The 121,896-nt window shown below is 41.5% G+C and overlaps 5 protein-coding genes across 12 annotated transcripts; 2 read left to right on the top strand and 3 right to left on the bottom strand.

The window, feature by feature from the left end:
• The first annotated feature begins 231 nt into the window (after nt 1-231).
• stpg4 (sperm-tail PG-rich repeat containing 4) lies at nt 232-7,315 on the top strand. The gene is made up of 7 exons (XM_063875488.1): nt 232-371; nt 543-599; nt 1,788-2,042; nt 3,220-3,284; nt 3,537-3,582; nt 6,669-6,773; nt 7,097-7,315. Exons 1-7 carry the CDS (start codon nt 282-284, stop codon nt 7,202-7,204), a joined length of 726 nt encoding a protein of 241 aa, XP_063731558.1. The 5' UTR covers nt 232-281; the 3' UTR covers nt 7,205-7,315.
• A 15,055-nt stretch (nt 7,316-22,370) lies between these two features.
• ttc7a (tetratricopeptide repeat domain 7A) lies at nt 22,371-72,673 on the bottom strand. 2 transcript variants are annotated; one of them, XM_063875373.1, is made up of 21 exons: nt 72,564-72,673; nt 70,983-71,169; nt 67,168-67,331; nt 66,574-66,742; nt 64,492-64,622; nt 63,770-63,894; nt 62,557-62,635; nt 61,773-61,942; nt 59,074-59,137; nt 58,711-58,848; nt 56,607-56,690; nt 55,603-55,707; nt 53,013-53,130; nt 52,155-52,212; nt 51,422-51,494; nt 50,963-51,123; nt 41,022-41,138; nt 40,586-40,698; nt 40,098-40,232; nt 34,634-34,836; nt 22,371-23,622 (listed from the first exon to the last, which is right to left on the bottom strand). In XM_063875373.1, the coding sequence occupies exons 1-21, from the start codon at nt 72,618-72,620 to the stop codon at nt 23,404-23,406; spliced, it is 2,670 nt and encodes an 889-aa protein (XP_063731443.1). In that variant the 5' UTR covers nt 72,621-72,673; the 3' UTR covers nt 22,371-23,403. The 2 variants fall into 2 exon arrangements, with proteins under 2 accessions (XP_063731443.1, XP_063731444.1); XM_063875374.1 differs by having other exon boundaries at nt 72,444-72,663.
• A 519-nt stretch (nt 72,674-73,192) lies between these two features.
• mcfd2 (multiple coagulation factor deficiency 2, ER cargo receptor complex subunit) lies at nt 73,193-78,183 on the top strand. 2 transcript variants are annotated; one of them, XM_063875383.1, is made up of 4 exons: nt 73,193-73,330; nt 74,665-74,835; nt 74,986-75,145; nt 76,010-78,183. In XM_063875383.1, the coding sequence occupies exons 2-4, from the start codon at nt 74,669-74,671 to the stop codon at nt 76,139-76,141; spliced, it is 459 nt and encodes a 152-aa protein (XP_063731453.1). In that variant the 5' UTR covers nt 73,193-73,330; nt 74,665-74,668; the 3' UTR covers nt 76,142-78,183. The 2 variants fall into 2 exon arrangements, with proteins under 2 accessions (XP_063731453.1, XP_063731452.1); XM_063875382.1 differs by having other exon boundaries at nt 73,216-73,330; nt 74,668-74,835.
• A 143-nt stretch (nt 78,184-78,326) lies between these two features.
• prop1 (PROP paired-like homeobox 1) lies at nt 78,327-98,211 on the bottom strand. Of its 5 annotated transcripts, none has more exons than XM_063875378.1 (5): nt 98,053-98,211; nt 92,889-93,618; nt 80,942-81,063; nt 79,383-79,612; nt 78,327-78,986 (listed from the first exon to the last, which is right to left on the bottom strand). In XM_063875378.1, the coding sequence occupies exons 3-5, from the start codon at nt 81,036-81,038 to the stop codon at nt 78,612-78,614; spliced, it is 702 nt and encodes a 233-aa protein (XP_063731448.1). In that variant the 5' UTR covers nt 81,039-81,063; nt 92,889-93,618; nt 98,053-98,211; the 3' UTR covers nt 78,327-78,611. The 5 variants fall into 5 exon arrangements, with proteins under 5 accessions (XP_063731448.1, XP_063731449.1, XP_063731450.1 ...); XM_063875379.1 differs by lacking the exon at nt 98,053-98,211 and adding an exon at nt 94,138-94,277; XM_063875380.1 differs by lacking the exon at nt 98,053-98,211 and having other exon boundaries at nt 92,889-93,708.
• Nucleotides 98,212-107,181: 8,970 nt separating this feature from the next.
• socs5b (suppressor of cytokine signaling 5b) lies at nt 107,182-120,440 on the bottom strand. 2 transcript variants are annotated; one of them, XM_063875014.1, is made up of 2 exons: nt 120,057-120,440; nt 107,182-114,559 (listed from the first exon to the last, which is right to left on the bottom strand). In XM_063875014.1, exon 2 carries the CDS (start codon nt 114,538-114,540, stop codon nt 112,849-112,851), a length of 1,692 nt encoding a protein of 563 aa, XP_063731084.1. In that variant the 5' UTR covers nt 114,541-114,559; nt 120,057-120,440; the 3' UTR covers nt 107,182-112,848. The 2 variants fall into 2 exon arrangements, with proteins under 2 accessions (XP_063731084.1, XP_063731085.1); XM_063875015.1 differs by lacking the exon at nt 120,057-120,440 and adding an exon at nt 116,435-116,501.
• Between the last annotated feature and the right edge of the window lie 1,456 nt (nt 120,441-121,896).

Below are 121,896 nucleotides of genomic sequence, written 5' to 3'. Positions count from 1 at the left end.
TCTGTATATTCTAATCACTATGACATTATCCATCTAAATATCACATGATGGTGGACAATGATATGAGGACAAAGTAACAACCGGGTACAAGCCTTGTCCTGGCTCTCCATTGTTTCTTACTCTGTTTAACTGGACGGCGGTGAGTCTAAATTTAGCCTCCAGCAAGCCAGCTTGTTGAAAAATTGATCGATAGTGGAGTCGCTGCTATAGTAACAGCGAGTCGCAGTTTTAATGGTGGTCAGGTGTCACTGGATCTCCTGTGGAGCAGATAGTGAGCGACGATGGGTACAGTGCAGGACTCTGGCCCGTGGAAAAACAAAGCTGTCTCTAAACTCACTGACATGTCCAGGGGTGGTAATAGAACAGATAAGGTAAGGCTCTTTAAAGCTCTCATAACTCTGTGTGGTTAATGAGAACAAACCGAACTGCTAAGACACTAGATGACACTGGTGGAGATGCATCAACACATTGTTGGCATAGTGATGTCATACAAGCAGAAACAATCTCCTGTGTTTTGGCTTGTCTCCTGTTCTTATCTGCAGGCCGATGACAAGCTGGACCCGTCTGGCCGGGGGAGCTGGTGGCTGGGAACACTGAAAGTAGGTGTCTTGATGCTGTGTGGTTTCATAGACTGTCTACACTGTCTTCTGTACAGGCAAAAAACAACTGAATCATAAGCTCATGTGTAGATACAGTACATTTTGAGTTAATGGTTTTAATACAGAGCTCAATCCTATTGTGTGTGTCCAATAAAGGTTTACCAGACAAACATTTATCAACACTAACACTACAGTGGACCTAAATGCCTTACAGTTGCATTGGTGGTAATAATACTTTAATTAATTATCATTTTCTGTTTATGTGAGCTGAGTAAATCAGGTGGCTTGACAATAAATGTGTGTAAATGTACAGTAGGTATATATTGATTGCTTTACATTTACCTTTGCTCCATTTATAGAAATAGGCATTTTACTATGAAATACCATTGTTTACATTTTGTACCATTACCAAAAATTAACATGCATTCCAAAATAATGCCTGGAAATTAAACATTTAGATAAAACATTTAAAAAATAAATAAACATACCCATATAAAAACGACTTGTATGTTAATGTATATTAATATGAGGCCTGTTTGAGACGAGGAGCGTATAACTGTTGATGCAAACAAAACAAAGATGGCTGCACCTGTGTCAGTGTTGAGCAAACTGAAATGAACATATTGGATTAAAGAAGAACAAATAACACCACTTAAAGTGTGTTTGAACAAGTAGTAAACCAGCCCATCTCTGAATGCTGTAGTCTGTTTTCATTTTATCTGATGCTCTGGTGTTGCTTTTTTCAACCACCTTGCACCGTATTGAATCAACAGAAATGGAGGATGAGAATAAACCAACTTTTAATTGTCACACATGTAAAAACAGTGAAATGTATACTCACGCATTCAACCCATCCTAGTCATAGGAGTGGGTAGCTATTATACATTATATACCGCACCAGGAAGAGTGGCGATCAATGTACTAATCACACTCCATACTTGGTCCTTAAGCAGAGCTCTAATGTGCTTTGCTGATTGGCCATCTACACCTGGCGGGCCTGGTCACTGGTTGCTCAATGGTAGATCACATGTTGACATTAGTCCCCCCGACTAATTTGTGGTCATTTTTCTGGTGTGGCTACATGTTCCAGTAACTTGGTTTTTGCTAAAAAATAGAGTAAAGTGTCTTTCAGGGCACCAGGCCATGGGTTAACACATCCCTCAAACTTTTCTCCTCTCCTTCTTCCAGGACACACCTATCCCAGGTTTCTACCACATCCGTGATTTCCTTGAAGAAGCTGAACTAAACCCTGTGAGAAAGACCTACGGGTTCAAAGGAGTAGGCAGAAAAAACCCTACTCTGGGCATACGTAAGGGGGATTTGCTTCTTCCTGGGGCATATGACTACACCGACTCCATCCAGGAGGTCCTGAAGAACAAGGCATCCTACTCTTTCAAAAACTGTCCACGGCCCGACATCGTCACCCTGGGTATCAGGGACAAGGTGGGCATAAAATTTATCACATATTTGAGGAATAGTTACCTATTTTGGGATATAGTCTTATTTTTTTTCTTTTGGAGATTTACATTTCTGTTGGCGTTTAAAAAGTATGTTTAATCGGTGGTTTTGAACTTTGGATTCAAGTTAGAGATTTCATGCTGCATTCATTCTTAAATGCTAAGCTAAGCTAATCGATTACCCAGTCAATAATGTAATAATTATTACAGTAAGAGCGGAAACGTGCTTTATTTCTTATAAAACATTCATGTTATTAGAATGAAATGTAGAAAACTCATAGCCTTCTAAAAATAGGCTTCTTCAAGTATGCATTTCTTTGTTTCAGTGTGTATGATTTAGTGGTAACTTGTGGCAAGGTTGCAGGTTGTATCCAATAGAATACTCCACTCCTTTCTAGTCTATTGGACATTGGGCCCTGGAATACTTTTTCCAACGGACTTAAATCATGAACGAGGCATCTGTAGTTTAACGGATATGTATCTCCTTAGGTAAACATACATATTCTAGTAAGTACACTTAGCCCTTGTGAAATCGTAGGGTCCGCAATGTTGTGAAACCCATTAATAGCCTAATCCAGAGCAACTTCCTTCGGCATAATGAACTGTAGTTTCTTGTGACCAGTCTGGAGGTGAGGTTAAAGGAGTTGCTCTATAGGCCCATAGATGCTGAAGATCCGGAGAATTCTATACTCGACAGTTGAGCCATTTCGGCGCCATGCGCCACTGAGCAACTTACATAGGACTGAACAAGACCCTCCTCCAATCTTGTATCCAGTTCTCTCTACAGCTACGATATGGCATCCACTTCCTATGTAGATAGGAATACCTCATTTTAGGCTAATGAAAACACAACAATTCTCAGTTTCAGGTCATTATAAACCAATGAAAATGTTGTTATGAATGATATATTCCATTTCTGCCAATAGATCCCCTTAAATCCTACACACTGGACCTTTATGGGTGCAGTTTACTTATTAACACATCATCACAGTACAAAAGGTGCTCTTCAAAATGCCCCTGCAGCAGAAGAACTGAAATCAGAAGATGTGTTTGAAATACAAGCCAGCTGTTGGCGATGCAATACAACAGATGAAAAAAAAGGGACTCCTGCTGATACTGTCACAGATATTTAAACGCTTCTTTATCTTTATTCCTTGTGCCAGCATATAAACACTTCACCGTGCGACTACGATGTGACAGCGAAACCAGTGGAGAAGATTCCCTGCAAGTAAGCACTCGACAAACAGCTTCTCTTTAACTCTCAGATCACAGCGGAGAAGACAACACATGAATCATCTCTTGATCACTGAATCCTTCCCCCTCACACAACTTCTCCTTCCCTCTCTCATCTCGTCACAGCACAAAGATGGAGGAGAAATCACCAACCTGCTCTCTCATTTTCTCTGCCTCTGATCATGCATGGCCTTATTCTTTTCTTCTCTCACTCTTCTGACCCCCCCCCACCCCACCCTTCTTTCAGGCATGTGATGTTTCGGTCCACCGTGCAGCGGATCAGCTTTCCTCCTGTAAGTATCTAGTCACCAAAACTAGTTGTTAGGACCATACGGTCTTTCTGTTGCCGTCAAAAAGGCTTCATCACTTTCAATAGGTTTTGGTTACAACGTACGACCTAATGAGTATCTGGTGCTGACACAAGATAGTTATGACAACCACAAAGGGCAAGGAAAACGGATCCAACGGGCTATCTGATTGTATCATTTGCCGCATTTGAGGGCCTGTTATGGCACTGTACTAGCTGACCAGTCAGCTTTGGTTCATATTGCAGTGCTACAGCCTTAGCTATGTGTCCATGCTGGTAGCTGATGGATATTTGAGCCGGGCTGGCAGCTGCTGAGTGTTGACAGAGAAGGAAAGGCGCTAAGAAATCCCGAGGGTGTTATTACTGCAGAGTCGGGAGCAGTTTTCTGCTGTTAGTGGTGTCACAGCCACTCTAAGACAAGTTTGTTGTCAAAGGTTAAGCACCTACACAAATCCCGTAGCAAAGTTAAATGAAAGTTAAGATCTACCAGACAGCTGATCTGGTGTAGGCAGGCAGACGTTAGCCGATCAAAATGTAAGGGTCTTAATGGTTTACCCTGGGAGCTGCTGGTCCACACTGACACAGGAACAAGCATTTGAGATTTCTCTGAGCCTTGCCTCTTAGCTAATAATGAAACAAAATGGATGTCCATACAATCAAAGATAACCTCCAAAAAAGGTCAAGATTTTTGGGAACGCAACAAAGAGATTCTCTCTTTTCAGATTTGAATCATTTTTTTCCATCCTAGGGCCACCGCGTGTCTTAGATTTATGTGCTGTGCTTTTTATACTGAACGTTCTGCTCGGAAGGAACAGACCCCTCCTTGAGATGATTGAATTAAAGTCGTAATTCCAAACATTTTCATATGAGTTAATGTCTTTTTCATTGAAGTGATTCAATTACTGCATGAATTACTACTGATCTAAACATTTACTGTTTGACAGTTTATATTTACCAAACTAGCTTCATGGCTTTAAACATGGCAATGTTGGTTGTTGGTCGGATCTTCACCTTGGTACCTCAACAACTGTTGGATGTATTGCCATGACACTTCAAACAATATGTTTGTCAGATGATGAACACTTCTCTCTATTACCACAAGGTTGATGAATAAGTCCCTACATTCATTCTACTCATTTGCAAATATTAGCAACGGGCTAAACCAAAACCTAAACAGTGATTGTGGTTAACATTATATCTGGTAATCATGGTTAGCTGCATGATGTCCCTTTAACTCAGCAGTACAAACAATGTTGCTATTCTTTCCACCAAAAGAATCAAGAACAGGACATATTAATTTTACCCTATTTTATAGAAAATATATAAATGTTCTAGTTTATTGAAGGGTTAGCAAATTCTTGGATGTTATAAAAATAGGTCAAAGTTTCACATCACCTGACCGTTACCTCTGCCACACAGGAAAATGTTACGTTTCTAACGTGCTGTGCCATAGTAGGAAAGTAGGCCAGGTGCAGCTGGTTCAAACACACTCCCTCACACACACACTATGTGTAAAAGAGACTTTCACTACGTTGCACCGGCTCCCGTGAAATACACCTGCATTAGCGCCTTGGGGCGCATCAGGCAAATGTGGAGGCCCCAGCAGGCCATTTGCAGAGTATCATGTAAACTGGTGACTGGGATCAAATGGCGTGTAATGGTCACTGCCATCCCTCCAAGGAGCAGAGTAAAGGAAAAGACACCTTGCTGTCTCCCTCTGTCAGAATCAGAGAGCAGCTAAAAATGAAAAAAGTGGCCTTGTGTTCAGAGAAAGGACACAGTTTTATGTCTGAGAAGGAGGGTGTTTGGGGGGATGCTATTTCTGCATGGCACGCTGCTGGTGATGACCAGTAAGTGTGTTAGTGGGCAAGAGAAGAGGACTGGTTAAAGGCAAGAAGAGACACTCACTATTGACAGAGACATAACACAACCAGAGACCCGCAAAAGCCATAAAGACAGGAGTCAAGTGATATGTCAAAGGTCTTAAACATATGGGTATGGGATCGAAAATAGATCTGGTTTATATTGTTCGTGCATCCTTCAGATGACTTTGGTATTAGTATAACAAAAGGTTTACATGAGCTTATCGGTCCATAGGTGAAAGAATGTATATCTCATTCAGCTCTGTAAAAGTTAGAGGTCATGATGTACAGTAGATGAATATTGCATGCTCTATCACATCTGGTATGATTGGACTCCGTACTCTGTCAGCTAGTTTTGATCGAATGCTTAAAAACGTTGTCCTTGAACTCGAGGTCCATATCCTCATCTTCAAAGTGCTTGTATTTACCATTCCTAATAACAGAATGACGTTAGTAAAATTTAATCATGAGGTGTGCTCATATTTAGTGCTTTAACTGTGGGTCCTTAACTCAATGGCTGCACATAAGTTGACTGTGTTTAGTAACTCAAAGGGACAGGAAGCAGCTATTGTAACTGCTTGTGACTACATGATAATAGTTTTGCTAGTCTTGGCCTGCAACATTTGGTTAAGGTTTGGCTATGTTAGGGGAACACAATCCACTTTGTTTTTTAGCCTGCTGCATTTCTAAACCTATGTTCAATAATCCAGCTAGTTCTGCTACAAGCTAAATTTACCTGCTAACTGCTAATTTTTAATGAAGAAAAAATCCCACAAATTGAGATAAAAAAACATGTTAGCTACTTGTGCTAACCTGACAGAAATGTAACAAACAATATAGTAAAACATGCTAAGCTTTTTTCAACATGTTGAGGTTGAGATATAACATCTTGCACTTCAGTTTTATTCATTAGTTTTAGTTTTATCCAGCTAGCTTACCAAACCTCTGGCCAAAAGACCAACAACTTGCTACAAGCTATCGCTAATTGCTATTTTCTATAAACGTAATGTTGTATACAAGCAAAAGACAAAAAAAACCAACTGACCACAAATAACAATCTATGTGTGTTTGGTTTTCCTCGATATATTTCTTAGCTGACCAAAGGTAACACAATGTGAGCTATAGCTCACATGCTAATGATTAAATGCTACAGTAGGCCTGATTTAATGGTTAAAAATCAAATAACATGTCTTATATCTGACAACCTTAGAAGGAGGGACCTGCTCCATGCCAATATAATCCAGCGACCAGACCAGGAAAAGGCATCACTTCAAGCTTCAAATCAACATTACCGCGGCTCCACTGTGTGCACTCTGTGAGTCTGGTACTTCACATTTAGCTAAATGTAATGTACTAAATGTAATTTATTGTAGGCTATAATTTCATGCATTCAGTCGTATTTGTTATGAAAACTACAAATGTATAAAAAGGGGAACAGTAAACTCTTGACTAGCGAGTAAATATAAAATGTACTAATGATGAGTCCTGGTTAAAATAATACTGTTATCATCATTTTGATGGAATTTAAGAAGATAAGTTATGATAAGCACACTGTGTGTGTGTGTGTGTGTGTGTGTGTGTGTGTGTGTGTGTGTGTGTGTGTGTGCGCGCGTGCGCGTGCGTGTGTGTATTCCACAGAAGACCCCAGGACCAGGGGCCTACGAACCTTGCTGGAAGTTGGGCGAACGTCTGACCACAGATCCCATAGACCCTTCATTTAGCCTCTTCTTCCGCAACATTCTGTAGTGTTTGGACTTGAATTCCTACAATTCCTTGATCCCACCACCATCTTATTATCTTGTTAGCTTGATGGCAGAACACACATGACCTATCATAAGTAAAATCATGAATGTACCAACAAAATTCCAGTCTCTTTTTACTTGGACCAATGTGTATCTGCATATCAGTGGAGGGTATTGTGGTCTGCCAGCAATAACATAAGCTACATTTTTGGTGCTCAAATTGCTTTAGTGACGCCGGTCAGGGAAGCAGAATGATCTTATCTGCAACAAAGGGTACTTCATTCCACTTAACTACATGTTCCCGGTATTGCTCTCTCCCTTCATCTCTCCTCTCTCCTGCTCTGGCTCCTCTTTCACTCTCTGTCAGCAGTCAGGCTGCTTTGCCTTACTACTATCTCTTCCCTGCGATGCACTCAGGAGGAGGAATGCTGCTCAGCCATGCATCACATGCACATAGCTTAGTGTGGCATGCTGCACCCTCAGATAACACATTCAGTATTAGGGGCCAAGGCAGTGGCACACAATAAAACAGCTATTCTTATCGCTACCTACTCCGCATAGTCTTTCTTTGGACGAAACAAACAAACACTAGCAATGATGTTAGGACACAGAGAACAGCAGCGATAGGAATCAGCTCAACATAATAGCTCTGTAGATTACAGAGAACAGGGGTAGGTGCAGAAACATTGAAGAGTTGTTATTGGTGTGATCCTGGACAGTGTTTCTTTCATCATTTATTTACTCAGAGAAGGGTTTAGCTGAGCATGCATGGTTTGTCAGCACTGATTCATATTCATAGAGTTCGACACTCACGCCTAAGAGCAGCAGAATTTTGTGACACAGCCAAGTTGACAGTTGTTGAGGGAGTGGAGACGTGTATTAATCCGTTCTGGCCATACAGATACCGTTACCAGATCCAAGGAGGAAAATATGTACAATGATCATTAAAGCCCACTTTCTTGCTTTATTTTCGTCCTGTATTGATTTTAGCGCATGACTAATCTCCGAACCCAACACATCAGATAGCAAGGAGTTGTCATAATGCCATTAGCAAATAACTTAATAACTGTTTTAGTGATAGCAAATCAGTTTGATGACTTTCGGGCAATAACAGATTCTATTAACTGTTGATTGATTCTAAGTACAGAGCTCTAAGAACCCCCCTTCTTATTGTGTCCACACTGCATGTACCAGGAAAGGTTGACTGTTCTTAGAAAGCCATTTCCAGGGAACTTATTATCTTTATCCCTATTTCAGAGAAACTATTCTCCCAGCATAACAGGAACCATGAGTAGAGCAATTTTGATTGGTCGCTCATGGCAGCCCCAGGAATCAGTCATTTTTAGTACCAAGTGAACAACACACAACACAAGTAGAAAATGGAAGAAAACATGAGCAAAAAGACCATCAATTAAGTCCAAGCCTTACAGAGCAATTATACAATTTCAGAAATACAACACGCTTTTGAGTCGTCAACTGCAGCTTGGTAATGTCAATTCAGTCTTCCTATAAGCGTTGCGAATGCAAAGGGCCTGCGTTGGTATTTAGTTCCCTAGAACCGAGAACTGATGGATGATTACTGTGCTAATAACATCATTCAGTCAGAGCATTTCAATCTAGGGTTTTTAGAAGCTTTTTTTTACATTTGCTGAAATTATCTCGAAATCCAGACAGCAATCGATTAATCAAATGCTCTGACAAAGAAAATAAAAACAGTACCTGACGTTAAACGACCGCCGGCTGGATGCGTTCTACTGTAGCTAACATGCTGGAGACTTCATGATGTGAAAATTTGTCAATTTTGAGTTTACCGTTTGCTGCCCACAAGTTGCACCCTCGTGTACAACACATAAAGTAAAAAAGAGACAAGTGTTTGTGTGGATGATTCTAGAATGTCTGCTATGGTTTGTGAAAATATTTGGTAAAGATTACATGCGTACGTTAAACCTAGGAAAACATTAGTTTGGCCTTTTTACCCAGAGGTTTGAGCTAGGAAAAGCCAGGTCACAGCTTTATAATTTTGGCTGAGAGTTGTTCTTATCTTGTGAGCTAGCCTCTACATGTATCGACCTCACTGAAGTGTTTTGTTTGGGACGGCAGTCAGGAGAGCTGCACAGACATTATCACGGCACATCTACTTGGCTGACTTTAATCCCTTCCACTATGTTTTCCTTCAGTTGCAGACACTTCAAAGCTCAAGGAGGTTGAAGAGCCAGGCTCTTGTTCCCCCTGTCATTATTCTGGAGACAAAGGAGCCGCACACTTCCACCCGGGGAGGAAGACAATCTTATTAACACGGGGCTTTGCATGCAGCCTCTAGAGGGCTGAATATGTGTATCCACTTATTACGAGGAAGACGCAGATGTGAATGTGTGTGTGTGTTTGTGTCATGAGCAGTTATTCTGCCTGCGGTCAAGGCATCAAGCCCCCAGTAATCTCTGTCTCTCTCGACCCCCGGCGCTCTTCCACCGTTCTCATCTCAGTGATCTCCACGGTCCAGCACTGATCTCTGACATATGCCTCATACTGACGACTTAACACCCTCCATCTCCCACAGCCTGCCTCTACCACAGGCACGGCTAGGCACCCGCTCTTTCGCTGTCAATCAAGCTCCCCCCTCGTCGCCAACACATTGCTTTAAAGAACTTGCATGCAGCCGCACAATGTAATGAATGCGCACGCACGCATGCCCGTGTGATCCTTTGCTTTTTGACAAACGCACTTGCAAACGGATATGGTCACTTATTAAAGGTCGTAAGGGCTACTACTACAAAACTGATGCTTCCTTAAAATATATTTTCTTCTGTGTTTTTTCCGCCAAGGAGGCAGTCAAAGCGCGATTTAAGATGTGAGCTTAGACTGCACAGTGGAATTACATCACTTAAAGGTCATGAGAACATCTGGTGTCAGGGCAGGTCACACCGGCAGCCCAAACATCAACTTCAATTTTCTGGAACAGCTTAATGAGATCCGGTCAACGTTCAGGAAGTAGTGCAGAACATCAGAGGGGTCTGGAGTAAGTCTGTGTTTCTGGCAGCTTAAAACAGGGGCCGAGCATGCTACTCAGTGCTACAGCTGGGCCACAGTCAAATGAACAGCTAACTCTGGGCGACATGCTGAGAAAATGTGACCCTGATACGGAATGATGACGAAGGCAGACCGCTGGAATTTCCCAAGAATGTGAAGTTGCATAAAAATACCCATAATCCAATACCGGTGTGGGACAAATGCCTTTATCAGTCCCAGCTAAATGTTGCCAAACAAACAAACAAACAAACAAACCCCTGAACAGAAAAGCCTTTGTTTATCATTGACATTGTGTTGAACTAAAATGTCTCCCTTTCTCCCTCGCTGTATAACATGAGCTCCTTGAGAGGGTCAAACAAAGAGGTAGCAGGTTCAGAGGTGCTGCTCCCTCGTGTCCCTTTTAAGTCCAGGTCACATTCACTCACCACCACATCCCACACTAAGGGTGATGACTAGCCAGCTGAGGAATTTAGCGTACTGTGTGACACACCGGGAGGGTGAACAGGTATCCTTTTACCCCCTTGAAGCTGCTGACAGACGCATCGGAGCAACATTACGCTTCTATTAAATAACATTTAAAAGTTTAATAAGCTCCAATGGGCGACTGTTAGCGAACAAGGGTTCATTGTTTAAGCGGGTAATGGTGCTGGCACTGTTGTGGCATGTGTGGAAGTGGACCAATAGAACTGGAGGCTGATCAGGTGAGCGGGAGAGATTGATGGAAGAGAACACACTGCCGGCCAAGCTGCTGTTTACTGCCATTTTATTAGGCATGTTAGCATTGCCAACCTCATAAATGAGCATCAGAGCAGGTCCAAAAATGAGGCTGATGGCAGTGTGGCAACCATGTGAGTATAATTCAACGTGTTATCAGAACCGCATGTGGCTTGCACGTAACATTGTGTGTATGAAAAATATGAAATTGGACCTGCTTTTTTTTGTTTTTATTAGCTTAGCATAAAGACCCAAGATGAGAAACAGCTAACCTGACACATACACGTTTGTGTGTGTCAGAACATTTGAAACATTTGTTTAATTTTACAAAATTTTTTGTACTTACTTTTGTACTTTATATAAATATATTCTGAATATTTGATCATTTTCTTCAATAATTTTGGTCATTTTCAATATGTTTCTTTGAATACATTTGAGGTGTGTTCAAACTATCCACAAAAACGATATAGCATAGTATTTAAAAATATCCCAAAATTAACGTTGTATAGTATGTAAAATATTTCAGGAGAATCAACATACTAGTACGTTAAAAATAACCAAATAATAAATATCAGAAAAAAAGTACACGTAATACAATGTCGTCATTTTCGAAAAAACACCACAGTACGTCAGAAAAATATGACACAGTGAAGGAACTGTAGGGGTGATTTGGTTCGGGGAGAGTGAGTGTGGCGAGCAGACAGGGTCTCGGTCAGAAGACCCAAAGGGCAAGGATGCAATGAGGCAAGGAGAAGGCAGGGTTTAATGCAAGAACCAGTATTTATTTTCCCTTTTGGTCTTGATTATTTTGTGTGCTGCATGAGAAAACAAAGAAACAATACAACTACAATTAAATAACGAAGTGGTCAATCAAACAGAGAAACCAACAATCATGTGCAAATACACAATTCAGAACTAAACAGCAAAGGCAACGAACAAGCAACAATCATGTGTGAATACGCAATCCACAACTAAACAGCAAAGTAACAAACAAGCAACAAACAATTCCCACATGGCTCCTAGCACATGTCTGAGAACAAAGGGATCAGCAAAACTACCACAAAGGCATACAAATGAAACAATAAACAATGAATTGACCACTCACGTTAACTTGAAGACGCACACTTCAGGATATGTGGAGGAAACTCAGGACACAGGGTTAAATTGGTGTGCTGGCAGGGAGTGCAAAGGATGAACTAAAGGGTGAGCAGGCTATTTATAGTCTCCGCCCCTTAGCTGGCAGGTGGAGTGGGATTCAGTTTGGCAGATTCACCATATTAGAAAGATAACTGAAAAAAAAGGACGAAAATCCAGGGAGTCTTTTCATAGCCGCCCCGGAATTGGGATCAATTCCTCCTGAAAGAAAGACTCACTCTTCTTCCAACTCTGGAAGCACCATCAGACGACACACTGGTCTGGTGTAGGTTTGACGGCCGACCTGGACGTCAACGGACCGAACACGTCCGTCTCTACCGGCCATGACAGCTGTTACTCGACCTGTTGGCCAAGAGGCCCGCGGCAGTTGGGGGTCAAGGATCAGAACAGTCTTCCCTACTTCCAGATTCTGGACTTCCCTCAGCCACTTTCCTCTGGGTTGTAGGTTAGGCAAGTAGTCACGAATGAACCGTGTCCAGAAATGGTCCGCCAACATCTGGCTATGACGCCACTTCCTTCGCCCAAGGAGCTTGCTGTTGGCAAAGATGGCTTGTGGCAGGGAGGCGTCCCGCCGCCCCATCAGCAGCAAGTTGGGAGTGACCGGATCAGGATCACTGGCAGAAGATGAAAGATAGCCTAAAGGCTTTGAATTCATAATGCCTTCTACCTCAACCAGGACAGTGTGAAGGACAGCTTCAGAAGTGGTCTGATTCCCGAGGATCACTCGTAGGGCGTTCTTGACTGATCTGATTTCGCGCTCCCAGACTCCTCCAAAGTGTGGAGAACATGGCGGATTGAAGTTGAAGGAAATCTGCTGATTGGCCAAGTGTTCCTGAAGCTTGGGTTCCATGGCCTGGAAACATTGATTCAACTCCCTGTCCCCAGCACGGAAGTTTGTTCCCCTGTCCGCCCAGATCTCAAAGGGCTTGCCACGACGGGAGATGAAACGACGGAGTGCTAGGAGAAAGGCATCGACATCCATGCTTCCAAGCAAATCCAGATGTAAGCAACGAGTGGTTAAGCATTTAAAGATAATTCCCCATCGCTTCTCTGTTCTACGGCCATGGTGAATGATAAAGGGTCCAAAACAGTCTACACCAGTGGACCAGAATGGTGGTTTGAAGAGACGCAGCCTTGCCGGGGGCAGATCAGCCATCTTGGGCACTTCAGGAGAGGATTTCCACCTCTGACACTCTCTGCAACTGTGCTGATGTTTACGGATGGCTGGTCTTCCTCCCAGGATCCAATACTTGCGTCTCAACTCTCCAAAGACCCTCTCTGGCCCCGGATGCAGCAGGGACTCGTCATAGTGCTTAATGATGAGCTGCGTAGTGGGATGCTTTGGGTCCAGAATGATTGGGTGGATGATGTCTGGGTCTAGGTCCTGGGACCTGCGTAGTCTTCCTCCTACCCGCATCAGCCCAACATCTGGATCAAGCTCAGGAGAGAGTTGAAGTAGACTACTTTGCCTAGAGAGAGGCTTTCCTTTACGGAGAGCGCTGAGTTCTTCAGGGAAGCATGACTCCTGGGCTTGTTGTAGAATGAAGGTTTCCGCTGCTGCACCTTCGGTCACTTTGTCGGATTGAGTCAATGTTTGGTCAGTAGCGGTGATGAGGTCACTCCAGCTTTGATGCTTAGAGGCATTCGGCAATACACTGGGGGCAGCAGAAACATTCAGGCACGTAGCAGCCTTCCTCAGTTCTGTGCTGTCTGTGAGGGATGAGGTGTGGGAAACACCTGGAGCAACAGGCCAGCAAGTCTCAGGGTGCTGAAGGAAGGCAGGTCCGTCCGTCCAGCAGCTAGGTTGCGCCAGGTCACGCAGTGTCTTGCCTCGGGTCAGGTCATCAGCTGGGTTGTTTGGACTGTCCACATACCTCCAGTCATCTGAGTCTGTGAGTTCTTGGATCTCTGCGATTCGAGTGCCAACAAAGACCTTGTAGTGGCACGACTCTGACTTCAACCAGGTCAGCACTGTGGTGGAGTCACTCCAAAGGATGGTTCGGGCCAATGACAAGGTAAGTTCAGATTTCAAGGTAGTGGCCAACTGCGCCCCTACCAAGGCCGCGCTCAGTTCAAGTCGAGGCATTGACAACTGTCTCTTTGGTGACACCCTGGAGCGGGCCATGACGAATGCCACATGAACATGATCTTGGCTGTCATGGACACGTAAGTAGACCACAGTGCCATAGGCCCTTTCTGAGGCATCACAGAAAACATGCAGCTCTCTGTGTACACCTGACTGGTCAGCACAAGAGGGCACATAGCAGCGAGGCAGTCTGATGCTTGAGAGGTCAGCCAGTTCCTGTTCCCACTTCAGCCATCGGTCAACCAGTTCAGATGGAATGATGGGGTCATCCCAGCCTCGTTTGGTCTTCCACAAGTCCTGAACCAGCACTTTGGCCCTGGTGGTATAAGGTAAGATATACCCTAAGGGGTCGTATTGACTGGCCAGAGTGCGATAGATTAGGCGGAGTGTGGGAATCTTGATGGGTGTCACACGGTGTTTGTATCCCAGGCTATCAGGAAGGCAGCTCCAGCGCAAACCTAAGGTGGATTCCTGGGGGTCAATGCCAGCTTGAGAGAGCCACAAGTCCGTGCTAGCAGATCTTGCCTCTGGAGGGAGATGTTCGACAACGCGGGAGTCATTACTCGCCCATTGGCGAATTTCGAATCCCCCGCGAGACAGTGTGGAACGAAGTTTGTCCAGAAGTGCTTTGGCTGTGGCCGAAGAAGGGAAGCTTTGCAGGCAGTTGTCGACATAGAATGCCCTCAACACTGAGTTCATCACTCCCTCATCACTCTCTGGGTGCTCTTTGGCTTGACGCTGCAGGGCATAAATGGCGCAACAAGGACTACAAGTTGTACCGAAAGGTAACACCTGCCACTCATAGGTCTTTGGGTAGGTATCTTGAGCCATAGCTCGCCAGAGGAATCTTAGCAGTGGCCTGTCAGCAGGGAGTAGATGAACTTGGTGGAACATAGATTTTATGTCACCACTGATGGCCACGCTGTGCTCACGGAAACGGAGGAGCACGCCAAGAAGAGAGGGACCCAGCGTTGGACCAGGAAGAAGGCTGCGATTCAGATTCAGGCCATGAAGCTGGAAAGAGCAGTTGAACACCAGCCGGTGTTTTCCACTCGCTTGTCTGATGATGTGATGTGGAACATACCAAGATTCTGAACCTGGCTGATCATCTTTGGGATCCACCTCCTTCACATACTCCATCTCGACCAGTTTCAGGATCTCCTGGTTGCAGATCTCAATGAGCTCAGGGTCCTTCTTCAACCTGCGTTCAGTTCCTCGCAGCCATGGCAACAAGTTATGGGTTGAAGAGGTTAGCCGTGGACTGTTCGGTGCTCTGAGCAATGGGGTAGCATATCGAGACACTCCACCTGCTTCTTTCACTGCAGTTTTCGTCTCGAGCAGCTCCAGGCAATAATGATCCTGCTTAGAGCGGGTTACTTCCTTCTCCTTACGGTGTGGAAAGGAATCGAGTCTCCACAGTCTCTCCACATTCTCCATCAACTCAGCAGTAGCTGGGCAGGATACAGTGTTGCAGAGTGTGAACAAGGCTTGTACATCAGAAGTCTGAAGTCGAGGTAAGGCATTGGCTGGGCCCTGAACAGCCCAACCCAAGGCAGTATGGACGGCGATGGGTCCCCCATAAGGTCCCATGTGGACAGGCTCTTTGGGCACCAACAAGTGGGAATGATCTGAGCCTATCAGGATCAGCGGCCGGGCTTGAACAAAGTCCGGTAAGGGTAGGCCTCGTAAGTGGGAATACTCCCTCTGCAGGTCAGAGGCGGGACAGGAATGCTCAGCCAAGTTGAGGACAGGAGCAGTAAAGGCATTGGCTATAAGGAATTTGATTTTCTTCTGGCTCACTGGGGAGATTGAACAGGAGATTGTCTCACCACTTATGGGAATCACCTCATGACGCACAGTTCTGAGATTCAGGACCTCTTCTGGTCCTTTTAGTTGCAGCTGGGACACTGCAGAGGTTAGGATGATCGTTCTTTCTGAACCATCGTCAAGTATGGCATATGTCTTCAGCCTCTGCCGGCCATTGATCAAGAAAATTGGGACTACCTTCAACATCACACGGGGAGATCTGTTTGGCTGATCCATGTACAGAGTGTCTGCAGAACAAGGTGCACGGACGAGCAGATTGAGGGTGTTTCCCGTTGCTGATTTCTCTGAGCCATGGGGGCCTTTAGATGTTGACGGTTGAGGTATGATGTTATGCAGGATGGTGAGATGCAACTCTTTGCAGACATTGCAAGGCTTTTTGAGGGTGCAATTATCTGGCTTATGACAGCGGGCACATCTGTAGCAACGATCATTCCTCTCTATCCAGGTTCTCAGTTGTGACGGGCTAAATTCTTTAACTTTCGGGCAAGTTCCCAGGAAGTGTTCCTTGTTGTTACAGTATGGACAAAAAGGTTGGAACTTGGGTTTCCCATGGATTGTCATCCCCCTTCCATGGCTTGGTTGAACATCAGGCTGGCTCTCCACAGTGGCGGTGTTGCTCAGGTACATCGTGGTCGGCGTCGCCCTTCTCCCCAGGTTCTTCTGGACTGGCTCTCGTCTCTCCACTGACGCAGGTCCCGAGACTTGTTGGGCAATACTCTTGGCCCGGGCTTTAACCTTGAGCCATGCTGAAAAATCTTCCAAGGTGTATGATTGTTCTGAACCCTCTTTCAAGATGCCACGAAGCAAACAGTGCTCAATGAAACTGTCTCGGTTTTGAATGGGGAGCTTGGCAAGAAGCCTGTCTACGTGAGAGCCACACCGTAACTCACTTCCGTCTGCACCTTCCACTGACCTCAGCATGCCAATCAATGAATGTACAGAAAGAGCGAAGTCCTGGAAAGCGTTGCTGTCACCAAGTCTGACAGGTGGTGAATTGAGGATGCTAGCTATTTCACTTTGGACCAACTGCCGTGGCTGGCCATACTTTGCCTTAAGGGCAGCAAGAGCGGAAGTGTAGGGAGTTGAGGCGTGCATATAGGACTTTGCCAGTTTGTATGCACTTGGCAGCCTCAAGTGATCCATAAGGACCTGAAACTTGTACTGTTCAGAAAGGTGAGCGTGGATATCTAAGAGATTCTCCAACGCCATGGTAAGCAGAACAAAGTCACTTTCCTTTCCGCTCTCAAAATAAGGCAATCTTGGCTTCGGGATGCCAAAGGCAGTCGCTACTAAAAGCTCCAGTATACTAGCGCCCTCTGATACCCTCTCAATGGGGTTAGGCAAGGAAAGAGGTGCAGGTTTCTCACGAACCGGATCTGAAGGCCTCTGACTCCTGGCCGGACGAGGTGCGGTCAGCGCTATGTGGTGAAACAAAGGAGGTGATGGAGCCGCATGCTCGGGACTGGAAGTCTGAAGTAATGTGTGACTCTCAGCAGTAGGATCAGAAGTTGCTGCTTGACTCACAGCATCTACAGGTAGACTCACAGCTGGAGGTAAGTGGTGGTACGAAAGAGATTGTTCACTCACTGGAACTTGATAGGAGACCGATGTCTGAGGAACCTCAGGGGGAGCCTGCTGCTCGGAGAACAGATCAACAGGTTCAGCTGAATCCAGGACTCTGGAGCTCAGGGAAAAAGGAGCAAGCACTTGAGGTGGGTCATTCACACTGGACATAGCTGGCGGAGCGGGTGGATGTTCTGTGGTCATTCCTACATCCCCAGTGAAGGATGTGATTAATCGAGCCTCTTCCAGTTCTCTTCGGACTTTCCGTAGTCGTCGCTGTAGAGTAAGAGACCGGGTCATCCTCTCTCTCTCCTTCAAAGCTTCTTGTGCTCGCCTATCCAGTTCTTGTGCCCGTTCATCTATAGCTTGTTCCTCCTCAATCTGACGCTGTATCTCCTGCAGTTCTCCAAGTTTCCTCCTCTCATCGACCATGGCCGCCTGTTGTGGGGTGAGCTCCACCTGTTGGCTCCTGCGTGAGCTTCGGGAGCTTCCACTAGCATAAGTGGAGCTAGAAGAGAAGGCCGTCTTCGACCTTGGTGGTGGCTCACGCTTGTCGCTCTTGCCCCTGGATCTGCCAGGTCTCACATCTCTCAGGTGGATCGGAGCAGATGCTGGCTGTGTAGCTGGCTGTGGAGCGGGCAGTGGAGCGGGCAGTGGAGCGGGCAGGGGAGCGGGCAGTGGAGCGGGCTGAAGAGCTGCTGATTCAAGCTGGACATAGTCGTGGGTAACTTCATAGTCCTCTTCTTCTTCCTCATCGACTGTCGTCTCTTCCTCCTCCACTCCTCGTTCCTCAGCGGCTGTGTTCTCTCTCAGCTTAAACAGGGTTTCCGAGGTCATCCGACCTGGGCACATCATGAACAGCAACTGGGGCGAATGCTGAGAAAGTGACCTCTGTAGCGGAGCGAGGAAGGCAGAGCTGCTGGAGAGTTTCCCAAAAGGATCCAAAAAACCCCATATGCTCAAAGTGTGGACTCCTTTATCGTGTAGGTGTTGAAACCCAAACACCCTGAACAGCCTTTGTTTCCATTGCTTGGTGTTGTCCTTTCTCTGGCAACAACTCCTTGGACGTCCAAAGTGCGTTGGGTCTGTCCTCGTGTTCCTCTTTTAATCCAGCCTTCACACGACCATTCATAAGGAACTGTAGGGGGAATTTGGTTCGTGGAGAGTGAGGGTGGACAGGACCTTTTACGGCCCTTGGTCAGAAGACCCATAAGGGCAAGGATTGCCATTAATGAATTTAAAGAAGGCTCAGGGCTGTAATGCAAGCACAAAGGTTTCATTTTGCGCGGTATGGTGCTTGATATTTTGTGTGCTGTTGGAAGGACAAAGAACTAGCATCAGTACAGAGATTATGAAGAAACACATGTCCGACAAGCTGCTGATACCAATTTTCATAGGCAAGTTACACCAATTCAGAAAACAAACGGGCAAAAAAGGCAAGCGAACAAGAAAAATTCAACGTGTAAGAACCGCATGTGCCCTTCAACTAACAGTTGTATAAAAAAGCAAAACAATTGCAATTGGACCTGCTTTTTTTCTGGAACACATAAGCCCGATCAGCTAACTACCACAAATGGGCATACACATTGAAACTTTGTTTAAAACTAATTTTTTGTACTACGTACTTTTATATAAGACGCTACACTGCAATATTTGGAGCATTCTCAACAAGGTTTTAATGGTGTTGCATGGAGTGCAGAGGTTTTAAACTAAAAAAGCGTAGCAGTATTTAAAATATCCCCAACTTAGCTTGTATAGATGGTAAATTTTGGGAAAATCATATTCGTTAAAATAAATACATAATTAGAAAAATACGAAAAAAATGTCGACCGAAAAAACCCAGGAGTCTTTTCACACAGTATAGGATGTATTAAATTTAGGTAGATCATTAGAATGTCATACATTTGAAATATCACTTTCTTGACTTATACCAGGAACTCGACTTGACTTGATTCTCTCCAAGGTTACGTGGGACTTGCTCTATATTTGAGGTTTAGGATTTGAGAATATATCACTAATTCTGGATTTGTACTGAAAAATTGTGCTAAGCGCTTGAATTAAGTCAGAATATAAAGCTTTCTTCACCAAGTATTTCTGAGAATATGGATCGTTTATTCCTCACCTTAGGGCCATTTTACAGCATGTTCAATACATCCATCTGGATCTGCTTTGAACCACATTTGCTCCTTAGGGATGAACTTTGTTCCTGTCTACTGTACTAGTCATATTATTTATAAATGAGATTATGAAACCACATCTGATCCTCATAACCTCCATAACACCCCTCACCCATCCATGACTCCCCGGCCTTGTTTGGACATCACAATGAAGGTTTATGGTTTCCTTCTTGGCGCCCTGTACCGACACCACCCAGCCTGTGCCCTCCATATGCCCCTGCAGGATTGGCATCCACATACAACAGCGTGACCTGAATACCAGGCTCATACAGACATACCTCACACTACGGGGTAACCACTTTTAATTGTCAGTTATATGTTCACTATTAGGCCTGTCACGATAATTATATAAGAGATGTATCATTAGATATATGGACATGACCTTGATCATTTTTATGATATTGACTTATGTTCTAAAGCCGTTGTGTGGGGACATTATGGGTTCAAGCCAAATTAACAAGTGTTGTCGTACTTGTTACTTATGGCTAAATTAGAGCTAATATCTTGTTATGGTGTACTTTTAGTTAGCAAATGTCCTAACGCTAAACAAAGCCCTGGAGACCATTGTATTTATTGTTTCGGTGGTGGGTTAATTGTCATGAATGTTTAATTCATCTAGGATATTTAAAAAAAATGTTAACATTCCAATTCCGGGCCGACATATACCTCAATTACGGCTACCAGACCCGACTTCTAATCCGACATGGGACCATTTGCCGCATGTCATCCTCTCTCTCTCCCTCTTCAAATCTGTCTCTAACATAAAGGCACTGGTTGCTAAAAAAAACAAAACATTCCAATTCCAACTACCCGTATAAGATTGCCAATGTTAGCAAGCTATGCTAATGAGTTGAAATGACAGAAAGAAAAATACTTAAAGTTATCATTTAATCTCACGTAAACAAACTCATAAGAAAAGTAAAAGTTATCTGCTGCATAAAATCAACACTGAAAGTTACAGTTGTATTGAAATATGAAGGTTGTATTGTTTACCTTTGTATTGTTGGGGGAGACTGTGCGGCTTATTAAAGCTAATATACGCATGCTATCTTATTCGGATGATTGTCTCTGGTTTACACCATTTCAGCACAGATTTCCTTCTCCATGCTTGAGACCCCAAGGTCATGATTTCTACAGTTAAAGCATTATTTTGGGGGCATATTTATTGTACGACAAAGGTAGTTATCGAGACAGCTCCATGATCTCTTGTCTATCCAATATGGCTGCAAATAATGGAGGTTTTGTGTGTGTGTCTTAGGCAACCCTACCTGTACAGGTCCTGAACACTTGATACCAGTTGCTTCTCTCTGTCCCTCATATCACACACACAGTCAGTTTTGTGATGCTTGGCGTAACCAGAGCGACACGCCCAGGCGCTCTGACATCACAATGACGCATAAAAAGACCTGTTCATTAATCCCAGGTGTGTTTACTGTATATATTTATGTGTGTGTGGTGGTGACACTCGGTCCAGTGGCTAGAGCTTCCTCTGCTCATTCTGAGAGGCTTTACAGCAGGCCGCTTCCTTCATTCATCTGTCTCCTTTTACCAGAGCTGTCAAGACCATGGCATGTGTGTGAGTGCGCATTTAAGCATGTGCACTGAACCACCCAATGTGCCTCTCATTGTCAGTGTGTGTATGTGTGAGCACACCATGTAATATTTCACTCCTCACCCACAGGGATTAGACCATTCATCTCCCGAAGCCCCTGTGTAGGTGTCACACACGGCGCTAATGAGGAGAGGATGGAACAAGGGAGAGCCGGTGAGCGTGGAGGGAGAAGGGTATAAATAGATTTTCTTTTTTGGACGGCAGAGGAGAGGCAACAGTTATCGATAATCCCTGTCCTGGGAGTGAAAGTATTGATGAATGGGGGGGATTTCAATCCCTGGAATGTGGGTGTTCACGGGGGTTTTAAAAAAGACTGAGAATTAGTGCTTGTAGCTTATTATGGAGGGAAAGGGTTAAAAAACGGGGGATCAAAAACTCTTCCCATACCACAAATCAATTTACACCATCCTGAGTCATTGATTATAACTGGTTCATACCTCAAATGGTAACAACAGACATCAAACAGACACAGTCAGAGCTGTAAAACCACACAACAGAGGCATTATCTTCCTCGCTGTGTGTGTGCGTGTGTGTGTGTGTGTGTGTGTGTGTGTGTGTGTGTGTGTGTGTGTGCGTGCGTGCGTGTGTGTGTGTGTGTGTGTGTGTGTGCGTGTGTGCGTGTGTGTGTGTGTGTGTGTGTGCGCATGTGCGTGTGCGCATGTGTATCTTCTATGTGTATGTGTAGTTCAGCAGACCAGATATCTTTCTGCTTCCCCAGTTACTCAAACAAGGGGATGGCTGCTAGGCAACCAAGCCACATCACATCACATCAGGCAAGCCTGGAGAGCGAGAGACATAGGGAGATAGAAAAAGGAGAGGGAGATAGGAGGAGGAGGAGGAGGAGGAGGAGGAGGAGGAGGAGGAGGAGGAGGCGGCAGAAAAACTGTGCTGGCAGTATTACATAAGCCGGCAGCCCAGTCCCACTGCTCACATTAATGTGGTTAGGCACTCGGAAGTGATGTCCATTAGTCACAAGTGACAAGGCAGGTGAAGACGCGACATCCAGCAGTGATTTTTTTTTAAAACCATTGTTGTTTTTAATGGAGAGCATTACGAACAGATGAGTCAAAAAAAGACAAAAACAACACACACACATTTGGAGCAGATGAGTCGCCTACTGTACCGTACAGACAGAACAAACAGGGACTGATAACACCCCAGGGGAAGGTAAAACAAACACACACGCATGGTAGTATAAAGACAGCACACATGTATGCACACAGGCAAGCGCACATACATAATAATGACATATGGAGTGACATGTGATTGTCCCTGCTAGGAAACACATGAGCTCTTATTGGAAGAGGTGAGGGTGTGTACATGAAAGCTGCGTCAATCAACATGATCATCAAAAATACATCAAAGGTTAAAATAAAGATGAAGTGGAGCTGCAGGTGTTACTGACAGCCTCTAATACATTATCTATGTATCTGCCTTTCCACATGTAACACAAAAAATATAATCTAGCTCGAGAAGTAACCAGCACATCTCTGCGATTTATGAACCATTCATTTGATAAGTTATTATTATATTAAATATTGGTAATTTGTCACTAATTGAGAGCTATTACTTCTGCTCTTATAACTCCATAGGAGATCCTTACACTTTAACATTATTCTGTATACACAGTGATCTGTTATGTGCATTAAATCTGTATGCTTTTTCTGCACAAACAGCATTGATTTAAATATTAATGTTTCTGTATTCATGTAAATATATTAAAACATGTTTTTTTGTCTGATAACGTATCAAGAATTGATGCTAGGAATGCTTATGTGAAGTATTATGGGGACCATAGGACTAAATATTAAAATGGCTGAGAATGAAAGTGATTGAGAGCAAGAACATTGTTGTAGAAAGTGAAAAAGTAATGTTACATGACTTGATTTTGAAAATATACTTTCTTGCTAAAAATAGAATATTGGCCTCTTTCCCAGAATGTCAAACATCTTTCCTCCCAGCACAGCTTTTTGCAGTGTATAATTATAGAAACATCAAAATTCCTTAACCCTAACCCCTATCTCCACCCTAGCCCAGGCTTCTCAAAGCTCCCTGGGGATGATGGTGAAGGGCCGGATGGGGCAGGTTGCCTCCAGCTCCAGGGCTGTCAAGAAGCAGTCGGGGGCCTGGCTGGAGCCCCGAGACTGCAGGGCCTCGCCCAGGCCGCTCCACGCCTCGTGGGAGGTGCTGTGGGCCTGGACCGCGTCACGTAGGACCTTCTCTCCGAGGTGGACACGCCCGGTTTTCACCAGCAGACGGCCCTGGATGGACAGACAGATAAAGAGAAGGGAAATATAAGAAATGTAGGTGTCCATTTATATAGTAAGTAAATATAACCCCTACTCAAGGTTTTCATTTTTCCAAACACATAATGGTGACATTATACTTTCCCCCATATTTTTTTAAAATCCATTAAAAACATTTGTTATGGCATAAGATTAAGTAAGCAGATGGTGCTCTTTACAAAAAATCCAGATGTTGGATTACAATGTTTGATGTGCAGTTCACTAGTGTATTATGACAAAAAAACAACAACAAACTGTACTACACTAAGTACACTTAGTGTTCTACAATCATATTCAACTAGGATTGTACAATTGGGAGAAAGTCCACAAATCGAGAGATTAGGTGCTGTCCTCTGCTGAAAGATGAGGGACTGTTTTGAGAGTTGTACACAGAGATAAAACCACAGTAATGAAATCTAATGCTGTGTTAACCTGCTCGGGTTTAAAGAGAGACTGCTGGTCAAAAACACCATTTACCTACAATAGAGTTACATACGAGTACACTTTACATCACTGCTGATTTGCCAAAATATACCCTTTGTTTTTTAGAGTAGTTAAACATGTCTTTGTCAGAATAGTGAAAAGAAACCCATCAATAACACACATCTGCATAATGTAACATCACAATTGCATAAAGCCTGTAATAGAAGTTATATATTTGCCCTGATGTAAGTAAGCAGCTATCGTATAGTTAAGTTAAAATTGCTCAACTAAAAATATTAAAGGAGGCCTATTATGCTCATTTTTAGGTTCATATTTGTATTTTGTCCCTTTGCTCAGACACATTACCATGCTTTAATGTTGAAAAACCTCTTTATTCTTGTCATACTGCCTGTGCTGCAGCTTCTCTTTTCACCCTCTGTCTGAAACCAGAGCCCAGACTGCTCTGATCGGTGTCTCTGATGTCTCTCTCCTTAGCCTATATTGTACAATGCATTGGATTGTAGCCAATATAAGCGCAAGTGTAACATAGTGATATCAGCGTTACAGGCAGGGGGGGAGTGTGTGAGAGAGAAACTCCTTATGGAAGGAACTTTGGGATTTTAGCCTTTGCAGACCATTTACATGCACACAAACCTATATCACACACTACAGGAAAGGGAAAAACTCAAAAAGCTAAATAGGGCTCCAAATCACTCATTTCGGAACTAAAACCTAATAACGTAATGTATACAAGTCACTATCTAATGTAGTACTGCCCAACACGCAACAACAGAGCTTCAAAACTCTGAACGTTTATTATTTTACATTTTAAAATAAATTGAAATCATTAGCTGTATTGGAACGCAAACACATACAATTATATAAAAAACATTGTTGGTTTAAATGACTTCACAGTTTGTGCTACATTGCCTTAAACATTCAAAGACATTGGTATGTTCCTTTACAGAACATGTTGTTCCAAAGTCTTCATTTGCACTGCCGTGTTGGGCATACACTGCCTTAAGCTAAGCCAGGGAGAGTGGTGGGTATGCATGCGATCTCCACACTCACTGGTTTTATACTGTATGATCGTATATACTGTATATGTATGTGTGCGGATGAAAAGATGAGGAAGGAAGAAATGAGACGCATATAAGTGACATTTCATGGATATTTGAGATGAATAATAAAGCCGATGTATAGAAAAAATAAGAGTCCGCTGTCTTGGCGTGTGTGTAAAAGAAGTATATTTAACAGAGAAGGATACCATGAATGATATTTGTTGTCACCATGTGAAAGGTCATGCAGAACTTTGTGTGAATGTGCAAGTGTGCTCCGTCTCTGAAGCTGTGCTCAGTTGGGGGTTCGGTGTGTTTAAGAGCCCGGCAGAAACTGTCAAGCAACTGACCAACAGCATGAAGTCAAATCTGCCTCACACACTACCACGCACGCACACACACACACACACACACACACACACACACACACACACACACACACACACACACACACACACACACACACACACACACACACACACACACACACACACACACACACACACACACACACAAACACACAAACACAAACACACAATATGCAAGCGATAGTGTCACATGCACACTCAAGGTGACAACAGGCAGACTCTCTTGCACAATATCATCCGCTCACTTACTTTGACTATCTGTTACACACACACACACACACACACACACACACACACACACACACACACACACACACACACACACACACACACACACACACACACACACACACACACACACACACACACACACACACACACACACCTACACACTTTGCTGGCCTGAGGTCGGGCAGACGAGTTTTGTTATGCAGTCTCTGCTCACAATCTCCAGATTAATTGGGCTGAAATTCACATAGCTGTCTAGGGGCTCTGATGCAACTTTCAATAAAAGCACACACACTCTCTTTCTCCTTTCCTCTGTTATCCTTTTCCTGACTGCTACTGAAAGGAAAACACAGAGGAAGAATGAAACTCTTGGGTATGGAGGAAACCTGTCACAGGATGTGCAAACAGGGTTATGAGTTTGTGTGTGTGCTTCTATATGAGTGTGTGTACGAGTGCACAAGAGCGTGTGGGTGTATGCTTGCAGGTGCATGATTTTTCGCCATTGGTTTGGCCACTAGTTTCCACATCTTACTGTCTCAGCTCTTGTCTCCAGATTCACAGGGGTTATATTGTTCCACCGTTTCTGGCATAAACAGGTTAGCTAATGTGATAACACTAGTACGCGTGCACGCACACGCGTGCACGCACACACACACACACACACACACACACACACACACACACACACACACACACACACACACACACACACACACACACACACACACAACACACACACACACACACACACACACACACACTTGCTCGATCACTCACTTACACCCCTCCATCTGTGCCACATGTCAATTTCACTGGTTACCATGGAGAAGTTGATCCTTATAGACGAGCAGCTCAATCAAATAAACACTACTGTATGTGGTCTGATATTAACAGACCCAACAAGACAAGCTGACAGGAAAACAAAAACACCACAATAGAGACACATTTGCCACAACAACACAAAAGCTGGTTACAGAATTTAGCTGGCCTAGCTTAGCAGGTCATAACAGCCTTGCCCTTCTTGCAATGGTCTCTTGTGATCTTTACATGATCAGAGATATACAAAAGACAATTTGTAATGAAGGTGTGTTAAAGCTATTTGTTGAAAAGTAATAGAATATCCATCAGCACATAACACTTATCTTATTTTTTCTGGCTTTAGTTTCGGTTGTCCTTCATTTTTAGTGAGGAAACTCGGTGAACAATTGTGGCTGACTAGCGCTAGCTTGTCCTGGCTAGCTATCATGCTATTGTTAGCCCTGTGAGTAGTCACCAAGCTCTTAGAATCACATTTTTTAAACATGGAGATTCTTTGTAATGTGCCATTGTTTGGTGAGACCAGGCCTGTGACATTAATGGGAAACATTATATGCACTGTAATTGTGGCTAGTTGTCATAAGCAAAGATAATGTTCTAACATTTAACTTGCATTTATTTTTGTGACATATGCAAAACGCATTATAAACAAAATGTAAGGCGTTGAAGGTTTTAAGTGTTTTGTTTTTTTTACGATTTTGGACATGGTAAGCTGTTTTCTTCGGCCTTTAGTCTTTATGCTAAGCTATGCTAACAGCATCCTGATTTCAGCTTAGTACCTAACCGACAGATTTAAAATGAACAAAATCTAAACGTTGTTCTTACATTTGAGATAAAAGGGTATCACTGAGGGTTCAACAAGACTAAGAGGAAATATGAGAACAGTTTTAAACTGTAATGGGAATCAAAATATAGTAACAATGACACAATAATGAACACAATATCTGAGGGAGTACCACAGTGAGCAGATAGAAAAGGAGGTGAGTGAACAAATGTGTGCCCAAGAACATTTAGTTTGCTTTCGAGTGTTTCTGGCATTACACTGACAAAACTGTTATCTATTGGTTTTGCTTTAATTACTCCAGGCCATCTGTCACCAGTTCTACCTCAGCTGATCCCATGGTGCTTGGCAGCATAGGTTCGTTTTTTGTCGCGCCATTAAAGCACAACTGAACTGTGCCGAGCCAAACCCAACGAGTGGGCAGAAGAGTTTTATCCTTCTTTCTAGCTAAATGGAAGCAAACTTTAGAAACGCCTCAAACAATACACAACATTTAATTAATTTAGATAGATGAGAACGAGGAAGGCTTCCCGAACCTCACAAACACACCCAACAGAGGTTTGATTATGAAACTTATTAGCACTGGGGAAAATTAGTTTTTGTTTTTTAATGTCATTTGATATTTTCATTAATTCATACTGTGAAAGACAAAAAGAGTAGGCTATTTGGAATATCCTAACGTACTTATTACAGCTAAGCAGCCACCACAGAGATTTATTCATGGGTGAAATATGTTTTGGATAACTTCTACCAAATAGTTGTTATACCTCAAGGGAGAAATAAGTTTTCATTACATGATGGTTTGCATATAAATGCAGGATGGAAACCAGCTCATGTATAAAGCCACACACTATTTAAAACCATAGATTGATGATTGGATGTGGCTCGAAACGGATCAAACCAGATATTGACCTGACTGCTGGTTAGCTAGATACATCCTTAAGAGATAAAGACTAATTGAATTAGTGACAACATGGTCATATGGATAAGATCCCAGAAATGAATGTCTTGAAGACAGTGTAGAGACAGCTGAACTCTAAATTTAGAGTAGCAATCTGCTGTTATCAGCCATGTTGCCTACAGAGCTGAAGAGTTGTTAGTGACCAGAAAAACTCAAGAATAAATATAAAGTTATAAATATTTGTTTAGACACAAGGTAAGAAATGGTTATGTAGTTTTAGTTTGAGTGTATGCATGGCATGAATCATGTCCATAAGATCCATATTCATGCAATATGGCAACCAGAGGGCATGCTTATGTCATCCGAGAGCCGTCTGTTGAACCCCTGGAGGCTAACATCTACTACACACATTCACAGAGTGTAACCCAGTGGCCTAATGCCCTGCCACTGAACCAGGAAGAGAGTCTTTACCTGAACCTTTAATCTCATCATTGGTTATTTCTGCGTTGGCAGGGTGTATTAAGCCAAGACACCCCTTCGTTAGAAAATACGAACCAGAAATGTGACTGCGTTGTAATGTGCATCATCTCCTGCCACTGCTCGCTCTACCAAGGCAACACCCTACGTCTAAAGCAAATGGTATATTTTTGTAAACATTCCTGCATTACAACATACATTCTTACCCCTTAACAGATAGAATTTGGATTAATAAAATAAATATATAAGTGTAAAAAACAGTCAACATGACACACTTTCATGTTCACACTCACATGGGAATGGAGCAACAGGAAGGGAAAAAAAGGAAGAAGGAATGAAAGGAAGGTGTGATATGTGAGACACAGAGGAGAAGAAAAGGAAGAAAGCAAAGGAAGGGAGTGTGACTGAGCGGGAAAGAGCTAAACAGGGAACGTAAATAGAGATAGAGGGGGATGGAGAGAAAAAAAGAGAGGTGTCAAAGAAACAGGAAAAAATAAGTGAGCTCATGAGCTCAGATGAGCCATACATAGCAACGGAAGCACTAGCCAACTCCCAATCATCTCTTCGTTTGCCCCCCCCCTTCTCTCTCTCTCTCTCTCACACACACACACACACACACACACACACACACACACACACACACACACACACACACACACACACACACACACACACACACACACACACACACACACACACACACACACACACACACACACACACACACCTACACACTCCTCTCTCTCTTCTCAGTGGTTATCATAGGTCTTGCTCAATAGAATATATTTCCCTGGTTGCTAGGCAATCCCATAAAGCGACGAGAACGTGCAAAGTGTTATAAATAATGTATTTGCATTATCTAATCAGCTGACAACCGACCCCATCCACACAGAGGGGAGAGCAGAGAGAGAAAGAGACGGAGAGATGGGGGGCATTTGATAATTGGAACGCTATTAATTCAATGAGCACAAGTCCTCGTCCTTGAGAGTATACATGCATATGTGAAGCTGTGTATGAATATGCTTCTGTTGGAGAGGGAAAAAGAAGGTAAAGAGTGTGTGTTAAAAGTGTGTGTGTGTGTGTGTGTGTGTGTGTGTGTGTGTGTGTGTGTGTGTGTGTGTGTGTGTGTGTGTGTGTGTGTGTGTGTGTGTGTGTGTGTGTGTGTGTGTGTGTGTGTGTGTGTGTGACTCAGAGCAGGAGGGATGAGATGTGGAGGATGTTGGGAGTGGGTCAGATTCATTTCATGCCATCGCCGGAAGCAAGGCTGGGCCGTGTTTCAGGATGAGCTACCCATCAGAGCGCACACACAAACAGACACACACAATTGCACGACCACATGCCACACATACACACACACGTGTCAACCACTCACTTAGCATAATGAGGTTAGCAGCACAGACAGACAAATGTATAAAAGCTGACATCGCTAATACCTTGATAGATGTAGAAAATAGGCGCTGTAATGAGAGAGGCATTAAACTAAAAGTCTGTAGCTAACCATTAGCACACATTTATACACTTACACACACACATACACAGCATGCCAAAGTCCCACACCCTCATCCATCCAAAAATACTCTGAAACCAGCAGCTGACCAGAGCGGTGAGTCACTGTCTGATCACACACACACACACACACACACGCACACGCGCACACACACACACACACACACACACACACACACACACACACACACACACACACACACACACACACACACACACACACACACTCACGCACACACACGCGCACGCACGCACACGCACACGCACAGTAGATGCTATGTAGAGTTGTGCTGAGAATAAGGGAACATGGTGGTGTATTATTATGAACCACACCGCAGGGGCTGCTGGGCTTCAGAAAGGCTTATGGTTATGGGTTTCCCTTACTCATATTTCCCTCTGCTCATCTGCTGTGGAGAAAATGACAATTTCACTCCACTCTGGTTAGCTGAGTTGAAGCCAAGCAACGCTGTCTTGAACCTAAAAGAACATCCTTTGCTTTATTGCCTGTTCGGCTTTAAGTAGATTTAATTATTGTCATTGAACATTCCCCTAAAACTACAAGAAATGTTTTTGTTAAGGGACAGAAATGTTTTCCCAGTATTGAAATATAACAGCTAAAGCTAGCAGATTAGCCTTGCATAAAGACAGGAAGCAGGGGAAAGCAGATAACCTGGTCCTCTTCAGATTTCGAACACATGCTAGAAAGATAAGTGTACAGATGTAGAACATTTATAGGAGCAAAATGTTTTGGTTTTGTTGGGAGATCTGTATCTATTTTTTTGGCAATGTTGTCATCTAACAAGAGCTTCCATTCAGTTCAGATTTGCTTTAACCTTGGTTGCTGCCAAATACCAACCAAAGGAGAAGTCACTGTTCCTTGATGATGTTTGCCAAGAATTGCTAACAGTTTGTAACTTAAACAACAAAATGTGAGCGGTTTCCCACAGTTTACAGTGTTTATGCTATGCTAAAATAAGAGAATCGTTTAGCGGCTCTAGCTTAACGCACAAACGTTAGTGCTAACAATCTTTTTATCGTAGCCTTACAACTGAGATAATAGGCATGTTTACTGAAATGCAAAACTATTCCTTTGAGAGGAATAATCTTGTGTAAATTTGCAGAAAAAACATTTAAGATAATGCTCAGTGATGTACCGGACCAATATTGACTGCATGCAAAGTATTTACAATAGTGTAAAAGAAGAAAGAATAAACAAAATGTATATGCAGGATGATGTTTCCCACCTTAACATTAATTGGAAGTGTGTGGCCTATTAATTGGTGACGCCTAAACACTTTCCCAAGTCAGTGCTGGTGTTAAAGGATAACTAAAACGATTAATGCATGCATTATCATCCCATGCTTTCGACAAAAGGATCACACATTTAAGGACCCAAAATGTATAGGTAAAACATATAATAATCTCAAATGTAATCTTGTATTGTTCCTCTCATTTAAAAGTATTACTTAACAAATAATTTGTGGACTGAAATGTGATGTTCTTTTCTTTACTTGGTAGTATTGCTCTTGACTGAAATGTTTTGTTACCAAAAGAAGAGCTAAACATGAATGTATTGGTGAATCCAAGAAATCAATGGCTACTAGCAAATATATAAATACATTTGTTGGTTTATCACTTCCGGCAAAGGCCCTTCTTCCCCATTTAAATCATCCCACAAAGAAATCAGAAGGATCCCATTGTGGAGCCACAGTGGGAGTACATCTTCTTTTATGTGTAGCCCTAATAACTCAAAAACATATCTCAAGGACATTCAAGGAAAGAACAGTATGTACTTTTGCAGAATAATAGCTCAAGTGTAAGAATATCAACTAAGAACATCATCAGGATTCCCCTCAAGGCACAGCAGGATAAATGGGCCACCGGCACACAAAGTGTCCACAGCAGATACAGTGTAAAAATAAATCATGAATCCAGAGCCACAGAGTATGTAGCAGCATCTGAAGGCTTTATCCTGATGCAAGCCAGAACTATGGATAGCACTACACATAAAATGTCCCACACACTGCCCCACTTAGGGTCCAACACAAAGCAAAAGTGTACATATTTAGCACACTGGCCTGTAAGGGTGTTATATATAATCCAGAATATATCTAGATAGCAGCGTTCTTATTTGAGCGTACTACATCCAACGTGCCTTAATCCAAGAATATGCATACAGAACATTAAATCCAGAGACAGATTTAGCCTCTGTTCCAACAAATATCAGTGAACAAATAGTGGTAGCAAATCATCTTTATGTCAAATCATGTCTGGGGCGAGATGAGGAGTTTAGTTTTGCAACAATATTTTGAACTGAGTCATGTTGGTTTTCAAAAAGCTGACTTTTCAAAATGAAACAGATCACTTTTGAGTGTCCAATACAGTCCACATGTGCGCCAAATCCACGGAGGAAGACACAAACACATGCGCACACACTCCATATTTCAGTGAACACATCTGCCCTGTAAGAGACCCAGAGTAGGACACTGCCAGCTGGCTTTGTTTCAACTTTACACCCCCAGGGATTGGTTCTCCCACAGGCCAAATATGGAAGAGGAGCGTACCTCTGTCTACCCCAATGGGACTGCAAATACACACATACTAAAGTGCACAGTAGGAGCAAAAGCATTAGCCTTATGTGGTCACAAGGTGGCCAGCACCTAAGTCGAAAAGATATATCAACCAGCACATCTATGGTCACTATGGCAACAACAGATATTGTGAGTCTCGGATTTAGGGGACTATCCCTCTCATCGGTTCACCATGACAACAGAAAGAGTTCAAAGGTCAGATGAGCTGTGGTTAATCCAGAGGATCATCGGCAAGACAGACTGGGCCAGGGAGTGGGTGGGAGAGGATCTTTCTAGTGCGGAAATAAGAGAGAGAGGATCTGCTGAGATGAAAAAATGTGGGGGAAGTGATCAGGAGAGAGACAGAGACTCACTGAGGGGTTTGTCATGTGCTGGTTACGAACCAAATGTTTGTTTGTTTCTATTTCCCCAAAAATGGCCTCCCACCAATCTGAGAATATGAATTATAATTAAGACCACAATGAACACAATCCTGACACAGCACAGCCCTGCACAGGGAAGCAACAGAGCAATGGTTATGAGCATCTGCAATCATTCCTGTCGCCTTTAGAGATAATATTAGCAGCTAATAACAAGCCAGCCCAATATTATGAATTACAAAAGAAAGATGCACATTTGAACAATTAACCTTTGGTTTCTGCCAATAAAGACTTATCTCTAGGGTAGATCAGTATTAAACACAGTATAGTTGATGGTAACATACTTTATAGCCTTTTATTGCCTCTATGAAGATATTGTGCTCGTGATTGCAGATGATTTGTTTTTGTATTAAAGAAAAAAGAAAGGCAACAGGTCAGAATATCTCTAAACAAAACTCTCTATACACTGCTGTTCTAGCTGGCTAGGAGCCTGCATGCTGGTCTTCTAGCTTCTTAGTGTGATTTGCGTCCGCCGTTGGGTAAAACACATACAGTATCAATTACCTTGTTATGCTAACGATAGCCCATGTTGCTAGCTGGTTAAGGCAAAAGGTTTACATGCCTAACTTGCGCTTGTTTTAGTTCTGAACTATGCAGTAGGTTGTTCCGAGCCCATATCTGCTACCTGGGGTCCTGTTAGTCAAAACAATAACAAAATATGGAGGCAGGATTATAGGAGTTTTTGTTTTTCATTGTTCAGGAAGTTGTTGCTACAAAATAATCATTCTTTACCCTCTGGTAAAAATATATGGAGGAGCTACTAGCTGTCCGCTAATGTATGTAACGCTTTATTTCTAATAATCCTTTTAAAATTACCAACATCTGAAAAGCGTAAAATGTCAAATTAAAACTGGACAAAAATCCATTTGGTATAGCCTCTGTCAGAGATCTACAATGATGACATATGCACAAAGGGTATACTTCGCTATTACAGGCAACCAAATGAAACTGATCAATTGCTTGATTAAAATTTCCAATTTCTTCAGGTTCTAATTTTTATTAGAGGTTGATGACATTTTAATCATTACAATGTGTTCAATTTAGATGCTGGTTTTTAACTAGTTATCTACATCTTCTTAGCAATTGACTGTGTGTGTACTGTTTGGGTACAGAGCTGACCATTCAAATGTTGTGGATTAAAGAACATTTATGCTAGTTTACGTCACAGAACTAAGTGTGAACCTAACTTGGTTTAGAAGTTTTTGCAGTGTAATTGAATGTACTCAAGTTAAAAATTTAATGCACATGTTCGGCCTTCCTTCATCAACTGTAATTCAATAGACTCATGTAGAGAAATGTATAAGTGGATCCATGCATGTAAATGTAGTCTGTGTGTCTGTTTACATGAGCATACAGACCACTGAGCACAATGTGATTTTGATTCTTATTAAGCCGACTGAAGCTTTCACCGTTTCTCACCATGTGCACAAGTATGCGTTCTCCTGTTGGATGGAGGGCCAGGGCCTCATCGTACAGGCTTTTGGCTTCTTCCAGTTGGCCTCTGAGCTCAGCCAGGCGACCCCGCTGCAGCATCACAGAGTATGAGTTGGGGAATAGCGCGCTGGCCTCGGCTATGCAGAACTGGGCCTCTTTTAGCCGACCATCCTCCATGAACAACTCCCCTGGAGGAGGAGATGGAGAAGGAGAAAAGGGGGTAAACAGAGGAAAAGGGATTTAAAGAAAAGATGAAGAAAGGATGATAAGGGAGGGAGAGAAAGAAGATAACCGATTAATCCCATCAGTAGCATGTGTGAGTGACAAATGACTTAACTGTGAGTTCAGCAGACTTATGTAAAAATGTAAACTGGGCAGTGTTTAAATACACACAAAACACAACACTTGGAAGGACCCACTCCCCCAACACACACGCACGCACGCACGCACGCACGCACGCACGCACGCACGCACGCACGCACGCACGCACGCACGCACGCACGCACGCACGCACACACACACACACACACACACACACACACACACACACACACACACACACACACACACACACACACACACACACAGAGTGGGAGCAACGAAGTGCCTGGGAAGTCATGAAAGTCTTGCCTAAATATGGCCATCAGAGACTAAAGCTGCCTGCCTCCTTTCTTTGCTGCTTAGAAGATGAGTACACACACACACACACACACACGCACACACACACACACACACACACACACACACACACACACACACACACACACACACACACACACACACCATTACGCCTACAAGCATATCAATGTCCAATAAGACTCGGACACAGAGCTGACCAGAGGATCCGCCTCTGGGACAGGGAAAGACCAATATCTGGACAGCATACTGACGCAGAGAGGGAGATGTCAATCATGGAGTGGACGCTAGGTCAACACCCAGAAAAACCCTGAGAAAATAAAATTGTCAGCTCTAGACACCGTGTGCTTGTATATGTATGTTGTGGGGACATGAATCTGTTTACACATTCACATGTTGGGGACTCGCCTTTATGTTGCGGACAAAAACATGTCCTTATAACCTCAATCTATACATTTTCTGGTGAAGAGATTCAAGTTAAGGTTAGGTTAATCGCACATTATGTCATTTTCTTTCACTAGGGGGAATTTGTTTTGGTTGTGACGTAGCGTGGGATCATGGGAATTGTTGTCTTCTTTGGTCATCTTCCCAAAGCCAAGATGTTCATTGCTTAAAAAGTTTACACCAGAAACCGTTATGTCATCAGAGGTCTCTAGGGACCTGGTAAGTATAACCGGTAAAACACTTAGTAAAGCACTATCTTTAAAAAACATTGTTTCACCGGTAGGGTTTATCCGCAGCTAGCATTAGCTTAGCTTGTTTTTCTGATGAATTAAGACCCAGACGTTCGATGACTTAAATCCTTTATCTGAATAAAATATACTGTTACAGGGTAGTCCACTAAGTCACCTGGTAGAGTGGGTTGCCTGTGTACAAAGGCTGAGTAATTTTTTGCAGCCATCCATCCAGGGTTGAATGCTGCAAAGCCATCTTCCCAGCTCCCATCAAGGCTTTTCTATCAATTAAAAGCAAAGAGCCCAAAGAGTTTAAAAGACCAACATTTAAAAAGAGTATTGTAAAAGTGCGGCTTGAACTGGATAAAAAGTCAACAGACAACCCCCTTTAAATGTACTGTTAACCTGATGGAAAAGGGGATTTTCAATAGGTTTGTGGCTTATTGAAAATAATGGGGATAATGCAAAATCTTAACTTAGATATAGTCTTTTTAACATTTCAATGTGGGAATCTTACATATGAGGTTAAGGTAAGAAGTGGGATTAGGCAAGTAGCAGTTACGGATAGGGTCAGTCTCCAGGAAATGAATGTTAGCAAAGGTAATGTGACGGAAACACAACTGTGTGTGTGTGTGTGTGTGTGTGTCCGTGTGTGTGTGTTACCTTCTCTTAGAGAGCAAGCGAACTGCCTTGTGCAAATATATTGTACACGCCGTCTGCTCCCGAGCGCTGAGTGAGCCCATGTGTGTGTTTGGTAGTGGATGTTTTGTTTGTTTACCTGTGTCTCATGAATGCACAGATGGGAGATACTTAGTGCATGCATGCTACCTCTGTGAGATGAAAAACAGCCATTTCCCAGCCTCCGGTTTACTTTTCATAGCTTCACTTCAGGGTAAAATGATTCAGTGAACGCTCTCTGGTTATGTAAGGCCATTATCTTCTCCTCACCTGAGCTCCCAGGAAAAAAAATCTGATCATTGCAAGAATGTATAATGTCCATTTGCATGTGCGTTTGAAAGGTTACGTGGAGCTAAGTATATCCATTCTAAAAAGCCTTCTGTGAGTGTTTTTTCCTATGTGGCCAATGAAGATGTGAGATCGAAAGAGGAAGTGACCGATGAGAAGAGGAATGTGCACACGGAGAGAGGGGGGTTTGGGGGTAAAACTGACTCAGCCTTGAGCTAAGAGACACACCCTTGCTCTCACACATACACACACTATTTATTTAAATCAGCAGCGAGCAGTTTCTATTTTCTCTGGACTCCAGAAAGGAAAAGCAGAGATCAAAGGTTGAACACTCAAAATAACCTTTGAATTACAGTCGGCCACAGGGGATGTGACCGAATGACCCCTACACCATCCTATCCCGTACTATAACACTCTGGTATGCTGGTTACATCCCTGGCTTCACTAGCCTGCTATATGGGTTCTCATTTTGGTTCTCATGCCTCATACACTCCGGCCGTGGTGGATGGGAGGAGTGCTGTTTGTGTGCAGCGTCTCTGTACTCCTCTCTTTATTTCCTGCTAATGCGCCACTCTTCTGTAAACTTCCACAGGCAGACTGAGGCTGAAGGGCTGGAAGTAATAGCAGTATGCATCACTGCCATTCTGCCCTTAATAGAACAGTGGCCACATGTATGCAGGTACAGCGCAGTCCTACATAAGGTATGCAGAAATGGTTCTACCCACTAAGATGTCCTTGTTGTTTGTAAAGGCAGAAAATGGCTGCAGAAATCCCATTCACACAATAACAAGATTACAAATATATCATTTCAAGTGGAAATTGTGATGTCTGTATATCTACATATCTGATGTTATCACACAGGCATTTCCAGCCTTAAGCATATTGGTGACCATCTTCCCAGCTCCCATCAAGGCTTTTACATCAATTAAAAGCAAAGAGCCCAAAGAGTTTAAAAGACCAACATTTAAAAAGAGTATTGTAAAAGTGCGGCTTGAACTGGATAAAAAGTCAACAGACAACCCCCTCTAAATGTACTGTTAACCTGATGGAAAAGGGGATTTTCAATAGGTTTGTGGCTTATTGAAAATAATGGGGATAATGCAAAATCTTAACTTAGATATGGTCTTTTTAACATTTCAATGTGGGAATCTTACATATGAGGTTAAGGTTAGAAGTGGGATTAGGCAAGTAGCAGTTACGGATAGGGTCAGTCTCCAGGAAATGAATGTTAGCAAAGGTAGTGTGACGGAAACACAACTGTGTGTGTGTGTGTGTGTGTGTGTGTGTGTGTGTGTGTGTGTGTGTGTGTGTGTGTGTGTGTGTGTGTGTGTGTGTGTGTGTGTGTGTGTGTGTGTGTGTGTGTGTGTGTGTGTGTGCGTGTGTGTGTGTGTGTGTGTGTGTATGTATGTGTGTGTGTTTGTGTGTGTGAGAGAGAGAGAAGGGGGGAGCAAACGTGGGAGATGATTGGGAGTTGAAGTGGAGTGTGTGTGTTACCTTCTAGTGATAATTCTGTGATGCATTACTGGAACGTGAAGAAAAGCATATTAAAAAAGTGAATAAACAATATCTCACTCCCCAGAGAGACAGAGCTTGTAAGAAGGTCAGTAAGCTGCATAAGACAGTCAGCTGAACAGCTTTTTCAGCAGCATCCTGTCCAGCACACTCTGTGTGTGTGGAGAAGATTTTCATTCATAAGTTGCCATCTGATAGTCATGCTTTGATTCCAGTTACTTTCGCTAAGGCGGTTATATTTTGGGATCCATTTTATTGTTTTGTTTGTCTGTCTTTCTGCCTGATTATTGAAAGATATGCCGATATGGTCCACTAATGGTCCATGAAGAATGCATTAAAACAAGTAGAGGATCAGAATTACGAAGAGGATACACTCATTATTTTTTACATTTTTGTTTAGATTGTGAGATTGGGAATTTGTGCTGCATTCAGGTGATGTCATAATAATCATAAAATGTAGTTTAAATATGGGAAATGGGGACAACAACTCTAAAACAGATATCAATGAGTAGTTTTAACACTCAAAGCCATGAAGTAAACCACAACTTCTTTATAGCATCAATTACAACTTAAAATTCATAGACACACCAAATTCCAAAGATCCATTTCCTAACTTTGGAAATGGGAGCATTTGGATGCACCATTATCCTTTTTTATTAGCCCCTGGATTTGTTGTGAAGTTATTCCTAACATGAAGGCTCCAGGTTTCCATATCAATACATTAAGCTTAACCATAAGTGGTCCAAGAATTGATCCACGAGGTACACCACATTGTCCATCTCCAGTTGACTAAGAGAAGTCAAAGCTTTCCTCTTTGTCAAGTAGGATGAACACAATTTGATGCTTATGTTAGTTGGTTGAGATGGAATCAAAAAGTATTGTTTTAAACATTTAGTGATGGCAATATCTGACTCACAATCATGACCCTCTGACTTTTGCTCTAGAGCCTCCATGAGGTTGACATTTGTTGTTTTGGGAGAACTGTTTTAATACTTATTTCCAGGATATTTTGATCAGACATTGAAATCCCTGTAATGATACATTTGAATGACTTTGTCTATCCATTTACTTAACCTGTTTAAGCAAAGTACCAGTAAGTGTCATCAGTTAAAATGTTGTTTTGTTGTTTAACAATATTTACAATTTTCATAGAGTACCTTCACGTAATTCCCATCAGCCTCAGCCGCAATTGTTTTACATGCTAATTAGCAAATGTAGGCATGCCATCATGCTAAACTAATATGGTTTACATGATAAACAATAATACTGGTAAAAGATTGGCCATGTACACGTTGACATTTTGCAAATATTCCCATGCAGATTCTTATCATTTCTGTTCTGTGTATCAAGTGGGCTGTAGACTTTTCTTCTTGGAGATCGGGAAAGGCTGAAATCAATGTATTTTCCATTTTGTACTTGCCAAAAGGAATATTATTCAAAAGCTTAAAAACACTGGGAAATAGAAGAATATCAATCAGATTATTTTCAACCACCAGTTTCTAAACAAACTTTTCCTCATAGTCAACTTTGCATGCCGATTTGCTAACTTGCCCCCACAACAAGGGTAAAAAAAGATTCCCTGCTAACAGAAAGAACAATAAAATACAATTTCAAAGAGATTCAATTTCGTGTTTGGAAAAAAGTTGTGCGTGATGTCATACCAGCTTGAAGCCAAATGCGTTCCAGGATGGTCCAGATGTAGGTGGGTCCTTGACGACGGGTGGAGCTGATGTCTGACACCTCAGACAGCGCTGCTTCCAGGCGGGACACTGCAACTGACGTAGGACTCAGCGAACCTGTAAGGAAAGGTGTAGGATTTAAAATATGGCAACGGCAGAAAATCCGACCTTGATTCTCTGTTAATAGAATTTTAATAGATTTCCTGTCACTAAATGGCAATATCACTAAGCCCTGGCCCAGGCAGGAACACAGGCGTGGGGGTGAGTCAGATCATTGATATTTAATGTATCTGGCAAACATAATTTCAGTGCAGAACAGGTCAAATGCCAGGAGATTTGGACTGACCTACAAATTCACCTTTCTAACTGGTATTTACACCTGAAGAAAAGAAGGATGTTTTTCATTTAAAATAATCAATTCAGCATGTTCAAAAAAGTGACATGACTTTAATCAGAGAGAGAGAGCAGACCGGTGGAGGCGTCCTGGAAGTCCGGCAGGGTGAGGTGGATGGAGAGTTTCCTGGGTCCACAGCTGACCTCTGCCCTGTCAGCCATCGGTATACTGCTGCTGTCATCAGTCTCACTGTAACACAGTTGTACAGGACATTCACAGTTAATTCACATGATCACAAGCACAGACACAGTTTACACAACATGTTCTAACCTTTTAATAACAAGGCTCTGTAAATAGTTCACCTACACTTATTCTTTAATAAGTGAAGGTGTACTTTAAGATCCTGTACAGGAATTTTAAAACACACACTGAATAATGAATCAAACACTCACACTATGGATTATCTATACCAAAGCAGAAAAATATTCCCCCTCCCAAACTTTCATCTAGCATAGCAGTAAAAAAAACTGTACCATATTCATACAGTAAATGTGTCTCATGCTCGCGCTAACCTGGAGCGGCTGACATCATAGCGGCTGAGCCAGTGTTGCAGCATCTCCTCACAGGTCTGCAGGGCTACAGCCGGGCCAAACAGGGCCTCTTGAAGCTTGGCCTTTGTGAACAGCAGGCTGGAGAGGAGAACACACACACACACACACACACACACACACACACACACACACACACACACACACACACACACACACACACACACACACACACACACACACACACACACACACACACACCACAATACTTATCAGTCTTGTGCTGCATTTTCACATTTTACATCATGTACTTGTGTACTTTTAGGCGCGATAAAAGCAGTTTGAGTTTAAGTTTTGAGATTTGCTTCTATGACAACTTCTTTCAGACTATTGGAAAGAAACATTCACCATACACATTTAGATGTTGAATTTACTAACTTTGTTCGTGTGCATTGAATATTTCACAGAAATAGTAAGCATTAGATAATGCTTCATGTACACAATGCTTTTCTGTCCAAAGGTTTTTACAGAGGGCCTTTTTAATAATTGTATCATTCATAGCCTGAATTATAGATAGATTATTTTATACCAAAAAACATTGCTTAGTTGTTTTTTTTACTGCAGTTCTGTGGTGTGGTTAAACCAATATATTTAAAATATCCCTCTGTTAAAAGATGATGGCAATAATTTTGAAACTGGCCTCTTACGATGCTAATGAGCACACATTAAATAGGACAATGCTTCATTTTCACCTCTAGTGTCTTTCCTTAAAGTGTACCAAAAACACTAGCTGCTGTTTTTGTACCCGTACAGATTTTAAACTGTGTAGTTACTAGCCTGGAGGATTGTTTATGTTGGCAAAACCCAATCCAACCTGTACTTATTATCACTGATCACATGAGTGTGGACACACAACATGAAGGACCATGAAAAGAAGATGAATTGTTTTGTAAGTTCACAATGACCTTCCAATATCAGTCAGTGTCTACTCCTGATTATAAAACAAATAATTTAACCTGCAAACTAGTTGATATCATCCCCATGCAGCTGACAGTTGCTGATTTGGTTACAAAAATAAAGAATTGTTGGAGCTTCTACGTTAGCCGGTTAAGTGCTTAGGACTGTTAGAAATAATCAATATATTGGAGCGGAACATTAAAAGATAATTCACTGTTTCTGGACGGATCATATTTGTCCACTTCCGGAAGTATTACCGGATGTTGTTTTTAGCCTCAGATAGCATAAAGCTAATATTGTATTGTATATATGAGTAGAGGGAGAAGGACGCGTGGAGTTACATACTAAACTTACCGCCTCTACTGCTCACTCATTGATGCTGCAATGATACTATTGCCTGTTTAATAACTGATAAACCTCAGAAGGATTGCATAATAGAATATTGTAGTTGAGAGCTTCAGGACTTCGCTAACAAGATGGCGACGGTGACGTCATAAGACGACCCGCCCCCGACGACGTCAGCCAATAGAAGAATCAGGAGAACCCCATGTGACAAGCGGCCAACAGGATCCAGCCCCCCACTACTAACCAATGAGAGCACGAGAGCGGAGCGCGTCTTATTTTGAAGTTGTTTATTGTATGGTCGGAAAGGGGTGGTTCTATAAAGCATGTTTGTATTGTGAAATCGATCTCTCTTTTGTTCCAGACAGCCAGACAGTAACTACTGATGAGCTCCACTCAGTCAGCGGCCTGTGGACGCGTGTCCCGGGCTATTGAGCCACGGCTGTGAAACTTTTGTAAAACCTACTGCTGCATCCTTTTATTAAATACTCCTTTTAAAACTTACAAGAGGGGGTTTGCTTTCTTTCTTTTGAATCGACACCTGGGCTTCGAATAAGGTTTCAAGGTTTTATTGGTCATATGCACAGCATATACAACGTATATGTTGGCAATGAAAATCTTATGTCGCATGCTCCTCCAACAACTCAACATACATGGTGCAAATAAGATAAATAAAATAGTGCTAAAAGAGAGAAGAATATTTACAATAACAACAATAAAGATTTAAGGATGTGAAATATATACATATGTGGAATACATTGAAAGTATTTAAACACTTTACACTGTTGAATGAGGAGGTATGGACAGATGCATATATTATGTATAACAGATGTATATGGCAGATATGTATAATATATAGATATGTGTACTATAAACAGATATGTATGGCAGATGTGTATAATATATATGAATGTATGTGTGTACTATAAAAGGATGTGAGTAGACATTCACAGAGCTCAGGAGTTCAGCAGTCTTATAGCCTGTGGTATAAAACTGTCTCTGAGTCTGGTGGTCTTGGTCCGGATGCTGCGGTACCGTCTGCCAGACGGCAGCAGACAGAACAGATGGTTGCTGGGGTGATGGGGGTACTTTAATATCCTACTGGCCTTCTTCCTACACCGCTGGGTGTAGAGGTCCTCCATGGATGGCAGCTCCGTCCTGGTGATGTGCTGAGCAGTTTTCACCACCCTCTGTAGAGTCTTACGGTTGAGGGCGGTGCAACTGCCATACCAGGGGGTGATGCAGCCAGTCAGGATACTCTCAATGGTGCACCTATAGAAGTTGCAGAGTATCCTGGAGTCCATGTTGAACTTCCGCAGCCTGCGGAGGATGAAGAGCCGCTGTCGAGCCGTCTTGGATATGACCCTGGTGTGATGTGTCCATGTCAGGTCCTCACTGATGTTTACCCCGAGGAACCTGAAGCTGCTGACTGCTCCTCTCTGTACGCCGTCTGTGATCAGTCCGATGACGGTCGTGTCGTCAGCAAACTTGATGATGGTGTTGGAGCTGTGTGTGGCCACGCAGTCGTGCGTGAACAGGGAGTAGAGGAGAGGGCTGAGCACACAACCCTGAGGGGCTCCGGTGTTGAGGGTCAAGGTGGAGGATGTGATGTTCCCCATCCCCACTGCCTGGGATCTGCCCGTTAGGAAGCTCATGATCCAGTCACAGAGGGCGCTGTTGAGCCCAAGGTCCCTGAGCTTAATGATGAGCTTGGAGGGCACAATGGTGTTGAATGCTGAACTGTAGTCAATGAACAGCATTCTCACATAAGTGTTCCTCCGGTCCAGGTGGGAGAGGGCAGTGTGGAGGGTGAGGGAGATGGCATCATCCGTGGACCTGTTTGCTCTGTAGGCAAACTGCAGGTGGTCCAGTGAGTCAGGGAGGGAGGAGGTGATAAAAGTTTTTACTAACCGCTCAAAGCACTTCATGATGATGGAGGTGAGTGCAACTGGGCGGTAGTCATTGAGGCAGATGGGTTTTGTCTTTTTGGGGACAGGGACAATGATGGACTCTTTAAAACATGTGGGGACTACAGACTGGAGCAGTGACCTATTGAAAATGTCTGTGAACACATCTGCCAGCTGAACTGCACACACCTTGAGAGCACGGCCAGGGATGCCATCAGGTCCAGGAGCCCTGTGTGCATTGATCCTTTTCAGAGATCTACACACATCTGCACTGGTTAAAAGCAGTGAGCAGGGATTCTGTGCCTCAAAGCCGGGGGCTTCTCAAAGCCCCCGGCTTTGAGAATAAACGAACATTTCTTACAGGACCCATCACCATCTCACTGATGCATGAGGCTTACTTGGATCAATACAAACAGAGAGGGGTAAAGATAGTCATCAACAACAAGTTCCGAGAGTGTGTGTACGTGTGCGTGTGTTGCAGCTTGTCGAGAGGTTGATGAGTAGAGGCCATAGAGTGTTTCCACTCGGCCCATTTAGTTGAAGACAACTGGTTAAGTGATGTGGGAGTCTCTGATGTGTGTATGTGTGTAGTAATTGCCAGAAGGGGCTCTCAGAGGATGCAGTCTGTCATGGGCATCACTCATCCATGGGTATGAGGAGAAAGGGAGTGAGGGGGAGAGACTGTGGTGTAAGCCACATCTGACTCCTGCCTGCCCCTCTGTCTATTCCTTCCCTGTTCTAAAACACGCCACTGTCCAGGGGGAATACAGTGGCGCGGGAATGAGTCCTAAAACCAGGAATTGAGTTAGCAATTTACCACTTCTGGTCACATTTCTGTCTTTATCAGGATCCCCATAAGTGATTTTTTTTTTTTAATGCTTAGATGCCTAAAATAAGATTTGCATTCAACACAAGCTTAAGAGCCAATGTTGGACGTTTTTGTGTCTCTTGAAAGTTGTTGCTAACAAGTGACTAAAAAAGACTATTAAATGTCATCATGCTAAGCATTAGCCGCCTTTAGCTTAGCAGTGGTGACACTAACATTAGCTTTTTACTTCTGGCAGTTGTATTTACACTTCAAACATCGTAAAAGTGGTGTGAATAGGTGGAGATTATCCTGCTGAACATGTATTATTTCTGAAATATTGCAAAATACAAGGGGAACAAAATATTGCTTTTTGACGTGGGAGCACTTAAGATGCTAATGCTAACTTCTGGGTTGGCCTACAAAAATACGTCATCACTGCCTCACTCTGTAGAGGGAAAGAGAGAAGCAGAAAGGGTAAGAGGCAAAATGTAATGGAGGGAGGGTCCAGGATCGATAGCAGAGACACAAGCTTGTGTCAGGGGAAAAAAAACTCTCTGTGAAATTAACCTTGTTACCGACTCACGGGTCGGTGGGTGACTGGGACAAAGGTGTGTGAAAAGAACATGTAGAGATGTTAAAAAAGAAAAAAATGAAAGTGTGTGTTAAAGCAAGGCATGACGTTAGGATGACAAGTGATGCCCAGGGACATTGTGTTAAGGATACGCCTGCCAGTAAAGGTTCACCAGAGTGTGTGATTGTGTGTGTCTCCAGGCTACCCATTACCAGTGTGGAAAAGCATTCAGATGCATTGCACTGGTAACCCATTCTTGTGTAGAAATGTGACAAGGTGTATGTGTGTGGGTGTATAACATGTGTACGAGAACTAACTTATCTTACTGTGTATCCTGGGTCTACAACATGTAAACAACCTAAAACAGTTAACTGTAAGACAGCAAACGCTATTAAAGCTGTTGAAATATTGTTAAAAAAATCTCTAACTCTAGTCTCAGTCTCTAACTACAATGGCATTCGGAGAGCGCAGACACAAGCAGAGGCTAATAGTGCATTCGTGTTCTTTTCAATTTTAGTGCTTTAGTGCATTTGCTTGTGTGGAAACTTCATGGGCACTAAAAGAAGATGTGTTGTATAGTTAAGCTCAAACCTATGATGGTCAACAGATGTTACAACATGTTATAGGACAAATAAGCTGTTGTAGCCCGTTTGCACCTGTCAACTAAATAAACCGAGTCATGAAATGTGTACCAAAAATGTTGCCTCCTACCCAAGTTGTTGTTCAGAAGCGGCGTTTATGTGATTATGAGTCAGGAACACATTTTTCCAATTATTCCGACCCAAAATGAATGCTGTACAAATGCCCATGCTGCAATGCAAGCAAAAGTGAAACAAGTTCCAAGAGTTTCAAAACTGCCATTCTGATTCGCTCCAAAATGTAATGGCTTCCTAATTAGGCGATTGCTACACCCTTCTACCAAGCTTCCTGAAAATAGTGCCAGTAGTCCCTAACAGGATAACAAACAGACTAAGCCAAAAAGCAAAAGCAAACTAGAACCAAGTGTAACGAAGGGAACATGTAGGAAGACTTAACTTTGAATCAACATAGTATAGTCAGGTAGCAAATCAGGACACAAGGTACGCCGTACTTAGATATGATAAGATATTCATAAAAAACATTGGAAACATTTCAAAAAGTATCTCTAATTTAAGGCTGTGTTTAAAGACACTATTATCACTACAAGAGTGGCCACAATTTGAGGATTAACTCCTACCTCTTTGCAATTAAATCACATATTCAAACCAGCATGAGTCTTAACAAAATGCTTTTACTGCGCACCTTCTAATTGGTGACAGTACATCTGATCTAATTCATCCAAGTATTTTCCACCTTATTATTTACCACTTGATCACAGCCATCTTCAAAAAGGTAGATTTCATGGAGATTACAGCACTCCAAACTACACAACACATTACAAGAGATGTCACTTTCAGGCTCCTGGGAATGAGTCTGCGTGGTATGAGCAGCCTGAGCGTAGTGTTTGAGGACGGTGGCGGTGTAGCTCAGTGTAAAACGCTCGGCAGTGGCCAGCTAAGAGCGGAGAGTATCGACATAAACTCCAAATAAAAATAGCTAATAATGATCCCTGGAAAAAGTGCCACACAGTAGGCCTACTGCTCACTCTGCACTCCCACAGATCAGAGTGTGTAGTCTCTACAGGCACATGGCTGCATGCACACTTCTATTTTTATATATATAATCATCTATGTATGCAGTACGGTGCATGCATGGAGATTAACGCACACAAGGTGCTGACATGCATGCTTTGTGTTGCAGGGCATAAGCCAGGCACGTGCACACTAACTCACACTATTACAGATGCACGCACATGCACAAATTACAAACACACTTTCTCATGCTGTAACATCCCGTTAGATGAATACAGAATCAAAGGCTGGGATTAATCATTCTCTTTAGTACAAACTGCGAGACCACTCTCCCCCCCACCTCTCTCTCTCTCTCTCTCACTCTCACACACACACACACACACACACACACACACACACACACACACACACACACACACACACACACACACACACACACACACACACACACACACACACACACACACACAACCCTCCCCCTCTCTCGCCTCAGCTCTCTCAATCTGTAGCAGAATCCCATTTCACATTGAAATGCATGCCTGTTTACTGGGTGATTAAAATTTTAAAGAAAATAGGAATAAAAGGGAGACGAAGAGATACCAAAGATTTGAGGAAGAAGCGTGAGAAAGAAGGACTGAGAAGGGAAGAAATGGAGAGAGAAAGAGAGAACAGAAAGGCAGGAGCCGGTGGGTAGAGGATGTGGGAGAAAAAGGAGGAAGGAGAAATTCAGTGTGCTACAGTGAGCCGACAGTTTGCCGTGGTGCAGAGACGCAGAGGCTAACAGGAATCACACACATGCATGCACACACAACACACAGTGACACACAAACATGTATGTGCCAGATTACGATCTTGCACACCCACATCCTCGCAACATACAAGTACACACACACACACACACACACACACACACACACACACACACACACACACACACACACACACACACACACACACACACACACACACAAACACACACACACACACACACACACACACACACACACACACACACACACACACACACACACACACACACACACACACAGGACTGTCGCGGCACGCCCAGCACCGTGCACAATGCAAGCTTTGATCTCTGAAGCTCGCTCACACTTCACAAAGCAAATGATATTCACTGAGCTTGTTACTGAGAAAACACCTCCTTTCACTCCATAAACTCTCTTTCTCCATCTATATCTGTACCTCGATCTCTCGTTCCCTGACTCTGAGGTCTGTAACTCGTCTCAGCTGGATGGCTCCCGGGAGTATTGCAAATTTTTCCAAGTTTAGAGCTAAAAAATAATTAATGTTACAATCGAGTTTGTCTTGTTCTATTCTCACTAAGAACATTATTCTCTGTGTGCATCAAAGCAAACATAAACAGGTGTTTTTTGGGCCTCCTGCAAGCTGTTTTATTTTATAATTTTGTGTGGACTGTGGACATAATGATAGCATGCAAACTGGCCTTCAGACAGGAAGTTGGGTCATCCAATGAGCATATAAGCATTTTTGACGTGTAGGGCCAGCGCATTGTTGCAGAGGTTTTGTAGGTTTGTAGCTAACCAATCAGAGCAGACTGGGCTCTGGTTTCAGGCAGAGGGTGAAAAGAGGTGCTGCAGCACAGGCAGTATGAGAACAATAAAGATCTTTGTGAACATGAAAGCATGGAAAGATGTCACAGTAGAGACACACTATACAAATATGAACCTGAAAATGCTCATAAAAAGGCTCCTATAATACCCAGAGGTTGACACTAGTATATGATATAATGTTAAGCAGCCAAATAAACTGTAAAACTGCTGCACCCGACTTACTTTGAGAGAGAGACACAGGGATGGAAAAGTGTGTTAGCTGCAGGTCAGATGAGTCAAAATGAACCTACCTAAAATGTTTAAATGTGCTCTACTGATATGTGTTGCCGGGCCAGTAGAGTGGTTATTGGGAACATAGATAACCATAAATCAGAGGTTATGGACATTCAGTAAGAATTCATTATATTTCAGCTGTTTCCTCTTTGACTCAATGTCTCTCCATAACAACAGTTTTGGAACAACAACTGATGCTGCCTGCTCTACCCATATGACCTCATGGTTACCGGGGCGATGGGGATTCCTGGCGCAGAGAACGATGTGATTGGCTAAGCCGGGAAAGAGCTCTTAAATGGGTCAAAGCAGTCAAGTGTCTCTATGGAGGAGGTGTGTGTGTGTGTGTGTGTGTGTGTGTGTGTGTGTGTGTGTGTGTGTGTGTATTGTGCGATGCTTCATCTAGACAGAGAGAGAACAGATTTCATCTTCCAATTGTACATACAGTGCTGATCAGTAAGGCTTGTGTAATTATAAAGCCATCGTCTTCCCTGCACCCACCCACCCACTCTGTCTCTTTCTTCTTCCTGTTTGGCTCTTACCATCCTCCCTTCCTTCGTTTTTTTCATGCATTTTCTTGTTTTTCTGCATTTGCACTGTGTTTCTCTCCCTCCTGATATTTAGATGTAGCCCATCTGTCTGCACTGGGACCGTGGAGGCCAACACTGACCCCAAATGGCTGCATTATGAAATGCTTTGCTGGGCTTTGAAATGTAGAAAACAGAAAGATGATGCAACATGCTTCCATAGTATGGCTAGCGTGAACTAATTGGCCTGGATAGTTAATTTCATCTCTAATGGGGAGCTTCCTGCACAGCTAATTAATGTTTTCAATGTATCAGGATGGCAGGCTACAATGCTTCCTGTGAGATCAGGCGTGCATCTTAAACCAATGTTTAGGGACAGTACTGCTGCTGACCTGCCTCTCACTATTTCAATTAAAACTGGATTCTTTTTAGACATTTTAGAGACGTATGACTCTAATTCTTTGAGTTTTTTAAGCTGAGAAGAGGAACAATTTTGTGGTGAAATGTTTCTTTTTTGTTATGAATTAAAATGCAAAACAAATGTAGGCCTATTGTGTTTTTGTTTATAAAATAAGATGAAAAATAAAAAGAATAGGACACCAAACAGCACAGTGGTTAAAGCTGTCAGCCCATGTACTGGGAATTAGTCTTTGCTGTGGCGAACTCAGGCTCGCCTGTAGTCCCTTTATGCGTGTCATCCCCCTTTCAACACTGTCACTCTCTAATGAAGGCTAAAACTAGCCCAAAAGAGCATAGAGAAATACACCGAGATAATAACATACCACAACTAAATGGTATTTAAATCCACAGTTTTGTATCCTTTCGGTAACTTTGATATATTTTTAAGTTGTGTAATATTATTTGCTTTTTTAAAACTTTTGTCAATAAATGAAAATGTTCATGAAATGCTTGATGAATGGTTAGAAAATACCAAGCCATAATCCCTTAAATATGTCTTCAATGTGTTTTATAGTGTAGCAGACAGGTGGGTTTATGTGTCTGACGACTTCTGTCAGCAAAGTAGCACTGGGGCGCGGGTCAGAGCTGCAGTGTTAAAAGGGTAAGGGTGTGTGAGGGGCATAGGTACCGCAATGCAGGCCTCCACTCTGGCACGTCTAAATAAGGCGTCAAGAGTGCGCGTGTGTGTGTGTGTGCTTGGCCTCCAATACAGTCGAGCTGAGACACCCTACCCTTACAGAGAGGCCGAGTGTAAGGAAGGAGCCTCACTGCGGCACTGACTGTAACTACACACATAAACATGCCATACGAAATCTAAAAATCTGTACAGCAATCCATTACTGCCTTATCCTGAAACCACCAACACTTCCACCAACATTTTATGTCTCCCATGTGAGTGGGATGGTATATAAGTGGGCTTTACTTGAAGTTGCCGGGGTGCTGGCTGAGGGCCAGGTTCAGGGTGTCCAGGGCATGACGGTGATGTTTCTGGGCGCTCAGCAGCAGAGTCAGCAGGTGGAGGGAGTGTAAGTCGTCCCCACGGAGAGATAAAGCTGCCTGTAGGGGCTCGATGGCTGCTGAAACCTGCCACACACACACACACACACACACACACACACACACACACACAAACACACACACACACACACACACACACACACACACACACACACACACACACACACACACACACACACACACACAGACAGACAGACAGACAGACACACACACACACACACACACACACACACACACACACACACACACACACACACACACACACACACACACACACACACACACACACACACACACACACATTCTTACTTTTCCTAATGATTAATGCCTGTTATTAAATGATAATAACTGTGTTTGCTTATACCTGGCGCACAAGTGCCAGCTGCAGAGACAGGTACATAGCTATCAGAGTGTCCTCAGGGTCTAGTGAATGAGCCCTGTGGAGAAGAGAGAGGAAATGCAACGTTTTATGAAAAGGAAGCACATTTTTTAAACAGCCTCTACTGCACGGTGCTTTCATACGGCAACAATTACTTGATCTAATATACAGTAGAATGTAATGCAAATGTAGTTGAAAAAAGTGTAAATAAAGACCAACTGAAATGCATACATTTAAATTATTGTTCAAAATTAAATAAGATTTTTTTAATATACTGTATATATGCTGTATATACAAAACCAATGAAAATTACAAATTAAAACATTGATTTTATTGGACTTTTCCTCACTGCACTTTGTTTCCATAAGTATATAGGCTTTTTTTGTATATTTCCATTATTTTTGCACATTTAACACAAACACATTTTTATCATGTTATATTAATGCAATAGTGGAATATGAAACAAATCCTGAGTTTCAGACCAATGTACATCTACACTTTGAGGCTTTATTTAGCAACAGTTGAGATCATTGCTAACATCTGCATACTGAGGCAATGCTAACAAGCTTTCAACATGCTTATGCCATGCCTACATGCCATGTTAACCCCATTAATTTGCAAGCATGGCTGAATATCAGATGCTTGATATATGTACATAGAAAATGATCAAAAGTAGGCACAGCAGATACACAGAGATTTACAGAAAAGAAGAACCTACTTGCTCAAAGCTCGTAGCGCTTTCTTGTTGAACTCATTACGATCAGTTTTTAGAGAGGCTGGAGAGAGAAGACACAATCAATGTTACCCCTAATAGTTCTAGCTTTGCTATAATTAAGCAGGACAATTGTAATGAACTATTATAAAGTATACTGTATACAGTAAAACTGGAAACTGGCTAGTCCTTTTTTCTATCACTTGTGATTCGAATGCGTCCATAATTTGAACGCATTGCACTAAATTAATCCTGGTTCATGTCTGTTTTTATGAGAAATATGGATTGATTCTACTACTATTGATACTATCATGTTTCTGTCACAAAACCACTAGCTTCTATTCAAAAGCATTGGACAGGATTTACATCTTTTTTAAAATTTTGATCTAATTTTGCATAAAAACTACAGCCTTTTCAGAAAATATGAAAGGTGTGGTTAAATCTAGTTCAAACTTGGTTACCATGAAACGACAGTGGTTCCAAGGAGTCAGGTATGTCATATTACGGGGTTAGGGTTAGCTTAGCACTAACACTATGTTAGCCTAACTCTGAGTCTAGCACATACTTGTCGTATTTTGCCCCTTGGGTTATTTAATTGTGCTAGCAGCAGCCTTTTGACTAACATCTAGGCACAGAAGTTTCATGCATGGTTAAAGTTGTAACACGTTGCGATACAGTCACGGTAGGGGGTTAGGGTTAAGACACCAAACATACTTGGTTAGGGTTAAAAATAGGTTTGTTATGTGATTAAGCTACGGACATAACATAACTTCCTTTAGGTCAATGCAGCTCACAAAAACTGGTCTCCTGTCAGAAATCCTGTGTTTGCTACATTTGTATATGTGTTGGTTTGTGTGTCCTCACCTTCAGAGGCCTGTAAACTACAGCAGAGTCCCAGGGAAAGGTAGGCTCTAGGTAGAAATTCTCCGGCTTCTTCCCCCATAGACACCACACTCTGCGACAGATCCTCAGCCTCCCTGAACTGGACACATAAACATACGCTCAATAAGTTTGATTGTTAATACTCAAACGGGTAGGTGAAACACTGAATTATACTTCTTATGAACAAATAACCTATAATTAATATGCAACAAATACATCTTGGAGCTTTTTGCTTTCAGTTTCCCAAACATTTTTTCACAGCTTTTTTTTGTTTGAGTTTGAAAATAAGTATGACAATAACACTGGTGTTGTTAAAACTCCTGCGTTGTTTGAGGAGAGTCCAAATAGATCCAAGGACAACGCAGAGTTTGCTGAAGGACACACACACACACACACACACACACACACACACACACACACACACACACACACACACACACACACACACACACACACAGATCAGTGGACTGCAGGCAGTGTGTGGCCGATCCGAACCGAGGAGAAATTGTGTCACTCTGTGCGGTACGGCTGGTGGCGGGCAGGTGGGTAGGTGGGCGTGGGGGGGGGGGGTATGGCTTTGACGGCACGCCAGCAGAACAGCAAGCCAACTGCTCTCTGACACCCTCCCCCTCCTCCACCTCCACTTCCTCCCTTCATCCTCCTCTGCTCTATCTCTCTCTCTGTCTTTCTCTGAACCCAGCCCTTGTGAGTTCAAATCCTGCACACAATGGTCTTTAAACACACAGCCCATCCATGCACATCTTGGGAGGATTATATTTCTCTCCTTTGAATAGTTGCGGGTGAAAACGTTGCATACTGCTTTTCAGGAATTGATATTGGAAAAAAAAATCTGCTTTGCTTCCAGTGGTACAGTTTGTAGTGATGTCACGAGGTTAGGGAGGATTTCTTTATAATGACCATGTTTGAGAGCTTTCTGGAAAAATATGGCGAGATTGTCAGGGTCTGAAGTGTGGGGGGGGACTGCCGGCTAGATAATAGTCCAGACTGTCCAGTGGAGCTGATGGTGGATAATGGTGGCCCATTTATGTAATGCCCCACTGCACTATGGCCACAGTGTCCCATTGTGATTACGGCTGTAAGCTCCTTAGTGTCTCCGGCCTGCCATGATCTCCAGCCACTGACAGATGTGCTCTCTCCGTTCGCCCCTGTTAGCTCCTCTTTTCTAATCTCTGACCCCTTTCTCTCTCTCTGTCTCACTCACCCTCACACCCCCACCCCCCATCTAAATACCTCTTTTGATGCAACTCAGTCCCTCCCTCCCTCGCTGCCCAGATCATGAACAGCAGGACTATCCAAGCTGGCCGGGCTTCACAGTGACCCCTGTGTCAAACCCAAAACATTACACAGGGCGGCCGTGTTATGGCTCTCTATGCACACACTAAATATTCTATAAAGCTGCTGTTGAGAGCTGTATATGCTCCCAGAGCCCTGTGTCCCCCAGCTCAATATCCTCTTATTTTATCACATATTACATTTCAGAGAGATTTCAAAGGTTTTTTATGTTCTCTGCGATGTGACAAAGGTTGGAATTACCCACCTACAGCTTAGTGCAAGCAAGAGTTTGTTCTTGTTCTTTAGATGTAATGCAGGATTCTATGGCCTCGTCTTTTAGCTTATCACCTTATGGGAGATGCTGAGGGAGGCGTGTGTAACTAAATTAAAAGCAAAATACATCGATGGATTTATGGAGAGTTAAAATGCAGATTTGTGATTTTTTGGATCCTGTGATTTTTTGGATCCTGTAATCCTGTGAAATGTTGTATATTTATAACATCAATATAAAGTAACGGAAGGGAGAGCTTCGCTATTTCTTACATGTTATTGACTGTTTTAAAATTAAGTACAGCTGTTTCTCAAATGACTGCACACATTACACTGAACAGTGTATATTACAAATACAAATACAGTTAGGTAGTAACATATAACCGCATCCTCCTGGTCTGTTAAGTTTACTTAAACTTCCCTTCTTTCTTTCTTGCCATCAGGATGTTTCGAATGGCTGCAAAAGAAGACAGATTGTATAGAAGTCCTGAAAAATAATGACCCTACTTTTAACTTGATTTATTACCTCAGTCAACATTTCTTGACAGATTTATGGTCTTAATTACTGGTCCCATTAAGATGAGATACCCGAAGATGCTTTAGGGCGTTGCTGATTTGTGTTGTCCGGTTTGTGTTTACGATCATTTTCATCATGGATTAATCTGCAAATTATTTTCCAGATCAATCTATTCATCTTTTATGGAATGTCTCAAAGTCCAAGATGATGATATGAAACGTCTTGTAATGTCAGTCGAAAAAACAAAGATATTCGGTCTACTATTCTATACAATTTAAGCAAAACATCTCTATACTTCAGTGGTGGAAAACAGCATTTGGTGACGTATTTGTAATGAAAATTGCTTCAAGGATTAATCGATTATCAAAGAAGTTGGCTATTATTGTTGTATTGATCAATTAGTTGACTACCCATTGCAGCCCGAATGCAAGGGGATGTAAATGTAATGTGGGAGCATGTGCAAGTGCATGTGGATGTTCTGTGAGTATTCACCCATTGCAGTTGACCAATGCAGACTTTAGCAGCCAATAGGGGCAGCGAGGGGTCCTCTGGTCTCATCCTGGCACACTCTTTAAATACAGACACAGCACCGACCCCCTGGAAGGAACACACACACACACACACACACACACACACACACACACACACACACACACACACACACACACACACACACACACACACACACACACACACACACACACACAAATAGTGATTAATGTGCACACAGTTATCATGCAGCCACAGATGACATGGATCTCTTTTAAGTGAGTGTATCAAACACACATCAACTGTCCTTACACAGCCCTAATAGACCCATTTAGACACACAGTCACTTAATACATGTAGGTCAATCATTAATGGACCACGTGCACGCGCACACACACATGCACGCATACACACGCCCGGCTGGCCCTAAATAGAAGCGGATCTGACGACACTGAGGCGGCCCCTTCTCCTTCTAGGGAGCAGCCTATTTCGAGAGCTCTCCATTGATCTGCAGTGTCACTTTATACTGCAAGGCAGATCAATTTTTCTGTCACACACATGGGCGCGCACACACTGAGGCAGAGTGGGGGTGGGGAGATATTCCTTTTGAGGACACCCATACAAGAATGTCCAGGTTTTTTTTTAATGAGAACAATGATTAACTTGATTGGGCAGCAAATTGAATCAATAGTATTCCCCAAGCATTTCAAATTGTTTTGTTGTGTTGCCATTAAGGCCCAAGCATTCTGGGCTAGATGGTTAAGACTGATTGCATATTTTTTGCTATAATTAATTGCCAATATATTAATCAAATAAGCTCAACCCATCTTCTACTCCGAGCAGACTGCAGGCTTATCTGCGAAAAACTATTTGTTGCATCACGCCTGGACATGAGTGTGAGGTGCAGTGTACAGCACAGAGGGATGGCAGGGGATGTATGTCACATTAGGGTGTGTCGCTGTGTGTGTGAGGGGCAGTTGCTAGTGTATAAGGAGACATGAGCTCACCTTCCTGGCCGCCATGAGTGACAGGCCCAGCTGGTGCCAGAGGTGGAACTCGTTGAACGAAAACTTCATGGCTCGCTCGAGACACTGCGAAGAAAAAATGCAGACGCACAAATATGTCAAAGTGATATAATTCACACAGAAGGGTGGGTGCAGTCATGGCCAGGTTTACCCAGACAAAAAAAAATGAAAAGCATCAAAAAATAAGTGCTCATGCTGTTGAGCCAGGGTTAGGATCATTATATTTATTCACTAATTTCCCCTCATTTACAATGTCACTAAACTGAATGGGCACTCTTCGTCTACATTTTTCTAGCTTGAAATGACTGTCAGTCACCACTCACCACCCACTCAGCGCTGCTCCAGTACATAATGATGTGATTGATGTGTGTGTGGACGAGCAGAGGATGGCGTGGTGAAACCCTCAGTCAGAAGTTGTCAGTCAAGCAGAAGAGAGCTAAACCACGCCAAAGGTCTGCCTAATATTCTAAATAAATAATGAGCACTTATTAAAAAGGCTGCGGACCATTTAACATGTAGACATGAGTTCAACATTGTATCACTGTGGGTATTTCTTTCATGGTACATGAGTATTACAGGAATGACTAAGTCTGCTATTATGAAACTGTTGGAAGTGGAACCTATCAGTTATCATCAAACAACAATTTAGCTAAAAACTAGCTTGTAAACGTGCTACTTGTGTTACAAACCAACAATTCTGGGGTCCCAAGTTGCTAATTGGACTATTAACCGTAAGAAGCACATTGAAGAGGAAGTCTTGGCTGGATATCAGCAAGCTACACCGGAATCCCGAATTACAGCTCCTGCTCGAGAGTGTTGTAGGTATCTGATAGCCGATGAGATTGCTTTGTTGGAAACAGCAACGTGTGTACCTAATTTCATGGCAATACATCCAATAATTGTCAAGAAAGTTAACCCGAAAACTACATTTCAACTTCAAAGAATTTCTATGAGAAAAGTCAAGGGATCACCAAACTCCTTACTCACCGGGGTGACATGTAATGTCCTGAGCAAATATCATGCTTATCCATCCAATAAACCAAATCCTAAGAGCGGGGGACTGACACCACTGAAACTGTCTCTACCTGACCAGCTATTTACACATTAATCCACCCTTTATATTAATGCAATAATTTAACTTACAGTAAATGATTATACATTATTTACTTTTCTTGCTTACATTTTGAATGCTGGACTTTTCCTCAAATATTTGTACACTCTGGTGTTACAGCTTTCACTTAATCATAGGATTGAAATACTTCTTCCATTTTCTCGTATATGTCATCTTTTATTTTTACCTCTAGCATTTGTCTTGTATTATATCATGTATGCAACTGCGAAACCCTAGCTCATTCTAACACTAATACATACCTGTGTATCCTCCAAATGAAAAGTGATAATGGGACCAGAACTGGCTGTGGACCCGTAGTGGATTGATGAATGTTTCAGAAAGTCTGTAATCAATCAATATAAATCTTCTTCATCACATCAGAGATGGATGGCACTGACTGTCCGACACCTAATTTATAAATGGCCCATACTGGCCTCATATATCAGCAAGCTGATCCACCGGTCCAAGTGGAACTACCTCAGTGTGTGTGTGTGTGTGTGTGTGTGTGTGTGTGTGTGTGTGTGTGTGTGTGTGTGTGTGTGTGTGTGTGTGTGTGTGTGTGTGTGTGTGTGTGTGCTTGTGTGTGTCTGAGTGTGTGTGTGGTCCTCCTTATACCATGACTGATGCTGTCTATGAATCAATGGGACAGGTGGACAAACCTAATTTTAGACGACTTCTCCGACCTCCGCCTCCCAAACTTCCTACATAGAGGTCACATTAGGGGGGGTACCAGAGTTTGTAAAAAAAAATAAAAATGGAGGAGTTAGGTGTGAGATAATGAGAGAAAGAATATGCAGGAAGAAGAGGAAAATACACGTAATCCTCTTGCTCAAAGTGATAAGGACATTCATTAAAAAGTTCGGCAAAGGCAAAGCTCTCACTAACACATCTCATCTCTCCCGCTTTCCTCCCCTCAGACCTCCAGCATGGAGTGTGTGTCTCTCTAAGCCTGTGTGTATATGTGTGGCACCACACCTCAGACAGCATGCCGTACTGCCCCCTCCTGGCCATGCCGAGGGTGAGCAGGTCATAGACGGAGGTGGCATCCTGCAGGCTGCTCTGACGGGCTTCAGCCTGGTCTGGAAGACGACTGATCACCGCTTCGCCGCTTGCCTGGATCAACAGAGATAGAGAGTGAGGAAGAGGGGGATGAAGAATGAAGATGAGGAGGAAGACAAATCAGGATGCGAAAGGTGGTGATATGGATGACTTCGGGAGGAAGGTCCACTTAAAAGTGTCTAAATATTGTGTTTTGAAAGCAAAAAGGTGAAGAATGACCTAGTGTGTGTGTGTGTGTGTGTGTGTGTGTGTGTGTGTGTGTGTGTGTGTGTGTCTCACCATGGACTCTGTGATGAGCAGCAGCAAAACAGCCTCCTCAACCACGTCCTGAGGACAGAAGCAACTGCAAGACACAGGAAATAAGAAATAAACAGGAAGACTAGACCTCACACACACACAGACACAGACACAGGCACACACACACACACACACACACACACACACACACACACACACACACACACACACACACACACATACACACACACACACACACACACACACACACACACTTTCCAAAGCTAGATTGTCAGATTGCTGGGAGTGTCTAGTTTCTGTCTCACTTGTGGTGCTGTAACCCAACACGGACCACCCTGGGTGTATCGCTACACAGCACTATCTCAGATGTCGCACACAAACACACACACACACACACACACACACACACACACACACACACACACACACACACACACACACACACACACACACACACACATTGGCTAATTTATTCCTTCCATCTCTCCTCTCCCATTCCTCTCATTCATCACTTTCTCTACCTCTCCTCCCGCTGTGGTGGGCCCTGTGTCTTATAAAAGGACACATTTACCAGACACCGTTGCAGCGTTTGCAAAAGAGCCAACTGATGACAAAAGCCATGAACAATACTGGAGTGCAGCCATTCCTCAGGGTGAAGTCTCCTGTTCCCCCTCTCCTTCTTATCTCAGACATGGATTTAGATCTTCACTTATGATAGTGTGGGCAGGATTAGTCATGTGGTGGTGACTAAGTACGGCTCGCAGTGAGCGCAGGATCCCTGCAAAGAGGGGGCTGCGGGAGGGAGCCAACCAAACTCTGCTGTACGGTTCAGAGTGCTGATGCAAGAGGCTCCTGTCAGAACTGTGCCGTGCATCTCATCCATATGTCAGTATATGTCATGTTGTGTTACGTTATACTTGAGTACACAGTCCCTTTATGACATGTGTTATATTGTAACATTTTTTATGTTGACCTTTTATGCTGTTTTATGCTCTCATGCTTTTATGTTATGCAATGTCAATTCATTCTATATTTTCTTATCATCTGATTATTTCTTTACTTTGTTTTATTGTCTTTAAGTTGTAAAATGATATCACGTTTTATTTTGTATCCATAATTTTATTCTATTTTATTTGTATTTTATTAACACATTTTTGTTTTACTTCTTCTATGAGGAATATTAAACCGCATTAAACGGTATGAAAGATGCTTAATAAATGCAGTTTGATGGACTTTTATTGACGGAATGATGTCATGTTACGCTATGCTATTTTATTCTATGCTGTTTTATATTGTCTTCTGATGTCCCGGCGTTATCTTAAATCGTGGCATATTTTCTTGTTATGTAATGGTTTGATCTTGTTATGTCATGTCATGCTATGTTTCACTGTTATGTCATGTCATACTCTCCTGTCATGTCATGTAATGTTGTTATGTTATGTTTACCATGGCATGGTTTACCTTTGGAGCTATTTCATCAAAACAATTCGAGTTTAAACATGTGGAAGACACAGGGGTTGTTGTGCTGACTAGCTCGGCTCCGTCCGGTGATTCAAATATTGATTGCTTTAAGTTTATAGATTTCTGTTTTTCCATAGGTGCATTTTTTTCATTATAAAGATGAAATAAGATGGAACTTTATCAATCCCTAAATTCAGGAGTTAAAGCAGCAACAGTGTGAGAGTGAAAAACAGCACAGTAGAGATTCACATGAGGTAAACAAATCATACAAAAATAAAATGATATAGATATAGTAACTATTAAGATATATACTTATTTGGGTTTGGATTGTTACATATATTTACATGTAAGTTTGCAGATGCGACTGCAGGTGCATGTTTTTATTGTAGTTGCCCGTGTTCCAAATGAATATCAGTAATTCTCTTATTATTTAACATTTATTAACGTTAGTTTGGCTGAGCAAGCGTGCTCTTTCACATGCCTGCTCTTTACTATTGCATATTTTCTGTTACTCTGTGGTGTCTTAGTATTAGTAGTATAGAATGGTATGCTTTTTGTCAAAGTAGCATAAAGCACATATTCCATCAGGTCTGTCCTTGTCCTAAACCAAATGTATATATTTATTTTTCTCTGAATATGTGTCTCTCTCAATGACTTTCAATTAATTTGAAGTACTCATCGACTGTTAATTTTGGGCACTAGATAATACTTGATATCACGTGTTGTTGTGGACCATTACTGAAAAATCTGATTCATGCTCTATGCAAAATCACATTTTCAGAGGCATTATATGCATAGTATTTATTTTCTGCTTCTTTATATTGTATGAGTGCAGTAATACATCCCACTGATGATAGGAGGATAGGTGTGCTTGGATTCTTCACCTTGAATGACCTAGTGTAAACAGGTAGCCTGTGTGCTCTCTGGGGGGAAGTCTGTTCCCTGACTCCCGCCTCCCTCTCCCTAATGATGACTCATAGTCTTCAGTACAAAACAGACGTCAATAAAAGGAGATGGCGCCAACTGACAAGCCCCACAGTTGGAGGATAGAAATCTTGCGCAAGACCGATATAACACTGGCTGAAAGAGCAATTACGACAAAGTTAAATGGACACCTAGAGATAACTGTTGACCCCCCATCTCTCAAAGTTGAACTTAAGTAAAGTATACTGCTGGGTGGATTACAATTAAGAGGTATAATTAAGACAAATAGCATGAAACACAAGGAAAACGTATTGACAGAAACAATCTAAACAGACCTGTCGGTGCTGTAACGCTGCGGGGGTTTAACAGTAGGGTAGACGGCGTCTTTAGAGGCGGCGGCCCCCTCTCTGTGGACCCAGGCTGAGGGTGGGGGGCCTAGCGGGGGCCAGTAGCTGTCCTCACTCACAAAGCTCAGCAGCACCTCTGCTAGCTTCCTTGCTGCAGACTAAAGGAAACAACGATGTATTTATGAGCAGATGAGCAGACAGATGAGACAATGATGTAACGGTGTATAATGTAGTAGCGGTGTCATTTTTCCCCATAATATCAGATCCTAATACTTTCTATGACGCTAATGTCTATAATGGATTATAAACTGACTTACAATCAGCACACATCACTGTATATATACAGTTTTAAGCACTCATTAATATTCAGAATGCTTTATAACAATTATCATAGCACATTATAAAGGTAAAGCACATTGTTCTATAATTCCTATAGTTGTTATATTGCTATACTATTTAATCTTTTGTATAATGAATTAAAATCAGTTATTATGCAAGAATATGTTTCTCTGAGAAGTCATTGTTTGCTTTAAGTAGAGTAAAAAAATAATGTATGCAAACAATACTAAATGTATTTTTAAACTAAGTGAGTATAGCAGAGGCCTCTTTAAAGGAATACAAACATCACCATTGTGTGTGTGTGTGTGTGTGTGTGTGTGTGTGTGTGTGTGTGTGTGTGTGTGTGTGTGTGTGTGTGTGTGTGTGTGTGTGTGTGTGTGTGTGTGTGTGTGTGTGTGTGTGTGTGTGTGTGTGTCTGTGTGTCACTACTCACCTTCCTGAAGCTCTGAGACCCTCGTGACTCGAGCACCCTGAGCACCCTACGCAGTTGGTGAGCACCCTGCGCTAGATGACTAACATACACACACAAAGAGGGCGTACATCAGTTTAAGAAGATGGCATATATAGTTTGCAAAAAAAAAAAAAACCTGGAGGAGAATCCACAACAGGATGTGTCATATTATATATATTAATATGATGTACTTTTTTTTATGATGTACTTTTCTTGTGTAAAACACAATTATTCAATAATACATATGAAAGCAATTATGTAACTTCCCAATTAAAAAAATGTGTATTGAACTTTCTATTTCTATGATTGTGGATAGACAGGCAGATGTAAGTGTCCGTAAGATTTTTCAGGTTTTTTTCTTTCTTTTAACACCTCTCTATATCAGTTTTATGAAATACAAAACATTATAACCTCCATGATGGGATGAGTTTCTGTTGTATTTAGCAATATAATATTAAGCTAGGTGTATCTAATACACTTAAAACTGAATATCCAACACATGGTGCACTTCTGAATCACAGAGCCCACTGACACCTGCTGGTCACAAATTAAAATGCATCTCTGCTCTACTGAGGTCAAGCGGTACACTTATTACAAGTTTTTCCTTTATTACTTCTCCGCCTCACTTTCTTAAACAGACAACAACAAAAACAAGGTTTCCTCCATTAAAGTCAAACCTGAATAAGAAAAGACTCAAGCCATTAATCATTGTGCAGGACTAGTAATGTCATGTCATTTTTGTATTTCTGTATTTTATAAACCTTTCTCTCTCTTTTTTTTTTTTATCACCAAGTGAGCCTCATTGCAGCTCATGGCTGAAAAGTACTTTTGGTGTTGTCTGCCATAAAACTACATGGCCCTGGTCTTCTGGAGCTCAAAGTGCCAAAGACATTAGGCATTAGCAAAATAAATGTGTCTTTCAAGAAATCATGACCTAGCACCGAAATTCCACTAGCACACATCACCCCCGAAAAAAGTACTAAACATGCAGAAGCAGGGTTAGTTATTATGCTCCATTTATCTTGGATAAACTAACAGAAAACTTCAGCACCGCTGTACTCTCACTACTTTTAAATCCAGAATGAAGACTTTTCTTTTTGCTGCTGCCTTCTTTTAAATCAATTACATTGCAGTGTAACTTCTATTCTTCTAACAAGGAAAGGCTGAAATGTTGGCGTAGTGTTGTTGGACTCACCCCCTCTGCAGCAGACAAAGGTAAGCGCTCTGTAAAGATGCCTGCAGGAAGTAGCCCAGGTCCATTTCCACAGGTTGAGGGAGCGTACCGGATTTGGCTGTCTTACTGTGGGGCGTTGATACTGTCTGAAAGTATCATAAATATTATTTCACTATATATCTATATATCTATATATATATATATATATATATATAGAATATATCTATATATATATATAGAATATATATAGATATATAGAATATATATAGATATATATAGAATATATATATAGATATATATATTCTATATATCTATATATTACCTAAGTATGATGTTCAAACATGTCTTAAAGTACAAGCACTGCTTAAATGGTTAAGTATTTAGGTACAGGTATAAGAGAAACAAATGAAAGGATGAATAATAATAACATTGAAATGGAGAAAATGAAGCTGACCTTAAAGAATTTATTATATTTCAACTTTATTTTTACCATTTTGTCATTTTACTCAATGTACCAAAAATCTTCTCCCTCTGAATTATTCTTTGGTATGTACAAAACTAGAAGTTCAACTCTTCCTCCCAAATTTTTTCCTGATATTCTTCCATTAAGTGACTGACACACACACGCACGCACGCACGCACGCACGCACGCACGCACGCACGCACGCACGCACGCACGCAAACACACACACACACGCACACACACACGAAAGCATGCACACTGAACATGTCTAAAAATCCACCTTATCGACCTCCTGCAGGTAGGACAGAGCAGCGTCACAGGCCCTGAGGTAACAGCACAGACACTCCTCCTCCCTCTCTGACAGGCGGACACGAGACACTGCGGACACGGTCTGATGGTCCAGAGACAGACCTGAGACACAAGGAGACACCACGGGACAAAACAGCATCAGACCTCCACCAACCATTCACCAACAAACTGCTTCAAAGCATGGTATACTTATCCTGCTGGCACAAGTATAGACAAATCATGTGTACAATGTACTTTTAGCCCACAAAAACTATAATTGTCAGTTCATAATTAGTAAGACATTTAAAAGTATGTGAATGAAATGTGTGTTTTGTGTGATTAAAAGTAAAAGGATTAATCAGGTGTCTTGGAATGACTGTCAGATTTTGAAATAAAATGTCAGATCTTCAGATAAATATTACAATTGTACTCAAGGGTAAACCTGATTTAATTTATCAGTACTTAAGAAGGTAGAACACATATTTCTACATGTTATAGCATGTATTCCAGATACATTAGAAAATACAGATACATTTTAGTCCTTACATTTTTTCTAAAAGATGACAGGATTTAAAAATAGAAATTGATAAAAAGTACTGGACAAACTTTTGTTTCAAAAGTAGATACATGTTGACACAATTAGATGTGTTCTAATGTATCCTACTGCACAGAAGATACATAAGATAAATGGTCAAATGTAATTCCTTTGTTGTTGCAAGAAAAAAAAGTTTGTTTTATAGATTTATTTTTTTTGGAGCTGTGACTTTTTTTTTGACTTGCTTTTCGAAATCTGTTGTTGATATTCATCCTTTTAAATGTATCCTTTAAAATGTTAAATACAGAAGAAGGAGTGAGCCTGGTGCTCCTGTTCCAGATGCTGGGTCTGACGTCCGTTAGTGGACTTATTGGTTCAAATAAACAGAGCGAGCAGGAACTTTGCTAGACCGCAGGATGCCTGTGACGGACAGCAGCCTCGGGCCAGACGCCAGGCCTAATCAAATAAGCAGGCAGCTGCCAACAGACAAGACATCATCATCCAAATATTCACATCAGACTTCATTCCCAATTTAATATGTACACAAAAGAACATGGGAAGGAGCTATGCAACCCCAAAGGATCTGAATTGTTTTTTCTTGTAGTATGAACATGATCCGCTACAAATATTATGCAGTGCGTTTCAAAACAATCAAAAGGAAATGAAAATCTAACAGTTAATGTAATGAAATTCTCCAGTTTCAAGAGCACGAGGTCATGTCCCATTATAGGAAACAGGGAGTGTAATGACATGATGACTATGAGCTTAACAAGATTATCCAGAGCTCAAGGACAACACACTATGTAATGTTGTGTGGATGTGACCGTTGACCTTCGATAATGCTGCTATTCAATGTGTCAAAATAGACAAAATACTTAAGATTGTATCTAACTGGTAAAGTGACCCAGAGAGAATGCGTTATAATGAAACTACTATTAGACAGCTTGTGAGTGTGTGACTGTGAGTAATAGTAAATACTTCTTCGACATATGACTCACAATCATGTGGTTTTTAAAACAGCATCTGTATAGAAATCACACTTAATCTGTTCCATGTGACTGTACTGTGAGTCAAACATATTTTATACATTATTTATAAGGTGTTAATGTACATGAAGTGGCATCAGGAGAGGCAACTCGAGAGGAAACAAAAATGTCATCTGTGTGTACCAAATGTTCCCATTTCTCCCTTCACCTCATCAGTGTTCAACTACAAGCTGTTTGCAGGGGTTACTGACATATAACTATCTGACAAATCAAGCTGATGTTTTCCAGCCGTGTTACATTCATTTCCACAGATTGGATCTCTTCAGCCCGCCACCGTCCCTTCCACTTCAGTTCCAAACCCCATACAAGGTCATTGTGATGTTAGGGCTGTGATTAGGATTGGGATCATCAAGGAAATGTATGAAGGGAGCTTTTCAGTCTTGTCAAAATTGTGGACAAAAGACATGTGTCTGTGTTTACAGATTTTAGCACTTACAATTGTAATGATGGAAAAAGTTGAATCTCCCTATAATTTGCCAAAGGTTTCAAGTACCTTTAATGACAAAAGCCTCGGCCAGCAGGCGGAGATGGTAGGTCGGCTGCTCATCCCGCGTCAGCTCGTCCAGTCCCACCCTGGCACACATTCCCTGGGCGTCCCGGTAGCGACCCTGCACAAAGTGCACTTTGGCCATCATCAGCAGAGCCTCGTTCAAGTACCTGGGCTGGAGGACAAGATGAAATGATATATATGTATATATGAAAAATTGTTTTAATTATGATTCAGTACCGACAAAACAACAACTTCATAAAATATATCATCATCAGATAGGTTATTAATTATTTTGAGATACATACTCATATACTCTTATTTTAGAGATGTTAAATCATTATTTAGTTTTCCTTATTTCAGTCTCAGTCATTTTTCTGATCATGTTTCGATCATATTTTCAGATGCTGAGTCATTATATTGAGATACATCGTCAATTTTTGGAGTCGATATTTTTGAAGTACTTGCTTAATATTTTGCAATAGTAAGTCACTCATTTTACTGTTTTGATACTTTGTGATGGGCTTCAATATTAAGCTTTCAAAAAGCAGATAGACATCTACAACTAGGATGTCCAGAAGGAACCCAGATTTCACTGACTGTGAGATGGCCTCGGCTGAGGACAGAGTTGAGGTGGCCTTTGGCCCGGCACAGTCTGGGCTGGGTCTTGTCGATCAAAGGTGTGGAGCTCCGTAATAGGTCCATGTTATCCTGCAGGCTCTCCTCTAGCAGCGCTTCGGCCATCAGCAGCAGCCCATAGTCATCTAGCGGGGGGGATTGAAAAGGTCAAAAGTTTAAAAAAGTTTGTTTGATCACGGTCAAAGGTTGTGTGTTTCTGTAGCCAAAGAAAACCTTATTCAGTCCATTAAAAACAGCATTGCACACCAGGGAGAGGAGCTCAAACATGTTCGAAGTCTATTTAGAAGCTAGAGTTTCCATTTCCTTTATACTTTTCCTAAAATTGTTATCATATGATAAGTACTTAACGTCCACCTACACTGAACAGTAAACCAACTTTGTGTTGTTGTGACTTGGCCTTCAAAGTCCAGTAGCAAACCTCAGGTTTTGTGTACACACACTCGATCAAAGCCTTCCTGTTTACCTTTTCCATTCTGTGTGTGTGTGTGTGTGTGTGTGTGTGTGTGTGTGTGTGTGTGTGTGTGTGTGTGTGTGTGTGTGTGTGTGTGTGTGTGTGTGTGTGTGTGTGTGTGTGTGTGTGTGTGTGTGTTCTGTTGCAAACGCTGTGCGCAGTGTTTATGTCCTGATATATACTTGAAATATTTGCCAGTTAGTTTTATCAGCACAGCCAAGGATAAAGCTATCAGTGAAGGGAAGGTGAGGGATAAACAGCAGGACATGTCTCAGCCCATAACTGTAGCAAGAGCTAGTAATGATTTCAAACCAGCCTTTGGAAAGAGTCAGTGCTGCAATAAGTAACCAAAAGGTTACATTAGTGTTTCAGTGCGAGACGATTAATGAACTTAGAAACATAAATAATTTTGGCTAAAACATTCTTTTGAGTCTGTTTACCATTAATCATTTTGTGCTGGGTTAAGGTTGTAGCAGACAGTTAGCTAGCTGCTAAAGAAAGTGGAGGGTCCTGCCGCTAAAGAGTATTTCTCTTTGAAGGTAATGGAGACTAAAACAGAGCAAAAATGTAGGATAATATTGTACTTACATACAACCTTGAAAGCTCTGTAACGGCTGTGTGTAAACAAGTGTTAGCTAACAAGCTAACATTAGCTGTATAAGCTTGAAAGGTGCTGTGTTTGCAGCATGTTTCCCCTGCCAAGTTACTGCTAAAATGTCCTTAAACAAAACACAACTACAGCAAATGTTTGCCGAGCTCTGCCAAGTATTTCAGAAAAAGCCTACTGAGGTCAGGAGTCTGCGCCGCATGCACCTATACAATTAAACTATTTTGACAAGATACTTAAAAAAATATTGTTGAGTTAATCCTTTAGAATTGTTATTCTTTTATTCTGTTTATTGTAATGTGACGGTACCCATAAAAAAAATGTAGCTTTCATGGACAAGTTTGTGGTGGCAATATTCACAGACAGTTACGTGAAAGAAGACTGCTAGCTAGCCAACATGGAAGTAAACAAGTTATAAAACTCGCCAAAAATCTGTTTTGCAAATATTTTATGTGGTATGAACAGCATCAGAATATTGCACACAATGCATTCTGGTACATGTAGGCATTGCCTTCACAGCTCTGGGTGCAAGCAGAAGAACTCAGATTTCACGATCAAAATAGAAGGTGCTGAAGAATTTATACCATAGATTGACTACGTTACTGATGAACATTCGATGAACATCCACATAACACGTGGACAGGTTTTCGTTCAAGGACACACACTGTTCCAGGAAACCCTGAATTCATCTCCTATTTTTGGTTTACAAGAACTCCACAGGGTAGGATTTGAAATGTTTTGAGTCTAAAAATACTGGAATAGCCTACAAAATAGCAACCAAGTGTTTAGACTGTGGAGTGTAATTCCCCACAGATCAATAAAACGACCCAAATTCCCAGGACAAATATAGAGGACTGGCTCATCTGACCCCAGAACCATTAAATGAAGGCAACTGCTGTGAATTGATGCACTACTACATTTGATTACAGCTTGGAGATTGTTGACTAGTAGTGCACAACATCAACTTTAAAGCAGGCTTTCTTTTGACTGATATCAAAGAAGACTATCACGTCTTAATTGCTACACTGCTAAATTATCCGAAGCATTAAACATAAATACAAGATGAGACATAAAATTGCAGATTGCACAAACAATTGTAGATTTGTCCTGTTTTACAGTATGGGGTACATTTTACAATGACTTATTACAGTGATGTTAACTTCCTCTATGTCTAATCTAAAACTACTTATTCTGGTGCACCATGATTTCCATGCACACTCATTGTCAGATCAGCAAATGTGAACCATGCAGGCACACAGTAATACCACATGGATTTTAACACTTCAGTGCAGGTGCAGGCAGGGAGAAACTGCTATGGGCACAATAACAGCAGACTTGCAGTCAAGTTGCCTGAACCCATATTTACTCTGCTGAGATGAGCGGTGGAGGCAGGTGCATTAGCGACTTAGCAAAGTAATGCTTTATGAGGCACACAATGATAAGTGTGTTTGCCTTTCTTTGAGCACATGTACAGTGTGGAAGGATTTCAAGGGCAAATACAGTGAATAGTCCAAAAATATTGTACAGGTTGCAGCAATTAGTCCCAGGTCTACCCTGTGTAAGGGGAGTTAACAATCCTGAGGGTCATGTAATACCTTAGATCATGTACACACTCTATGATTTTGTATACTGTAAACTTCCAGGTATTGACGTTTTATTTTCAACAACCCCTGTCTGCCCCCTGGACTTTCGAGATCCCAACTTTTATTTATTTAGTTTAGTTATATTGAGTGTATATTCTCCTTCCTTCTTTGTATTGTACTGTTGCACCTCAATTTCCCTCAGGATAAATAAAGCTTCTTGAATCTTGAATCTTATTTGCAGAATGGTCATTTATTTGGAATATATTTATTTAACTGAAGTAGCCTACTATAGGTAGAATATTCCATTCTATGCCACTTTATACTTGTTATTAACTACATTTCAATGAGATACATTACACCACTACATGTATTCCTCACAAAGGTTACTGTACTTGCATTAAAAAAACACTTATATGTTGAGCACTTTACCAGAATCTCCAGAAGTATTCCAAGTAAATACAAGTGGCTTTACATTGAGGAACTACAACATACAATTAATTATAACTTTCTAAAATAAATGAATTCATTAATGATAAAACATAATAAAGGAACACTTTTAAATGAGCCTTTCTATAATAAGTTACTTTACTTTTTAAGAGATTCTGCTGATACTACTTTACCTAAGTAACAATGTGTATGCAGCACTCTTTAACTGAGTATTTTGAAGTGAAGGATCTCAGTAGCTCTTCCAACACTGCCCACTACTGCCTTGTTGAATGTCCAAAGTCCAACTTGTGTACAGTGCAACAAATGCACTGCAAAAAATACACATCCTGGACAAACACTCCAAGATCTCAAGATTATGACTGAATTTGAAATCATACTTTACCTAAAAAATAATGATTTGAACAAATCTGCAGGTTGAGGCACAGTTAATCAACTCATTTAAAATAATCCGTATCAAAGTGTTGCAAACCACTAAGAGACAGTCCCTCTGTAAAACTTCCTGAAACTTCCCTTAAATCTTGCAATTTTGGGCAATTATTATAGGAGACACCAGATATAACCGGATTAAAAGAAACAAATTATTTTTAGTTAGCCAATTTGTTTTGCAGTGTGCAGATCAGTGAGTTATTAAAACAGCCGGGAATGAAACCACAACTTTAAAACCTCCGGGTGTTGCTGACCCACTCACCGTCCTCATGGAACCGCGCCGCCTTCATCTGCTCTAACATCATCGGGATCTTGTCCCACTGACACTCGGCCCGGTATCGCTCCACCTCCGCTTCCATCCGGATCTGGGTGAAGGAGACCCGGGATGCCATCGCCGCTCTGTCCCGGTGGTGACTGTAGTCTCCGGACACGATGGGAGTGACTGCAAACTGCCGGGAGAAATAAACGTGTATTCTTTGAGTGCGCATGGGGGGTGGGGTGTGAGTTAGGCTACTACAAAAAGTTAATTATAACAGAAAAAAACGGCACAACAGTAAATATGTTGCTGACATTTTGTTTGTTTTTACTCATAATAAGGTTTAATTGTCAAGATATTATTTTGTAAGCCTCATTCATTCATTTCATTTCCATCTTTATTTCGAAAAACACACAAAAACCCCAAAACAAATAAAAAACACTTGTTAAACAGAATATAGTATTGGTAAGACACAGTATTTTTTTTTTATTATAAATTGTTAAACAATATTTATATTCAACAATAAGCCTCTGAGGTTCATTTACATTAGTGACTCCTGTCAGTAACTAGGGTTATTTCTTAAAATCAGTGTTGCACTATGATCAGAGTTGCAACGATTAATCGACTAAATAATATGTTGATCAAAATGAATACAAGCCAGCTAAAGTATAGTGTCAATCAAATGATCGTTTAAGTAATTTTTCATTCATAAAGTTGCAAAAAATCCTGTTTCCAGACTTCCAAAAAAAGTTAGGAACTGCTCTTCTGTTTTTATATCATATTAAAGTACAACATCTTTAAAAAACAAGACATTTAATGACATCAACTTGCACGTTTAAGAACTTGCATTGACATATGTTTCACTATAATCTGATGAACCGATTAATTGAGGAATAGATCTGGAAATTAACTGATGATGAAAATAATTGGTATCTACAGCCCTTATTTTGAGAGGTCATTATCTGTAGTGGTTTAAAATAAAAGGAAGGGTGTCCTTCTCTGAACAGGAGCCATGTCCTTAATCTTCTCTGTTAACACTTTAACTGGATCAGGTAGGGCTTACGATGCAGTAATGCAAAGAAAGCTGTTCCACAGAAACCAAAACAGACAGCATGCATGCATATAAGGTGCTGTTATTTAATTTATTTAAATGTTAATAGTGGTAATTTCATAAATAATTTTGTTGGACTTAAAATCCATTTGTAATTGCTTGGCTTGCACCCTGATCTGGGTTCAGCAGCTTTCAGCAGGCTGGGGCTGGCTAACCTCCTGGCTCAGTTACAAAATAATACATCTGTCAGCTATTGCACTGACATGCAATTGCACTGACTTAATTCTGTAGGTCACAAAACATGCAGTACAGAGGAAACTATATGACTAACCAGGGCTCTTAATGGGGGAAAACTGCAAACGATTGAGGGATAAAGGAAATACACATGACTTCACCAGCAGTGGAACAACAATTACCGTGTACTCTATCATCCACAGCATAGGGTGTCAATACAACGGGGTCAACACTGACAGGGGTCATTGACTAGGCTACTGAGGGGTTTTACTGATCAGCTACTCTTTGACATTTAGAAAAACCTCAAGTCTCCTGAACAGAGATTTAGGAGCGTCATTTTCTCTCTGGAAACTTGACATTTGCTTGTCAAATTGACGCTTCTTATCCTTCCTCTCAGTAAACTCCACCACAGCGTGCTCCTGCGCTTGGTATACACTTGACAGCTGAGCGGCTGTTTCACGCCCCCTGCTGACGTAATGAAAGAGTCATCGCGTCTGTCAAGATAGTACAACACATGCTAAAGTACTTTTCCCCCTATAAGGTACTATGTGTAAAGTTCTCACAAATTACAACTCGAAAATGGCAATAATTTTGGCAATTATGTAAAGGTTAGCTTCTGTCAGCGATAGATAATTTACTCAAGAGATTTCACAACATTTCACTCGATGTATTGCCAACTTGTAAAACAGGAAGGATGCAATTTTAATCCAATTTAAAGGTGTTTCTAGGTGTTATAGCAGGATCATTTTCTTGCAATAACCTTAAAGGTGATCTCGGAACATGTACATGGTATGATAAAATAATATTTTAGTCGTGGGAAGCTTGAAATAACAACCAGTAGTATTCCTGGTGCGTCTAGCGAGATTGGCACGTAGGTAATGATGTAATCCTCTTGCTCCAGCTGTATACTCTTTGACAACTATAACCAATCACGATGAGCTGTCGTGTCCAAGAGGAGCTACGGCAAGCCACTCCGTCCTAAAAGGCTAGAACTGATCATTTTTGCGAGGCAACGACTAAAACAACATAACTGTCTACGGAGTCAAGTGAAGATACAAATCATTACCGTGTAAGTATTACAATGACCCTTTCAGTAATTACATCACTGAACGTATTGTGTGGTTTGTGCATTTAACAGATAATGATATGTCAACGCAGTGCAACGAAGCTTCATGCTAACAAATATTACAGACATCCTTTCTGCTAACGATAATATTTCTGTTAACTTTTACTAAGATACCGTTAGTTATGTAACCTCGTGGTACATACAGTATGCACCTCCATGTGATATTTACACAGCAATTAAATATTTACATGTAGCCCATTGTTTTAAAAGGTTATTGCCTTTACCTCCTAACAACATATGGCTGCATGTTTCCATAGTCTCACAATTTTGATTTACAATCAGGATTTTACTAAATATTCTCTCCTCTGTTGGGACTGTGGCGCAGTTAAATTATAGATAAGAATTAAATATGTATATTGCATATTATTTATTTATACTTAATGCTGTTAACTTTTGCACAATCCTTGCGCCATTTGGCATATTTATGCACACACTCCTAAAAACCGCATAGCTTTTTTTGTAATTCAGATTGTGTACATATTTTGCTCCTTTTTTTATAATTTAAACTGTAATTTTCTTCTATAAAATTACTTTTTCTTTTTTAATTCAGTCACTCGTTTGTATTTTTCATATTTATATCATATAATTTTCTTCTATTCAATGTATGTGCACCAATAAACCAGTACATTCCAGGAATGTGAAATTCTATAAACCAGATTCTGATAAATAAATATGTGTTAAATACAATTTTGAATTAATTATTGTGTAGCTTGAGAGATATTTCGACCTACAAGTCGTATTCTACAGACTTAAGAAAAAATATTTGTGTCATACAGATTTGCAAAAAAATAATCCCACCATAACCATATATGAAATTAGAGAATTATGATGCAAAACATGTTAATTAATAACTTTTACTAAGATGACATTTGTTATATAGGCTCGTGTACAGTATAAACCTTCAAAAATCGCTCCATTATCATTGAATACGTTTTTTTATCAATCGTGCACCTAGCAGCAGAACTCTCGAGACTCATCAGACCAGGCAACATTTTTCCAATCTACTATTCTCCACCAGGCCATGTTCAAAGTCACCTAAATCCCCTTTCTTCCCCGTGCTGATGCTCTCTTCTATTTCACCAGGTCGTGTTGACCATGTCTACATGCCTTAATGCATTGAGTTGCTGCCGTGTGATTGGCTGGTTAGATATTTGCGTTAACGAGCAGTTGAACAGGTGTACCTCATAAGGTGGCCAGAGAGTATACATTGTACTATAGACCATCGATTTATACAACACAGGATTCTTAACTTGCTTTCTTTGTCTCTTTGTGCCCAGCAGAATGGGGAGGTGTAGTTCTCAGTGGGGGGGTCTGCTGGTCCTCCTGTCCTCCTGCCTGCTGTGTGTTCACTCTGGGGGGGAGCAGCAGCATCAGCAGCAGGTGGTGGAGAGTGCAGCTCACGTCACATCCCACGGTCACCTGGACAGAAACATGGTCCAGGACAAAGAGTGAGTGTTGTGTCCACATTCCAACATGTTCTCTGACCGCACCATGCAGGACTTATTTACACAGTATGGAGGACTTTGAACACGTTGGGCTCCAGTGTCCAGTGTCTATGTAATCTGTGTTTTTTTGACTCTCCTCTTCATGTCTCCCAGCCACATCATGGAGCATTTAGAGGGAGTGATAGACAAACCGGAGACAGACATGACGCCACAGGAGCTTCAGCTGCACTACTTCAAGATGCACGATTACGATGGCAACAACCTGCTAGATGGGCTGGAGCTGGCCACAGCCATCACACATGTGCACAGAGAGGTGGGTACTGAATATGTGTGTGCTAATATTTGGTTCTGTTTGGTATGAACACTACAGTTGAACAGGGTAAAAACAAATGTACTTGTAAGTATGATAATGAAATTCATTGCTTACAATTAAGACATTTAATTGTTATACTTCAATTTTTCTTAAATGTTATGTCTAAATATGCAAACAAGGCATTATATTACTAAATATGTGCTAATTTGCATAGATTTCCAGATGATAAATATGAAAAGCTTATAGAACAAGGTATACAGTAGCTACTGTATTCGAGATACAAGTTTTTACAGAGAGACTTGGATATGCCTTTGTATACATTAGAAAATACTGTCAACAACCATACAGTTTTTTAAAACATTTGCCATGATTTAGGAATTGAATTGTTAGTAAATCTGGTGCAGCTGAAGTGGTGATATCTAGCTCAAAGTATAAGGAAAAAGGTAAACTCATAACCACTTTTTACCTTACTTTTGAAAATCTTACAGACACAAAGTCAGTCAGAGGGAAAAGAAGGCATTATTATTGTTAATGAAGCAAAGGAGCTTAAACTCTCCACCTTGACCAGTGAATAAAAAACTGACATTTTGCATGTTGTGTCTCGTCTAAGGATGGACTTGACATTTCAGATTGCAGAAGCAAGATAGATTTCAAATACTTGCTGGAACCACATTGTCAAAAGACACACCCGTTGTTTTCCTACACACCTTTCTTTCACACAGAATAGTGAGTGAAGACAGAAAGAGGGGCGAGGATAAAGCAAAACAAAATAGCTACTTGCTGCTGATTAGGAGGATTACTATCTGTTGTTGTCACATGTACAAAATGATAAACCTTTGTTTTATTATCTTATATGTTTCTCAGGAGAGAGGGGAGCACAGCCAGCCAATGAAAGAAGAGGACCTCATCGTCCTTATCGATGATGTTCTCAAGGACGACGACAAAAACAATGACGGGTATATAGATTATGCCGAGTTTGCCAAATCACTGGAGTAAGATATAAGACATATTCTGTGTTGTCAACAACAACAACAACAACAACAACAAGGAATCTGCAGAGGAGAGATGAAATAAGAATCTGCCACCAACGTTTAATCTTTGCTTTCTCTCTCACAGGCCATCAGTCAGGGTTTTAAGTCAGTTATGGAGTTTTGAAATGTGGACATCTTTTTTTCAATGATGTCCAAGGGGATTTCAGCAAATGGTTATTCCTTTAATGTATTAAGTAACAAAAGAAAAGGGGAAAACAAAATGGCTTTATGTTGGTCTGACTGGTGACATCCCTGCTGTCTTTGTAGATTCCTGGCAATCATGCCTTTTTTTTGGTCAGTCAGTTCACCCAGCATCACCAACAAACACAGTTGTCCATCAACCCCTGATGGGTTACTAAACACAGTAGACAGTGTACCCTCAAAAAAAAGCCCAGTGCAAGGGCTGGAAAGAGCTTTTTCTCTCATTTATGGGTTGACTTCATTTATAGTTTGATTATCAAAATGTGATTATTATTTATTTTATTTCTCCAGAGCTTACTTCTCGTAAAAGTTTGCTAAAATAAAGGCCCAATAATTTGATTTAGAACCAGTACAACTATCGATAACACAGTGGCAAATGAAAGCCAACACGACTTACTGTAGCTACTACAGGGAAAAGTGAGAATTAATGATGACATTTTGGGTGACTTGGCCCCCTTATACGTACAGGACCTCTATAGTGTGTGTACTTCTCTGAGGGGTACTACACACTTGCAACACGAGCAAACACACCCTCGCTGTGTGACGCTCACCATGGTGGACCAAAGATTCCTAATGCGAATCACATTTGCTGTGTGTGATGAGAATGTGACGCTTGAAAGTGGCCTTGACTTGATCAGGTGTGTGTGTGTGTGTGTGTGTGTGTGTGTGTGTGTGTGTGTGTGTGTGTGTGTGTGTGTGTGTGTGTGTGTGTGTGTGTGTGTGTGTGTGTGTGTGTGTGTGTGTGTGTGTGTGTGTGTGTGTGTGTGTGTGTGTGTGTGTGTGTGTGTGTGTGTGTGTGTGTGTGTGTGTGTGTGTGGTTTATTTTTTAGGTGGCCTGCTGGGCACCAAATATAGAATGTGAGCTTATAGTGGAACATCGGCAGCATTTTTGCTGCTGTTTTCATGACAATTACGGAAGTCCTGAGAGGCAAATGAAGGAGCAAAGACAAATGATTTGCCTGGATACAATTATATAAATTATATTACATAAGCTTCCTTTTTTCTCCTTCTATAAAACAGATTAGGGAAAGGCTTGGCAAGGTTAAAATAAACTCTGGCTACGATAACAGTAATAATAAAAAAGTTAGTTTTTTAGAATTTGTGAAAATAGATGGAGAAAAGTTTTTGTTTTTCTTTAGAATCAATTGGAATTAAGACACATTTTGACCAGAACATTTGGGACTTAACCTTAAAAAATACATGAATGTATTTGGTCTCATTTAAAACTTGAAGTTTTGGTGCCCCTTTGTGGCCTAAATAAGTATTATGGCCATGCTGTATATTTTCATCTGTGTTCGAGTAATACAATGGTAAAGCAACAATCAGAATGGATTGGAAAATGGATCACCATTTTTTTTTTCTGTCAATTGCCTCCTATAACTTCTGCATAATACCATAATAAATATATGAGCCAATCACAACCATCTTCACTGTAGCCAGCTGATACTTGACATAAATCTCCCAGATGGAATGTAACGCAGCAGTGCCATACTGCTGCTTCTTTACCACTGGATAAGCTGCACTCAAAGCACACTGGTCGATTGAGCAGTTCAAAAAGCAGACAGGTTTCCAGTAAAAATACTTGTTAAATAAATGCAACACATGTTTTCTTGAGATCATAAGCTGCCTTTCAAACAGAAACAGATCGAACGTGAGGTCTGTGTTTATTGAATCCGTCTTTTTTTGATGGAAAATTAAGTTCTATATTTTTGCCATCCTGTATTGATTCAACAATAAATATATAAAACAGATACAATTGTGTTGTCTTTGAAATGTGAGATATATTAAAAACTACCCTCTAAAGAATCTGACTTGGTATTTTTATTTTTATTAGATTATGGTGTGTGAAGTCCTACCACGTTGCACTCATGAAATCACGTTTAAAAGGCACTCGAGAAAAATATCTTTATTGTCAGATTGACTGAAAAGGTTCACATTAAGTGCTTTAAATGACTTGCATGTAATGTGTAAAAATAATGTCAAAGAAATAGAGTGGTGCAGGAATGAGTCCTAAAGCCCAAAAAAGAGTCAGCATTTTACCACTTATCAGATTTTGATACTATTCTACATATTTGTTGCAATTTGAAACTTTAGACTTTTGAAATAAAGGTGAAAATGATATAATTTTAGGCTTAAATTAGTTAAACAAGGGGAAGAAAGGATGGTGCATGATTACTGAATTTTCCCAAAGTTATTTTAATGTAATATTTGGCTTTATTAGCCTGTGTAACTTCTTAGCTCCAGTGCGAAGCGGGGTCCAGAGGTTGCATGGAGGCCAGGGAGAACATCGGGGAGGGGAGGTTGCTCCTTAGCGGGCTGTACCAGTCCTCGTGCTGCCGCGGGGGGGCTGGCTGTGATGGGACGCTGGGGCATGGGCATTGGCTCACTTGGCCTGGGTGGCAAGGGTACGCCCCAGAGGGCAGCATAGGAGGAAGACGGGGGATGTGAGCCAGGGATTGGGTGTAGTACTGTCGGGCTATGGTAGAGGGCTGGACGTGCACCCCCCCCAGCAGCGCCCTGTGGCCAGACATCATACCCACCGGTAGAACCTTGTGGGAGGCTCGCTCCTGCTTCCTCTGTTTGGCTCTTCTGTTCTGAAACCAAACCTGCTGAGACAAGGACAGAAACAAGGAAATGTCAGGGAGAAAAGACAGAAACTTTAGCATAAAGTTGTTACTAGACCACACAATTGTTTTGTTTAGGCCAAATTATCACCAGAGTTTTCCTCTCTAAAGCAACAGCTAAATAAAACCCGTAAAAACACTGAATAAAGCAAGTTCATGTTAATTTCATTTCTTGAAGCAGCTCGGTGCGGCTAACGTTTGATTAGTTTGTTTCTCTGATAACTTAAGACCATATGTCTGATGACTAAAAGCCTTCATACATTTGAAATACATCAGTAAATATGACCAATATCTTAAAAGTGTATTGTAAAAATGTGGCATAGTACTATTAAAAAACAACATATATTAGGCTACAAACACACTTATTTCAGACGGTCCCACCTGTATGCGAGCCTCGTTGAGCTTGGTAACACGAGCCAGCTCCTCTCTGTAGTAGATGTCAGGATACTGGTTTTGTCCAAAGGCCACTTCCAGATGTTCCAGCTGCTTGTGGCTGAAGGTGGTGCGGTGTCGTCTCCGGGCCGGGGAGGGGTAGGCCCGGCTCCGTCTGCCAAGACCGACACCCATGGAGGTCTCACACAAAGAGCCCTTCCTCAGCGACTCTCCTATATCTGTTCTCAGGACGAAGAAAAGACTCTTACTTTTTTGGAGACAATTCTCCAGCTCCTGTTTCCTGTGGCCTGAACTTGTAAGGGCCCATTTCACCAATGACTGTCTGAAAAAAGAGGGATTACACTGACTTTATGGTTCCCACTGCCACCAGGCAACCTGAGAGCCACGGAGCTTTAGTTGCCAAAGAGAGGCTCGTGAGAAAAAGATACCAGAAACTGGGGGATTTAACCAAAGATTATTACCACAAAGTGACTAATCAGACAGATTGGTGCACTGAGCTGACCTTGTCTGTTCACAGCATGGTGGTGAGAGAGGAGTCAGAGGAAGCTAATTTCATGACTTGAAGAAATTGTATACAGTTTTTTTTTCCCACAAAGATTATCTTAACTATTTATTTCACCAAACCTGGGTACTTCAAACTGTTTGATTGAGTTAAATAGTACAACACTACACTTATATTTTGATACTGTTATTGAATTACATGTACTAATTAAAATTGGTAACTAAAACACTTGAGGATGAGACCAATAAGAAGTACAGTTTTTTTATGGCTGGATTTTTGTTTTAAAGCAGCTATGAGAAAATGTTTTGTGCTGTGGTAAAGAAGTAAAGATGGACTTTGTTAAGTTCAACAATTCACATTATTTTGTCGTTGTTAGCTTCACTGTTTGTTGTGTCACTTATATGTAATATAACACTGGATTTTGCACTGCTCATTTTTCCATTGGTTTAATTTGGATAAACAGCAGGATACCTCAATGGATTTATGCTCATCTAATACATTATGGATTTTTTTTTGATGGAAGTCAATGTTGAAAAAGTGCGATGTTAAACTTATCAAAATATATTATTAACTATTGTTGTGGTATTGTCTTTTACTGTTCTGTTTTCAATTTGGGAAACAAGAGGATATTTATCCTTAGATAATACATTTCTGACATACTTTTTGATGGTAGTCAACGTCATAGCAATAAAAACAACAATTTGGATGTTTAATGACATTTAAAGTCCTCTTAAAAACACGTGTAAAACTTTGTTCATGCAACATAACCCTGAATTGTGGGAGACAATGCATTTCCTTTAATGCTTTTACATTTAAATAACTATTGCAAGATGCTGCTTGGTGTTATCCACCGTGGAACTGTGTGTATTAGATTCTGTTTGTTAACGTTTGCTGTACCTGTCAATAGATGAGTGATATTATTGAAAAAATATCAAGAAAAAGAAATGTCCGAGTCTCTCTTTGTTTCTGTGTTGTACGCAAATGCCTATCATTAGTGGATGACCTGATGGAGTGATAATTAAAAATGTAAATGTTTTTGACTCACCTGCAGTGGAGCTGACAGTCTCCATGTCAGGGTAGAGCTCTGCACAGTCCGGCTCGCTCCTCTCTGCAGCAGCTGCTACCTTCACCTGCTGGGCCATCTCTGCAGGAACATCTGCAGACACACTGACCACACACTCACATGTCCAACCCTCCTGGTTCACCTTTACCTGTCCTGTACCTCTACCAAACCACAGTGGGCTGGTTAATGGGACTTCCTGCATTGACTTTACATGGATGTTTCAGATGTCTTTGAACTATCCATTTAACATAGAAAATGGAAGATTTCAAAATGGGACATGATCAATAAGTGCTGTTTTAAAAAAAATGTGAAAGTAGATATTCACTTGGGATATAACGTAGATTAAAAGGGCTATCACGTGGCCTGGTTAAAGGTAAAGCCTATATTTCCCAAACTTAAATAAATGAAATTACCAAAGGTAGATATTGTTGATATTAAAACTGCACTTTAATGGAATAAATAGAAAATGAGATGTTACATTTTAGTGAGTCAGAATGAATTAAGAGGATGTTGCATGTTTACATAAAATAAATAGATCAAATGCTAAACACAGATGTCGAACAAAGGGTTTGATTTGTATACAAATGTAAAATACACTCCATAGATTTAGAAACATATGTAAAATTAGATGATTAATAAACAAAAAGCAGAGGTATGAACATGTGTGTTTATGACTTTTTAATTTTAATTTATTTAACATTCACGTTTACTTAATATTGAAGTTAACTGTAGTTATTTGTGTATTTGAGTTGTATAACCTCAAAAGGACAGAAATTATTTAAACATCATTAATAAATACAAATGAATGAATCATACATTTGAAAAACAAAGTGTCTTTGCATTAGACTCCATATTAGTTGCTGCTTCTAATGCTCTACCCTTATCAATGGATTGTTTCTGAGATGCAACTTCCCATGTGTCCACTAGGTGGCTCTGTCACGTCAGGCTGAAAGACCAGACCTTGCACATGCTAAATTCAGAATCCTCATTTGCCTATATATATTTTTTAAAGGGAGGGGTGTGGGGGGGATCACCCAGCTGAGTACACACCCCAGCCTTCCACAAACACAACCCCTCTCAGGTCAGTCCCCGCGTTTGCTGCCCCGTGCCTTGACTGACAGGGCACCCTGTCCCCGGATTAACTCAGCTGAACTCCCTTGCGACCTCTCTGGACCCCGGCTGCTATCAGCAGTTCCCATGATACTAAACTCAGTCCAGAGCCACTGCAGAATGCATGTCCCTCTAACACTGAGCCGGGTACTAGGAAGAGACCGTCTAATGTCCCACTCAGCACTGAGTCATGACAGGACAGCATGGCAAGCGGGTCACATAGCTGGTGAGCAGCAGCTGGGTTTTTTATCAGGGCTCAAACAAGACAGTAATTCATCACGGTCTATATTTGTTGAACAATGCTGTTTTCTTTAGTGTATAGTGGCAGTAATATGTACTTAAAACTCTTCCAATGTGCGCACATTTTGCAAAGAAGCTGTTGACAAGATCACATTTCTAATTTGATATAATTTGTGCATGTTATGCGGCACGTCGGTCATTTCATAAGCCATTTGAGCCTGTGCGATACATGTGATTACTAAGAACCAATAAATCACAAGTTCAAACGCAGACTGGAGATGTGTCACACTGATGCAGTAGACCCCCCCCTCCCTAGGCCGAGGATCCTTTGCCAGGAAAGTGTTATAGACAAAATGGAGCGAATGAATGATACGCTTTATTAGCCATATGGGCTTCTTTACATGTTCATTCTCTGGCTGAACTGACAAATTATCCTTGAGATTATGTCAACCTTATTTTTGATTCCCTGAGAAAATCCCTGGCGTTGTTCTGGCCGCTCTGCGCAGCAACATCTAATTTGATTCCTTGTGACACGTCGCCTGCGAGGGCCAAGTCCTGTATGTCCTGGAAGAGCTACCATATTTCTTGCACTGTGTGTGTGTGTGTGTGTGTGTGTGTGTGCTGCCAAGTCCTCTGCGGATCTTCAGCTCATATGTTTCCTGTCTCAGACAACAACCCCCCCCCCCTCCAGCAAAGCACCCTGAGACAGTCTGTTTTCTAAAATATCTTATAAAGCATTATTTACTTGTCTTAAAACGTATATCTTTTATAGTTTGAAGGTTTGGGAGAGGTTGGTTTAGAAGTGATCTCACCTCACTGGGAGATTTTTGCATTTCTTCAAAGACAAACGAGCAACAACTGTACGTATTGAATTCTTATTTCTCTAAATCATGACCATATTTCTCTGAAACTCTAGACTTCCTGACTCAAAGAGGATGTTACCATATGTCCTCTTCTTCAACCCAGATGTGGGTCTACAGGAATTTGGTTAAAGACACAAAAAGCACAAGATATTAAGCAATAGTGAAGTAAAGCTTTAATTGGTTTAATTTGATTATGCATGATTAAGCTTTGGATTTGTGTCTGTTTAATGCCATGAAGTAATTCTTTATAGCAAAGCAATACAGCACTGCAGTGATCAGCTCTTTGTCACAGCATCTCTCCTTTGTGACCTGTTGCTTTAAAGTTGCCGACAGTATATAACCAGTATATAATAATTGATTGACAATTTATTGTTTACGCAAGTTTTTACACATTTTATTGCGCAACTAAGTATACTCAATTCTGATTGGTAAATTTGGACTTTTTTAAGGTTAATTCTCGCTAACAGACTGCTGCTCAGGAGAACAGACCATTGCTAAGGATGATCAAGGGACTAAGTGCAGTCATATTAATCCCCTAGAAAGAAGACCGCTATATTTAAAGTCAGCTGTGGAAAACAAACATTAGTTCCCTCCATCAGAAAACACCACTTTTTGAATTACATTTTTATATTTGTTGAAAGCACTTCCATTTGGATTCCTGATGGATTAACTTGTCCACAGTAAATACGAAAAAACAGCCAAAAAGAAGGAAAGCAATGGTCTGTTCTCCAAAAAGAGGTTTTAAACAGAGCACTGGACGTCAGAGAAATCAACAGGAGACAGACACTAAATGTTTAAAGGTTAGCTGTAGAACATGCTACAAGTTTAGCAGCTAAACTCACAGAAATGTTCCTCCAGGGGTTGGTGGAGAACAAAACAGAGATGAAAGAGAGAGTATTGGAAGTCCACTTATCAAAAACATAACACAATAAAACTCCTGAGGCTACTCTGAATCAACTTTCTGCCTGCAAGTTTCATGTCTTAAATTATGTCAGTTTTTTGTTCTTGGATTGTCTCTACTACCCCCAAGTGGCCCAAAAGTAACCATCGCAAATGTATCCATTATTGTAAATAAAAAGTGGACATAGCAAAAACTGACACCACCAATGGGTTTGTGGACAACACTGAAGTCTTGAGTTTGGGATTCTGTCGACCGACTGCTGAACTGCCTTAAAGACATTTTATGGTAACAATATATTACTTTTTACTTTCCTTATATTTTATTGAATTGCCTGTTTCAGTAAGCAGAAGTACTTAAGATGCAAGAGCATCCTGTTCTACATGTAAAGATATCTTTCGTTTGAGTGTAATCAAAAACACCGCCATTTTTTATGACTGAGCCATCTCAGCTGACCAATAGAGTAATGCAGCAAAAACCAACAGCGCACAAAGAAATTCTGCCCTTTTCCGTTCCCGTAAGTTTATCTTTCCATCTTTCTATTATTAGACTGTGACGAGGGCCAGAGGATCTGGAATCTTTTGGAAGCATCTATCATCAGTGTGTCGATGGTGTGTAAGTGGTGAACAGGACGGGAGATTGCAGAGCAGTCTGGAGGGAAGCTAAAGCATTGCTCCAGTGGGTGGATCTGATTTCTTTTCATTGGAAAGTAAAATAAATACACAGCAATTTCTCTTGGTTTCATCAGTGACAGTGAAACCGAGTCATTACAGAGATCCTTAGGGGTCACATCTTTGATCAATGCAGCATCCGGTACGTGCAACTGCACTGTCATTGAGCTGTGTATTGACATATCCTTGGACATTGTAATTCAATCTGCACCAGAGTCAGTGAAAGGTGAAAAATATTGGATATACACAACTTTGGATGGAAAAAAGTGTTTTCTTTATCTATCACAGTTTTACTTTCTGTGTTACACATACAGAGACACATGCATGAGAGAAGTCAAACGTAGTACTCATGAATCCCAGACTTTACTGTTATTATAGGGTACAGGCTTCCTGCTATGGTCTACAGTCCCTCAAAATATAGGAAGCAGGACAACCTCTTAATTGGTGGGAATCATTGGGGTAGGAAGAATGTCAAAGAGGAGCATGAATGAAAGAGCATGGACAGATAGAATCAGACTTGAGTCAAGACAGATCGCATGGTGCACTCACATGCTCTTGTGATGGTTCCAACGTTGGTGTGTTCGTCAGCTTTAAGTAGTAATGTGGAACAAACATGAATGCAACAAAGACAACATGCTCAGAGCATTTAAACAACACATCCATAGCTTTTTTTCAACATCTGTGTGACGTTGAAGAGCAAAATTAAAGGATAATTCGCAAAAATTAAACACAATTCCAACACAAGTAGGGCACCAATGCCCGTCAGATTCTTGTTCAGGTACATTTCTGTAACATTGTGCAAGCTATAATACCCACCTACACAAAAGTGGGATGATAAATCAATACATTTAAATCATGTTTAATAGATATAAACTTGTACATTGTATGTTTTTTGAGATGATCACATAGACTGTATGTAAAAAGTGGACATTAGCATTATGAAATTACCAATTTGTTTGTGGACTATGTTTTTGAACCCATGCTATTTTATCTGGACAACACAGTGGCATCGACCTGTCAATCACCAGGTAGCCACTCCCAAAGCGTACCCTTCTTTATGGTCTATTTGACTCTAAATGGGACTAAATAAAAAATGAATAAACATAATGATATATTGCAGAATACTTTAAACCAGCACAGAGACCAACACCTCTTTAGCAAAATGTTTACTGATGTTATAAATCAAATAAGAAGTAGGGTCCTTTTCTCATAGTCTGCTTTTCAAACTCTTTTTCTTTTACAACCTGTGGAACATTCCTCCTGGTTATTAAAGAGATAGCTGGTTAACAGTGCTGCTCCACATCTTTTGAGAGCCAGAGGTTGCTGTTTGGGCGAGCAGCACTGAACACCATTTTAATGCACTTACATGTTTACATTAATCTGTTTATCGGTTCACTCATCATTACCTTAGAGTACACACATGCCTTCACAACTTGATAGTGCACACTTACATACAAACCTCTCCATGTAGTTGTAAGAAAATAACATGCAAGTCATATTACACTGGGTGCTCAGTTTCAAGCAACAAACACACACACACACACACACACACACACACACACACACACACACACACACACACACACACACACACACACACACACACACACACACACACACACACACACACACACACACACACACACACACACACACACACACACACACACACACACACACACACAAACACACACACGTGCCCTGGGTATGCAACTGTATGGTTGTGGCCGTGTCCAGTATGGACACATAGAGGAAATTCTTCCCTCCCAATTTCCCGGGACTGAACTGGGAGTGACCTGGTTGGCAGACACACAGCCCTGATGGAAGGAATGTAACCCAACTCCCCCCGCCTCACCCTCAACTCCCCCCTCATCCATCCAGCAGTCTGCTGGCCCAGCTGCAAGAGGACAGAGAGAAACACACGGCGCTGTGGGGTGAGAAGGATGCCTTTTATCTCATACCAATTCATGAAACTCCTCACTATGCTCTGGCAAATATTCATCTGTGTGGAGTCTGGCAAGTGTTCATTGTGTAGAAGATTCTTCTCTGTTTGACATCTGGACGCCACTAAACAGCAAACCGACAGTCCAATGCATATGTTCTATTTTTTTCTTAAGCTACTCAGATGATACTTTCAGTCCCAGCAAAATAAAAATCAAGAGTAGAAGTGGCAACCGAGGAAAAGCAGAAACGAAGAGTTGAACAACAGACAGCAATAACAAAGGGCAAGAAAAGAAACTCCACAATAAGACCAGTGAAAACAAAGCCACCACATAATCATTCATAACTCCTTACACCAACAAACAGTGGAAACAATAACAGGAGTAGCATGTTAAGTTAAGCACCAGGCTCAAAACAAAGCAAATGTTGAAGCGTTTGTATCAAATGAATGTTACCTGACCTGTAAATACAGCTCACATTATCGTCCAAGAGGTAATTATGACTGGAAATGTAGCTTTAATGAGTTCTAAATGGGGGACCCACAGCCTAATTTAAAGATAATTTGGTAAATGGATGCTTTTCACCAACACATGACCGTCTGTCAGGCCTAAGTGAATGCTATTTATGAAGAGTGTTACCCCCAAAATCCACAGCACGCGGCTGCATCACGTTACAGCTCCGTCACGGCTGCCACGGATGATCCACTGCCATTCTGCCGTGCCAATGTCAACTGGTTCTGCTCCCAGACCAGCTCATGTCTACGAGCCTGCAATTAAATTGAGTGGGAATGCATGTCTATATTTATTGACAACTGACATGAAACTAATGTTGCATGCTGCAGTAATCAATATTTTGATATATATAAAATAAATCAAATGACGACCTATAATATGACTGTTACTTGTAGGGAGGAACTTCTGTGCACCAATCACATATCGTCAACATTTGAAGTTCACAGTCCAGCCGTGTTGATGAATCAGAAGGCTTCCTCTTATCAAGTAAATAGCAGTCACTGAATCTGTTTCAATTATCGCGTTAGGGCCAATAAAAATAAACATTTGCCAAGCTTTGAGATACTGGTCTTGTACTGGCTCTGCCTAAGCTTGACTTATTTTGGCTGCCTTCACATGATATGTGACTTGGTCTTTGCTCATCATGACTTTGGGTACAGAGCCTAGTTAGTTAGTTTTCTTTCTTTGTTTACCTTCCCTGCTTGCTTGCCCTGCATCATACAGCTGTTATCTGATTGGTCGCGCATCGATTAGTCAGCTGCAATTGCGGTCGAAGATGTAATAATTCATTTTGGGAGCAGCACTGGGATGCATTTTCGAGTGGTGCGCAACAGCTAATCGGGTGGCAACGTTCTCTCCTTTAAAACACAATGGCAACATCATGGACAGAGTCGTTTTACCGCTGATTCTGTGACAGCTGGCCAGTTGTTTAGTCAGTTAAATGTCATAACATTACACCATGAAGCAGGCTAATCGTTTTTTAATTTGAGAGTATTCAGTAGCCTGATAAGATATGAGGTCAATGCAAATTTGCATGGTGAATGTGCAACACTTGTTGCAAATGTTAACAGTTTTCCAACGCGCCATCCGTGCTTTAGCGTGAAAGCAGCTTTGATGATTTTTCTGACTTCAAAGCATTGTTGAATCCGAAATATGGACAAAACCAACTATAGCTGTAGGGACCTCAATTAATAATAACCCCCTTGCAACATCTTAGATAATGTCATTTTCAGTGTTGATGTCAATGTTTGCACAACCATCATCAATCCAAAATCCATCCTGAAAAAAGACAGTAAATATGTGTAACCCAGGCCACCTGAGATGTGCAGTTGTCATCAGTGTCTTTCTCATCATTAACCCTTTCCCCTATGACCTGGATGCAGCATAATGCAACATGAGGCTGACCAAATACAGCTTTGTCCTTTGTAAACTTGTAACCTGCAGCCTGATTTATAGGGTCTTACACTTGGACAGAAGAAAGGATTTCCACAGCAAGGTATTAATGTTCATCCAAATGCAATCAGTCTATCTTTCTGACCACTGGGTCAGTCCACAGAATGAATTAGGAACCACTGCGGCCATTATGACTCAGCAGACAGTGCGGTATGCAGCACCACCCGCTCAGTAATCCATGCGCCTGCAGCATTACTCTATGATCTCTAATTACATTTAACTCATCTAGGCCGTCATATTACCCTGCGCCGTGGGAATCTCGTCTTTCCCAGCCACGGATATAAAGCCAAGAATGCTAGGTTTGAACTGGACAGGTTGTCCTTGGCACTGCAAAGACATCCAGTTCAGCATTTTCACAATGCAGCTTTGAGTCCTTCAACCTCAAATATAATAAAAAATATAACTTTAGCTTTAAATGTTATTGAACAAATATTTTATTTTTTGCTGTTTCTGTTGCACTTCCATGAAAACGTCCGTTTTTATTGCAGAGTGATTGAGATAATGGTGGCGTGTGGCAGCTTGCCCTGCGTGAGGTTTTCGAGGTTCAGCTGTTTGGCAGGGAGGGCCAGTAGATTTGCAGAGCTGTTGTCTGGATGCCTCCTCCTGCTCCAGACTCCATTGGTGGTGTCCTCTTTCCTCCTCCACCCCCCCATGGCCATTTATTGGCTCTTAAAATCCCTTTGGTCCTCAAAGGCACTCCCCAGACAGAATCATGATACTCTGCCCCCAACCCTGCCACAGGGGAAGAAATGGCCTGGAGAAGCTACAGAATGGCTAAGTATAATGATCTTTCGACATCTCTATCCTCACCTTGGTTTCCTCTTAAGACCTCCCATGACACCTCTATGACTCAATTTGCAGCTTCACCGGGGTCAGAATACTAACTGTACCATGGGCACCAACTTAATCAACTCTAAGCTATCGCAAAGACGTGGTATAATTTACCACTTCAAAATGTGCTTATATCAAATTATCCACAGACAAATTAAAGCAACGACAGAAGGGATATAATTGCTTGCCGACTGCAATTTGTTTTTATTTGTTTGGCCTTAGTTGCAGTTGCAACACCTGTCATGCTTTCCTTACTGTTTAAAAAAAGGATCTAATTTTTAAACAATGGTCTCTTGCTTTTAGTCATATATGCCTGACAACTGCCACTATCAGATTGCATTAGCCGTAGCTAACTAACTAACTAACTAAATAACTAACTAACCTAACGCTATGAGTTGGTTAAAAACAGTCTCTGCCGAATTTTGTCATTCTGTAAAAAATGATCTTACGAGCAATAACTAAGAGGAAATATTCCTATATATCTGTTTATTGTTTTAATGGATCATTTTAGCTGCTTGTTGTGAAAAACCGAACGTTTCCTATATCCTCTCCCGGGTCCAATCTTAGCAGAGCAGCCGTCACTAGCAATGGCAGGCCGGTCCAATTTTTGATTTCCCTACTTCTTAAAGATGAATTGGGCTGTAGAAAGAGAGGTTTTTTGTTTTGTTTTATTCTTTTCAAATCCCTAATTATCAAGGAATAAAAAGTAAGTCTAAGTGTAAGAAATTGAATAAACCTGTTATCTGTAAACGTTAGCACGTGTGGGCCGGGTCTCTTTGCATTTTAGCAGCTGAATTTAAAATACAATCATTCTATAGTAAAATTATATTCTATATCTTGTTAATGTACGGTATCTAGCTTATGCCCAACATCTTAATTTGAACATAATAAAATTTGAACAATCAAGCAACCTTTTACTTTTTCAAATGTTCAATTGCTAGTAGATCTTTTTCAATACAGTATAAAGTTCATTTTTTTCAAAGCATCACAATTAACATTTCCCCACAATCCTCTGGTTATGTCTTTTTTGCTTGTGCAACTTGTTTGTGAGTATCTATTTGCATTGATTGTCAAGCGCTTCCTCTTGAGCAACAACTTGCTTTTCATAGGCGGGGTGTGTCAGCGTCGGTGGTCGTAACCATGGCGATGGCAGCTGGTCTAAATAGGCTGCTTGCTGCCTCTCCTGCATGTCTGTACTAGACTCTTGTTGTTTATCATGGTCATCTGTGCTAAGCCCCGCTCGGACCCCTGGCACGCTACGCTAAACCCATGTAGCAGATGCATGTTCATCACCAGCCAATCACTGTAAGGCGACACACACACATACTGAGACTCATGTAGACATGCATGCTCTCCAACTTAACACACATACATATTTTGCTTTGCAACCTGTGCTGTCTCGACTCAGATCAGCACTTGCATTCACACTTCATGACCTCGAGACTGGTATAGGTTTTCTACAGCTATTACCGTGCATATTGTAGCCTAGTCTGCAGGCTATTCTTAGACCAGCTATAAGTGAAAACATGAAGAGGAAAGCTGGAAGGGTTTTAAAGTCTTTCTATACACTGCATACTCCAGCAAAGCATCAACTTATATAAAGCAGCAAGACGGAAATATTCCTACATTGTTTAATTCTGTTTCTGTTTGTTTTTGACAAAGAGTCTGAGGGTTTGCGAAATGTAAACGTACATAATTCCAAGTCAAAGGTGGGTATAACGTGGTTTTCAACAACGAATGCTAGCCTCCTTTACATTCATTTGTCATTATAGTACCAAAAGCTATCTTCACTACCTACATTGCTCACATCAAACCAAAATCAGATCATCTGTTGGGGAAATCTAGGATACAAAATATAGTAAGAGGAATATATATATATATATAGGAAGAGAGGGTTATTTAGCCTTAGCAATGTTTGCATCTCAGGGTATGCTTTCTTCTGAACCTTGCTAGCTATCTTATTAAGCTAACGTTATGAGTTGGTTTGAAACACAGCGTCTGCTGTTTTTTAATCCAATGTTTCAACAATTAATTGAGAAACCTTTAAAGGAGTCCTAAATACCCTTTATGGCTACAGCACATAATTAAAAACACACGTTTTGGCCAACTGTGGTGTAAAAAGTAGTGGCCTTGGAAGAGAGTAGTGAAAGTTTGCAGTATGAAGAGTATTGGAAGTTTCCAATCCACAAATAAAACAAGAACACAGTAGAAAAAGAAAGAACACCCAATAATGCAATTGATCTGCCCCTGTATCAAAATTGACATCCAAACCATTAAACCATTATTTTTTACATTGCTTATATGACTCAGCCAAAGGACAGTCATATAAAACGGTATGAGGTAGATAGCTTCTAGCATTTTGGACTCAATTCGACTCATAATGTGACCACCCCGACATCAAAGCACTGCTACAGTTCCATTAAATGTGAAATATCATGTCATAAATGCTGGTATGATTGGTCCTATATACAATCTGCTGTCCCCGTTTTACCCTGCGGCCACTGCCATGGCTATGATTGGCGGGCAATGAATGGTTCCAATCTCTTACAATCAAATAAGTATGACTGTGTCTTTAATAATACTTTTGGGTTCAAATAAAAAATGCTCCCTTTGAGTATCAGAAACTGGAAGTATCAAAAGTTGGCTTGTCAGACTTAGTTTTGTTTTTCTCGATAAGAAGTTATAAAAAATAATGATTTCGTTTATTTCTGACAGTATTTAAATGTAACAAATCCAGAGGAAAACAATTTTCCTCTTTTCCTCTTTTAGTTTTTTTGTGTGACACGTCCTATGTTAAAACAAATGTGAGTTGTGCTCTTACTAGTCAACGTTAACACGCTAATGCATGCAAAATTAATCACATTACCCTGTTTACCTGTTCATTTGACCTGTTATATTAGCACTGATGTCTACCACAAATGACATGGTAGTAAAAATGGCAAAGAAAGCGGAGGAATCGCCACATGTTCCATGTATAACAATGAATGGCGTCTACAGAAAAACTACCACTACCTTGGTGTAACGGCACAATTGTACTTAAGTTGAGCTGAAGACGGAGGAGATGTATTTTGGCGAACCATGCACCAGTTTCTTAAAGTTGCACAGGAGTGGGAGATGGCAAAAAATTCACCTCCAATTATGATCATAATGAATCATGATTAATCACAGATTATTATTGGGATTAACAGTACAACATCTTTCTTCTTAAATTAATAACTTTTTTTAAATCTAGAGAAATCTATCATTTTCAGTTAATAGTCCATTTGATTTGGTTGCTTGTCATGCCACTGTTGTTGTTGTTGTCAAACAACATCTAGACACAATGATTTAAAATGTTTGTTTTGGAGTGGACACTAGGGATAATTCGGTTCAAAGTAAAAACCACCTGAACAATGAAAACAAAATCCTTACCGGAATGAAGTGATGACGCAAATGACAAACTCCCATTATCCAATGCTACTTCATGACGCCTCCAAAATCGGTCCTTGTTACTGATTTGATGATGTTTGATCCCTAGAGGGCAACAAAAACATAATTTGCGTAAAACATACCAAAAAATATGTGCAGTTTCATAAAATATTATCTAGATGTAACTGTGACTGATACATGGTGTGAACATGTGTTGGTAGTTTAATTGTCTGATGTTATTACCCTCTAAATTAAAATCCCATTTGCACATGAGTTTCCTAACGTAACCTAATCATTGCTTTCACACACACACACACACACACACACACACACACACACACACACACACACACACACACACACACACACACACACACACACACACACACACACACACACACACACACACACACACACACACACACACACACACACACACACACACACACACACACACACACACACACACACACACACACACACACAGACATGCGAGTGTGCCTATATGTCTGTCAACAGCCTGCCTCTTATCTCTTCAACAGTCAATTAATGAGCACAACTTCCCCCGATTTCGTGGACGTTTCTCGTGGTGCCAGCAGCAGCCACACCCCAACAGCTGGAACCAGGACAGAAGCACACAGCTGGGAGGGAGGCAGGCAGGGAAGGAGGGAGTGAGCGAGAGCCGGTCGTCAACGCAGCTTAACACGTCAAACACCAAAAACAGGAAGAAGGGCTAGAAAACACACAGTGCGCAGGTTGAGTTGCTAAAATGCCCCGCTAATGCCCCTTGCGACTGAGCGTGCACTTTTAACAGCAGTCTTGAGGGCACATTACGAGTGATTCAGAATAGTTATGGCATAAAAAGCCTCAGTGTGTGTGCGCCACTGTGTGTGTGAATGGGGAACAATGAGGCCCTTTATGAGGTGAATACCGCAGCCTTTAACAAGGGCCCTTAACATATTAACCATGTGACCCGCTTGAACTCAGAAAATGTCTTTAGAGCCCCATCTCTCCTAATACACCCCTACAACCAGTAATACACATATTAAAGAAGAAAAAGCTAATCCTGCGTGTTTTTGTATTTTTCAAGATGTTTTCACTAAAATCTTTGCCTTAAATGATCGTATTCAAGGACATTCAGCCAGTTAATCTTATTGTTTTTTTTATAAAATGACATCAGGTCTACATATAATTCTAGCGCAAATAGGGATTAAGTATGTGTGAACGAGTGGGAGCAGCCCTGACCTCTGACCTTTAGTACGAGTTGGACTGCCTTTGCCCCATTGAGGCTGTGATGTCACCCCGAGTACAGAACAGCCAGTGCTGGAAAAGAAGTCCTGAAAAAACAGAAGTGATGAACACGGTCCAGCAGAATAATTATATGAGAGAGGGAGTGAATCAGGAAATAGCTCTTGGTTTGGGAAACTCAAGAGTTTGAGGGAGCACTGCCATGTGCTAAATGAAAACAGGATTTGAAAAAGAGGAGTGCGAAAGAGCACAAAAGAAGCCAAAATGTGCTTTTTTTTCTCGCAGAGGGGTGGCAGGGTATCCAGTGGTCAGCGAGGAGAATATCCCTCAACCTCCCCTCCGTTGCTTCATCTCATTTTTCATTCTTTTCTTTCTACCTTGCATTCCAACCTCCTCCTATTCTTTGCTTTCTTATTCTCTTATTCTTCGCTAGCTGGCAGGATTTCACCTCTTTCCTCACACATTTTAATGGGTATCTTCCCAATCACGTTTTTTATTGCACGAAATTTCAGCACACCACATTGCGTGAGTCGAAGGAGCGCTCCATTCTTAGCTCGGCACCGCTGAGTGCCAGGGTGTGTTGAGCTTGCCAGTGTTGGTGTGTGTGTGTGTGTGTGTGTGTGTATGTGTGTGTATGTGTGTGTGTGTGTGTGTGTGTGTGTGTGTGAGTGTGTGTGAGTGTGTGTGAGTGGGGTTAGGAAAGGGGGAGGTGAACTGGAGTGGTGTTTGTGTCAGTTTGATGCCAACATTACATCCCTCCTTGTCCCCTCCTCCTCCCTCCTCCCTCTCTTGGTAACAATAGTGAAGTCAGAAGAAGGAGGTGCTGGAAGTCATTGCGAAAAGACCCCAAAAAAAAAAAAAGAAGCATGTTGTCCTCTATGAGTCATTGCAATGTGGCATAACTTCACAGGAATTTTACTCAGAAACCTCCCCCACCCTGCCCATCACCATCATCACCAACTCCCAACCTTTGCCTCAGTTTGTGAGAACTTCACCTCCTCACCATCTCCTCACTTTTCCCCCTGGCAGCCACCTGGGTTTTTCTCTGAAAAGAAGGCCGTGGTTTTGGGCCTGCGGTTTAATTGCAATAATATTTGCTGTACTCCGTTGCCTCCCCAGCTCTATTCTCCTTTAACAACGGGCATTATTTTTAGCCTCTGCTCCCAGTTCTGTCATTTCCTGTTGCAGGACTCGCTCTGCTTTCGACCACAAGCAGAATCAAACACTCTGTGCTTTACTCCCACCGTCACACCATTCCTCACACGCCCAAGCACAGCAGGTCCCAAGTGAACTGTCCGTGTCTTCACATCCACCGCCGAGATATAGAGCGTAAGACACATGGGGCTGTGATTCAGCTCTGCTTTTAATTTGGGATATAATAATCGTCTTGTAAAACAAGAAGAGAAAAACACCAATTCAATTATTTCATGTTCCCAATTTAAATAAGCAATTCAGCCAACAAAGCAACACTTTTTTTAACAAAGAGTGTTACATAGCCTTACCAATTATACAAACTAGTTGAGCGGAACTACTCCCATCTTTAAAATTCATGTTCTAAATCAGGTCAAAAGTAAAAACGAACATCTGTACCCAAAAAGAAAAAAGAAAAATGCTAAAACTCATATTGTTAATGTTGTTAAGTATAACGTGTGGATCTGCTCCATAGACAATGAATTGGGAAAGATGTTACAGATGAAATTAAGAGCGCCCAAGGGAATGTTCTGAGTATATGGAGACTTTTTCTGTTTCACAACTGAGAACTTTACAAAAGAAGCTCCCTTGGGTATACAAAAATAACAAATCACATTCTGTGGGTCCACAAAATCTGTCTTCCATTCATCGTCTGAACAGGAATGAGTCCTAAAACCCAGGAGATTAGATAGCATTTTTGACTTTTGTCATAGTCAAATACGTTTTTGTAAAAATGTCTGAAATAAAGTCTGTGCTTAACATTGCTGTTAGCCGGTTGCTAGCAAGTGGCTCAATAAGACAACAAAGGTTGTGTGGGTCATTAAACAACATCTCGCTGAAAACTAGTCTGCCTTTATTTGGCCGTTGTAGTTTGCTTGTAGCCTAATGATAGCTTATTACTGTTGGTTGCACTTCAGATGTAGGAAAAGAGTTCATTTGCAAAGCTGCAGCGCATTTCTCCTAATATAAATATGTACGGCTGTCGAAGCACATTTGCACTTGTAGGACACCGTAGGAATCCCTTTAAAGAGTCTCAACGAGCAAAGCGATTTGCTTTATTTACTAGAGTCTTTTTTATATTTATATACAGTCTGAATAATGCACAGAAATCTACCTTGACACCCATCCAGAGAGAGGGTCAAAATTCTGACCCTGGTTCTACCAAAACACGCGGACCTCACACATCCTCAAAGAGACGGTGCAAGACAAAGTTTGGACAGTAGACTATACAGATCCCTCCACAAATATACATTCAACAGGCAGCAGAATGACTGTGTGCATTCAAGCAGCGTGGCTCACAGCATGGCTGCAGCTGCAGAGGGAAGTGCAGTGTCTGACCTGTGCATGCATCCGTCAGGTCATCAGGGGCTGAGTACAGGGCACTGAAATACATGGCGGTGTATGCAGAACACTGTGGAGAGAGTCCAAGCTCATGTTCATCCAAATAAATGTCACTTTAACTGATAATGTAACTCAATCTAAGTGCTTTTAAAGGATACCATATGGTGTTCAGTTGGTAGAATAGGTACTAATGGTTCTGTATGTTATAGAGAAAGAAAAATGGTGGACCTGTGTCACTGTAAGCCAGGCGCTCGATCACTCTGTGCTGGAAGAATGTTGGTAAACCAATCTCTCGACCATTGGTTTAAAATGTTTAAAAAGTCATGAAGAAAGCTTAAGCGTTTAACGACATCTAGGAAATGTTTTAAGAATTTGATGAAAGTGTTAAATTAAAGTGATAAAAAAATGACTGATCTATTCTGAGTAATGTGTCTTTTTACATACATTTCATTTTCATTATAAATATAGTTCCTTTAAAACTTCGTTTTTAAAAAAAAATTGATTGTTCGAGATATTTCTGTATTTTTTATATTATACACTGTTGTATGTCCAATTTGGGGTAAGGTTCAGTTATGTATGTACAATATATTAAATGTAAAAAATATATATTTGGGAAAAAAGACAAAAGATTGCTAATTAAAGCGAAAGTGACCAAAGATATAGAAAAACAATTTAAAAAGTAAGATGAGAATAACCTCTTTAAAGATATACTGTATGTGGCACACAAAACTTGTTTTTGTAGTTTTGGCCATCTTTCATTTCAGTTAATCTATAATTGTAACAATTAAAGTAATGCTGAGTTCTGGCAGCATGGTAACAGCATCAGAATGAGGTTCACAGTTAAATCTGTTTGTAACTTCTTGAATATAAAACTGTTCAAAAGTGTGTTTATGTCTAAATCCATTTGTAAATACACAAACCAATGGTAAGTTAGTGTACGTTTCAATATTTTCACACTTTACCATTTATTACAACTGAAGATGCAAATCTTTAAAGATGAACATATTTAGTTTAATGTTAAAGAAACACAAATCATTTTCAAAACGGCTAGTAGCTATAGTTATGAGGCAATGTTTTTCAAACAGGAGGAAATAGTGAATTTGTGGGGGAGTATTTTAAGGTGTGTATTAATACACACTTGGTGCTCTAAGGAGTATTTGGGGCAGCAGGACAGTGTATGTGGGACTGACTCAAAATAAACCAGTGTACGTGTTCATAATAACGAAGCAACTTGTTACCCAGTGACATAAAGACAATACCTATTATTATGATACATTCATTTATCATTGATAATAAGGGGTGAATAGAACAAAAAAAAACCAGTTCATTATGATTCTAAGCTTCAGAGAAATAATTAACGCACAGTATTTAGTGTGAGTGAGATTACCTTGGTACTGGGTGGATAGAAAAATGTAAGATGAAGTCAATGAGGTCACAGGTTCAGATCTGCAGATGCCTTTGAGCAAGTTACCCAACAACTCCAGTGGAGTTGCTCAATGACCTGTGGTAGATTTGGGCAGCTCCCATGCAGGATGTGAAGCCGAACCGAGAAAAGAACACGGACCTCCAAGAACATTTTCTGGGGAAACAAAGATTACAAGAAACAGAAGCTAAAATAACTGATTTCCACTGAAGCTGAAACTATTGCATTGCTTGATGATAAAAGTTCTCTCTAAAGAGTTAGTAAATGAATATGGTGTACAGAAAGTGGAAATTTCCCCTAAAAGGCGCAGTAAGGCACTGCGCTTGACCTAAAGTAATGTAAACATTCCTATATGACATTCCTTCAACATTTATAGAATGTCAAAGGATATCATTCAACACCACTGCAGCTCATATATTGTGTTTCTATCCCCGGAGCGGGGTTACATGTGTCATAGTTGCCAGACAAAATAAAACATGTCAGCAGCATGTAAACAGCGTATAGGGACCAGAGGAAATATGTCATCACATTAACAAAACCATTGAACCTCTCACGGCCTGGGTGGGTTGCCCAGCTGTGTGAATCACAGGGAAGCAGAGGGGGGGGGGGGGGGGGGGGGGGGGGGACAGTTCACTGGTGTCCTAGAAGAGATCCGGGGGCTGGATGAAGATCTGGGCTCCTTTGTGGTCACCCCTCGCTGATTCACTCTTCTCGGAAAGCCGCTTAAAAAGGAAACCGCAAAACAGCCTCAGTTCTCGCTGTCTTGTCTTGACTTCATCTCATTCTCTTTCTGGTTCTCATTGTTTCGCTCCACGCCTTGCATGACAGTAAAGGGAAGGAGCTGCTGGTGTTTTTCATTGTTCCAGTTTTGCATTTCGTCACTGCGGTTACAGTTTCTAGCCAATGATTAATTGCGTTACTAACACTGACGCAGAAGCAAGGATGTTTGAAGTTGCTCATCAATACTTAAAAATGTATAGTGAGCCAGATGATAAAAGGAATAACTAACAAGGATGACCCTGAAGAGATATATCACCCAACTCTGTAATTCCCCTCGTCTCTGAGCGATTTAGCATCTTTAAGTGTATTATTTTGGTTTTACAGCCTGCAACTTGAAGTCAGTTTGAAAACAGTGGCCAAAGATGTTTTACCTCAGTAAAAAATAGTACTAAAAAGTATCAATCAAAGTTTATTTATATAGCCCAATATCACACATTCTGCATTTGTCTGAGTAGACTTTGAAGTTTGTACAGAATATGAATACGACACCCTCTGTCCTTTGACCCTCAAATCGGACAAGGAAAAACTTCCAAAGAAACCGAGAAATGTAAGAAACCTCGGGGAGAGCAACAGAGGAGGGATCTCTCTCCTAGGATGCACAGAAGTGCAATAGATGTTTTCTGTAAATTAAAACGATAATACATTTACAACATAGCTAGTCCAAATGCTTGAAAATGCATGTGTCTATAAATAAGAAGAAGATGAATCCAGGTGGAGGTCAACAATACTAGTACTATTAAGTACTTACTAGTAGTAGTAAAGGTCCTGCATTTCAAGTAGCAGTACAAAAGCAATGGCATCATAATGTTCTTAAGGTACAAACAGTAAAGTACTCATTTGAAAATAATATATATAAATATATATAGATCTCATATTATTGCATTTGATAATTGCACAGCTAATGCATTCACAGCTTTTTAAACAAAGCCTATATTGCCATGTATCTTGTGAATTTCTCGAAGGGATCTATAAAGTTTATCGTGTCCTATAAAAACATTAATTCATTTGTTATTTCTTATATTGTTCATCTGAATATTCAGAAGTCAAGTCACTACAGCTGTCAGAAAAAAGTAGTTCAGTTAAAGTATAATATTTCCCTCTGAATTGTAGTGGATCAGGAGAATAGAGTAGCTGTCAATATTGAAATATTCAAGCACAAGTACATTGTATGTAACAATGTCCTTGAGAAAATGTACTAGGTACTGTCCATCACTACCTACAAAAATAACAGCACATGTTACAGTCTTGCTGTGGGACTTGGTTAAACACATGGAAAGTCTTCGTAGTAGTCATGTAGGGAACTTAAAAAACAAAACTTTGGGCAAACTCTTCAGCGAACCTGCTCATGCGTTACTTAAGTTAATGTCTAATCTTCTGTTTGGGAAAGTTACATTTCTTACATAGTGAACCCTTCTGAAATGGGTTTTCAGATGCTCTTAGATGATTAAACAGGGACACTGTGTGAATCATCCTGAGGCTCTTGTTCTTGTTTTAACATTTAAAGTCAGTTTAATTATTGTGCTGCTTTTCAAAGTGTTTTCAAAAAGTGACATTTCTTAATCAGCTCAATATGGTGGACTACTGTTGAAGTGCTTTAAGGGCTTTTTTGTGACTGTAATTTTACCTCAGGTCAAAGACATAACTGTCTCCTAACAGGGTCGTTTTGGGACTGATTTATAATTATAGCTTCATATGTGGTATACCGTTATGTGTGGTAACTTTACTATGCATCTTTATGCTTTACTTTAGCCGTGATGTGGCTTTGTATCACTGAGTCTAGTTAACACAAAAGCAGACACAGACCCCCCTTTTCTTTTTTTCTATCTGCGCGAGAATCTAACACGCAGTAGATTTGAGGATTTATTTATAATTCAATTCATTAAAGAGAGTCCAGTATTCCAAATGCCAGTGACCCATGCAGTACCCCGCTGTAAGAAAATACATCTCCACCACATATCCCATAGCTCCACCACAAGGCCTATCTGGACCCATCGCTCGCCTGTCCTGCTGCCTCCATAATGGTGCACCAGCCACCACAGAGGCCATAGCTCCAGCTCCAGGCCCCATGGCTGCTCCACCACACTGCCTCTGCCTGCACAGGGAATGAGGGATTAAATATAATGCTTGCATGTCAAGTCTGCAACGCAAGAGAGGGAGCGAGGAGGAAGGAATTTGTCAGAACTCCATAAACACATACATGGATTTGGCTCTCGATGCCAGCGCTCTGAGCGAAGGAGAACTTTCCGGAGGCTCGCTTGGCGACAGGGAGGCCGAGGGTGAGAGTAAGCAGGGCTGCTCAACGAGCCCAGGGTTTACGCAGAGGCCAGCCAAGCAGCAATGATACACTGCAGTGCAGGAGAGGGACACAGGGGAATGGGAGAGAAGAAAAGTGGTGGAAATGGGAGCAGAGAAGCTGAATGAGAGGGGGGTAAAGGGATAGATTGGGCATACTAAAACCCAGCAATCTGAGCTGGATGGGTTGAGAATCAAAACATCCCCCTGTCATGTATGTACAGTAAAATTGCATTCAATAGCCCGGGTTTTATTTGCTTCAAGCATTGAACTCTACTGGTATGTATTTGGGAAAAAGCAGCAGTATGAGACAGGCCTTTAGTTCCTTTCTCACAAAACTCAGCTCAGCAAAGATGGGAAATACTATCAAATTGTTTATTTAAACCATTATTAAAATGACTGAACCAAGACCGTTAATAACACACGTTTTACGACACACTGCATACAGACACACCACCTCTCTTTGTCCTCTTTAAAACCATTTACCTAGCTTCGAGCCTATTTGGCATAACTAAAAGGAAAACGGGTGAAAACTAAACAGAAAAAGGTAGGGGCTCGTTTTATTCCGTAGACTGTTAGGTAATGAAAACAAGCATATACAACAGAAAGGTGCAGGAAAAATACAGAACATTGGACAGTGTGCAGTTTTTGACAAACTAAATTAGCAGACAGTGAGCAATGGATTTCCAATGACAATATTTACAACTTTAAATATTCTTCTTGTGATCGGTGGACTCGGTGGCCGGCATGTGCTACAACAGCCAAAACACTTCCATTGAAAAAACACAATGTGCCAAAACACATGCAAACATAGAAACATCTTCACCAACTTGACAACACATGCGCATTTACTAAAAGCACTGCATAGCAAAGCACTGGAAATAAAAAATGCTCAAAACACAACGAAAACGAGGGTACACAAAAAAGTGACGCACACAGCTGGACCGGAGTGGTGGTTTACGTTAGGGGATTCTGAAAGTGGCCAACTGTTACTGAAAATGTAACCTAAAATGTATTGGCTTATTTTACCAATGTGATCGCATGAATCCAGACATATTGCAGATCTGCTCTAAGCTAGCTAGCTAACACAGCTAACTTAGTCATTTCAAACATACCAACATTTAGAATTATGAAACAGACTAACTCTGTGAAAACGATACCAAGCCAACTTCATAATCCCTGAAATTCAACAAGCGCTCCAGTTCCAGCTGTGTGCATCAGTTTTTAGTGTCCCCTGTTTCCATTGTGTTTTCAGTTTCTTGTAGCGTTTTTTTATTTTATTTGCAGCGTATCGTCTTTGCAACGTTTCATTTATAGACCGCTTTTAATAAACACTGCGCATTTTTTTGTGAAGTTGGTGAAGGTTGTTTGAAATCATTTGCATGTTTTGGTACATTTTTACATTTTTAATTTGCAGCGTTTTTGAAACTGCAGCGAGTTTCTCCTAATGAAAATGTTTTGGGCAGTTGTAATGTGTTTGCCCCTGTCGGCCACCGTGGTAGACCCTTACCGACTATATGAATATAAATAATTGCGGATTGAACACATATTTTGACTTATGGCTGCTTCAAATGGATGCAGTCACCCCTTTCTTTCCTGTCTCTCTTGTTTACCATGCTGTAAATCTAATAAAGTAAACCTTGGTGCTCACAGATTATGTAAAATTTAAAAAAGTAAATCGAAATGTATATAACTTAACCAATAGAACCATGTGTAGAATTTCCATGTTGACAATAGCTGCCTGGCGTCCATCTGAGACCTGCGAATATTGTTCAGACAAATCTTTTAACTGGACTTGTAACTGGGATTTTGCATTATTAAAGATATATTGTACGCAAATAGAAAGAGGCTGAGGTAGGATCAGAAAAGCAAAGAGCTTTGTAGAATGAGAAAGAGTGAAGGAGGGGGGAAGAGGCAGAGGAATTAAAAGGACATGCCCACTGAAATTTTCCAGTGTCTCTGCCAGAGAACAACCAAAAAAAAAGAGGTCAGTCCAGATGCCGTTCACTGACTGTTAGCATGTGGTCCAACTTCTCTGCAGCGGAGGGGAGGGGGGGAGAGATTGACAAAGTAAAGAGGTGTCGAAGCAGGAGGTTAAGCGCGGCTGAGACGATGGGGGTGGGTTATAAATGGGGGGTTGGACTTTAATCAGATTTATGTGAAGCAGAACCTGGACTCCATTTGGCTAGCAGATGTTGGACAGGTGGGACTGCGGAGTTGGAGGTCTGTGGAGGGCAAAGGTCATAAGGCTTACCGTAGCCCGTTAGAAGCTTCCGTGATAGAGATCCAGCTGTATGAGATCCAGTTAGAGTTATACATCAAGAGAATTTGACAAGTAAGGACAAAATGGAGTGATGGATCTTCCTGCTTAAGCCTCGATTCTTCTTCTCCAGATGATTGGCCCTGTTGCTCTTGGCCCAGTCAGTGGCAGAGGATCGACCTCCAGGCCCTCTCAGGCGCTTGGAGGTGAGCTCCGCAGTGGGTGTAAAATACTGTCGGATGGATATATTTCTGCAATGAAATATGGATGCAAGCGTTGTGTGAGCGCACGCCTGTCTGTGTACGTGCATTCGCGTTAGGTTAACTCGAGGTCAACGCTCACTTTGCCGCCACAGACTTTAAAGAAGCAACAGGAGCATACTCGCTCTGTGTGCTCGTCCTCCTCTCTTCTTCTTCTTCTTGCCAGAGTTACTGTAGTTTGCGTGCAGATAACATGCAGGCAGCCATGTGGTGTGTATCTAAGTTGAGCTCTGGGCTTAGCACTGTGGGTGTGGAGAGGAACGTGGGCTCAGAGCAGGAGAAGTGAAGGAAATGAAAAGCCTAACTAGTTCACAAGTGAGGCAAGAGACAGTTGGGCCCAAGGAAATGTAACAGGAGCAACGTTTTCCCCCTCACACAGTGCCCATGATTTAAGAAAACGGGGCGGGCCTCACAGGTATTACTGGTATGCTAAAAATATAACTGACCTCACAACCAGATATGTGGCAACTGAAGGAAATTGTTTAGTGTTTTGGGAATTACTCCTATTTACTTGCTAGCTGAGGGTTAGAAAGATCAGTACAACTCTCACATCTATATGTCAAACATGATTCTTTAGCTGTTCTGTTAGCTTAGCTTAACATTAGGACTAGAAACAGCTAACCTGGATTCGTTCAAAAGTACTACCAAAACTTTAAACTCTTCCTTCTTAATTATTAATGCAAAACACTGCAGAAAAGAATCCTTCATGAACCACGTATCACAAAACTGAACTTAATTAGTGAGCTCTACAGGGGCTGATAGGTAGGCTTTAGTTATCTCTGATAGAGCTAGGCTAGCTGTTTGCCTTGTTTCCAGTGTTTGTACTAAGCTTCCTCTAGCTGTAAATAAAGAGCCAAAGTCATGAATAGGTCCGGGCATGTCTCAGTTTGGCTAGCTACTTTCAATCAATGCAATTTTGAGCATTTTATAACCTAGTTCCATAAAAAAGTTCAGGTTAAGATTCTGGACACAGCCACAAAATATTAAACTTGAGCTTTCAAAACTCTAGTCCACACACCAGTGGGTGATATCACCTTAGCTATTACCAAATGATACAAGCCATCACATCTTTGTCAATCTCAAGAAAGCTACCATCTAAAGCATACTATGTCTACTTAATCTAGATATATTCATAGATCCAGTTGTTTGAAGAAGACTTTAAACTTGTAATTAAGATTAAGAACTTGTTAGGAAAATCTAAACTGGGCACTTTTTGCAAATGGTGGAGCTGCCACCCTGCTGGCTATTAGACATAATGAACGTTAAAGAAACTTTCCGTTGACTTCACTGTTTAGAAGAAAAGGTCAACTCCTTTCATAAATCTTAACCAGGGATGGTCTAGGGATTATGAGATATAATGGTGTTTGTCTCAGGCTGATAAAAATAAACGACATTATTGACTTTACAACTTTGTAACTCCATACATCTTTATTAGGATGTAGGTGAATCATATAAGAAAAGTTATGTTCCAAGGCTGGATCTTTTCTTTTCTTATTTCTTATGATACATGAAAGTTCCTGGGCCCTGTGTAATGTATAAGTGAGTAAATCACAATAAATGACTAGGCTCCATCATTCAGGAAATATTTTACTTTACTAAAACATTTTGCACTTTCCCACACCCTAAAACTAAAATAAAGCTTACAATGCATGTGAGAATACTTATTTGGAACTGGATTAAGTGTACCTAAAAGCAGTGTACTTTTGTGTGAACACTCAAATTATAAAAAAATGTTTGGCATGGAGCAACAGACAAACAAATCTTTTATCTTGATAGCAGTGTGATAGTTCTCACCCTCGCAGTTTCTTTTGATGCTGCTGCCAACAACAACTGCTTACTGCGGCTCAACGTGCCGACCCAAGATAGAGCGGAGTGTACAGTGCAGGCCGACACGCTGTGCTGATAAGGAGGCGTCTGAGACAGGGCTGACTGGGCCACACAGAGATGCAATCTGAAGGGTTCGGCTTGCTGATAAACTGAGAACTTCATCATCTGCACTTTCATCCTCCTCCTGTCGTCACTGACCCACATCCAACTCCAGATTCCACAATTTATTGGTTTCTATTATGGTGTGCGGGAGGCTTTAACAGGGGAATTTCGTTTGGTGTGCTGTATATGTTCCTTATACAGTTTTCTTGGTTTCTTGTCCTCATGAGCCCACAGAAAGTTTACTCCTCTGCTCAGTAGCTCACCCTCACCCTCCTCCCGTGTGAGTGTCAATTATTCATAAGCCTTGGGTAGCTAACTTGAAACCGATAACCCACATGCTATTTATACTTCATTTTAAATGAACAAATACTTAACTGTGAACTTCCAGGCAGCTTGCTCGTGTCTGTCGGCAGGACATCTGTCCACGGGGGAGGAAGGCTGAACCAGCGGCTGCACGGTATGGGAGAAACTGTAAGGAAGAACTCAGAAGATACTGCACCTCCTGTAACTGAAAAATGATGCTCATTCTCTCCAGTGCTAGTTTTTGTAAAAAGGAATTGTGGCTCTGATAAAGAGTTTGAAGATTTGTTCATAATGTGGACAACTGTAATTAATTATCCACATTTGTAAGCCGCACAGCTTTTTTTTCTGTCAACTTATGTTTAAACCTGGTATTCCTGCATTCAGGCAGGAAACAAATATTAAGCTACACGTTTTTATTATTATACTCTTTGTAGAATTAGATTCCAGTGTTGCATGGGTAGGAAATCAAACATTCAACAGGCAGGAAAGTCTAAATCTGTTGGAAACAGATCATAATTTAATGTTCTTTAATGTTCTGCTTCACTCCATATTTATTGGGGGTGAGCGTAAATAAACCTGTATTAAGGGGGATTTTTAGCTGTAATATAATATGCATACTGGATTGTATTTAACAAAACGTACACACGTTTTTTTGTTAAAGTATGCTGATTTAATTAATACTAATTAACGTATTTAATCTGAGCCTAGAATTAGGGTGATAAGTTCAGTGCTTCTGCTTTGTAGCTCTTTTTGTACTAAGAACGTACGCTGCGTAACGGTTTTTTTTCCTTGACATTTTTCTGGTTCTAGATCTGCCCTTGACTGCAGCAGTGTTTTTTGACTATATGAAATGTACATTTCAGCTGTAGAATGAGTGTGAAAATCATTATTGGCTCGTCAATGTCAATTTTGACAGCACATTTATTTATTTTTATACCCTTTTGCAATTAAGTTGAAAAGGAAGTAGGTGTAGGTTTCAGTATATTAGTGTCATATCCGATTTTAAACAGTTATATTGCTTTTTTTTTAAAACAATCCAAGGCAAGATAGGAGACACTTTTGTATTAAAATGTGGCAGCTACTTGAATAAGGGAGATGTCCGGTTGGAAACTTGAATTGGTAGGAGAAATTGCTTCTACTGTATGATGAGATGTCGTTTCAGTGATCCAGATCAATCAAACACACACATCCTAAACTCTAACCAAATCAGACTCACTGCCAAGACACCTAAACAAGTGCAGAGTAAAGAAAGGAAAGCCAAAGTCAATATTATATCATGGGCCAGTGTGGATTACACTTAACAGTTTTATTTGGAATATTAAGACAATGAAGCGTAAGCCAAGCACCAAGAGTGACAGCTACAAGTGTCGCATCATACGGCTCTTTAAAATGAACAGGTTATACTGGAAAACAACTGTATTTTTTTCTCTTTGAATGGTGAAGCAGATACACGGAACAGACAGTGAAATGTGAAACATGATTATGCCATTTACACGCTCCAAATCCTACCTGACAGCAGAAAAAAAGAAATAAAGGAAAGAAAAGAAAGCGAGGAAAAGCAGAAGAAAAAGAATGGAACGGCGATATTCGTCTGACGACAGCCTGCTCGGCCTGTGGCAGTGGCTGCGGCCCGGGACTTTAAAGGAGGGCCCTTGTGATTGGTCAGAACGAATAAGGCAGTCTGGGAACACGGCGGTGTTGCGGAGTGACAACCATTAGTTCCCATCATTGTCAAGTCCTGTTGCCTCGGCACCCACATCCACACAGCAACCAATGTGCACGTACAGCATTAAAGTGACAGAGGATTGCAACCATTGTTACACTACACTCCATTGCATATTAGGGAGAAGTAATAATGAAAAATAATAGTTCTTTCATACATCTTTTTTCTGTTTGCATATAGCACTTAACCCAGCTTTCTAAAATATATATGGGAACATGAAAGAACAAATGTTTAAAATATCTTCCTTTTTTTGTTTGTCCTCTAAGAGCTGAAACCATGAGTCGTACCGAGGTGGTGGTGGGGGGTGGGTTGGTAAGGAGTCCTTCATGCGGGGGGGTGTTGCTGTAGTTTAGTGGGACAGCTAGCGTCTCAAATCCAGACCCAGTGGTTTCTCGCCACAATCGAGGCTCGCATAGTGCAGCTAAATAGTGTCATACTAATGACAATATAAGGTCGAAATAGTTCACGGCATCTTATCTTTTTTCTTCAAGAACACAGAATATACACGTAAACACCTATCTTTGCTCTCCCTTTTTGGGGTGGTGGTGGTGGGGGGGGGGGGGAGTAACACAGAAAGGTGGTGCTGGCTAAATGTGGTCCATGTTTTACACATCTCTGGCTTTAGGGGGTTGGGTGGTGGGAGGGTGTGGATAGAGTGGTGCAGGATTTTGTCCTCAAACCCGGAAATGGGTTAGCATTTCAGCACGTTCGGATTCCCTCACCTCAAACAAGTCTGTAGTTAATACAAGTTTAAGAGATTTGCACGCTGTGTTCGATGGCGTCAGTGAAATACGTCAGAAAAGAGCCCACTTGTGAACACAAGCTTAGCGGTGGTGACACGCTCAAATATCCAGCCATAGTGTCTTTATAGCCTTAGGCCAGCTATTTAATTATTGGGATTGAATGTATACTTCAAATACAAAACAAGTCTTGTTCATATGTAGAGATTAACCTGCTGAACAAAGCGTGCAAGTATCATAAACGTGTGTATGTCATTGCTTTTTGTCGAGGGAGCCTGTGATGCTTCCGGGTTTGGCTAACAGAAAACGTCCTCCCTACAGCACTCTATACCTGGGGTGGTGCAGGTGTCAGAGGAAGTGATAGTGTGTGCAAATATTTTGTGTTCCAGACAGTTAATGCACCACAGAAGATTAAAACGTCTCTCCAACCTATTAGATTACTCCATCATTCATCATACATACAATGGGTTTTTTTCTCCTGCTAAATCTACGGGTTATATGGCAAACATGTGCTACGGTTCATTTCAGATATTTCCCATGGGGAAAACTGGGTTGAGAGGGTCCTGGGACTCTCCTTGCAATGGGCCTGCCTGAGAATAAAGGGGTTGGGGGGGGTGTTTGGGAGCAGAGCAGAGAGGCATTGTTCATAGGAGTCACTGTCATCACCCCTCACAGTCCACTCTGCGTCCTCCCTCCACTGGACCCTCCGTGTGGCTCTGTCCGTTACACTGATACACTCCCACACAACACCGAGTCTGCAGCATGGTGAAGAACACTGTCGCCACAAAGCCTGAATATAAAGTGAAATATCTCAGGACCACCGGCTCCTTGCTTAACACTCACACAAGTCTCGCCATTTCAGCTAAAACACGGACAGTGCTGTCCATGAGAGATGTGGACGGTGAGAAAGTTTCAGTTCTGGCTCTTTAGTGCAGCATATTGGTGAAGAATTCATGGCTTAAAATAATCTTGGATGCATTAATCCAATAACAGCTAAAATAATATTTCAGTCCTAATTGGCAGAACACCACCATAGCAGAGAAACACTAAATATGATGAAGTTTGATAAGTCTCTGAAAAAGGAACATTTATACACCAATATAGATGAGAAAAAGTTGTCACTAAAGACAACCTTTTTATTTTAGGTCCAATATGCCGGAGTAAAGAGCAAATGCAATGAAATCTTGTCAACGTCCGCACGTTTCCAGACTGCACTGTAGAACACAAATACACGATTAAAGTGCTATTTACTTCAGTGAATCCCTAGCCTTCACCGTGAGCCACGACAGGAAGCCATCTTTCGGCCTCCTTAATTTTAACATGGGGTCTGATAGAGAGTAGAGGGTGGGACTAACACGTCTTAGTTCCCTCTACACCCCCTCCACATCAGCAGCGATGGAGGGGGAGCAGTTGGATAGAATAATCAAAATAAAAAAAGGCCTCCCTCCGCCACGCAGCAGCCATAAGGCAACACAGAGTGGCCCTTTTAGTACCCGGTGAATTTAACGTGGTAAAATGAGCCTGTGATTAGTGCCTGCGAGTGGGGCGGGTCACTTTAAAGGATGTTATTGCTTTTCAGTAGCATGATGGGCAGGTGACAGTGAGCTAATGTGTGAGGGTTTTCATTTCTTCTACTCGACAGTGTGGATGCTATATAAAAAAAAAATCCAGAAAGTGCACATACAAGCAAATGTCAACCTTATTCCCCTCCTCTGCTCAACACACACTCCTGCCACTCCTAACACATACACACAGGCCATATTCAAGCTTTCTGAGAACAAAGTGCGGGGCAACGGAAAATGATTGGGACTTTTATGTGAAGAAATGTTCACAATGCAGCAGAGAACATTCAGATGGGTTAGGGAGATATGAGAAATGTTAAACTGCAGCAATTATCTTTTAGCACCTGCATAAAAGTGTCTCGTTTCCTGCCTGATTAACGAGTGAAAACACCTTAATGGTTTGGCGGAGGTTTTTCTTTTTCGGTCTTCCTTTCTGTGTGTAGGTGTGGGCTCGAAAGGGCCAGGTTCTGAATAAATCAAAGCTGTCGAACATACTGTAGAGTTGAGCTAGCTTTCACTGGTTTGAAATACAACAAGTTATTACACATAGCTGTGTGGCAAGAGCTTTGGTCACAGGCTCAGATATCCATGGGAAACATTTGTTCGTGATTCATCCTCACTGATGAGAACTACAATTCTTTAAAACATGGGCTGATACACACACAAACTAAAAAATGAATTAGTTTGAGAACCGATTTCTATGTGCGTTTGAGCTTTAATATTGTAGTTTATACACATCACCTTGTGGCATTATGGTAATTATTATTACTCTGCTGGTTTTCACCCAAAGTCATGTGCAAAATCCTAAAAGGTAGACTTATTCAGTTTGTTTTTAGCCTAAGTGATGTGTACTGCTATTACAAGAGTTAAAAACACTATTTCTCAATAATTAGTTTATATCTAATTCCTGACTGCTTAATTGGGCACTTTCATAAGAGGTTGGAACAAAACTTTTCTGATCTGTATGTCCAGGTGTTGCAGATTACAGCATCAATAATATCTTTCAATATGCTACATTAGGGCTGGCATTGGACCCACTAACAACCTAATACTACCCTGACTGGGAGAATAATGCATGCATTAGCGAGTGAAAACACATTAAACTAATGTACAAGTTATCGATTCAATAATCCGTCATAGCTTATCCAACATAGCACCGCTGAAATGTTATCAAAAACTTTAACGTGCACCATAAGTTAGTGAGCTTGGAGCTCATGCACCTTTTCATCGTTGTTCTCTTCAGTCCCTCCTGTTGCAGGTTGGACTGCAAAGCAACTGATTATGGAATAAGATAAAGGGTTCTCAAAAAGGCACATAGGGTACACTTATTCTCTCCTCCAAATGAGAACCAAACGGAAATTGCCAGCAGCAGTGTTTTTGTCCCAAGTAACAACTAAAATCATTCAGATTACGTAACTAAAGCTCGAGGAGTAATGCCAACCTCTCCAGAGTCAGTGATAGCCTTTAGTGCTATAGCTATGACTAAAATGCCATTGGGCATCGAGGGGATTTGTTAGTGTCTAAACCTTATATATTATTAAGGTTGTAAAGTAGGGGACATTAAGTCCTAAAGGCTACAGCACCTCTTTCCTGTTAGGGATGCACTGCTCTTCATAAAAACACTATTTCACATGGTTTCATACACAAAATATAAATTAAGGAGGAAAATGTAAAACAACCAAATCGTGGGAGTTAACAATTTCAACAAGCAGATTCTTGTTAAGTTCTCCGCAGGTTATGACAATATGGTGTCCTCTCATGAGACAGCGTATTCCAGGCGAGCCTGAGCAGATCAGTTCATCCATGTTTTCAAATCAACCCTTTCCATCTCTTTGTCTCACTTACAGCTCATCACACGTGCTTTCAATTCCTGCGAAGATCAGTTGGTATTCGTTACGCTAACAAAGGTTCAAAGCAACAACGTTACAAGTGTCAAAGAGCTTGATTTCACAAAAGATGAAATGAACTGTGCGCACAGAGCGAAAAGCATCTGTGGCTAATGAAGAACACACTGATGTGACAACTGTAACACTGGTAATTGTTTAAAAAGGGACTGATGGGAGAAGATATTTAGTTTTGAAAGCAATGCTCCACAGTGGGAATAAAGTTGACAAGTTCAGCTTGCTGAATACAGAGGACACAGTTAACGGATTCATCATTTATTTTTACTGCCTAAGGAGGAAGTACTGTTTTCCAAAAGGACTTATCTGTAGTACTTAAAAGCACTTCATATCCCTGATGTGCTGTCCTGAACTCATGGACCCTCTGAGAATCTGTCCCTGGCTTAGCTGAAGATCAATGCGTGCAAAGAGATGGCAAAGAATGTGCCTTACGAAGCTCCATCCATGGGGCAAGCTCTAACTCCAATAAATCAAACACATCTCTAGATGCCCTCTCAACCCACACACACCTTAAAACCCTGTCGGGAAGGTGCTCCGCTAGGTGCTTTTAGACAAGCTAAGGAAAGAAAAAAAAATTGAGAAATCACAAAGTGAACTGTACAATGTAGCCATGTGGGCCTAAATAGCAAATTGCGATGAGTAAGGGAGGCATGCAGGCAGGTCTACAGGCAGGGTGATGGTGTGGGATCAGGCAGACATTTAGCACAAAGCAGGAGAGCAAAGACACAAAGCACTGATATTTGTGCCTTCCCTCCCTGTCAAAACAACCTGTTCAACACAAAAACATGTGCTTGCCAGACAGCGTTATACTGAATATAATCATATGTATTTTCTGTGATGTAAGTAATAACTAAAACAAAGATTAGAATGAATCTTGTATAGCTTGTTACATTTAAATCCCATCCCTCACCAGAGAGCCATGTTAATAGAGCCTCTCATTGGCTGATGAGGAATTTCTTCAGTTCTGTAATCCTCCTGCAGTGTGTGTACAGGCAATGGAGAAGCCCACCCTATTTGACCTTGAGTGGCGGTTCCCTCTCCAGCCAGCGAACTCGTACTTTCTGTTTATAGTGATACTCCTTGAGAAAGTCCTGCAGGGCAGGGGGCAGCGGCAGAGAGCCTATACCATCGTAAGTGGTCCAGCGGCAGATGGCGGCTCGTGCCAGGTGCTGCAGGCCGAAGGGAAAGGTCCGATGGAGAGGCGCTGTAAGCAGCGGTTCGAAAAACATGCAGGCACTGGGATCCTTGTAGTGCTCCAGCAGTCCTGTGACGGTGGAAGAGTGGAAAACACAAGGGTCGTGCGCGTCGAAGCTGAAGTTGTGGTTCCACTGCTCGATGCGGGCGTGCAGGGAGCGGTTGTAACGGCGGAAGCTAACGGAGAAGAGGTAGTCCTCCTGGGCGGAGTCTCGCAGCAGGAAGGTGCCCTCTGGCCGTCCGTCCAGCAGCGCCTCAGCCTCGTAGCGGTCCATCACGCCCCAGTAGCAGGGCAGAGCGGTGATCTGCAGCAGGTCCGGCACCAGGCAGTGGATATAGTCTATCTGAGTGTGAACCTTCCAGGGCCCGGGTTGCTGCCGGCTGAGGTGCCCGTCCCCAGAGGCGTGCCTCTGCTTGGGCCTCCTGGCTTGCAGACAGAGGGTGGTGGAGTCCTCCTCTGAGTCACAGTCCTGGGCCGACGCCACAGCCCCCAATACCTGTGCACAGGCCCCCGATGATGCGGCGCTCGTAGAGCTGCCAGCCCCTGACGCCCGGCCCTCCCCAGAGGCCTCTCCGGTGCAAGGAGCCATCTTTGGTCCCAGTTTGTAGAGAGAGGAGCCCGGCACTGAGGCCTCCAGGGTGTGGATCTGTGCATTAGGTGGAGGGTCCACACCTTCCTCGATGCTAAGTCTTCGGCGCTCGCGCAGGCGTTCCTCCTCGTCCTCGGGGGATGGGTGGGCTGGGTCAAAGGCATCCAGCAGGGCTGTGGAGGAATGCGGGCTGACCGGTGCTGTGTGCTGCTTGATCAAGTGCCACTTGTGAGCCAGGTCGGAGCCCGGTGGGAAGGGGCAGGTCTCCAGCATGAGTTCAGTCAGGTGGATCTTCCGTTTGGAGGCGACAGGGTTCTTAGATGAGCGGGGGCGTCTGCGAGCGGGCAGGGGTAAGCATAGCCCGACGGTGTCACTGAGCCGCTGCCGCAGAGAGCGGGCGTTCAGACTCCGTCCTCCGGATACAGAGTCACTCATCTCCTGGATGGAGCTGACCCCATAGCGCCGGTCCCTGCGGCTCCCGCTCCCCCGCAGGCGCCCGGACCGCCTATCTGTCTCCAGAGAGCTCTGGGTTTTGGTGGAACATGAGTGTTTTTTCTTGCCACCCCATGGAGCATGACGGGAATATGAGTCTCTTCGGGCCAGGGGAACACCACCCGATCCCCCCCGCACATCTTCAGTGTCCTTGTCAATTGTAATCTCTACTATCTGAGGGATGTCCGACACACAGTTGTGATGGCGCCGTCCTGCTGTGACCATCGGCACTGGCAGGAGGCTCCGGGATGGGCTGGAGGATCCTGATGCCTCCGCCTCACCTGAGCTGCCTCCCTGGCCAAGCTCCACCACACAGTGGACGCCATCGGCCTCCACCCTGCTCTCACTGGGTCCTGAGCTGTTGTTTTGAAAGAGTGTCTGGCATCTACTCTTTAGGTTGCTCCACATGTTGCCCACTTTTTTCATCAATAGGAGCCCCTCGGACCTGGAGATAACAGGAGACAGAGCAGATTAAATCACAGGTGACGAAGACTCGAAACATTTAATGAGGGTCCTGAAGAATGTCCTCCATTTAAGTCCCCCAGACTACTGTGTATCTAGTAATTTGACATGGTGAGTGTATAACGGGGCCAAAGTGTCTGAGAGGTGGGTGAGCTTGAGTAGTTGGAACAGCAGAGTTAGGAGTTGCCAGGCAGACATGCAGGGACACAAGGCCACGGCTATAAATGAACCCAGGATCTGCTCACAGCTGATCTGCTGGTATGTACTGTATTACAGCGCCAGTCTAGACCTGACCAAAAACTTTCCCTGTAGCAGCAGCAGATAAGGCACATGCACACACACTCTTATTCGCTGCTGATTTATCACTCTGCTAGCATGTTGACAGGGATTTGGAAGTAGCAGCACCAAACTGCGCTCGAATTTTGCTCATTTTATAGGGAGCAAAGTCACCACAGGTAGGTGGTCTGTAAAACACTGGAGAACTCAACAATGCAGCATTTCTTTCTAACTCAAGACACTTTCTCTGGATGTATTTTTGGTCCAAATGCTAGCAAACCCAAATCACTGCATCAAATGATAAGACACTTGAATAACTTGCAAATATGCAAAATAACCAAGAACTCTCACTTTGTAACATTTAAGTTTGCGCTATTACTTCAGAAAATAAGTTGCAATACTGCATTTGAACATTTATCACTTGAGATGTAAATCAAACATCGGCTATATCCATCAGCACAAGCTGCATAATGTACAGCTCAAAAGCATTAAACATGTCAATGGGTAACCCTGTCAGCATTAAGTGTATGTGCTATTCACTGAGCTAAAAAGGCACACAATAAGGAGGATTTTGGACCCTCCATTGGTAGTCTATTTCCCTCCCACTTCTTTTCTTTTCCCCATCTGCCTTTGGGCTAAAAGAAGACTTCCAGACATCTTGTTGATCTGCCTCAAGTTTGTCTCGTAACATTGACAAAAAGACATGATGTCTCTGCACAGTCAGCGATGACAGACAGGGGTTCTGATGCACAGGAAACAGTGGTCTTTAGCACGTGGCTGATTAAGTTGATTTGCCGAGGGCAGTTCGAAGGCTATCACTAACAAACTCATGACGTCACTGTCATCCCCCTTATCGATTGGCTTTGTGTTCAAAACATACGACGGCGCTCCACTTGACAGACATGGTATGATGTATGGGACACGTTGCCCACAAAATAACAGCCTGGGATGGATCTTTTGCTATGACAAAAGTATCTTACTCGCACGGTTCAGCTACAGCACAGTGACTCACTGCTGTGGTTTATGTCCTGTTCTGTGGACATCTGCACAATAAGCCTCGATAAGTGCTGCACATTGTCATGTTCCTTGGATGTACTCCTTGTATCCTCTCAGAAGTACTTGTACAGAAAATCCTTATTTCATCCCCATTGGCATGAGATGTAGCACCAGTGATGTTACACTTTAACAAATAACATCCAGAGGAAACAAATGCAAATTGAGAGAACTTGAAAGTGTTAAGAATCCTTTCCCTGATGAAATGTAATCAGACTTGTAAAAATATGGTTTGTATCAATAAACTGAATTTGGAATAATTGTGACAAATATGTTTTTTAAACTTTATGTCTGCATTAAAAAAATGAATCCCATTTCATCACTGCATCACCCACACACACACTCAGTCCCAGAATACTCTGCAGAAAGTTGATAAAGTGCTGCAAGCTGGGGCCAGGATCCATTTTGCAAACTGATTTAATTACACATATTATGCTTACTGATTAGATTTCATTTTGTGCATGTCAGATGATTTCACTTGTATTTTAAAGGTTGTATGCTGTTGTACTGTTGACGTTGTGTACTATACCTATGTTGTTGGCATAGCTGATTCAACCAGAGTTGAGTTTCAGCCTACCCTGACCATCTCCCACCTCTGTAACACAAGGCAAAAATAAAGACGTTTTTGTTGGTGAGCTGACCCGTTTACCTCATTAAGGTTAGCAACACCTTTTATTGTGTTATATGTAAAACAACGGGCACTGTACCCACAGCACAGGCTCTGACTATAGTTCCTGACGTCATGGCAACAGAGTACATTGCGAATAAGCTAATGCTATTCAAGATGCTGCTTAACTAGAGCTGCACAAAGATATTCAATAACCAATCAGACAATGACATTAAAATAATTTGCAAGCTATTTTGAACCTGGAAATTAATGGTAATCAAATGTGCTGACCTTCTTGCTTATAGTACTCTGAATGTTACATTTATAAATATAAAATAACACCGCCTTCAAACTGCAGGATGATAGGTCTATTTTTAATCTTTTCCGATGTTTTAGAAAATCAAACATTTAAAAATAATATGAAAATCAATTATGAAGATAATTGTGATCGCTGATTAATAATTACTATTGCTGCTAAACTTCAAAAAATGTTGGGGCAGTCTAGGTCATTTAAATGTATTGATGATATTCTTATAAGTATGAGTCCGATATACTTCTTTGCATATGGAATATTATAAACCATCTGGAACAATATGACTAAAATCTGCCTAACTAAACTAAAGCAGTGCATCTCTACCACAATACCACACGCTGCAGAGTAACCGCAATGTTGACAACTCTTTATAAAGTCATTTTGCCTAACCGAGACAGGCAAGGGAAGGCTTCATCAAAAAAGGAGCAACATGGCTCAAAATGTACTTGAACTATTTGTCCAGCCAATTCGGTTTCAGAAAGAAAAACATGCAAACAAGTGTCCTTCATTTGCCAAAGTTATTGTTGGAGCACAAAGTCTTACGAGCCGCAACCTAAATTTGCCAACAACAGTCCTGATCCTGTACTGCGAGTATACAAACACGGAACTATCTGAAACTGCATCTGACACCCTGCTGTCTTTCCTCTGAGATGAACTGGAATTGTGAGGCTAATGTTATATCAGCTACATCTTGATAGGCCGGACTTTCCATCCGGGTTGCTGGGTTTTATCCCTCAGCTTGCTAATCGCCTCAAAAGCATAAACAATGAAAAGTTCAAGTGACCCAGACTAAGAGCTAATAGGGGGCAAGGTCTCAAACATAAATTGTGCTCAAGTAGGATTTTTTTCCCACAGTTTAGCAATAAACCCATTACATATAAGCAATAACGGATGTCCCTGAACAGTAAGAAAACAAATAAAACAGCCTATCCATATCTACCACAAGCTGGATTATACCAGAATCACATAATAAACAGTATTTATCAGACTGCTATGAGCATGTCTTCTTTTGACACACATACAATACCTGAGCAGAATGAAAGGCGTAAAGTACCATGAAAATGGGACTTTACAGAACGAAAGATGGCTCAAAACCTATTAACAAGTAATTTGTAAGAAAAAAAACCACAAAATGACTGAAAATAGGGGTGCTTTCATTTGAGTCCGGCGCTACACTGCCACAATAGGCTTTAGCGCAGCACTTTGTAGCGCTTAACATTTAGAGATAATGAAATGTTAATGTTACTTTTTGTTAGCTTTCCTGCATTTTGATCAGGTCGCACACATGATGTGAGGCTGTGCCCGGTGGGTGTCCAGCTGTTTTGAACATACCTGGAGCTCGCCAAAGTGAGTCCTTTTCTAAAAAAAAAGTTGGTCAAAATCTCAAGTGATTCATTTCTCAGCACATGTAAAATTACTTATAGACCAATATGCAAAACAGGACAAAAATCTTCTCAGTACTTAACCAATTAAGAGATTGATGTAGAAATTCCTAAAATGACCACTAACAGCCGAGCACACTTCCAGAGTGCTGGTTAGCTAGTCTGCTACGTTAGCTTTAGTCCATTATTATTACAATCTATAAACAACTCCAAAACAGACTTTTATTGCAGTATGGTTGAAAACGTATACATTTCCTACATGGTTGCTTGTTCTGCTTTGGTGCTTCACTCCAAAATGTCAATGTTATACTCAAGATTAATTCATTTATGTAATGTTTCCACCTGAACGTTAAATTGTTTGTCTCCAGCAGGACACACAACACTAAAAACCATCTCATATTGCAAATATATGCCCTATAATTAAACATTCTCAGATCATTTAAGAATGAATATTACTTAGAACTAGAGGCATATATAATTTTCCATGGCTGTTGCCATTGATAACAATGGCCACACCAAAAGTGCAAACCAGTCCACAACCATTGAGAGCGGTACTGAAACAGAACTAGGCTACTTCTGCTCTCCAGCAGCCCAACACACCCATTCTCCTGGGATCATACTGATCTAAGAGGGCTGTAGAGAAGACAAGATTAAGGGAGGACGCCTTCTCTGCTCAGACCAGACCAGAGTTAATGAGATATTTGCACCGTTTTGCATGCTGAAAGATATGTGGGATGGCAGAAAGCTACACAGGGTATGTAAATGACTGATAAATCACAGTGATTATACGTATCATTTGAATCACTGCAAATGTAGAAACTTAAAAAAGACAAGTTATGGCAAACTATTCACTTGTTTGTTCATCAGAATGCATTTAGGGTTCAAAAGAAAAACCTTCCAAATAGAGGCAAAATATGCACAGTAATACATAGTTCTGCAACTAAATATGCCATTATTATGCATTAACAGTGCTATGTTTTTTTTTTTAAAATAAATCAATACTCTGCACTGTATTAGGACTTAGTAATTATTTAAAAGAAGATTCAAATCCGGCAGAAAACCAAGTAACTCATATTAGTCAAGTAATAAGAACTGCATAATATATCTGAACTTTAATTTTAAGATTTAACGCTTAATGTTAACTAACGTTACACGAATCCATCCCTACCATACAAAAACTGTCTTCGAGATCATTTGATTTTAAACAGATTGACATGGACACTAAAATGTAATTATACTAACAGATTTAAGACATTACCAACAACCTAATGTCAATAGAAGGCAACACAACGACCGATCTAACGCCATTAAAGCTGGTTTATAGAAATGGTTAGAAGGCCTTTAGGTTTCTGGAGGCCCACTTTTCCCTGCTCTGAGCCAAGTTAGCGGACTTGCTAACACGTTAACCATCCACAGCAAATCCCAACACACTGCTAAATGTAGCCGCGACGATATCGTTAACTCAGCTCACATTTGCAAAGCTTGCTTTGTGACTTCAGTTAAATATGGTGATATTTTTCAGGGGAAAAAATGAAACTACTCTACGCTGGTTGGTAACAGACACAACACTATCTTAACTCTAAATCCAGACTGATTTGCTAACTTGCGGTTCAGGCTTACGAGCTGTCAAAAATGCTAACTGTTAGCATTTCCTAGAACGGGAGTTTCAAGCGTTTTAGTTAGCTTCGGCTAACCCACCAGCTAGCGAGGTTAGCATGTTAGCTAGTGAAAAAGCGACCCAAAAAAATACACAAATAAATGAAGCGGTGCTGTAGTGCTTGCATTTGCAAAGCAGACAATGGTGACATGCTTGACATGTAGTGGTGTTTTTCTCGAATTCATATCTTACCCGTGTGCCGTTTGAAAGCCCTATTCAACAGCTCTCTTTGTCTGCAAAAAATGGCTATTAAGAGAAGTCAGGCATACATCCCCCTTGCGGACCACGGTGTCGGATGAAAGCACTGAAGGTACGCGTAAACTTGACGGTATCATCCCGATATTTTAAAAGAAATTCATTAAATACTAATCAAATGTGTTTAAAAATATATATTATTATTCTGGTGCCGCGAAAACCCGTTCTTCGTCATAGCGGGGGTCTTCTTTTCTGCCTCGATCGCCGCTGCTTCTAGCAGCCAATATGACGGCGGTCTCAGCAGACAGAGAGCCGGAGAGGCGGACTGTGTTACGCGTGAGGCAAACCGACTGACAGAGGCTCAATCCAATGGAGTAAAGGGAAAAGTCGTCCATTTCCGACGGAGCATGCGGAAAGGGAATGCTCCGGTGCTGACTCCGCGTGATGGGCGTCTCCTGTCACCAATGAGCGAGGGAGGAGGATGTGGCTCTCCACTGGCAGCTACTTGGAAACGTGGAGAGGTGAAGTGATGCTAGCGCTGTTACAGCCAGGCCGGTGCCCTGTCTGCGTGCTCCCAAACGAGATGCGCTACTTTGCGGTAAATATGTTATAACAAAGTCTCAAGTATGATGCTATAGTAAAAGTAGGGTAATATAAAAGTGGGGGATTTGACTATTAGTAATATTCTCTATAGCAATACTCAAAGTATGCTAACACTATATTCACACAGTGCACTTATATCTTTTTGTAATGTATTAATAATAAATATGAAGATACAGTAGCAGGGGCCAGTACTTGACTGATGTCATCCAGGAAAGAGGGCCAGAAGCAAGGCTATGCATTACGAATAACTGAGAATGCCGAATAAAAAGATGCAGTTTAATTTGACTATTGTTTGATTTACTAGAGATAAAAAAGTAAAGAATGTATTAGAATAAGTAGAATAATCTTACTCTTCTCACTTAATGTTGCCCCCACCATATCATATTACCCAAGGCTGGATAACCAATTGTCCTGAGGAAGGTCCATGTATTAATATCATGTTTTTAAAACCTCTGTTGTTCAGTTTTTTTGCTTCAATGTTGAATATTCCTGAAATACTTTTGTATTATATGTGGACTAGTGTCCCACATATAGAAAGCCTCTGAGGAAAACCCTTAATACAGATTCTCTTAGAATAAGATGTGGCATTATATAGGCTATATATTTATATATCTACCCAGTGAATACGTGTCATAGCTCAAACCAAAATAAAACCTCAGAACAATTAAAACATTTCAAAGAAGCATTCATAGTCACTCGCACCCACACATGAGGTCATCTCCTGGAGTCTGATCCTTCACGAGCACATGACATGAGGAGTAATGGGAAGTGGAAGTGGTGTGAGTAATGTAGTAGATAGCTGGATCTGAGGGTGAGTTCAGGGGGAAATCACCAGCAGTCCGAACACATTAGCTTTTACATCTCAGAGCTTCTGATCTAATTTGTGCTGATGAGAGGAAATGAGAGAGAATTGCATTAGCACTGATTCTTCTGCAAGGACTGATTCACACTATTTTAGTCAACATGGACCTTTACCACTAAATCTATGCTGTGTCATCTGCAAACAATGCACAATGAGGATATGATAACTTACTGCTGTGGTGACGATGAGGTGACTGAGTGTGATATCTGAACGACAAAGGTCTGACGACAATATCACATCAGTACTGCCATACACAGGAAACAAGTTCTTATCCAAAGAAGCTTAGTATTCCAGACTTAACACTCATTTGCAAATTATTGAAGCAGGAAGTGGAGGAGGTTATTTGACCCAACATGATAATCTTAACAAGGT

This window comes from Eleginops maclovinus, chromosome 22 (genome assembly GCF_036324505.1).
Source record: "Eleginops maclovinus isolate JMC-PN-2008 ecotype Puerto Natales chromosome 22, JC_Emac_rtc_rv5, whole genome shotgun sequence".
Classification (NCBI taxonomy): domain Eukaryota; kingdom Metazoa; phylum Chordata; class Actinopteri; order Perciformes; family Eleginopidae; genus Eleginops; species Eleginops maclovinus.
Note: the sequence above shows the minus strand (reverse complement) of the source record. Positions and strands in the feature narration are given on the sequence as shown.

Excerpts from the sequence above, each read along its gene's own strand:
- stpg4 (XM_063875488.1), top strand. The coding sequence starts at position 282 with ATGGGTACAGTGCAGGACTCTGGCCCGTGGAAAAACAAAGCTGTCTCT. Across the intron at positions 3,285-3,536 it reads GTGGAGAAGATTCCCTGCAA|GCATGTGATGTTTCGGTCCA; the intron begins GTAAGCACTCGA and ends CCCTTCTTTCAG. Across the intron at positions 6,774-7,096 it reads GGCTCCACTGTGTGCACTCT|AAGACCCCAGGACCAGGGGC; the intron begins GTGAGTCTGGTA and ends TGTATTCCACAG.
- ttc7a (XM_063875373.1), bottom strand. The coding sequence starts at position 72,620 with ATGTCAAGTTTCCAGAGAGAAAATGACGCTCCTAAATCTCTGTTCAGG. Across the intron at positions 64,623-66,573 it reads CGAGGCTTTTGTCATTAAAG|GTCTGTCTCTGGACCATCAG; the intron begins GTACTTGAAACC and ends CTTGTGTCTCAG. Across the intron at positions 40,233-40,585 it reads CTTCCAGGACGCCTCCACCG|GTTCGCTGAGTCCTACGTCA; the intron begins GTCTGCTCTCTC and ends CTTTCCTTACAG.
- mcfd2 (XM_063875383.1), top strand. The coding sequence starts at position 74,669 with ATGGGGAGGTGTAGTTCTCAGTGGGGGGGTCTGCTGGTCCTCCTGTCC. Across the intron at positions 74,836-74,985 it reads AACATGGTCCAGGACAAAGA|CCACATCATGGAGCATTTAG; the intron begins GTGAGTGTTGTG and ends CATGTCTCCCAG. Across the intron at positions 75,146-76,009 it reads TCACACATGTGCACAGAGAG|GAGAGAGGGGAGCACAGCCA; the intron begins GTGGGTACTGAA and ends TATGTTTCTCAG.
- prop1 (XM_063875376.1), bottom strand. The coding sequence starts at position 81,161 with ATGCAGGAAGTCCCATTAACCAGCCCACTGTGGTTTGGTAGAGGTACA. Across the intron at positions 79,613-80,941 it reads GACTGTCAGCTCCACTGCAG|ATATAGGAGAGTCGCTGAGG; the intron begins GTGAGTCAAAAA and ends TCCTGAGAACAG. Across the intron at positions 78,987-79,382 it reads TCAACGAGGCTCGCATACAG|CAGGTTTGGTTTCAGAACAG; the intron begins GTGGGACCGTCT and ends TCCTTGTCTCAG.
- socs5b (XM_063875014.1), bottom strand. The coding sequence starts at position 114,540 with ATGAAAAAAGTGGGCAACATGTGGAGCAACCTAAAGAGTAGATGCCAG.